The sequence below is a fragment of the Aegilops tauschii genome, chromosome 3 (genome assembly GCF_002575655.3).
Source record: "Aegilops tauschii subsp. strangulata cultivar AL8/78 chromosome 3, Aet v6.0, whole genome shotgun sequence".
NCBI lineage: Eukaryota > Viridiplantae > Streptophyta > Magnoliopsida > Poales > Poaceae > Aegilops > Aegilops tauschii.
Genome location: NC_053037.3, coordinates 320369432 through 320492809, shown reverse-complemented (window position 1 = coordinate 320492809; position 123378 = coordinate 320369432). Strand labels below are relative to the sequence as shown.

General features: G+C 45.4%; 6 protein-coding genes, 1 long non-coding RNA gene and 1 pseudogene across 8 annotated transcripts; 5 read left to right on the top strand and 3 right to left on the bottom strand.

Moving 5' to 3' along the window:
- The first annotated feature begins 50740 nt into the window (after nucleotides 1-50740).
- On the top strand, nucleotides 50741-52839 carry LOC141042924 (uncharacterized; annotated as a pseudogene).
- Nucleotides 52840-58486: 5647 nt separating this feature from the next.
- Nucleotides 58487-76291, top strand: LOC109750607 (protein SEH1). The gene is made up of 8 exons (XM_020309566.2): nucleotides 58487-58793; nucleotides 59321-59432; nucleotides 60435-60535; nucleotides 73972-74049; nucleotides 74234-74389; nucleotides 74668-74780; nucleotides 75295-75421; nucleotides 75757-76291. Exons 1-8 carry the CDS (start codon nucleotides 58650-58652, stop codon nucleotides 75895-75897), a joined length of 972 nt encoding a protein of 323 aa, XP_020165155.1. The 5' UTR covers nucleotides 58487-58649; the 3' UTR covers nucleotides 75898-76291.
- On the bottom strand, nucleotides 68492-70635 carry LOC141042398 (uncharacterized). Its single transcript, XM_073510459.1, has 5 exons — nucleotides 70546-70635; nucleotides 70400-70464; nucleotides 69912-70332; nucleotides 69399-69675; nucleotides 68492-69306 (listed from the first exon to the last, which is right to left on the bottom strand). The coding sequence occupies exons 2-5, from the start codon at nucleotides 70435-70437 to the stop codon at nucleotides 68663-68665; spliced, it is 1380 nt and encodes a 459-aa protein (XP_073366560.1). The 5' UTR covers nucleotides 70438-70464; nucleotides 70546-70635; the 3' UTR covers nucleotides 68492-68662.
- A 4099-nt stretch (nucleotides 76292-80390) lies between the features above and the next one.
- On the top strand, nucleotides 80391-82070 carry LOC109750608 (MYB-like transcription factor TCL2). Of its 2 annotated transcripts, XM_020309568.4 has the most exons (4): nucleotides 80391-80566; nucleotides 80642-80706; nucleotides 81393-81480; nucleotides 81779-82070. In XM_020309568.4, exons 2-4 carry the CDS (start codon nucleotides 80649-80651, stop codon nucleotides 81861-81863), a joined length of 231 nt encoding a protein of 76 aa, XP_020165157.1. In that variant the 5' UTR covers nucleotides 80391-80566; nucleotides 80642-80648; the 3' UTR covers nucleotides 81864-82070. The 2 variants fall into 2 exon arrangements, with proteins under 2 accessions (XP_020165157.1, XP_020165156.1); XM_020309567.4 differs by having other exon boundaries at nucleotides 80469-80706.
- Nucleotides 82071-82452: 382 nt separating this feature from the next.
- LOC109750606 (uncharacterized) lies at nucleotides 82453-96884 on the bottom strand. Its single transcript, XM_020309565.4, has 8 exons — nucleotides 96524-96884; nucleotides 96345-96418; nucleotides 86606-86686; nucleotides 86444-86525; nucleotides 86174-86271; nucleotides 86002-86089; nucleotides 83093-83447; nucleotides 82453-82805 (listed from the first exon to the last, which is right to left on the bottom strand). Exons 1-8 carry the CDS (start codon nucleotides 96791-96793, stop codon nucleotides 82555-82557), a joined length of 1299 nt encoding a protein of 432 aa, XP_020165154.1. The 5' UTR covers nucleotides 96794-96884; the 3' UTR covers nucleotides 82453-82554.
- LOC141042397 (uncharacterized) lies at nucleotides 87878-90515 on the top strand. The gene is made up of 2 exons (XR_012204975.1): nucleotides 87878-89665; nucleotides 89782-90515. It is a non-coding gene; the product is annotated as an uncharacterized lncRNA (long non-coding RNA).
- A 65-nt stretch (nucleotides 96885-96949) lies between the features above and the next one.
- On the top strand, nucleotides 96950-101850 carry LOC109750605 (polypyrimidine tract-binding protein homolog 1). The gene is made up of 10 exons (XM_020309563.4): nucleotides 96950-97519; nucleotides 97884-98093; nucleotides 99636-99698; nucleotides 99859-99932; nucleotides 100008-100103; nucleotides 100306-100363; nucleotides 100433-100528; nucleotides 100603-100684; nucleotides 100767-100879; nucleotides 101040-101850. The coding sequence occupies exons 1-10, from the start codon at nucleotides 97337-97339 to the stop codon at nucleotides 101631-101633; spliced, it is 1569 nt and encodes a 522-aa protein (XP_020165152.1). The 5' UTR covers nucleotides 96950-97336; the 3' UTR covers nucleotides 101634-101850.
- Nucleotides 101851-104899: 3049 nt separating this feature from the next.
- LOC109750613 (probable polygalacturonase) lies at nucleotides 104900-108566 on the bottom strand. The gene is made up of 5 exons (XM_020309572.4): nucleotides 107703-108566; nucleotides 107132-107252; nucleotides 106697-106871; nucleotides 105825-105895; nucleotides 104900-105730 (listed from the first exon to the last, which is right to left on the bottom strand). The coding sequence occupies exons 1-5, from the start codon at nucleotides 108051-108053 to the stop codon at nucleotides 105096-105098; spliced, it is 1353 nt and encodes a 450-aa protein (XP_020165161.1). The 5' UTR covers nucleotides 108054-108566; the 3' UTR covers nucleotides 104900-105095.
- Nucleotides 108567-123378: the final 14812 nt, after the last annotated feature.

Sequence of the window (123378 nt, the reverse complement as noted above, 5' to 3'; positions counted from 1 at the left end):
ATCATCAAGTATGTGACTTGTTTGTGGGACTATGCATTGTATGATGACTGCCCTAAAAACGTCCCTAGTCAAAAGGGCTGTGTGGACACGCAACCAACTAGACTAGCATATGACACAGTGGTGGCTCAGTCTCACTAGCCATGGAGCATTGGATGCTAACCGGATAATATGGGCTCGGGAGGATCTGGTCGGATCCGAGTCGAGATAAGGTCCGAGGTCGGACAGGCCCAACTATGAGACGCAGCAATATTTCATCTGTGAGTCTCTAGTATAACATATGTTCTATGCCCTTAGACCTGAGCTTGCACATGTACTCGGGATGGTGACAGACTTACTTTGGGCCGACCAAACGCTACTCCGTGACTGGGTAGTTATAAAGATAGGTTTTGGGCTTGTCCAGACCCATGCTGCGAGACATGGTCGAGCAAGATGGGATTTGCCCCTCCGATCGGGAGAGATATACTCTGGGCCCCTCGTGTGATCCGCCCAAGATAAGCATGGCCATGCGACAAGGATTATGAGATAATCCGGTTAGTGGTCGACATCACTGGAACGAAAGAGGTCGGGCTAGCACAAGGATGACAGACTCGCCTTGAGCCCGACAACATATGTCGTGTGGCAAAATGAACAGAAGTGTGACACGTTGTACATGTTCGCCTAACCAGCTTCATCGGACACTTGGAGTCGACACACTTTGCTAGAGGCCGCTACTGACTAGATGAGCCGGATGTGATCTGACTCATGACCAAGTGAACGAGAACCTAAGAGGTCACGTGCTTAAGGGTAGGAACCTACGAGGTCGGATCCGAGGACACTGATCGGATGTGATCCGAGCTGGACTTGGATCGTGGCCGAGTAGACTTGTGGGCTTTAGGATTCGTGTGAGGACCAAGTGTTGAGCCTGTGATGGATGCCTATATATAGTGGAGGTGTGGCACACTCCTTTGGTTGATCGCTTCGGCGTCGTCACTAGGGCTTTGCATGTGTTGCAACTAGCCACCTCCACTCGCCAACAGTTGTGTGATCGGACCTAGCAGTCCGCCGCACGACATTCCTCCTACACGTGCGGATACCATTAGAGGCGGTGCACTTGCGCCGCTCCAGAGAACCTCTTCGAGGGATCCGATCGGCTACGTGGGAGATCGACGAGGAGGATACGACTCTGGAGACGCGCTACCCCAACTCTACTTCCGCTGCACGGCACTATGCGTCTAGTGGTAAAGATTTGTGATCCATCTCCTGTAGCATGATCTTGGTTGTTATGCGTGTAGGAAAATTTTAATTTGCAGTCGACGCACCCTACCGTAGATCCCAACAGATAAACCATATCCCAAGCCACTTTGCAGTGTCCCCCTTTCGCCTCTTCCATACCTTTCCATAGAAAATCTCAGCATATTTTGTTGATACTGTTGATAACCCGCGGTGGAAAATCGAATGATAGCATGTGATAAACTAATGTTACCGTCAGAACTATCTTGATCATGATAATTCTCCCTCCTTCGAATAAGAGTCCTCCCTTCCAAGTTTGCAAGTGATTGGATACGCTTTCTACGAGCTCATGTAGATGCTCTTTTGCTAGGGCACCCTTACGGAGAGTTGTCCGAGGTAGGTGCATGGGAACGTGCCCACGGGGTAGGGCAAGTCAGGGAGGTCAATTGCGTTCCCGCATCGAATAGGAATGATTGAGATCTTGTTGAGGTTGACTTGAAAGCCTGAGGCTTCTCCAAATAGGTCCCGCATCGCAAAGACCGTAGGGAGCTCCGAATTGATTGTTTGAATAAACATGACCATGTCATCAGTGAAGAGAGATAGCTTATGGCTTATCCCATGAGCAGTTAATGATGAGAGCAGCCCCGCATGCTCCGCAAATCTCAATAGAGCGCTAAGAACATCCATGACAATGATGAAAATCAAGGGAGATATGGATCCCCCTTGCCTCAGCCCTCTGATACGTCTCCAACATATCTATAATTTTTTATTGTTCCTTGCTAGTATTATAGTAATCAATCACTACTGGAATCAGGATCTTTGCCGTCAGCCAGCTCTTTGCCGTCTGCTAGCTGACGACAAAGAAGGTCTTTGCCATCAACTTAAAAAAAGCTGACGGCAAAGACAATGTTTGTCGTTAGCCAGTTCTTTGCCGTGTCCTAGCAGACGACATAGAAGCTTTGTCGCCTGCTAGTAGACGGCAAAGAGGGAGGGTGGCCCACTAACGAGAACCACCTAACGGCCACTTTCTTTGCCGTCTGCTAGCAGACGACAAAGCTTCTTTGCCGCCTGCGAGCAGACGCCAAAGAGAATATCCAACCTAACGGACGTTTCCCCCCGGCCCCACCCCACTAGCCACGCTCTTTGTCGTCTGCTAGCAGATGGCAAAGAAATTAAACCTAACTAAAAAACGGTCGGCCCCGTGCCACACCCCTCTCTCTCTCCCTCACCTCACCCGCACCGCCCCCGAGCCCACCGCCCCCGCCGCCCCAACCCCCACCGACCCCGACCACCACGACCCCCAACGCCCCCGACCTCCCACCGCCCCCAACTCAGAAAGATTGTTAGGATAAAGAAATTAGCGACAAAAAACAACAAGATCTTTGTCTGCACAATGAAGAAGACATCAGTTCACTACAAGATGGTACTAACTATTATACCTTGCCTTTTTTATTCCTTTGCCCCATTTCCAATATAGAGAAGATATTTATGCACATCCTTGTTTTCAGGCCTTTCCAAAGCAGTTCACTGATGATTACCTCTCAAACCACTTCTATGGTCAAGAGGCGAGGAAGGTTTTCATACAACACCCACGGTTCAATATTGAAGTGTTTGTGAAGAGGACGAAGGACGGACGGTCAATCATCCATAGGCACTAGCCTAAAGTTGCAAAGACCTTCAACATGAATGAAGGATCAATATTCGCCTTCCGCTTCAGCAGTTTTTCAAATGAGATGCATCTGTCTATATACCGTCTATGATGCTAATTTTGAAAGGTTCTACATGTTGCATGTGAAACTTGGTGCTGGTGCAGTTGTGTAATAGGGTAGCTGAGTGCTGAAGCTATATCATGTTGTACTCTGATGTATTTCAATTATGAAATTATGCTTCCTTAATATGGAAATGAAATATATTATGTGCTTAATATGAATGTCAATTAGATTAATAAATTGATTATTAATAACAGGGCAATTAGCCTGCTAATTGGGTTTTGCTATTGCAAACGGTTATTGAAAAAACACTGTGGGCGATGACCTCAGGCAACGCACACAATTTCTAGGAATAAACCGTGTTGGATCAATGAATAATCACACACGACTTTCTCTTGAAAACTGTTTGCGTTAGGCCACCTTGTGCAAACGTTTACCACATAAAAACCGTGTGTGATGGACAGCCTTTGCCACACAGTTTCTTCTACGGACCGTGTGTGATGCATTCAATAACGCAAACGATTTAACGGGAAAAATTGTGTGTGATGTACCTGTGAACGGAAACGTTTTCCTTGGAGTGACTGTGTGGGATGTACATACGAACGGAAATGTTTAGCGGGGATTGACTGTGTGGGATGTACTTGCGACCGGAAACAATTTCGCCTGTATAATTGTATTTTTTAGCTCTACTGTACGTATTTCCGTATTTGAGCGCTCGTCGGTCGCACACGACCTCATTTTGCCGAGCGTGTGTGCCAGGAGGGCATATCCCTGACAGTTTCTGGGTCGTGTGGGAAGGACCCCCTATCGCCGTCACTCACTAGGCGACAGTTCCAAATGTCGTCGTGGAAAGGGGTTAAAAACCATTTGTATAGCACCGACGCGTACCAGTGAGAGTTTGTACTAAAATAACGCAAGCTATTCTTTCCGATCGATCTAATCAAGAGTTTGTACTAAAATAACACCATATGACACACATCAACCAACTCTGATGTCACCTAGATACTCCAATGTCACCACGAGTATCCGTGAGTTGATTCTACGATATGCATCAAACAACTTCATGATCATAATATTCAATCCACACAAAGAACTACAAAGAGACCCCAAAGTTTCTATCGTATAAAAGATAATAAAAACATGCATCAACCCCTATGCATAGATTACCCCAATGTCACCTCGGGAACCCGCAAGTTGAGTGCCATAACATACATCAAGTGAATAAATATGATACCCCATTGTCACCTCAAGTATTCATACCGCAAGACATACATCATGTGTTCTCATATCTGAATATTCAATCCGACAAGACAAAACTTCAAATGGTAAAGATTCAATTCATCACAACAAGAGTATAGAGGGGAGAAACATCATATGATCCATCTATGGTAACAAAGCCCATGATATAGATCACGAGAGAGAGAGAGATTAAACACATAGCTACTGGTACAAACCCTCAGCCCCGAGGGTGGACTACTCCCTCCTCATCGTGGTGGCCGCCGGGATGATGAAGATGGCCACCGGTGATGATCTCCCCCTCCAGCAGGGTGCCGGAACAAGCTCCCGATTGGTTTTCGGTGGCTACAGAGCCTTGCGGCGGCGGAACTTCTGATCTAGGTTAACCCCGAAGGGTTTTGGAATATTTGGGAATTTATAGTGCAAAGTGTTGGGGAACGCAGTATTTCAAAAAAATTACCTACGATCAGGCAAGATCTATCTATGTGATGCATAGAAACGAGCGGGAGAGTGTGTCCACGTACCCTCGTAGACCGAAAGTGGAAGCATTAAGTAACGCGATTGATGTAGTCGAACGTCTTCGCGATCCAACCGATCAAGTACCGAACGCACGGCACCTCCGTGATCTGCACACGTTCAGCTCGGTGACGTCCCTCGTACTCTTGATCCAGCTGAGGCCGAGGGAGAGTTTCGTCAGCACGACGGCGTGATGACGGTGATGACGAAGTTACCGACGCAGGGCTTCGCCTAAGCACTGCAACGATATGACCGAGGTGGATATCTGTGGAGGGGGGCACCGCACACGGCTAAGACAACTGTCAACTTGTGTGTCTATGGGGTGCCCCCCTCCCCCGTATATAAAGGAGTGGAGGAGGGGAGGGCCGGCCCTCTCTATGGAGCGCCCCAAGGGGGATTCCTACTCCTAGTAGGAGTAGGCTCCCCCCTCCTTCCCTAGTTGGAGTAGGAGAAGAAGGAAGAGGGAGAGGGAGAGAAGGAAAGGGGGGCCGCCCCCCACCCCAATTCGGATTGGGCTTGGGGGAGGGGCGCGCCCTCCAACTGGCCGCCTCCTCCTCTCTTCCACTAAGGCCCAATAAGGCCCATTGACTCCCCCGGGGGTTCCGGTAACCTCCAGGTACTCCGGAAAATACCCGAACTCACCCGAAACCATTCCGGTGTCCAAACATAGCCTTCCAATATATCGATCTTTATGTCTCAACCATTTCGAGACTCCTCGTCAAGTCCGTGATCACATCCGGGACTCCGAATTACCTCCAGTACATCAAAACACATAAATTCATAATACCGATCGTCATCGAACCTTAAGCATGCGGACCCTACGGGTTCGAGAACTATGTAGACATGACCGAGACTCATCTCCGGTCAATAACCAATAGTGGAACCTGGATGTTCATATTGGCTCCCACATATTCTACGAAGATCTTCATCAGTCAAACCGCATAACAACATACGTTGTTCCCTTTGTCATCGGTATGTTACTTGCCCGAGATTCGATCATCGGTATCTCAATACCTAGTTCAATCTCGTTACCGGCAAGTCTCTTTACTCGTTCCGTAATGCATCATCCCGCAACTAACTCATTAGTCACATTGCTTGCAAGGCTTATAGTGATGTGCATTACCGGGAGGGCCCAGAGATACCTCTCCGACAATCGGAGTGACAAATCCTAATCTCGATCTATGCCAACTCAACAAACACCATCGGAGACACCTGTAGAGCATCTTTATAATCACCCAGTTACGTTGTGACGTTTGATAGCACACAAAGTGTTCCTCCGGTATTCGGGAGTTGCATAATCTCATAGTCATAGGAACATGTATAAGTTATGAAGAAAGCAATAGCAACAAACTAAACGATCATCGTGCTAAGCTAACGGATGGGTCTTGTCAATCACATCATTCTCTAATGATGTGATCCCGTTAATAAAATGACAACTCATGTATATGGCTAGGAAACTTAACCATCTTTAATTAACGAGCTAGTCAAGTAGAGGCATACTAGTGACACTCTGTTTGTCTATGTATTCACACATGTACTAAGTTTCTGGTTAATACAATTCTAGCATGAATAATAAAAATTTATCATGATATAAGGAAATATAAATAACAAATTTATTATTGCCTCTAGGGCATATTTCCTTCAGTCTCCCACTTACACTAGAGTCAATAATCTAGATTACACGGTAATGATTCTAACACCCATGGAGTCTTGGTGCTGATCATGTTTTGCTCGTGAGAGAGGCTTAGTCAACGGGTCTGCAACATTCAGATCCGTATGTATCTTGCAAATCTCTATGTCTCCCTCCTTGACTTGATCGCGGATGGAATTGAAGCGTCTCTTGATGTGTTTGGTTCTCTTGTGAAATCTGGATTCCTTTGCCAAGGCAATTGCACCAGTATTATCACAAAAGATTTTCATTAGACCCGATGCACTAGGTATGCCACCTAGATTGGATATGAACTCCTTCATCCAGACTCCTTCATTTGCTGCTTCCGAAGCAGCTATGTACTCCGCTTCACACGTAGATCCCGCCACGACGCTTTGCTTGGAACTGCACCAACTGACAGCTCCACTGTTAAATATAAATACATATCTGGTTTGTGACTTAGAGTCATCCGGATCAGTGTCAAAGCTTGCATCGACGTAACCATTTACGACGAGCTCTTTGTCACCTCCATAAATGAGAAACATATCCTTAGCCCTTTTCAGGTATTTCAGGATGTTCTTAACCGTTGTCCAGTGATCCACTCCTGGATTACTTTGGTACCTCCCTGCTAACCTAATAGCAAGGCACACATCAGGTCTGGTACACAGCATTGCATACATGATAGAACCTATGGCTGAAGCATAGGGAATGAATTTCATTTTCTCTCTATCTTCTGCAGTGGTCGGGCATTGAGTCTGACTCAACTTCACACCTTGTAACACAGGCAAGAACCCTTTCTTTGCTTGATCCATTTTGAACTTCTTCAAAACTTTATCAAGGTATGTGCTTTGTGAAAGTCCAATTAAGTGTCTTGATCTATCTCTATAGATCTTGATGCCCAATATATAAGCAGCTTCACCGAGGTCTTTCATAGAAAAACTTTTATTCAAATAACCTTTTATGCTATCCAGAAATTCTACATCATTTCCAATCAACAATATGTCATCCACATATAATATTAGAAATGCTACAGAGCTCCCACTCACTTTCTTGTAAATACAGGCTTCTCCAAAAGTCTATATAAAACCATATGTTTTGATCACACTATCAAAACGTTTATTCCAACTCCGAGATGCTTGCACTAGTCCATAAATGGATCACTGGAGCTTGCACACTTTGTTAGCTCCCTTTGGATCGACAAAACCTTCTGGTTGCATCATATACAACTCTTCTTCCAGAAATCCATTCAGGAATGCAGTTTTGACATCCATTTGCCAAATTTCATAATCATAAAATGCGGCAATTGCTAACATGATTCGGACAGATTTAAGCATCGCTACGGGTGAGAAGGTCTCATCGTAGTCAACTCCTTGAACTTGTCGAAAAACTTTCACAACAAGTCGAGCTTTGTAGACAGTAACATTACCGTCAGCGTCAGTCTTCTTCTTGAAGATCCATTTATTCTCTGTGGCTTGCCGATCATTGGGCAAGTCAACCAAAGTCCACACTTTGTTCTCATACATGGATCCCATCTCAGATTTCATGGCCTCAAGCCATTTCGCGGAATCTGGGCTCATCATCGCTTCCTCATAGTTCGTTGGTTCATCATGGTCAAGTAACATGACCTCCAGAACAGGATTACCGTACCACTCTGGTGCAGATCTTACTCTGGTTGACCTACGAGGTTCGGTAGTAACTTGATCTGAAGTTACATGATCATCATCATTAGCTTCCTCACTAATTGGTGTAGGAGTCACAAGAGCTGATTTCCGTGATGAACTACTTTCCAATAAGGGAGCAGGTACAGTTACCTCATCAAGTTCTACTTTCCTCCCACTCACTTCTTTCGAGAGAAACTCCTTCTCTAGAAAGGATCCATTCTTAGCAACGAATGTCTTGCCTTCGGATCTGTGATAGAAGGTGTACCCAACAGTCCCCTTTGGGTATCCTATGAAGACACATTTCTCCGATTTGGGTTCGAGCTTATCAGGTTGAAGTTTTTTCACATAAGCATCACAGCCCCAAACTTTAAGAAACGACAACTTGGGTTTCTTGCCAAACCACAGTTCATAAGATGTCGTCTCAACGGATTTAGATGGTGCCCTATTTAAAGTGCAGCCGTCTCTAAAGCATATCCCCAAAACGATAGCGGTAAATCAGTAAGAGACATCATAGATCACACCATATCTAATAAAGTGTCGTTACGACGTTCGGACACACCATTACGCTATGGTGTTCCGGGTGGCGTGAGTTGCGAGACTATTCCGCATTGTTTCAAATGAAGACCAAACTCGTAACTCAAATATTCTCCTCCACGATCAGATCGCAGAAACTTTATTTTCTTGTTACGATGATTTTCCACTTCACTCTGAAATTCTTTGAACTTTTCAAATGTTTCAGACTTATGTTTCATCAAGTAGATATACCATATCTGCTTAAATCATCAGTGAAGGTCAGAAAATAACGATCCCGCCATGAGCCTCAATATTCATCGGACCGCATACATCAGTATGTATTATTTCCAATAAATCTGTTGCTTGCTCCATTGTTCCGGAGAACGGAGTTTTAGTGAACTTGCCCACGAGGCATGGTTCGCAAGTACCAAGTGATTCATAATAAAGTGATTCCAAAAGTCCATCTGTATGGAGTTTCTTCATGCGCTTTACACAAATATGACCCAAACGGCAGTGCCACAAATAAGTTGCACTATCATTATCAACTCTGCGTCTTTTGGCTTCAATATTATGAATATGTGTATCACTACTATTGAGATTCAACAAAAATAGACCACTCTTCAAGGGTGCATGACCATAAAAGATATTACTCATATAAATAGAACAACCATTATTCTCAGATTTAAATGAATAACCGTCTCGCATCAAATAAGATCCAGATATAATGTTCATGCTTAACGCTGGCACCAAATAACAATTATTCAGGTCTAAAACTAATCCCAAAGGTAGATATAGAGGTAGTGTGCCGACGGCGATCACATCGACTTTGGAACCATTTCCCACGCGCATCGTCACCTCGTCCTTAGCCAATCTTCGCTTAATCCGTAGTCCCTGTTTCGAGTTGCAAATATTAGCAACAGAACCAGTATCAAATACCCAGGCACTACTGCGAGCATTAGTAAGGTACACATCAATAACATGTATATCACATATACCTTTGTTCACTTTGCCATCCTTCTTATCCGCCAAATACTTGGGGCAGTTCTGCTTCTAGTGACTAGTCCCTTTGCAGTAGAAGCACTCAGTCTCAGGCTTAGGTCCAGACTTGGGCTTCTTCACTTGAGCAGCAACTTGCTTGCCGTTCTTCTTGAAGTTCCCCTTCTTCCCTTTACCCTTCTTCTTGAAACTGGTGGTCTTGTTGACCATCAACACTTGATGCTCCTCCTTGATTTCTACCTCCGCAGGCTTTAGCATCGCGAAGAGCTCGGGAATTGTCTTATCCATCCCTTGCATATTATAGTTCATCACGAAGCTTTTGTAGCTAGGTGGCAGTGATTGAAGAACTCTGTCAATGACACTATCAACTGGAAGATTAACTCCCAGCAGAGTCAAGTGATTATGATACCCAGACATTTGAGTATATGTTCACTGACAGAACTATTGTCCTCCATTTTACAGCTCTAGAACTTATTGGAGACTTCATATCTCTCAATCCGACATTTGCTTGAAATATTAACTTCAACTCCTGGAACATCTCATATGCTCCATGACGTTCAAAATGTCGTTGAAGTCCCGGTTCTAAGCCGTAAAGCATGGCACTCTGAACTATTGAGTAGTCATTAGCTTTGCTCTGCCAGGCGTTCACAACGTCTGGTGTTGCTCCTATAGCGGGTCTTGCACCTAGCGGTGCTTCCAGGACGTAATTCTTCTGTGCAGCAATGAGGATAATCCTCAAGTTACGGACCCAGTCCGTGTAGTTGCTACCATCATCTTTCAACTTAGCATTCTCTAGGAACACATTAAAATTCAAAGGAACAGTAGCACGGGCATTGATCTACAACAACATAGACATGCAAAATACTGCCAGGTACTAAGTTCATGATAAATTAAAGTTCAATTAATCATATTACTTAAGAACTCCCACTTAGATAGACATCCCTCTAATCATCTAAGTGATCACGTGATCCAAATAAACTAAACCATGTCCGATCATCACGTGAGATGGAGTAGTTTTCAATGGTGAACATCACTATGTTGATCATATCTACTATATGATTCACGCTCGACCTTTCGGTCTCAGTGTTCCGAGGCCATATCTGCATATGCTAGGCTCGTCAAGTTTAACCCGAGTATTCTGCGTGTGCAAAACTGGCTTGCACCCGTTGTATGTGAACATAGAGCTTATCACACCCGATCATCACGTGGTGTCTCGGCACGACGAACTTTCGCAACGGTGCATACTCAGGGAGAACACTTGTACCTTGAAATTTAGTGAGAGATTCTCTTATAATGCTACCGCCGAACTAAGCAAAATAAGATGCATAATGGATAAACATCACATGCAATCAATATAAGTGATATGATATGGCCATCATCATCTTGTGCCTTTGATCTCCATCTCCAAAGCACCGTCATGATCACCATCGTCACCGGCTTGACACCTTGATCTCCATCGAAGCATCGTTGTCGTCTCACCAACTATTGATATCACAACTATTGCTACCGCTTAGTGATAAAGTAAAGCAATTACATGGCGATTGCATTGCATACAATAAGGAAAAGCATTGAAATCAGTCGGATGATGTACGCGCTTCGTAAGCCGTCTCCAGTGCGCGCCACGCGTCCAATGGGCCCACGCGCCGCTTATCTCTCTTCCTCCCTTATCTCTTCCTCCCGATGCGCTGAGCCACTCATTCTTTCTTCTGTTTCTTCCTTCAGCACACCCCCCACACACCAGTGCCGTCGCCCGTCGCTGTAGACCAGCGCAGCCACCACCGCGCGTTGCTGCACCGCTGCTACAAGCTGTCGTCACCTAGTGTCGCTGCACCGCTGCTGCAAATCGCTGTCGCCGCTCACCTCATGCCGCCGTAGGCTAGGCTGGGCGGAAGCTGCTGCCATGGTCGGTGGGACTGCGTGCAACAGGTGAAGTAGAGCGGGCTCGCCGGCGTTGCAATGAAGCAGCACGGGGGCCGCCGGAGCTGCAGTGAAGCATGCGGCACCGACGGTGTGGTGTTGCATGCTAGCCGAAAGGTTGCAGCAGCTGGTGAAGAAGAGCAGACTCGCCGGAGTTGCGATGAAGCGCCGCCGGAGTTGCAACAAAGCTCGTCGGTGTTTCAATGAAGCGCGGTGGGGCCGTTGAAGCTTTCGTCGGCGCTGCAGTGAAGCACCACGGTGGGTCACTGGAGCTGCGATGAAGCGCCTCCGAAGCTGCGATGAAGTGCCGCCGGAGTTGCAACGAAGCTCATCGGAGTTTCAATGAAGCGCGGTGGGGCCATTGAAGCTTCGTCGACGCTCCAGTGGAGCGCCGCGGCGGGTCGCCGGAGGTGCAATGGAGCGGCACCGGGGCGCCGTCGGTGCGGCCATGACTGGGTCGTGGTGGTGCCTGATCATGCGGCTGGGAGTGTCTGATCGGACGGCTCTGAGGGCGACTTAAATTTGTAACAAATCAATCGGCTGATTTGTAGCAGTCGCCATACAATAAAGCGACAACCATATGGCTCCTGCCAGTTGCTGATAACTCTGTTACAAAACATGATCATCTCATATAACAATTTATATCATCACGTCTTGACCATATCACATCACAACATGCCCCGCAAAAACAAGTTAGACGTCCTCTACTTTGTTGTTGCAAGTTTTACGTGGCTGCTATGGGCTTAGCAAGAACCGTTCTTACCTACGCATCAAAACCACAACGATTTTTCGTCAAGTGTGTTGTTTTAACCTTCAACAAGGACCGGGCGTAGTCACACTCGATTCAACTAAAGTTGGAGAAACAGACACTCTCTGGCGACCAGACCTCAAACAGTCTGATCTCTGTGCATCAGTGTCATCCCTGGATCGGTAATGCTGACACGCACAGTACTTGAAGGATTTTATAACAGAGTAGCAATCACACACTTAGTACATCGAATGTCTCAGAAGAGAACTCATTACAAAATAATATGGCTTAAGGCCATCTAATACGATAACAGCGGAAGGCTTGGAAGATAAAGTGAGTCCATCAACTCCAACGGCATCACTGAGTGAAAGACCACGACCTAAGGCACCTTACTCGTCGTCTGAAAAGTCTGCAACATGATACGTTGCAGCCCGAAAACGGGTCAGCACATGGAATATGCCGGCAAAGTATCACAAAAGAGTAATGAACAGAATAATGCTATCACTACATGCATAAATGGCTGATGGAGGCTGTATGGTTAAATATGTTTTGCGGAAAGCCAATTTTCCCTACAACAAAGGAATAAATTTTATTTAACTATCATGGTGGTTGTTAAACATTGAGAATGGTAAACCCCATCTCAATCCCAATTAAAAGTAATTAAATAACCCAATCAAATTTTATAATTAAGAGTGATGAGATCCACATGATAATCCAAGAACCAGATACTCAAGATGTCCATAACCGGGGACACGGCTAATCAAGATTAGTTTGTACACTCTGCAGAGGATTGCACACTTTTCCCCACAAGACTCGATCTCCTCCGTTGGATTTCTCGCACTACATGGTGTTTGAGAAACGGATGACCGAGACACAGTTCTTCAAAAGCATTAACTCTTTACTCTCGGTAGACAGTACCACCTACATCCCCTACATCTGCTAGCCTACCACTGAAAGAGGTCACACAACATACTCAACTATGCCAGAGCCCATAATGTCTTGTGGATTCACACGGAAGTTTCTAGCATGAATAATCTCATGATCCCTTTGAGCCTGGGTGGCAGTCCATAGGAGAATCACACGGTACCCCGGGATTTCCAAAAATACAGGCCATCACTGGGTTCCCCAGGTGCCTCAATCCACCCAGATGTGTATTAAAGTTGCCACCTTAAGTTAACCATTACTTAATAATACTCACATCTGTCATGAATACTCTCAAACCCAAACCACGTCTACGAGCATAGCATAGCAATATAAGCAACGTAGAAGTAACTCCCATAGGTTTGATAATAAACAGGTGAATAGGTACTACCTCATCTACTTCCCAAACCCACAATTTAAATTAGATCCTAACCATGCAATTGTTTGTCGATTGATCTAATGCAATAAAACTGGGTAGCAAAGAGGTATGATCAAAGTGTTACTTGCCTTGCTGATGATCCGTGAAACCTAGAGACTCGTAGTAGCACGCTTCGCACTCCGGGTACTCTATCGCAAACAAACAAATACACAATAAGCAATCAAGCAAAGCTGCACGGGAAAAACTTAAATAAGAGATCTAACCAGAAAGTTCAACTTAAGAACTCCAGTTTGCAAAAAGAATCAAATCAAACGAAGCAACGAAACTCAAACTGCGAAAGAAACAAGCTTTGTTTACTAATCTGGACTAAAGTCAATTTTCACAGTAGCAAAAACTTGTTTAAGTTGGTTAAACAGAAAGAGGGTTTCAAGACGAAACTCCAGGCGCTTGAATCGCCTGATTCCGATAAACGAGCGAAAAGTTAAACTAAAACGAAAATCGGATCAGAAATCGCGATCGAAAATAATCACGAAAAATCCGAGAAAAAGAAAACTGACGAACAGATAACAAACGAGTGTTCGTTATCTGCGGCTAACGGGCGAAAACCGTTCGCTAAAACGAACGTACGGACAAACGTCCGCTAAATAACTAAACCAAAAAAACCGAACCGAAACTAAAAAAACGGATCTAGGGTTTTCAAAAAAACGATCGGTTTTCTCGCGAAAACCGAGGCGGCGGCGGCGGCGGCGGGCGGAACGGCGGCGGCGGCGGGCGGAACAGCGGCGGCGGCGGGCGGCTCCTCCGGCGGCGGCGGGGCTCGGGACGGGCGGCGCGGCGAGGCGGCGGCTCGGCAGCGGCGTCTCTTTACTCGTTCCGTAATGCATCATCCCGCAACTAACTCATTAGTCACATTGCTTGCAAGGCTTATAGTGATGTGCATTACCGAGAGGGCCCAGAGATACCTCTCCGACAATCGGAGTGACAAATCTTAATCTCGATCTATGACAACTCAACAAACACCATCGGAGACACCTGTAGAGCATCTTTATAATCACCCAGTTACGTTGTGACGTTTGATAGCACACTAAGTGTTCCTCCGGTATTCGGGAGTTGCATAATCTCATAGTCATAGGAACATGTATAAGTTATGAAGAAAGCAATAGCAACAAACTAAACGATCATCGTGCTAAGCTAACGGATGGGTCTTGTCAAACACATCATTCTCTAATGATGTGATCCCGTTAATCAAATGAAAACTCATGTCTATGGCTAGGAAACTTAACCATCTTTAATTAATGAGCTAGTCAAGTAGAGGCATACTAGTGACACTCTGTTTGTCTATGTATTCACACATGTACTAAGTTTCCGGATAATACAATTCTAGCATGAATAATAAACATTTATTATGATATAAGGAAATATAAATAACAACTTTATTATTGCCTCTAGGGCATATTTCCTTCACAAAGAGGGGTGCGGGAGGCCACCGAGGTGGGCACAACCCACCTGGGTGCGCCAGGGGGCCTAGGCGCGCCCTGGTGGGTTGTGGCCCCCTCGGGGCACCCCCAGGTGCTGATCTGGCCCATCTTGGGTGTTCTGGTCCATAAGAAATCTCCAAAAAGTTTCGAGGTGTTCGGACTTCGTTTGATATTAATTTCCCACGATTTAAAAAACAAGCAAAAAACAGCACCTGGCACTGGGCACGGGGTTAATAGGTTAGTCCCAAAAAATGATATAAAGTTGCTATAAAATGGTTGTAAAACATCCCAGAATTATAGAATAATAGCATGAATACTTCATAAATTATAGATATGTTGGAGACGTATCAGCATCCCCAAGCTCAATTCCTACTCGTGCTCGAGTAGGTAAATGATAAAAGAAATAATTTATGAAGTGTGAATGCTAGCAAAGTGCATAAGTTTGATCAATGATAATTTTAATCACTTTTCCTAGCATCATAAGAGCAATTGTTTCTCATAAAATTTCTCATGTTATAGTAGCAACCAATTCACATGTTAAGGTGTAAACAATGAATTCTCTTGAAACTCAACAACCTATGTTCTCGGTCACCAAGCAATTGCAATTCAACTTATTCAACAGAGTTCAAGTAAGAGCTCCACATACTCAACCATCATATAGTCTTATATGATTGCTAACACTCACCGCATACACATGAGCAAAACGTTTCAACCGGACACATAGAAAGATAGGCGCTTATTGTTTTGCCTCCCAACGTCTTCACCTCAAGGTTCATGTCAACAATAATAACTCATGCTACCCATATTCAACTGGACATATGTGCCTAGATCTTTCCTCACCACATGATGCTTGCCAAAATAGAAAAATAAAAAGGAATAGAGAGAAAAACTTTGACTCTTTGCATAAAAGTAAATAATAAAAAGTAAAAGATAGGCCCTTCACAGAGGGAAGCAGAGGTTGCCATGCGCTTATTTGTTTGTATGCTGAAAGGATCGAGAAGAGGTGTCTAGAGGGGGTGAATAGACTCTTAGCAAGAAAAGTGGCTGTTTTTAAACTCTTCAAGTTGAAGTGGAGTTTTAGCACATGTTTCACAATTCACAATACATATCAAGCAAGAATGATAAGAGTATATGAGCAGCATAAAGTAAAGCATGCAATTTGCAAGAATGTAAAGGGATGGGATTGGAGTGTGCAAACGCAATTGGAGACACGGAGATTTTTGGCGTGGTTCCGATAGGTGGTGCTATCGTACATCCACGTTGATGGAGATTTCAACCCACGAAGTGTAATGGTTGCACGAGTCCACGAAGGGCTCCACCCACGAAGGGTCCACGAAGAAGCAACCTTGTCTATCCCACCATGGCCGTCGCCCACGAAGGACTTGCCTCACTAGGGTAGATCTTCACGAAGTAGGCGATCTCCTTGCCCGTACAAACTCTTTGGTTCAACTCCACAATCTTGACGGAGGCTCCCAAGTGACACCTAACCAATCTAGGAGACACCACTCTCCAAAAGGTAATAGACGGTGTGTTGATGATGAACTCCTTGCTCTTGTGCTTCAAATGATAGTCTCCCCAACACTCAACTCTCTCTCATAGGATTGGATTTGGTGGAAAGATTATTTGAGTGGAAAGCAACTTGTAGAAGGCTAGAGATCAAGATTTATGTGGTTGGAATGGAATATCTTGATCTCAACACAAGTGTAGGTGGTTCTCTCTCAGAAAATGTATGTTGGAAGTGTAGGCATGTTCTGATGGCTCTCTCCACGAATGAAGAGTGGGTGGAGGGGTATATATAGCCTCCACACAAAATCTAACCGTTACACACAATTTACCAAACTCGGTGGGCCCGACTCAGAAAACTCGGTCAGACCGATTTAGTTCCTAATGTGATAGTTAGGCATTTCGGTGGGACCGATATGATCAACTCGGTAGGACCGATGTGCTAGGGTTAGGGTAAAGCCTCATCTCGGTTTGACCGATTACACAAACTCGGTGGGACCAATTTGGGTAATAAGTGAAACAAAGAGTTGGCCAAGCAAACTCGGTGAGACCGATTGCATATTTCGGTGAGACCAAAATTATTGCAATAGACAACAGAGAGTTTGCAAGCCCATCTCGGTGAGACCGAGATCCCATCGGGGAGACCGAATTGATTAGGGTTTCTGGCAGTGGCTATGTCAACTGAACTCGGTGGCGCCGGATAGAAAGATTCGGTGGGGCCGAGTTTGACTTTTGGTTTGGGACATATGTGGATATGAGAAAGTGGTTGAGGGCTTTGGAGCATGTCACTAAGCACTTTGAGCAAGCAAGCCATTAAGCAACACCTCATCCCCTTTTAATAGTATTGGCTTTCCTATGGACTCAATGTGATCTTGGATCACTGAAATGAAAATGCAGAGTCTTGAGATTTTGAGCTTGAGCCAATCCTTTGTCCTTATCATCTTGAAGGGGTTCCACATCCTCTAGTCCATGCCACTCCATCTGTTGAACTTGTCTAAAATATACTAGATGAAAACATTAGTCCAACAAGACATATGTTGACATTAATTACCAAAACCACCCAGGGAGCACTTGTGCTTTCAATCTCCCCCTTTTTGGTAATTGATGACAACATACATCAAAGCTTTAGATAAAGATAAAGAGAATAACAAGTAAAGCTTTGGAAAGACATGTAACATGCATAGGCTCCCCCTACATGTATGCAATCATGTAAATATGGAGTGTAAGAGCATGTGAATGCATAATCATGACAGAGCAGGCAATGTGTTACATGTGTCTTGGCTATATGCATCAGAGCAAATGATATGAAGTGTAACTTCGTGTTCATCATTCTTCTTGCAAACAATATGTACATTAGCAAGAAATCCTTATGCACATGAGTGTGATGCATATACTTACCTTGTGGTCTTGAGCTGGCTTAGGAAGAGATGAACCTGAGTAAACAAGGTTAGATAACACAGATACATCTACTAAACTGAGCAAACACATGAAACCACAAGAGTACCAAGACTGGGATGACATGTAGAGAGTGAGTATAAGTACTCTATTGGATATAGACATGTCCCCAAAGATAAAAGATATGCAATGAATTCAAAGACTTCCTTCCCTAGCAGTCTTTCTCCCCCTGAATATTATATTGGATAATGGGAGAAAATAGGGAAATAACATCAGAGCAAAACAGATCATAACATAATCATGTCTTTCCCCTCTTAAAGACATGTGACTTCTCTCCTCTTGAATACCAAGCATCTGGGGCATTTGAATCTCTCCCCCTGTTTGAAGTATTCTCTCCCCTTTTGAAGGATTTAAGCTTTGATGTGATCTCTCTCTCCCCCTTTGACATCAATTTCCAAGAAGGGATCTTATGGAGTGTGAGTCAAAATAGGTTTGGTCCTTGAGTCACAGAGCAAAGCAGCATGTAAAATGTGATGTTGGTAGAGGACAAGAATCATTGAGTGGAGCTGGAACAAAAGTACAGGAACAAGTGGCAAATTGTCTTCTCTGCAGTGAAATCGGTGATACTGAGTTGTGTTCTTCGGTTGCACCGAAATGGGTCGGTTGGACCGAGAGTAGAAAACCGGTGTGACCGAGTTCAACACAAAGAAGGAACAATAGTCACCTCAGCTCACTAGGCAAATAAGATCTCACAAAGATTTGCAAGGAATTAACTTAAGGATTTGCAATGAATTAGATGCAGAAAATGCAGAACAAAACAGATAAAGAAAATCTAGATGAAGTTTTTTTTGATAGAAGAAGGGGAATAAATATGCAAAGGACAAATGCAAAAACTCAGAGAAACACTAGAGCACTTCATCTAGAATTGGGCGGTGACAAAGTCACCTATGTTAGAGTATATTGACTAAGGAGTCAAGTGAGAACACTTGATCATAAGTCATACTCATCGTTTACGCTCAAAATGGGGTTACCATTTTTCGTTCAAGCATTTGATGTATTCACATCTTGTTGAGCTGCTTTGACCCATATCTTGGGGTAAAGCTTCTCTAAGATGGAATATCATACCTTTGGTGGTGGTGTTGAACTTGATCATGTAGTTGAACTTGTGTGAAGTGCTCAAGGTTGATGTAGCACATCAATGATTGGGAGCACCACTTGGAGTTGATTTCATCAACCTACATGGGTTAGTTTTGCAAGGAATAGCACTTGTGTATCCAAAATGACAATCATCAAACTTGGTATAGAATTTGTCAAAGGATATGTTTGAATTTCGTGCTTCCTTGTCTTCAACCACCATGTTGTAGAGACTTGGTGATGTAGAGATTGCTCAAGATGTGAGTGAGTTGCAATCTCATAGATTTAGATTCATCCAAGTACCTACAAGGGTTAGATAGCATGAAAGGGTGCAAGTATATCCAAGACATATGAATAGAATCATGAAAGAAATATCAAGGATTAGTCATAGGCTCATGCCTTGCATGTATCCAAATGGAGTTCCTACTCCAAGTTTGAAGCATCAATGATGTTCAATTCACCTCTCAAACGGCAAAAGACTTTCTCATCAAGCGGTTTGGTGAATATATCCGCCAATTGCTTATCGGTACGAACATGTTTAAGATCAATGTCCCCTTTAGCAACATGATCCCGAATGAAATGATGACGAACTTCAATATGCTTAGTTCGAGAATGTTGCACGGGATTGTGAGCAATCTTAATAGAACTCTCATTGTCACAAAGCAATGGAACATGTTTCACATATATCCCATAATCTTTAAGAGTTTGGGTCATCCAAAGTAATTGAGCACAACATGAACTACTGGCAATGTATTCCGCTTCGGCGGTGGATAAGGATACCGAGTTTTGTTTCTTGGAGGACCAAGACATAAGAGATCTACCAAGAAATTGACAAGTACCCGAAGTGGACTTTCTATCAACCTTGTCTCCGGCATAGTCCGAATCGGATTAGCCAACAAGATCAAAAGAGGACCTCTTAGGATACCAAATGCCAAAATTTGGTGTATGTATTAAGTATCTCACTATCCTTTTCACGGCCTTAAGATGACATTCTTTGGGGGCCGCTTGATATCGTGCACACATGCACACACTTAGCATAATATCGGGACGGGAGGCACATAGATATAACAATGAACCAATCATAGAACAGTAAACCTTTTGGTCAACCGATTTGCCATCCTTGGTCAAGTCAGGATGTCCACTAGTAGGCATGGGTGTTTTCATACCTTTGCTTTCTTGCATGTTGAACTTCTTGAATAAGTCCCTGGTGTACTTTGTTTGAGAAACAAAGGTGCCTTCCTTAGTTTGCTTGATTTTCAAACCAAGAAATAACTTGAGTTCACTCATCATAGACATCTCAAACTTCTTCGACATTAGCTTTCCAAACTTCTCACTAAAATGAGGGTTAGTCGAACCAAATATGATATCATCAACATAAATTTGGCACCACAAATAATTCACCATTAACCCTTTTAGTAAAAAGAGTAGAATCTATTTTTCCAATCTCAAAGCCTTTCTCAATAAGGAACTTGGTCAAGCATTTATACCACGCTCTAGGAGCTTGTTTAAGACCATAAAGAGCTTTGTGAAGTTTGTAAACATGATCGGGTTTCTTAGGATTAACAAAGCCGGGAGGTTGTTTAACATAAACTTCCTCCTCAATTTCACCATTTATAAAGGCACTTTTAATGTCCATTTGGTACAAGGTAATATCATGGTGATTAGCATAGGCAAGTAAGATGCGGATGGACTCAAGTCTAGCAACGGGGGCATATGTCTCACCGTAGTCCATACCTTCGACTTGAGTGTAGCCTTGGGCGATGAGACGTGCTTTGTTGCGGACGACTTGACCATCTTCGTCTTGCTTGTTGCGAAACACCCATTTGGTACCAATGATGTTGTGGTTGTTGTCGGGCTTCTCGACCAATGTCCACACTTGATTTCTCTCAAAGTTGTGTAGCTCTTCATGCATGGCATTTATCCAATCAGGATCTTTCAATGCTTCTTCAACCTTCATAGGTTCAATGTTAGAGATGAATGAATAATGTTCACACAAAAGTTAGCCAGACGAGTTTTAGAGCGAGTGATTCTCCCGGTTTGGATATCATTGTAGATTTGTTCGGCGGGATGGTCTCTGGCGACTCTTGCTCGAACTCGTGAGAGCTTTTGTTTTGATCAGGGTGGAACATCTTTTTCATCCTCTTGTTCTTCTTCTTGGCCTTCTTCATTGTTGGTGTTGTCGTTCTCTTGTCGTGGTCGAGTAGGAGGTTGTTGATGTTCATCTTGGTGTACTTCCTCGTTTTCTTCATCTTGGTGTGTCCCACTTGTGGATGCTTCCGTATCAAGTCTTGGTTCACCTTGTCGTGAGGTAGAAGCTTCTACCTGGACGGACGAAGTACTCTCCTTCACCTCCGTTGGACGGATCTTGCCAATAGACAAGTCTTGGATTGCTTCCGAAGGATCTTTATCTCCTACATCAATTGGCAATTGCTCTATTTGCGAGCCGTTAGATTCATCAAACTTCACATCTACCGTCTCTTCAACCTTTCGGGTGAAATTGTTGTAGACACGGTAAGTGTGAGAGTTTGAGCCATAACCAAGTAGGAAACCCTCATGAGATTTAGGAGCAAATTTAGAACGACGATGCTTATCAAGAATGTAACACTTTGAGACAAACACTCGAAAGTATCCAACTTGGGGTTTGTTACCGGTGAGAAGCTCGTATGCCGTCTTGCCGAGTAGCTTGTGAAGATACAAGCGATTTGTTGCATGACAAGTTGTCTCAACCGCTTCCGCCCAAAAGTGTTTTCGAGTCTTGTACTCATCAAGCATCGTTCTTGCCATCTCAATAAGAGTCCGGTTCTTCCTCTCAACCACTCCATTTTGTTGAGGCGTGTACGTAGCTGAGAACTTGTGTGAAATCCCTTCTTCGTCAAGAAAGGTATCCACATTTGCGTTCTTGAACTCCGTTCCGTTGTCGCTGCGAACCTTCTTGATCTTCACTTCAAATTGATTTTGGGCCTTCCTAGCGAAGTTCTTGAAGATCTTTTGGACCTGCGATTTATCATCAAGAAAGAACACCCACGTAAATCTTGAAAAATCATCAACTATGACTAGACCAAATGAGTTACCATCGAGACTCTTGTAGGCATTGGGACCAAAGAGATCCATATGAAGTAGCTCGAGCGGTCTTCTCGTGGTCATGATGTTCTTCATGGGGTGACTTCCTCCTACTTGTTTTCCTGCTTGACAAGCACTACAAAGTCTATCCTTGCCAAATATAACATCTTTTACTCCAAGGATATGATCACCTTTAATAAGCTTATCAAGATGCCCACATGACCTAACCTTCTATGCCATAACCAGCCTTTAGAAGATTTTGCAATTAAACAAGTTCTAGGGTGAGCCTTTTTAGTGGAATCAACAATGTAAAGATCACCTCTACGTATACCGGTAAAGACCATTTTATGATTATCTCTACGAAACACTTGACAATCTACTTCAGTGAATAGGACATTGAAACCGAAATCAGCAATTCTAGATACTGAAAGTAAATTATACCCAAGCGATTCAACGAGCATGACATTTTGTATGGAGCTATCATGTGAGATGGCCACCTTACCAAGGCCAACCACCTTACCCTTTGAGTTATCACCAAAAGTGACGTACTTCCGAGGGCCGTCGTTTTCAGCAAGCTCACGAAACATGTCTTTGTCTCCGGTCATATGATCAGTACATCCACTATCAAGGACCCATTCCTTTCCTCCAGCCCTGTAGCCGCGAAGAATAGCCATAAGACCAAAGTGTCTCATCGCATCATCAAGATCATAGTCACTATCATCATCCTCATCATAGTATCCATGTTCAACATCGTCATGTGATGGATCAATTCCTAGAGAGAGTGATTCATTAGATAAATGATCATCACAATAGTCATCTTTATGAAATCTAATGGCTTCGGAGATGATATTGCTAATGATTCCAACATCTCCTTTGGCACGCATGAGATCACGAAGCTCAAACAGGCAATCATCAAACTTAGGATCACTAGTACTCATCCTATTCAAGGCAATAGACTTATGGAGAATCTCATCTAAATTTTTCAAGGAATAATTCGGGAACCGTTCCTCTAGAAATCTCCATATGGTGTAAGCACAATCAAGAGCTGGTAAGCTAGCAATCAAAATTTTGGGAAATCCTCTAACAATAAGATTGCTAGTTCTAAGATTGCGAATCATGTCAAGATCTTCATTGGGGGTGGGATGCAAAGGATCAACAAGGCGAGCACAAGGAGTTGTAATGTACTTGGTCAAATGATATTCATTGAAAATCTCAAGCATCTCATTTTTTCACTCAAGAAAGTACTCTCCATCAAGTATAGGCACTCTATGTCTAAGACTCCCCAACGTAGACGCATCCATCTTCCTCCAATGGTGATTAAACCAAAGCAATGGAAACCAAAGCTCTAATACCAATTGAAAGGATCGAGAAGAGGTGTCTAGAGGGGGGTGAATAGACTCTTAGCAAGAAAAGTGGCAGTTTTTAAATTCTTCAAGTTGAAGTGGAGTTTTAGCACATGTTTCACAATTCACAATACATATCAAGCACGCATGATAAGAGTATATGAGCAGCGGAAAGTAAAGCATGCAATTTGCAAGAATGTAAAGGGATGGGATTGGAGTGTGCAAACGCAATTGGAGACACGGAGATTTTTGGCGTGGTTCCGATAGGTGGTGCTATCGTACATCCACGTTGATGGAGACTTCAACCCACGAAGGGTAATGGTTGCGCGAGTCCACGGAGGGCTCCACCCACGAAGGGTCCACGAAGAAGCAACCTTGTCTATCCCACCATGGCCGTCGCCCACGAAGGACTTGCCTCACTAGGGTAGATCTTCACGAAGTAGGCGATCTCCTTGCCCGTACAAACTCCTTGGTTCAACTCCACAATCTTGACGGAGGCTCCCAAGTGACACCTAACCAATCTAGGAGACACCACTCTCCAAAAGGCAATAGACGGTGTGTTGATGATGAACTCCTTGCTCTTGTTCTTCAAATGATAGTCTCCCCAACACTCAGCTCTCTCTCATAGGATTGGATTTGGTGGAAAGATGATTTGAGTGGAAAGCAACTTGGAGAAGGCTAGAGATCAAGATTTATGTGGTTGGAATGGAATATCTTGATCTCAACACAAGTGTAGGTGGTTCTCTCTCAGAAAATGTATGTTGGAAGTGTAGGCATGTTCTGATGGCTCTCTCCACGAATGAAGAGTGGGTGGAGGGGCATATATAGCCTCCACACAAAATCTAACCGTTACACACAATTTACCAAACTCGGTGGGCCCGAATTAGAAAACTCGGTCAGACCGATTTAGTTCATAATGTGACCATTAGGCATTTCGGCGGGACCGATATGATCAACTCGGTAGGACCGATGTGCTAGGGTTAGGGTAAAGCCTCATCTCAGTTTGACCGATTACACAAACTCGGTGGGACCGATTTGGATAATAGGTGAAACAGAGAGTTGGCCAAGCAAACTCGGTGAGACCGATTGCATATTTCGGTGAGACCGAAATTATTGCAATAGACAACAGAGAGTTTGCAAGCCCATCTCGGTGAGACCGAGATCCCATCGGTGAGACCGAATTGATTAGGGTTTCTGGCAGTGGCTATGTCAACTGAACTCGGTGGCGCCGGATAGAAAGATTCGGTGGGGCCGAGTTTGACTTTTGGTTTGGGACATATGTGGATATGAGAAATTGGTTGAGGGCTTTGGAGCATGTAACTAAGCACTTTGAGCAAGCAATCCATTAAGCAACACCTCATCCCCTGTTAATAGTATTGGCTTTCCTATGGACTCAATGTGATCTTGGATCACTGAAATGAAAATGCAGAGTCTTGAGATTTTGAGCTTGAGCCAATCCTTTCTCCTTATCATCTGGAAGGGGTTCCACATCCTCTAGTCCATGCCACTCCATCTGTTGAACTTGTCTAAAATATACTAGATGAAAACATTAGTCCAACAAGAGATATGTTGACATTAATTACCAAAACCACCCAGGGAGCACTTGTGCTTTCATATGCTCAACCCCTTAGTGCAAAAGAACGTCATGTTATATTGCCCCTTATGATAGCAACCTTTATTATGCAGTCTATCGCTTTTATTCTTTGCCATCACAAGTTCATACAACGCTCAATTTTCTCTTACAATAATTGATCTAACACTTTTAGAAGCAATTTTTATTGCATTTTTGCACCGATAACAACTTACTTGAAGGATCTTGCTCAATCCTTAGGTAGGTATGGTGGAACCTTGAAAATAAGATTTGGGCTTAAGGTTTTTTGGATGCACAAGTAGTATCTCTACTTGGTGCGGAATTTTTGGCTAGCAAAGATGGGGGGCAAGCACCACATGTTGAAGGATTTATGACAATATAACTTCTATGTGAATATGAACAAACATAAATCATTACGTTGTCTTCCTTGTCCAACGTCAACAATTTTGGCATATAATATTTTGATGGGATCTCTCAATCACAAAAGATTTGCAAGATAGTGTATTTTCATGTGAAAATTCTCTTCCTTATACTAATTATTCATGAATTACTTGTATGGCCAATATTGTGATTGTCAAGCCTCAAAAGATTTCACTTTCTAAACCCAATGTGAAGCTACCACTAGGCATGATATGATTTCAACTTCATGACATTCAATTTATTCAACAATTTACTCATAGAATATAAGTGAAGCACAATAGTAAATGACAAACTACTCCAAAAAGATATAAGTGAAGATCAATCGAGTAGTTAAGCAAATAGGTAGCTATTTGAGGACTCTCTCTTATTCAAAAACTTTCAGATCTAAGCATTTTATCAAAACAGCAAGCAAAAACAAAACAAGATGACATTCTAAGAATAGCACAACTCATGTGAAGAAGCAAAAACTTAGGCTCAACCGATACTAACCGATAATTGTTGAAGAAAAAAGGTGGGATGCCTACCGGGGCATCCCCAAGCTTAGATGCTTGAGACTTATTGAAATATTATCTTGGGATGCCTTGGGCATCCTTAAGCTTGAGCTTTTGTGTCTCCTTAATTCCTCTCATATCACGGTTTTCCTAAATCTCAAAAAGCTTCATCCACACAAAACTCAACAAGAACTCATGAGGTAAGTTAGTATAAACCAATGCAAAAACCTTATCACTCTCTACTATAGCAAATCACTAAAATTATTATTCAACATTGCATACTAAATGTCTCTGCATATTTAATACTCCTATCCTCAAATAGGATCATTAAACAAGCAAACATATGCAAACAATGCAAAGATAACAGCAATCTGCCAAAACAGTACAGTTTGTAAAGAATGCAAGAGTATCAATACTTATTTAACTCCCAAAATTATGAAAGTATACCAAACTGTAGAGAATTTATCAGAGCTTAGTTTGCAAAAAGTTTCAACATTTTATCACATTCCGACTTTTCTAGGGAATTTTTGCAACATTGATAAACTTTCTGTTTTGAAACACCAACTCATATACTTGCAAGACAAGCATGGCAAAGGCTATACTTGACATTTTTATTGAAACAAAAGCAATAAAACATGATCAATACAATAGTATAATCATGTGAACACGCAAAAACATTAGGTAAAAGTGTTGGGTTGTCTCCCAACAAGCGCTATTCTTTAATGCCTTTTAGCTAGGCATGATGATTTCAATGATGCTCGCATAAAAGATAAGAATTGAAACACAAAGAGAGCATCATGAACCATATGACTAGCACATTTAGGTATAAACCACTTCCTATGCATATGGATTTTGTGAGCAAACAACTTATGGGAACAAGAATCAACTAGCCTAGGAAGGCAAAACAAGTGCAACTTCAAAACAATCAACACATAGAGAAGAAATTTGATATTATTGAGATATGTAAGAGCATAAGTTCCTTCCTCATAGTAATTTTCAGAAACATCATGAATGGATTCAACAATGTAACTATCACATACAGCACTCTTTTCATGATGCACAAGCATAGAAAATTTATCACTCATTATGGCATACATGTCATCACAATAATCATCATAGATAGCAAATTTATTGTCATAGTCAATTGAAACCTCTTCCAAAATAGTGGATGTATCACTAAATAAAGTCATGACCTCTCCAAATCCACTTTCATAAATATTGTAATAAGGTTCAACACCCTCCAAAATAGTGGGATCACTACTACCTAGAGTTGACACTCTTCCAAACCCACTTTTATCAATGTAATCATCATAAATAGGAGGCGTGCTATCATCATAATAAATTTTCTTATCGAAAGTAGAAGGAATCAAAGGATCATATTTATTAAGCAAAGCATCCCCAAGCTTAGGGAAAGCATTATTTCCAGCAAATAAATCTTCAAACATGTCATACTCATTAAAAATAGCATCCCCAAGCTTGTGGTTTTGCATATCATCACAATCATTCTTATCAATAGCATGAATGACGCCAATAGTATAGCAAACATTATTATCATATTCTTCCAAGCAAGTGCTAAAAAGATTTTCAAGATCATAAGGGATATCGTTGTCTTCCCAATCATAATCATTACAAAAAGTAGTAGGTATCACAAAATCATACTCAATATCATCATCCTCCATCAACATATTTGATTCAATTTCATGAGGCACAATGGTGATAGGAGCAACAATATTTGGGAGAGATACCTTTTTACCTTTATTCTTTCTTATTTTCTTCTTCTTCACCGCATCATGTATGGGTTTAATTAATTTTTTCAAGCTTCTTGCTGAAGAGATTGATTGGATAGGAAGCTCCTCCTCGTTACCTGATTCATCATAATAAACACTAGGAGGGTATTGGGAAACATTTTCCCTTTCATTAATACTCCCTTCATATTCCATTTGTTTTCTTGTCTTTAGGTAGTTGGCAATATAAGGATTCTCAATGCAATTTACCGCACAAAACATATAAATTTCTTCTAGATCAAAATCAAGAAATATTTCAGGATTTGGAAAACCCTTAGTTATATGTTTCATTTCTTCATACCCCAAAAGAAGACTAAGCTCTTTATGATGCTCGATGGTAATCAAGTTATCACAATTTTTGGACACGATTTGATCATGAAACAATTTGCATTGGAGATTTAAATGACCATGTTCCTTGCAAAGTTCACAAGGATGGCGAAAAAAATTAAATCTTTCAGCACAATCATCTAGCCTCTCTTGCAACCTTTTCGTTTCTAAATATTTATGCTTCTTACAAAATCTACCTTTCCTTTTTGGTGTGCAATTGCACTCCCAATTCACTCCGCAAAAATTGACATGCTTATAAGAAACATTTTTGTCATGACTTGTGCAATCACCATTAGCATTTTAGATATTCAAAGAATTCATACTAACAACATTGCAATCATGCTCATCATTCAAATATTTTGTGCCAAGCATTTTATTGACTTCTCCTTCTAACAATTGAGCACAATTTTTCAAACCATCATTTTCAAGAAACATATTATAAAGATGATCAATAATATGATGCAACCTAAATTCCATTTTTTATGTAGTTTTCTTTTATGAACCAAACTAGTGATAAAACAAGAAACTAAAAGATTCAATTGCAAGATCTAAAGATATACCTTCATGCACTCACCTCCCCGGCAACGACGCCAGAAAAGAGCTTGATGTCTACTACGGAACTTTATTCTTGTAGACACGTGTTGGGCCTCCAAGCGCAGAGTTTTGTAGGACAGTAGCAATTTTCCCTCAAGTGGATGACCTACGGTTTATCAATCCGTGAGAGGTGTAGGATGAAGATGGTCTCTCTCAAATGACCCTGCAACCAAATACAAGAAATCTCTTGTGTCCCCAACACACCCAATACAATGGCAAATTGTATAGGTGCACTAGTTCGGCGAACAGATGGTGATAAAAGTGTAATATGGATGGTAGAAATATATTTTATAATCTGAATAAATAAAAACAGCAAGGTAACAAATAGTAAACGGGCACAAAAACGGTATTGCAATGCTTGAAAACAAGGCCTAGGGTTCGTACTTTCGCTAGTGCAATCTCTCAACGGTGCTAACATAGTTGGATCATATGATTATCCCTCAAAGTGCAATAAAGAATCACTCCCGAGTTCCTATTAGCGGAGAACAAAAGATAGAAATTATTTGTAGGGTACGAAACCACCTCAAAGCTATTCTTTCCGATCAATCTATCCTAGACACTACTGTAGGATGCTGCTAACGCGACACTACGATCAGAGACCCTTCGACGAAACTATGTGCGATGCAATATCGCAAATGGTGGTGTAAAAAACCGTCAAAAAAGGTGCAAAACGTTTGCGATGACGGATGCATCAAACACGGTTCAGATTTTAGTTGCGTGTGTGATGCAGGGCATACGGTTCAGTTCAATTAACTGTTTGCAATGAGGCAACACAAAAGAAACAGGAAGCCAGATGAAGGCGTGTGCGATATACAACATACGGTTCACTCGGATGAACTGTTTGTGATTAGGCCACACAAAAGAAACGGTCAGCCAGATTAAGGTGTGTGCGATATACGGCATGCGGTTCACTCGGCCTTGTCGTCAGTGTGTGACCTCTATGGCAACCGTTCGCTCCCCACTAGCCTCTTCTTGTACCGTGGAAACCGTCCGCTGCCTCTTCGCCTTTCCCTCTCGATTTGGAACTCCTGTTGCTCACTCTTCCTCCCTCCATTTTCCTTCACCCTTTTCTTCTGCCATTGTTCGATCGTCTTCTCCATGGAGGGAACAGTTCGGAAACGACCCCATTATTCTTGCCCCGATCTGAAAGATGACGTGGTGGAGGAACTCATTGATCGGTGCAACGTCATCACCACGGCTAGCATGGCAGGTTCGTTCAAGACCATTCTCGACTCAACTAATAACATCATTACAAGCAACCCAAGGGTCCAGGAGCGGTTTGATCTCCCCTATCTTCTTCGTCGTGACCCTGATCACTGGCGCGGGGACGACGGAAGCCTCGCCTTGTGAAAGTTGATGCCGCTTGATAATGATACATGTGATGTTAAGATGCCATCGCTTGAGCATAAGGCTTGGGCAGGCGCAAATGGAGATTGGGTTGTTTATATTAGGTACAACTGCGAGTGGGAACTTGTGAATGTGTACACTCGTCACCGGGTTCCACTTCCAAAAATCTCAGACTGCCCTGAAGTTGAGCACACTGGTATTCTACGTACGTTCAAATACGATCATGGTGACTGTCGTCTACGGAAGATAGCAATTTGTCGAGTTCCCAACCACTCTTGGAATTACACGAACTATGAAGTTGTTGCTATCTTCGACAAGCTTGTTGCCGTCCTTGCTTCCACGACTCGATGGATATTGCTCAAAAATCAATTTTTGTACATGGATGAGTACTGTGATGCAATTCAATACGAGGGTCTTGTGTTTGCTGCCACCACTCGTGGCACTGTTTTTGCCTGGCAACTTATTCCGATGGATCACCTCTTCTTGTCTGTATATAGGGCACAACTGATGTTAGTAAGGAAGCAGGTGTTGTCTCGCATGGTCACACTCTCCGGACCTATTCCAACATCCGTTGCAGGGTATTCGGGATGGATACTAGTGTGCTAGCGCCAACACCTTCTCCCTGGTTCAGTATTGATAGTCTTGGAGAAAACTCGCTCTTCCTTGGACAAAACTATCCAATGATGGTGAAAGGCGATCCAACTGCTGTTGACACAACATTACTACCATTTATGAGAAGCAATTGTATCTATACCTCGGACATTGCTATGCTTCCCTACCATGGCTATCACAATATGGGTATTGAAATAGGCCGCTTCAGCCTGGATGATCAGTCCTGCGTTGGTCTCGAGATTGACAGTAGCTGGCCCTTCCCAGAGAATCATTTCTGGTTCAAAGCAAGCGTTTCCAACGCCGATGAGTGGTTGAGCTGAAGTTCATTTCATCGCTTTCTTATTTGTTGTGTGAGAAAAACTTTACTTTACTAGAATGTTTTGTTGGAAATGATCTATAATCCAACACGTATCCTCGTTGTCCTTGTGGGTTGATGACTTGTTGTATGTAATCAATGGTACATTTGCATATGCGTCCATCAACTCACGCCTGCTAGTGGTGTCCATATGAACAGTGCTAGTGATTTTAGTTGCAAAAATTAGATACTGCTAGTGATTTTTAGCTGCATATTTTGACAAATCGCAGTGTTACAAGGATTGACAAATGGCAATGTTACTAGATCAACAAATGTCAATCTTTCCAGTTTGACAAATGGCAACATACCCAATATGACAGATGCAAATCTTACTAAATTTTTTGTACGTGGTTGCACACGGGTCATCCAAAACAACCGTTTGCATTGAAGGGATGCACAAATCCTGCGCTGCGAATTTTCCCTCGACTTAAGGGGGAAGACCATAGCTCTCACTTTGCATATGGGTGTTCTATCTAAAACGTTTGCGATCAAGAGCTGCAGAAATCCTGCGATTTTCTCTTGGCTTCCTGGGGAAGCTGTCGGTTTGCATACGGGTGTTCTAACTAAAACGTTTGCGATCAAGAGCTGCACAAATCCTGCTCGGCACATTTTCCCTTGGCTTCCTGGGGAAGCTGCCGGTTTGCATACGGGTGTTCTAACTAAAATGTTTGCGATGAGTGTTTTATATTTAAAAACCATTGACGTTTTTTAAAAAGAAAATCGTTTGATAAGTCTGTACATTAAGAGAGAGAAATGCAAGTTCATTCAAACCATATCTTTCATTCAGTCACACTGTGAATTTATATTCATATGATCGAGAATTCGAGATACAGTATTAAACCCCAAAAAAACTATTTCTGGCGGCGGCGGAGGCGGCATGCCGCGCCGTCGTTGTCGTTGTCGTCCTCTGGGACGCCGTTGTTGAAGTCTTCAAGGCAACACAAAATGTTCTTCACTTGTAAATCAAACATCATGTCGTCGCGCGATCGACGGGCAGGGCGCGGGAGGACGGCAACTGGCGCCGCTGAGAGGTAGCGGTCGATGGCAGCGTCCCATGCCACTGAGGGGGGGGGCGCACGGGCACGGGCGCGGCGGGTGCAGCCAAACGCACGGGGACCAACATCGCGGTGGGTGGAGGGGCACGCACGGGCAGGGGCACGGGCGCGGCGGGTGCAACCAAACGCACGGGGCCGGCGCCACGGTGGGTGGAGGGGCGCGCACGGGAACGGGCACGGGGCGTTGGCGCTGACATGTACACGAGCTCGCGCGGGTCCGCGGAGACCTCGCTGACGCCCGCGGCTTCCAGCTCTGCGATAGTGCTCGGCGACCAGCCCGTCAATGCTACGGGGATGGTTGCTGGCGCGGGCGCGGGGATGGGAGCTGGGATGGGAGCGGGGGCAGCAACCGCCGCGGCCAGCTCATTCTGGGCCATGTCCATGAGGCTCCATTCCTCCTTATTTTCTATCTCCTCCGGCTCGGAGTCGACTTCACCAAACTTGAAGACTAGTGGCAGATGATCATTCCGCGCCATGGCGTTGGTGGAGGTCTGCGGGAGGGAGGGGAATGGGAGGCGAACAGTAAGGCCGCCCGTATTAAACAGCGGCTCGGGCGCCATTAATGGAGAGGAAGGAAGGTGGCCATGGAAGTCAAAGGGCTAACTTCCCAATGAGCTTGTGCAGCATACAGCTCGCACGCTTCCCGGTGAGCCTGCGCATTGGAGGAAAGCTTGCACGCCTCTCGGTCAGCCTGCGCACCGGACTCCGCTCGCACGCCTCCCGTTCACTCAAGGTCAAGCAGCTGTCCGCACGGCACCTCCTATAGCCATTAAAACGAAGACATGTGGCGTCACGTGAATGGTTAACAGAACGCACATGATTTGAATTATACAAACGTTTGAGATATTAAGGTGGCAGCTATTTTTTCAAAATGCCTTTGTTGGCTGTTATTCGAGTGCGCCTTCTCTCAAAATGAACACGAAAAATACCACAGCATGTCGGGTGCCATTCCATGATAGCATGCCAAGTTTCATGAATTTCAGATGAGTTTTGGATTTACTAGAATTAAAAACAAAGTATCTCAACGTTTTGCCGGCAATCAACGATGCCCTGGTGTTTGAAATTCATTCTCATTTCTTGCATGGGACCTATGCATGCACCCAAGGACACAAATTTGATTTTTCAACCAATTTATATGCATTAGAGCATGTGCATGTAGTTCAAATTTGAATTATGCACATAAATTAATAGAAAACTCAACTAATGCATAAAAACGTCCAAACGAACCCCGAAAAATCCCAAAAATTGACACAACACTCCTGTTGTTCTATGTTGACACGAGAAAAATGTTGAAAGCAATAAGAGGCAATGGATATCTTTTCGTCCCCAAAGGTGGGACGTTCCCTACCGAAACCATCAGGCTTGTTGTGAGAAGCATATCCCCAAACCTGCCCCAAATGGGACAAAAAATTTACCACGGCATGTTGATGCCGCTCCATGATAGCATGTCAAGTTTCATGATTTTCAGACGAGCTTTGGATTTACTAGAATTTAAAAACCAGGTATCTCAGTGTTTGCGGTCGAGTGACCGTGGCAGGGTGTTTGACATTCGTTCCCATTTCTTGCCTGGGACCTAAGCACGCAACCAAGGGCACAGATTTGAATTTTCAACCAATTTATATGCATTAGAGCGTGTGCATGTAGTTCAAATTTGAATTATGCACATAAATGCATTGAAAACTCAATTAATGCATAAAATGTCCAAACGAACCTCAAAAATCCCAAAAATTAACACAACACTCCTGTTGTTCTATGTTGACACGAGAAAAAGATTTGAAAGCAATAAGAGGCAATGGATATCATTTCGTCCCCAAAGGTGGGACGTTCCCTACCCAAACCATCAAGCTTGTTGTGAGAAGCTCTGGTTTGTGAGGAGCATATCCCCAAACCTGCCCCAAATGGGACAAAAAAATTACCACGGCATGTTGATGCCGCTCCATGATAGCATGCCAAGTTTCATGAATTTAAGACGAGCTTTGGATTTACTAGAATTTAAAAACCAGGTATCTCAATGTTTGCGGCCGAGTGACCATGGCAGGGTGTTTGACATTCGTTCCCATTTCTTGCATGGGACCTAAGCATGCAACCAAGGGCACAGATTTGAATTTTCAACCAATTTATATGCATTAGAGCATGTGCATGTAGTTCAAATTTGAATTATGCACATAAATGCATTGAAAACTCAATTAATGCATAAAAATGTCCAAGCGAACCCCGAGAAATCCCAAAAATTGACACAACACTCCTGTTGTTCTATGTTGACATGAGAAAAAATTGAAACAATAAGATGCAATGGATATCGTTTCGTCCCTAAAGGTGGGACGTTCCCTACCAAAACCATCGGGCTTGTTGTGAGAAGCTGTGGTTTGTGAGGAGCATATCCCCAAACTTGCCCCAAATGGGACAAAAAAATTACCATGACATGTTGATGCCGCTCCATGATAGCATGCCAAGTTTCATGAATTCCAGACGAGCTTTGGATTTACTAGAATTTAAAAACCAGGTATCTCAATGTTTGCGGCCGAGTGACTGTGGCAGGGTGTTTGACATTCGTTCCCATTTCTTACATGGGACCGATGCATGCACCCAAGGATACATATTTGAACTTTCAACCAATTTATATACATTAGAGCATGTGCATGTAGTTCAAATTTGAATTATGCACATAAATGCATTGAAAACTCAATTAATGCATAAAAATGTCCAAACGAACCCCGAAAAATCCCAAAAAATTGACACAACACTCCTGTTGTTCTATGCTGACACGAGAAAATTTTTGAAAGCAATAAGAGGCAATGGATATCGTTTCATCCCCAAAGGTGGGACGTTCCCTACCGAAACCATCAGGCTTGTTGTGAGAAGCTCTGGTTGTGAGGAGCATATCCCCAAACCTGCCCCAAATGGAACAAAAAAATTACCACGGCATGCTGATGCCGCTCCATGATAGCATGCCAAGTTTCATGAATTTCAGACGAGCTTTGGATTTACTAGATTATAAAAACCAGGTATCTCAATGTTTGCAGCCAAGTGACCATGGCAGGGTGTTTGACATTCGTTCCCATTTCTTGCATGGGACCTAAGCATGCAACCAAGGTCACAAATTTGAATTTTCAACCAATTTATATGCATTAGAGCATCTGCATGTAGTTCAAATTTGAATTATGCACATAAATGCATTGAAAACTTAATTAATGCATAAAAATGTCCAAACGAACCCCGGAAAATCCCAAAAAATGACACAACACTCGTGTTGTTCTATGTTGACACGAGAAATTTTTTGAAAGCAATAAGAGGCAATGGATATCGTTTCGTCCCCAAAGGTGGGACGTTCCCTACCGAAACCATCAGGCTTGTTGTGAGAAGCTCCGGTTTGTGAGAAGCATATCCCCAAACCTGCCCCAAATGGGACAAAAAATTACCACGGCATGTTGATGCCGCTCCATGATAGCATGCCAAGTTTCATGAATTTCAGACGAGCTTTGGATTTACTAGAATTTAAAAACCAGGTATCTCAATGTTTGTGGCCGAGTGACCGTGGCAGGGTGTTTGACATTCGTTCCCGTTTCTTGCATGGGACCTAAGCATGCAACCAAGGACAAACATTTGATTTTGCAACCCATTTTTATGGACGGTGAACGTGCATGTAGTTCAATTTTGGATTTACTAGAATTACAAAAGCAAGTACCTCAACATTTGCCGGAGAGTCACGGTGCCGTGGTGTTCGAAATTCATCCCCATTTCTTGCATGGGACATAATTATAAACCCATGGACACATATATGATTTTACAACCCATGTTGGTGCACCGGACCATGTGCATGTGCTTTAATTTTGAATTGTGCACCTGAAATGGCTAGGAAACCAATTTAATGTATAAAATTTCCAAATGAACCCTGAATAATTCCAATTTTTTACGACACACATATAGTTGCATGTTCATTGCAGATAAAAGGTCTAGCAATTCAAACACCGTCCATTGCCGTTGTGACCCCATTATGTAATACAAATCAAGACAAAAAGTCAAGTAGATCCCACACAGTTTATTATCACCAAGCGTGTGAGATGCAGCATAAAATATCTTGGAGCACCGTCGGATTATAGTATGCATACGGCTTACGCGAGAAGGTGCGACGACTACAGTCCACGGCCCGCTCTGAATAAGGGACCGTGTCTGATGACACTTTGCGTGCCAGTTTTTCTGCTGAAGCGATTCCAAATTTTCGGCTTTCGCGAAAATATCTACCTCCCCGCCCCTCCCCCTTACCAAAAGCCACATTTCCCCTGTTTCCGCCTTCCATTCCAAGTTGAAACCTTCACTCCTTGCTTGCAGCGCCGCCTCCTCGCCGGTGACCCTCCTTTACGCTGCTCGGCCTCGCCTATCCAGGCAGGTAATCCACACCCGACCCCCATCCTCCTCCTCCTTCCATATCCCACATGCCCCGACCGCCGGCGCGAGCGCGACACCTTCCACCCAAATCACCGACCCCTCCACCAAATAAGCGCCGCCCTAAGCCATGGTGCACGCAATATAGCCAGGATCTCAAGGAGCATTTGGCAGCGGAGAAGCAAATCGCGGTCGCACGCGCAGATGAGGTCGTGATGGCTACCATTCGTGTCGACCCCAGATTTTGGAGGAGCACCTCGCCGTCGAGGCCACCGTCAACGCCTCGCGCGCCGACGTCGCGATGCGGTTGGCTGCTTTAAACGACAGTTCATGGCGTTTTCTCGAGGCCAGCGTCGGTGCCTTCGACGAAGACTACGAGGTGTTTTCTCAGCGTGCACGTGCTTACCTCATCTCGAGAGCCAGCAAGTTGGTGCCCGGAGCGGCTCAGGCAACTCACCACTACGACGAGGGCACCCACGAAGTGGAGGCCTCGCCCTCTTCCATGTCCAAGGAGCCAATCGTCATCGATATCTCCGACAATGAGGAGTAGCTTGTCTTATTAGCTCACTATAAGGACCCTTGTTCAGTTTGCTAGCTACTGCCTTTCCTTAACAAATTCTAGTGAATAGTGCTATCTACTTTTACCATGCAATCTTCTGCTCTAGAGTATATGTTCTATATGTCGTGCAATGTGGTGTTCAATTAACAGTTTGGTTCAATTTTGCAAATGTTATGTTCAATTCTTCAGGGTGCAATTTTCCAAGTTGTCAAGCATGCTTGGTTTGGTTAACTGTCCGATCTTCTATTAGGAGTATGTTATATTGTGCAATGTGGTGCTCAATTAATGTTTGGTTCATTTGTTGTGGTGTTTAGTTAACTGTTTGGTTCAATTCTGCAATGCGATGTTCAATTGTTGTGGCTACATTCTGTTATTGTATACCATGTGAGAAATAAATCGAATTTGGCTGTACTAAATACATGAGAAACAAATACAATTGCTATATTTCCAAGTTGTTAAGCATGCTTGGTTTGGTTAACTGTCCGATCTTCTATTAGGAGTATGTTATATTGTGCAATGTGGTGCTCAGTTAATGTTTGGTTCATTTGTTGTGGTGTTTAGTTAACTGTTTGGTTCAATTCTGCAATGCGATGTTCAATTGTTGTGGCTGCATTATGTTATTGTATACCATGTGAGAAAGAAATCGAATTTGGTTGTACTAAATACATGAGAAACAAATACAATTGCTATATTTCCAAGTTGTTAAGCATGCTTGGTTTGGTTAACTGTCTGATCTTCTATTAGGAGTATGTTATATTGTGCAATGTTGTGCTCAGTTTAACGTTTGGTTCATTTGTTGTGGTGTTTAGTTAACTGCACATGCATGGTCCGTTGTCTAATAGCACATTATTGTGCAATTGCAGGAACCATTCTAATATTTAGGTTTTTAACAATTTGGTCTTGCACATGTAGCTCCTGCTGTTAGAGGTTTTGACCCACTGTTCGACCCTTTTTGCATATGGGGAAATGAGTTGTCCATTGATATCAATCAAGTCAAGAAACTCAGAAAGATTGTTAGGATAAAGAAATTAGCGACAAAAAACAACAAGATCTTTGTGCACAATGAAGAAGACATCAGTTCATTACAAGATGGTACTAACTATTATACCTTGCCTTTTTTTATTCCTTTGCCCCATTTCCAATATAGAGAAGATATTTATGCACATCCTTGTTTTCAGGCCTTTCCAAAGCAGTTCACTGATGATTACCTCTCAAACCACCTCTATGGTCAGGAGGCGAGGAAGGTTTTCATACAACACCCACGGTTCAATATTGAAGTGTTTGTGAAGAGGATGAAGGACGGACGGTCAATCATCCACAGGCACTAGCCTATAGTTGCGAAGACCTTCAACATGAATGAAGGATCAATATTCGCCTTCCGCTTCAGAAGTTTTCTAGATGAGATGCATCTGTCTATATACCATCTATGATGCTAATTTCGAAAGGTTCTACATGTTGCATGTGAAACCTGGTGCTGGTTCAGTTGTGTAATAGGGTAGCTGAGTGCTGAAGCTATATCATGTTGTACTATGATGTATTTCAATTATGAAATTATGCTTCCTTAATATGGAAATGAAATATATTATGTGCTTAATATGAATGTTAATTAGATTAATAAATGGATTATTAATAATAGGGCAATTAGCCTGCTAATGGCGAATTAGCTGGCTAATTGGGTTTTGCTATGCAAACGGTTATTGAAAAAACACTGTGGGTGATGACCTCAGGCAACACACACAGTTTCTAGGAATAAACCGTGTTGGATAAATGAACAATCACACACGACTTTCTCTTGAAAACTGTTTGCGTTAGGCCACCTTGTGCAAACGTTTACCACATAAAAACCGTGTGTGATGGACAGCCTTTGCCACACAGTTTCTTCTACGGAACGTGTGTGATGCATTCAATAATGCAAACAATTTAACGGGAAAAATTGTGTGTGATGTACCTGTGAACGGAAAACTTTTCCTTGGAGTGACTGTGTGGGATGTACATACGAATGGAAACGTTTAGCGGGGATTGTCTGTGTGGGATGTACTTGCGACCGGAAACAATTTCGCCTGTATAATTGTATTTTTTTAGCTCTACTGTACGTATTTCCGTATTTGAGCGCTCACCGGTCGCACACGACCTCATTTTGCCGAGCGTGTGTGCCAGGAGGGCATATCCCTGACGGTTTCTGGGTCGTGTGGGAAGGACCCCCTATCGCCGTCACTCACTAGGCGACGGTTCCAAATGTCGTCGCGGAAAGGGGTTAAAAACCGTTTGTATAGCACCGACGCGTACCAATGAGAGTTTGTACTAAAATAACGCAAGCTATTCTTTCTGATCGATCTAATCAAGAGTTCGTACTAAAATAACACCATATGACACACATTAATCAACTCTAATGTCACCTAGATACTCCAATGTCACCACGAGTATCCGTGAGTTGATTCTATGATATGCATCAAACAACTTCATGATCATAATATTCAATCCACACAAAGAACTACAAAGAGACCCCAAAGTTTCTATCGTAGAAAAGATAATAAAAATGTGCATCAACCCCTATGCATAGATTATCCCAATGTCACCTCGGGAACCCGCAAGTTGAGTGCCATAACATACATCAAGTGAATAAATATGATACCCCATTGTCACCTCAAGTATTCATATCGCAAGACATACATCATGTGTTCTCATAGCTGAATATTCAATCTGACAAGACCAAACTTCAAAGGGTAAAGATCCAATTCATCACAACAAGGGTATAGAGGGGAGAAACATCATATGATCCATCTATGTTAAGAAAGCCCATGATATAGATCACGAGAGAGAGAGAGAGAGAGAGAGAAAGAGAGAGAGAGAGATTAAACACATAGCTACTGGTACAAACCCTTGTTGGGGAACGTGGTAATTTCAAAAAAAATCCTACGCACACGCAAGATCATGGTGATGCATAGCAACGAGAGGGGAGAGTGTTGTCCACGTACCCTCGTAGACCGAAAGCACAACGCGGTTGATGTAGTCATACGTCTTCACGATCCGACCGATCAAGTACCGAACGCACGACACCTCCGAGTTCAGCACACGTTCTACCCGATGACGTCCCTCGAACTCCGATCCAGCCGAGTGTTGAGGGAGAGTTTCGTCAGCACGACGGTGTGGTGACGATGATGATGTTCTACCGACGCAGGGCTTCGCCTAAGCACCGCTACAGTATTATTGAGGTGGACTATGGTGGAGGGGGGCACCGCACACGGCTAAAAGATCAAACGATCAATTGTTGTGTCTCTAGGGTGCCTCCCTACCCCCGTATATAAAGGAGCAAGGGGGAGGTGCGGCCGGCCATGAGGGGCACGCCAGGTGGAGTCCTAACTCCCTCCCTTTTCCTAGTTGGATTAGGAGTGGAGGGGAAAGAGGTGGACGAGAGGAAGGAAAGGGGGGGGGGCGCCGCCCCCCTCTCCTTGTCCTATTAGGACTAGAGGGGAGGAGCGCGCGACCCTGCCCTGGCCGCCTCTCCTCTTCTCCACAAAGGCCCACTATGGCCCATTAAGCCCCGGGGGGGTTCCGGTAACCCCTCGGTACTTCGGTAAAATCCCGATTTCACCTGGAACACTTCCGATATCCAAATATAGGCTTCCAATATATCAATCTTCATGTCTCGACCATTTCGAGACTCCTCGTCATGTCCGTGATCACATCCGGGACTCTGAACAACCTTCGGTACATCAAAAAATATAAACTCATAATATAACTGTCATCGAAACGTTAAGCGTGCGGACCCTACGGGTTCGAGAACTATGTAGACATGACCGAGACACGTCTACGGTCAATAACCAATAGCGGAACCTGGATGCTCATATTGGCTCCCACATATTCTATGAAGATCTTTATCGGTCAGACCGCATAACAACATACGTTGTTCCCTTTGTCATCGGTATGTTACTTGCCCGAGATTCGATCGTCGGTATCTCAATACCTAGTTCAATCTCGTTACCGGAAAGTCTCTGTACTCGTTCCGTAATACATCATCCCACAACTAACTCATTAGTTGCAATGCTTGCAAGGCTTAAGTGATGTGCATTACCGAGAGGGCCCAGAGATACCTCTCCGACAATCGGAGTGACAAATCCTAATCTCGAAATACGCCAACCCAACAAGTACCTTCGAAGACACCTGTAGAGCACCTTTATAATCACCCAGTTACGTTGTGACGTTTGGTAGCACACAAAGTGTTCCTCCGGTAAACGGGAGTTGCATAATCTCATAGTCATAGGAACATGTATAAGTCATGAAGAAAGCAATAGCAACATACTAAACGATCGAGTGCTAAGCTAATGGAATGGGTCAAGTCAATCACATCATTCTCCTAATGATGTGATCCCATTAATCATATGGCAACTCATGTCTATGGCTAGGAAACATAACCATCTTTGATCAACGAGCTAGTCAAGTAGAGGCATACTAGTGACACTCTGTTTGTCTATGTATTCACACAAGTATTATGTTTCCGGTTAATACAATTCTAGCATGAATAATAAACATTTATCATGATATAAGGAAATAAATAATAACTTTATTATTGCCTCTAGGGCATATTTCCTTCAGTCTCCCACTTGCACTAGAGTCAATAATCTAGATTACACAGTAATGATTCTAACACCCATGGAGCCTTGGTGCTGATCATGTTTTGCTCGTGGAAGAGGCTTAGTCAACGGGTCTGCAACATTCAGATCCGTATGTATCTTGCAAATTTCTATGTCTCCCACCTGGACTAAATCCCGGATGGAATTGAAGCGTCTCTTGATGTGCTTGGTTCTCTTGTGAAATCTGGATTCCTTCGCCAAGGCAATTGCACCAGTATTGTCACAAAAGATTTTCATTGGACCCGATGCACTAGGTATGACACCTAGATCGGATATGAACTCCTTCATCCAGACTCCTTCATTTGCTGCTTCCGAAGCAGCTATGTACTCCGCTTCACACGAGATCCCGCCACGACGCTTTGTTTAGAACTGCACCAACTGGCAGCTCCACCGTTTAATGCAAACACATATCCGGTTTGCGATTTAGAATCGTCCGGATCAGTGTCAAAGCTTGCATCAACGTAACCATTTACGATGAGCTCTTTGTCACCTCCATAAACGAGAAACATATCCTTAGTCCTTTTCAGGTATTTCAGGATGTTCTTGACCGCTGTCCGGTGATCCACTCCTGGATTACTTTGGTACCTCCCTGCTAGACTTATAGCAAGGCACACATCAGGTCTGGTACACAACATTGCATACATGATAGAGCCTATGGCTGAAGCATAGGGAACATCTTTCATTTTCTCTCTATCTTCTGTAGTGGTCGGGCATTGAGTCTTACTCAACTTCACACCTTGTAACACAGGCAAGAACCCTTTCTTTGCTTGATCCATTTTGAAGTTCTTCAAAACTTTGTCAAGGTATGTGCTTTGTGAAAGTCCAATTAAGTGTCTTGATCTATCTCTATAGATCTTGATGCCCAATATATACGCAGCTTCACCGAGGTCTTTCCTTGAAAAACTCTTATTCAAGTATCCCTTTATGCTATTCAGAAATTCTATATCATTTCCAATCAGCAATATGTCATCCACATATAATATTAGAATGCTACAGAGCTCCCACTCACTTTCTTGTAAATACAGGCTTCTCCAAAAGTTTGTACAAAACCAAATGCTTTGATCACACTATCAAAGCGTTTATTCCAACTCCGAGAGGCTTGCACCAGTCCATAAATGGATCGCTGGAGTTTGCACACTTTGTTAGCTCCCTTTGGATCGACAAAACCTTCTGGTTGCATCATATACAACTCTTCTTCCAGAAATCCATTCAGGAATGCAGTTTTGACATCCATTTGCCAAATTTCATAATCATAAAATGCGGCAATTCCTAACATGATTCGGACAGACTTAAGCATCGCTACGGTGAGAAGGTCTCATCGTAGTCAATCCCTTGAACTTGTCAAAAACCTTTTGCAACAAGTCGAGCTTTATAGACAGTAACATTACCATCAGCGTCAGTCTTCTTCTTGAAGATCCATTTATTCTCAATTGCTTGCCGATCATCGGGCAAGTCAACCAAAGTCCACACTTTGTTCTCATACATGGATCCCATCTCAGATTTCATGGCCTCAAGCCATTTCGCGGAATCTGGGCTCACCATCGCTTCTTCATAGTTCGTAGGTTCGTCATGGTCTAGTAGCATAACCTCCAGAACAGGATTACCGTACCACTCTGGTGCGGATCTTACTCTGGTTGACCTACAAGGTTCAGTAACAACTTGATCTGAAGTTCCATGATCATCATCATTAACTTCCTCACTAATTGGTGTAGGCGTCGCAGAAACCGGTTTCTGCGATGAACTAGTTTCCAATAAGGGAGCAGGTACAATTACCTCATCAAGTTCTACTTTCCTCCCACTCACTTCTTTCGAGAGAAACTCCTTCTCCAGAAAGATTCCGAATTTAGCAACAAAAGTCTTGCCTTCGGATCTGTGATAGAAGGTGTACCCAACAGTCTCCTTCGGGTATCCTATGAAGACACATTTCTCCGATTTGGGTTCGAGCTTATCAGGTTGAAGTTTTTTCACATAAGCATCGCAGCCCCAAACTTTAAGAAACGACAACTTTGGTTTCTTGCCAAACCACAGTTCATAAGGCGTCGTCTCAACGGATTTTGATGGTGCCCTATTTAACGTGAATGCGGCCGTCTCTAAAGCATAACCCCAAAACAATAGCGGTACATCAGTAAGAGACATCATAGATCGCACCATATCTAGTAGAGTACGATTACGACGTTCGGACATACCATTACGCTGTGGTGTTCCGGGTGGCGTGAGTTGCGAAACTATTCCGCATTGTTTCAAATGAAGACCAAACTCATAACTCAAATATTCTCCTCCACGATCAGATCGTAGAAACTTTATTTTCTTGTTACAATGATTTTCAACTTCACTCTAAAATTCTTTGAACTTTTCAAATGTTTCAGACTTATGTTTCATTAAGTAGATATACCCATATCAACTTAAATCATCTGTGAAGGTGAGAAAATAACGATATCCGCCACGAGCCTCAACATTCATCAGACCACATACATCTGTATGTATGATTTCCAACAAATCTGTTGCTCTCTCCATAGTTCCGGAGAACGGCGTTTTAGTCATCTTGCCCATGAGGCACGGTTCGCAGGTACCAAGTGATTCATAATCAAGTGGTTCCAAAAGTCCATCAGTATGGAGTTTCTTCATGCGCTTTACACCGATATGACCTAAACAGCAGTGCCACAAATAAGTCGCACTATCATTATCAACTCTGCACCTTTTGGCTTCAATATTATGAATATGTGTATCACTACTATCGAGATTCAACGAAAAAGGACCACTCTTCAAGGGTGCATGACCATAAAAGATATTACTCATATAAATAGAACAACCATTATTCTCTGATTTAAATGAATAACCGTCTCGCATCAAACAAGATCCAGATATAATGTTCATGCTTAACGCTGGCACCAAATAACAATTATTTAGGTCTAAAACTAATCCAGAAGGTAGATGTAGAGGTAGCGTGCCGACCGCGATCACATCGACTATGGAACCATTTCCCACGCGCATCGTCACCTCGTCCTTAGCCAATCTTCGCTTAATCCATAGCCCCTGTTTCGAGTTGCAAATATTAGCAACAGAACCAGTATCAAATACCCAGGTGCTACTGCGAGCATTAGTAAGGTACACATCAATAACATGTATATCATATATACCTTTGTTCACCTTGCCATCCTTCTTATCCGCCAAATACTTGGGGCAGTTCCGCTTCCAGTGACTAGTCTGCTTGTAGTAGAAGCACTCAGTCTCAGGCTTAGGTCCAGACTTGGGTTTCTTCTCCTGAACAGCAACTTGCTTGCTGTTCTTCTTGAAGTTCCCCTTCTTCTTCCCTTTGCCCTTTTTCTTGAAACTGGTGGTCTTATTGACCATCAACACTTGATGCTCCTTTTTGATTTCTACCTCCGCAGCCTTTAGCATTGCGAAGAGCTCGGGAATCGTCTTATCCATCCCTTGCATGTTATAGTTCATCACGAAGCTCTTGTAGCTTGGTGGCAGTGATTGGAGAATTCTGTCAATGACGCTATCATCCGGAAGATTAACTCCCAGTTGAATCAAGTGATTGCAGTACCCAGACATCTTGAGTATATGCTCACTGACAGAACTATTCTCCTCCATCTTGCAGCTGTAGAACTTATTGGAGACTTCATATCTCTCAATCCGGGCATTTTCTTGAAATATTAACTTCAACTCCTGGAACATCTCATATGCTCCATGACGTTTAAAACGTCGTTGAAGTCCCGGTTCTAAGCCGTAAAGCATGGCACATTGAACTATCGAGTAGTCATCAGCTTTGCTCTGCCAGACGTTCTTAACGTCGTTAGTTGCATCAGCAGCAGGCCTGGCAACCAGCGGTGCTTCCAGGACGTAATTCTTCTATGCAGCAATGCGGATAATCCTCAAGTTACGGACCCAGTCCGTGTAATTGCTACCATCATCTTTCAACTTTGCTTTCTCAAGGAACGCATTAAAATTCAACGGAACAACAGCACGGGCCATCTATCTACAATCAACATAGACAAGCAAGATACTATCAGGTACTAAGTTCATGATAAATTTAAGTTCAATTAATCATATTGCTTAAGAACTCCCACTTAGATAGACATCCCTCTAATCCTCTAAGTGATCACGTGATCCATATCAACTAAACCATGTTCGATCATCACGTGAGATGGAGTAGTTTCAACGGTGAACATCACTATGTTGATCATATCTACTATATGATTCACGCTCGACCTTTCGGTCTCCGTGTTCCGAGGCCATATCTGTTATATGCTAGGCTCGTCAAGCTTAACCTGAGTATTCCGCGTGTGCAACTGTTTTGCACCCGTTGTATTTGAACGTAGAGCCTATCACACCCGATCATCACGTGGTGTCTTAGCACGAAGAACTTTCGCAACGGTGCATACTCAGGGAGAACACTTATACTTTGATAATTTAGTGAGGGATCATCGTATAAGGCTACCGTCAATCAAAGCAAGATAAGATGCATAAAAGATAAACATCACATGCAATCAATATAAGTGATATGATATGGCCATCATCATCTTGTGCTTGTGATCTCCATCTTCGAAGCACCGTCATGATCACCATCATCACCGGCGCGACACCTTGATCTTCATCGTAGCATCCTTGTCGTCTCGCCAATCTTATGCTTCTACGACTATCACTACCGCTTAGTGATAAAGTAAAGCATTACAGGGCGATTGCATTTCATACAATAAAGCGACAACCATATGGCTCCTGCCAGTTGCCGATAACTCGGTTACAAAACATGATCATCTCATACAATAAAATTTAGCATCATGTCTTGACCATATCACATCACAACATGCCCTGCAAAAACAAGTTAGACGTCCTCTACTTTGTTGTTGCAAATTTTACGTGGCTGCTACGGGCTTAGCAAGAACCATTCTTACCTACGCATCAAAACCACAACGATAATTTTTCAAGTTGGTGATGTTTTAACCTTCGCAAGGACCGGGTGTAGCCACACTCGGTTCAACTAAAGTTGGAGAAACTGACACCTGCCAGCCACCTGTGTGCAAAGCACGTCGGTAGAACCAGTCTCGCGTAAGCGTACGCGTAATGTCGGTCCCGGCCGCTTCATCCAACAATACCGTCGAACCAAAGTATGACATGCTGGTAAGCAGTATGACTTATATCGCCCACAACTCACTTGTGTTCTACTCGTGCATATGACATCTACGCATAAAACCTGGCTCGGATGCCACTGTTGGGGAACGTAGTAATTTCAAAAAAAAAATCCTACGCACACACAAGATCATGGTGATGCATAGCAACAAGAGGGGAGAGTGTTGTCCACGTACCCTCATAGACCGAAAGCGGAAGCGTTAGCACAACGCGGTTGATGTAGTCGTACGTCTTCACGATCCGACCGATCAAGTACCGAACGCATGGCACCTCTGAGTTCAGCACACGTTCAGCCCGATGACGTCCCTCGAACTCCGATCTAGCCGAGTGTTGAGGGAGAGTTTCGTCAGCACGACGGCATGGTGACGATGATGATGTTCTACCGACGCAGGGCTTCGCCTAAGCACCGCTACAATATTATCGAGGTGGACTATGGTGGAGGGGGGCACCGCACACGGCTAAAAGATCAAACGATCAATTGTTGTGTCTCTAGGGTGCCCCCTGCCCCCGTATATAAAGGAGCAAGGGGGAGGTGCGGCCGGCCAGGAGGGGCGCGCCAGGTGGAGTCCTACTCCCACCGGGAGTAGGACTCCCTCCCTTTTCCTAGTTGGATTAGGAGTGGAGGGGAAAGAGGTGGAGGAGAGGAAGGAAGGGGGGCGCCGCCCCCCTCTCCTTGTCCTATTTGGACTAGGGGGGAGGGGCGCGCGGCCCTGCCCTGGCCGCCTCTCCTCTTCTCCACAAAGGCCCACTATGGCCCAATAAGCCCGGGGGGGGGGGGGGGTTCCGGTAACCCCTCGGTACTCCGGTAAAATCCCGATTTCACCCGGAACACTTCCAATATCCAAATATAGGCTTCCAATATATCAATCTTCATGTCTCGACCATTTCGAGACTCCTCGTCATGTCCGTGATCACATCCGGGACTCCGAACAACCTTTGGTACATCAAAACATATAAACTCATAATATAAGTGTCATCGAAACGTTAAGCGTGTGGACCCTACGGGTTCGAGAACTATGTAGACATGACCGAGACACGTCTCCGGTCAATAACCAATAGCGGAACATGGATGCTCATACTGGCTCCCACATATTCTATGAAGATCTTTATCGGTCAGACCGCATAACAACATACGTTGTTCCCTTTGTCATCGGTATGTTACTTGCCCGAGATTCGATCGTCAGTATCTCAATACCTAGTTCAATCTCGTTACCGGCAAGTCTCTTTACTCGTTCCGTAATACATCGTCCCACAACTAACTCATTAGTTGCAATGCTTGCAAGGCTTAAGTGATGTGCATTACCGAGAGGGCCCAGAGATATACCTCCGACAATCGGAGTAACAAATCCTAATCTCGAAATACGCCAACCCAACAAGTACCTTTGGAGACACCTAAAGAGCACCTTTATAATCACCCAGTTACGTTGTGACGTTTGGTAGCACACAAAGTGTTCCTCCGGTAAACGGGAGTTGCATAATCTCATAGTCATAGGAACATGTATAAGTCATGAAGAAAGCAATAGCAACATACTAAACGATCGAGTGCTAAGCTAATGGAATGTGTCAAGTCAATCACATCATTCTCCTAATGATGTGATCCCGTTAATCAAATGACAACTCATGTCTATGGCTAGGAAACATAACCATCTTTGATCAACGAGCTAGTCAAGTAGAGGCATACTAGTGACACTCTGTTTGTCTATGTATTCACACAAGTATTATGTTTCCGGTTAATACAATTCTAGCATGAATAATAAACATTTATCATGATATAAGGAAATAAATAATAACTTTATTATTGCCTCTAGGGAATATTTCCTTCAACCCTCAGCCCCGAGGGTGGACTACTCCCTCCTCATCGTGGTGGCCGCCGGGATGATGAAGATGGCCACCGGCGATGATCTCCCCTCCGGCTGGGTGCCGGAATGGGCTCCCGGTTGGTTTTTGGTGGCTACAGAGCCTTGCGGCGGTGGAACTTCTGATCTAGGTTAACCCCGAAGGGTTTTGGAATATTTGGGAATTATAGTGCAAAGAGGGGGTGCGGGAGGCCACCGAGGTGGGCACAACCCACCTGGGCGCGCCAGGGGGCCCAGGCGTGCCCTGGTGGGTTGTGCCCCCCTCGGCGCACCCCCAGGTGCTGCTCTAGCCCATCTTGGGTGTTCTGGTCCATAAAAAATCTCCAAAAAGTTTCGCGGTGTTTGGACTTCGTTTGATATTGATTTCCTGCGATGTAAAAAACAAGCAAAAACAGCAACTGGCAGTGGGCACTAGGTCAATAGGTTATTTCCAAAAAATGATATAAAGTTGCTATAAAATGCTTGTAAAACATCCAAGAATGATAGAATAACAGCATGAATACTTCATAAATTATAGATACGTTAGAGACGTATCACGCCCCGCTGCTCAGGCCGCCCGTCGCCGCTTCGCCCCCCGCCGCCCGGTGCCGCTCCGCCCCCTGGTGAGGCTTCTTTTTCCTTTTTTCGTCTTTTTTGTTGTTGATGTTTTTTGATTTAGGTTAATTAGTTAGTTAGTTATTTTTTAGGTTAATTAGTTACTTGTTTTACCCTACTGTACATAGGTTAATTAGTTAGTTAGTTATTTTTTAGGTTAATTACTTTGTTAGTTTCTTTAGGTTAGTTTGTTAGATAAGCCCAAGAACAAGAAAAGAAAAGAAAGAAGACCTAAAAGGACTAGGAGGAGAAAACATAGAAAAAAGAAGAAGAAGAAGAAGAAGAAGAAGAAGAAGAAGAAGAAGAAGAAGAAGAAGAAGAAGAAGAAAGAAAGAAAACAGTGGCAAGCCTATTCCCCATCTTGCTTTGCCTGTCCTATTGTACATGTCCACTTTTTTCCTCCAAAATTTCAAAATTTATGCTAATTTGAATTTACTTGATGCACATAAAATAAACATGTTTGCATTCAACATGGCACCAAAAACCAAGAAGCAATTTTCCACAATGGAAACAAAAAAGAGGCAAGTGAAAATTGAAGCAGTGGCAAAGAGAAAGCAGAGGACACCAGCCAGCCTGCCAAGCAAAGCAGCAAGCCATGCTTTTGCTCCCAACCCCCAACCCTTCGGATTCCCTCCTCCTCTCTTTAACTTCTTTTCTTGTAGCTTAGTAGTAGCTTTGAACAGCTAAAGCGAGCCCCAAAGCAAGGGCTGTGGTGGTGAGAGCATGCTGTTCCTGTGGGACTAAAACGTGGTCTCTTCTTCTTGACCAGTCAGTTGATTTTAGGGTGATTTTAGGTTAATAGATTTTAGTTGATTTTAGGTTAGTAGATTTTAGGTTAGTAGATTTTAGTTGATTTAGGTTAATTAGTTGATTTAGGTTGATTAGTTGAAGAAGAAAAAGAAGACAAGAGGAAGAAGGAAAATAAGGAAAATGAAGAAGAAAAATAAGACAAGAGGAAGAAAGAAAAGAAGGAAGAAGAAGAAAAAGAAGTAGAAGTGGAGATGGAAAAAAAGTAGAAGTAGAAGATGACAAAAGAAGTAGGAAAAGTAGAAAAAGAGGGTAGCCGAGGGAAAAGAGGGTCGCCGAGTGGTCGAGGGCTCGAGGATTAAGGGGAAAAGGAGTCAAGGGTCTAGGGGTCGAGGATCGAGGTGTCGAGGGGTCGAGGATCGAGGGGAAAAGGAGTCGAGGGTCTAGGGGTCGAGGATCGAGGTGTCGAGGGGTCAAGGGGTGGAGGGGTCGAGCATCGAGGGGAAAAGGAGTCGAGGGTCTAGGGGTCGAGGATCAAGGTGTCGAGGGGTCGAGGGTCGAGGGGAAAAGGGGTCGAGGGTCGCCACCCCGACCCCCTGACCGCGACACCCCGACCCCGGACACCCCGACCCCACCTCGACACCCCGACACCGCGACCCCCACACAGCACCCCGACCCCGACACACTTAAATATTTTATTATGTTCATGATGATGGTACACACTTAAATATTTTATTATGTTTATGTTGTACTAATTTCATTTACTCTTTGTCATTGCAGGTGTTGACAGATGGTGGGCGCGGGTCGAGAGGGCTCCGAGCCTCCTTCCTCGGCGCGTGCTGGGAAGGGTGCTATTATTCCACCCCAGCACCTTCGGAGAGCGCTGGTAGACATCATGACGACACCGGCGGGCGCTTCTTCTTCGGCCGGGAGAGGTCGGGGGAAGCCCAAGAGGGCTGCTAGAGGTGGACGTGGCGGCGGGAGAGGTAGGAAGGCTGCCGCGCCTTCCTCGCCGCCACCCCCAGCTGATTCTCCAGACCACCAGAGTGCTCCGTCTAAGGTGGACCCGTCAGACTTGGACCCGTCTCGGACTCCGGTCCACGAGCCTCGGGCCGACGAGCCTCGGGTCGCCGAGCCTTCGTCCCACGAGACTCGGGCCCCAGAGTCTTCGTCCCACGAGACTCCGGTCCCAGAGTCTTCGTCCCACGTGACTCCGGAGACTAGTGGCCATGCTGATGGCGAGGACACCTGGTCTGACGGTAGTTATAGCAAGGGTGAGCTGGTTGAGGAGGGCAAGAAGGTCTACTAGCGTGGTGGTACGAAGCTCCCGGCCGCGTCGGCGACCCGCGATCACAGGTGGTTGATTGAGCCTAACGGGGAGAAGTAAGTGCATTTACTCTTTTTTAACCTTTGTCCTTCATGTTTCTTCAAATTAATATCTAATGTGTTGGCCTTGTCATACTGCAGGGGTTGGAAACACGGCGATGGTGTCCGCAGGCCCAACCAGGTCCTTGGTGTGCTTTGCCGGCACCACTTCCCGGGGTGGGTCATGTTGCCCGGTGAGGGTCAGGTTCCACAGCTAGCACTGAGCTGGGAGCTGTACATGGCTGCCCCGGCCCCGCCGGAGGAGAGGGTCGATGGTGTCTTGTGCGAGACGGTGGCCGACATTGTGAGGCGGCGGTTTTGGGTAATTTCTCCTTTACAGAATTAAAAATCAACAGTACCTAGTGATTGTACTAATCAGTGTTGTCTTGTTCGATTGCAGACCTTCTACAGGTGTCCTCAGGAATACAAGGCGGAGGCGGCTAGGGTTCTCGAAGCCGAACGCAAGCGCCTACTTCAGAACTTACGACACGAGGCTAGGGTGCAGGTTGTTCAAGACTACTACGCCTCGACTAACATTAGGAGGGCCAAGAAGAAGTACCGCGGCAAGTATCTGAGTAAGGAGAAGTACATGAAAGTAATTACCTATTCTTAAGGCCTTGTACTTAGTTTCCTTGATTTCATTCGTAGGCATGGCGCTGAAATTTCTCTTTGCCTAACTTAGGTGCCCCCGAGATGGTGTGCGGATAGGATGGACTGTTGGGAGGCGATGGTGGATGAGTGGTGCTCTCCCCAATGGCTAGCCGTCCACAACAAGGCTAGGGATAAGCGTGCCCAAATGCAAGGTGTGCCACACCATCAAGGGAGCTCCAACCTGTTTGAGTACGGGGATCACTGGGTATGTGGTTTTTAACGATTCATGCAATTTCATTCTTCATGCTAGCTTGAGCCCTTAACTAATATGTTGTTCCTCTCTTTTAGGTGAAACACAACAAGAAGGACGTGCCACCGTTGTACGACCTCTATACCATGGCCCATACTGCCCTGTACAAGAAGGCCAAGGCATTCTCTGAGGATGACCTCGATCATCCAGAGAGCTTCACCAACATCTCCTCCCACAACAAGCTCGTGAGGTACAGAGACGTTGGGAAGACGAGGAAAGGGGAGGACTTCAACCCGAGCCAGAGTCCTTTTGATCCAGAGATCGTGATGCTATCTGGTGACAGGAGGTACCATGGCTCGGTAGCCATTGGGGATGGACTCATACGTTGTCCTAGAACTCTCCGGGAGATCAAGAAGCGCCAGACGAGCTCCGATCCTGAGATAACGCCTCGTCCATAGCCAATGGAGCTCGCCATTGAGGCTAGGGCCCAGCAGCTTCTGGCAGAGGCAAACAGGCAGGCTAAGCAGAGGGAGAGGGAGTTGGAGGAGAGGACGGCTAATCTGTTGGAGGCGGAGAGGAACCGGAACGACGCATCTCACCGGGCCCTATACGAGCTCCTCGTGGTAAGTTTCTCCTGCATATTAGCCAAATCATGCACGTAATGTTCGTTTCATTATAATATGACTGACTCGTGAAAACAAAATGTGCAGTCCGTGTGCGAGAAAAATGGTCAGACCCCTCCACCGATGCCCCAGATTGGTATAGCGAACACGGTGAGCTTCATTTGAATGGTCATTAGTTACTAGTATTCACATTTCAGTTGCATCATGCTAACGAGACATTGCAAATGATCTTTGGTGCAGCATGCCTCCCGACAAGCATCGACCGATCCTTCTCCATCTCGCACTGGCGCAACCCCGACCCCGACCGGTCCTTCTCCGTCCGGCACTGGTGCAAAACCAACCGGTCCTTCGCCTCCGTGATGACGGTAAGTTTTCTCTAGTGTTTTGCTTACGAAATGCATAAAGACCTAGACTTAGCTTTATTTCCTCCAAAATGCTTACCATAATGACCTAGACTTAGCTTATCTTCCTCCAAAATGACATAATTAGCTTACTTAGCTCCAAAATGATCTATACTTAGCTTTGTTTCCTCCGAAATGACCCAAGTTAGCTCTAAAATGCTAAGTTATCTCTAGTATGCTTAGTTACCTAGGTTTGCTCAATAATGACATAAACTTAGCTTACTTAGATTTGAAATGGCATAACAATCTTGGTAACCTCATATATGTCATATAGTTAGCTTATTTTCCTCGAAAATGACATAATAAGCCTAATTAGCTCCAAAATGATCAATTTTACCTAAGTTAGCTCCAAAATGACCTAAGTTAGCTCTAAAATGCTAAATTAGCTCTAATATGCTTAGTTACCTGGGTTAGCTCAATATACCTATAATTAGCTTACTTGTGTAAAAAATGGCATAATATGCTTAGTTAACTCAAAAATGGCATAATTAGCTAGGTTAGCTCCAAGATGACCAAGTTTACCTAGGTTAGCTCCAATATGGTCCATTTTACCTAGGTTAGCTCCAAAATGACCTATTTACCTAGCTTAGCTCTAAAATGACCTACACACTTAGCATTTTTACCTAGCTTAGCTAAAAAATGGCATTTTTACCTACCTTAGTTAGAAGAAGAAGAAGATAAAGAAGAGGAGAGGAGAAAAAGAAAGAGAAGATAAATTCTTCTTCTTCTTCTTCTTTTTCTTCTAGCTAGTCTCCTTCTACTTCTTCTAACTTTCATCTTTCCCAATTTGCAGATTTGCTTTAGATGAGGAAGCTTGCATTGATGGAGTGTACTCTTCTCCTTGTGCTTCCTTTTTGTTTATGGAAACTTGTTTTGGATATGTATGTATGGATATGTTGTTGGAAACCATTGTGTGTTGGATATGTTGTTGGAAACTTGTATGTTGGATATGTTGTTGGAAACTTATTGTTGGTATGCTTGTTGAAATTATTTTCAAATGTGTGTGTATATATATATATATCTATGAAATTCTGTCAAATTGAATGAATTTAAGAAAAAACAGGGGCTATACAGACGACAAAGAGCTTTGCCATCAGTCAGCAGACGGCAAAGCTGCCACGTGGCAGCTACCTGTGCAACTTGGGGTGCACTGGGCTGGCCTATTTGGCAGCTTTGTCGTCTACTGGCAGACGACAAAGACCTTTGCATCTTTGCTCAAACGACAAAGTGCCCATATAGGCCAGGCCAGGTAACTGCCATGTGGCATGCTATGTCGTCTGCTGGCAGACGACAAAGATGCAAAGGTCTTTGCCGTCTGCCAGCAGACGGCAAAGAACGCCGTTAACCCCTTAACGGAGCTAAGTTGGCATGTGTGTCGTCCTGGCTCTTTGCCGTCTGCTAGCAGACGGCAAAGGCCTTTGCATCTTTGCCGTCTGCCAGCAGACGACAAAGAGGCCTTTGCCGTAGCTTATTCAGCCGGACTTGTTGCCGTTTGCTGGCTGACGGCAAAGGCCTTTGCCGTCCGCCAGGCATGCCTTTGCCGTGCCTGATTCCTATAATGAATCTTGGATGTTTCATATGTCATTATATATCATTTTTTGGGACTAACCTATTAACTTAGTGCCAAGTGCCAGTTGCTGTTTTTTGCATGTTTTTGGTTTTCAGAATATCAGTACCAAACGAAGTCCAAATTCCATGAAATTTTTTGGAGATTTTTTTCTAGAGATAAGAGACCCTGGAAGCTTTGGGAGAGGGCCAGAAGATGAAGGAGTGGCCCACGAGGCACCAGGGCGCGCCCAGAGGGTAGGCTCGCCCTGGTGGCTTGTGGGGCCCATGTTCACCCTTTTGACCTAATTCCGCCTCTATAAATTCTCTAAAATCGGGAAACCAACAGAGAACCACCCAAAACACTTTTCTCGCCGCCGCAAGCTTCTGTTCTCGCGAGATCCCATCTGGAGGTCTTTTCCGGTACTCTGCCAAAGGGGGAACCAACCACGGAGGGGCTCTACATCAATCTTGCTGCCCTTTCAATGATGTGTGAGTATTTTACCACAGACCTACGGGTCCATAGCTAGTAGCTAGATGGCTTCCTCTGTCTCTTTGATCTTCAATACAATGTTCTTCTCGATGTTCTTGGAGTTCTATGCGATGTAATCACTTTTTGCGGTGTGTTTGTTGGCATCCGATGAATTATGAGTTTATGATCAGATTATCCATGAATATTATTTGAGTTATATCTGAACTATTTTATGCATGATTATTGTAGCTTTGTATTTCTCTCTGATCTATTGATTTGGTTTGGCCAACTAGATTGATTTTTCTTACAATGGGAGAGGTGCTTTGTAATGAGTTCAATCTTGCGGTGATCTATATCCTAGTGACAGAAAGGGACAAGACACGTATTTGTATTGTTGCCATTAAGGACAAAAAGATGAGGTTTATTCATGCGTGAGTTTACTTTGTCTACATCATGTCATCTTGCTTAATGCGTTACTCCGTTCTTTATGAACTTAATAATCTAGATGCATGCTGGATAGCGGTCGATGTGTGGAGTAATAATAATAGATGCAGACAGGAGTCGGTCTACTTGTCTCGGATGTGATGCCTATATACTTGATCATTGCCTTGGATATCGTCATGATTATTCGCTTTTCTATCAATTGCCCAATAGTAATTTATTTACCCACCGTATGCTATTTTCAAGAGAGAAGCCTCGAGCGAAAACTATGGCCCCTGAGTCTACTTTCTATCATATATTAAAATCACAAAAATACTTTGCTGTAATTTTGTTTACTTTATTTTGTTTTCTGTTCTATCTATCTAACACTACGAGATTTGATCCTTGCAATTAACCGCCGAGAGATTAAAAACCCCTTGTTCGCGTTGGGTGGAAGTATTAGTTATTTTGTGTGTAGGTACTGCTAACAAGGTGTTGCTTGGTTCTCCTACTGAATTGATAACCTTGGTTCTTAACCGAGGAAAATACTTATCTCTACTGTACTGCATCATCCTCTCCTCTTCGGGGAAGTCCCAACGCAGCTCACAAGTAGCACCCTCTAGCATGCCAAATCTTGTTTGTGGGGCTGCCGTTGATGAGTACTTGTGTAGAAGCCGAGGAAAGCGTGCAAGCAATCCACCTTAACCATTTGGCGCCAAATCCTCTCTTCGCAAGGACTTGAAGAAGGAAGGGCCAAGCCACCGCTTTCAAATGCCTTTGCCACATCGAGCTTGAGGAACAACAAGGGTACTTTCTTGCGATGTAGCGTTTTGACCGCCCTCTGAACCAGAGCGAAGTTGTCTTGAATGCATCTACCTCCTATGAACGCGTTCTGGTTCCTAGATATTAGTTCCTCCATCCTTGGGGCCAACTTGTTTGCGAGTGCCTTGAAAATTATTTTGGCCGAGTTGAGAATGAGACTTATCGGTCAAAAATCCGCAACATCTGTTGCATCGTCCTGTTTAGGAAGAAGGGTGATGTATGCTTGATTTATGAATGAAAAATTCCTTTTGTCACCTCTGCAGAACTGAACTACAGCCGCCATGACACTGTCTTTAATCACCGGCCAACAACGTTGATAGAACATGACCGCAAATCCGTCTGGGCCCGGTGCCTTGTCCGGAGACGAAGACTTAATATCATTCCAAATATCATCTGTCGTAAGATCCACCTCTAGCTCGGCCATCTTCACCACCGGAAGATCCAGGGCATGCAAATCAATAGTCGAGGACCTAGGAACCGGAGCACCCAGAACTCTACACAAATGCTCAAAGGACAAATTCTCCATACCCTGCTGGTCAGAGCAACAGGCATCACCACAATCTGAAGATGGAGTTCTTATTTTTTTCTCCTTGTCGCTTGTCTATGGAAGAATGACGTGTTGGCATCCCCTTCGTTGATAACTGTGACTCTGGATTTCTGGCGTGCGATGGTTCTTTGTAAGGAGTGCAGGCCTAGGAGTTTCTTTTTCAGGTCCGCACACAACCATCCCTCTTTTACAGAAAGGGTCCTCGAATCTATTGCTTTCTCGATAAAGGGAATATATTAATATCGTGAAGATACCAATTACACCCAGCCTCTGCAACAACAAGATGTCCAAAAACATCAAGGATGCACACAACCAAAAAAACAAAAAGAAAAAAGAGAAATAGAAAACAAAGCCTCCGTCGCGATTATGAAACACTTGCAACATCAACACTCAAACCACCACCGAATACAACACCAGGACTACACAAGAGATTCTCCAAAAGCAACGCCTCCAAGAAGGAAACAATGCACAAGCTTTGTCGTCGCTCGATCGAAGATCTTGGGTTTTCACTCTAGAGAAGGTACGAAATCCAGTCCACCTGTGCTGCCACACCCTCTTGCCAAGGTCGCTGCTGCAAGTCACCAAATACCCAGCACACAGTAAGAACCTGTGCCGCTAGTCTTCATCGCAACCAAAATACCTATCTGCAATTGCAAACCTCCGATCATAGCCGCCATAACTTTCTTCACCTTTGTCCATACCATAGAAATCTATATCAGACATGTCCCATGGCAGTAACAAGAAAGCGAAGCTTCATGACACACCCTCATGACGCCACACTGGTCGGAGAGAAGGGCGCGCATGTCCGAATCGATTCCGATCAAGATATCCAGTGACGTCATGCGCCAAACTTCGGAAATCTTCGAGAAGAAGACCGAAACTCGCCGGTGTCCAAATCGAGGAGGTCGACATGAAGCAAATCAGCGACATGGTGCTCGAAGATCAGCAGGGCCAGAACATCGCAGCCACCAACCAGTCGTGCCACGGTGAACCAGCCTCTTCACTAATCCGCGGGGGCCAACGAAGTGCTCACGGATCAGATCCGGCTCACCGGAGCCCGCACCCGGCCATAGGCCGACCCCCTGGTCAGATCCTTGGTTCGCCGGCTCCAAAGAGCCCGAGCAAACGTTGGGGTCCCTACCCCCAAGCTCCCAGGACGAGTTCCACTAAGGACCACCGCCGCAAGACGCGCACAAGGTCAGGGTGCAGACGAGTGACGACACATGACACAGCACGGGGAGGAGCTGGCGGTGGGAACATAGGAGAGGATGAGGAAGGAGGCGGGGCGGCCTGGCCGCCGCCGCGGGCCGGCCAGCGGCCACCGGCGACGGCGGCGAGGGGAGGGGATCTGAGGTGGGCGGCGCTAGGTGGAAGACCTCCATTGCTATATCTAACTGTAGAATTATTTCCTCGCGAGTAGAATTTGTTCTGTGATATTCCTAATCTTCCTCGCACTCCTATATGTATATTTTTTATTCTATAAAAGTCATAAAGTCATTTAGCTACTCAAGCATATTTTATCCATTATATTCATTTCATTTGTGCAAATTGCGAGTACATTCGATGTTCTCAATGGTTCATGTACCTTCATTTCGGTGTCACCACCACTGCCCTACAGGCCCAACAAACAACTACGTCTACCTGGGCCGCTAGGCCTCGTCCCCGAACACAACAACCGCGGCTCGGCGCAAAACTCTTGGCAGGCGCACCCTCTGGCCGCCGCCGCCGACGACGAGCACGACATCTCAGGTGAGGAAGGGAGGCGGGAATGGCGGATCAGAAGGTGTCTCAGTTGGGGCCTGGAGCTGCGTGCTGCGGCTGGAACCACTGCGGCCGCCGCCTAGCCGCCGGCGCCGTCGATGGGTCCGTTTCCGTCTACGATTCTCAGCCGTCTCCCTCCTCCAAGTGGCAGGTCAGTCTCCCAGCCCACCACCTTAAGCACGGAAACCCTAAAGGCTCACTTGGCACCCACGCAGCGTCTCGTTCTTTCGCTTCCACTCGGGTGGTTTAGTACTGACCTATTTCTCATGAGTTCGTCAAGATTTAGTGCAAGTTTAGAGCCTTTTCTAGCATTCGATTCTACGTGCGCAATACGTCAATCATGTGGCTCGTTGCGTAGGTCTACCTCTACTGTTACCAAGTTATTGCTCTGGGATGCGGTAATTAGTTTGCGTGTGGATATGTCAGTAGGAGGCTGCAGTGTTTCTGCATTCTTGATGCACCAAACTAGCTGCAGATGCTCTGTTGAATGGTTCTATTTGTAAACATCAGTGTGCCGATGTGAAATTGCTACTTGCTAGAAATTATGCTGGAGATGGAGTACTATGGGCGTTGGAACAGCATATATCTCATATCTCTATTAACCATCGTATCATCCTTTTGGTGTTTCCTGTGTACTAAATGAGACTTGTTTCGTAATGTGGTTGGTCTTGGGAGCAGGCCCATGAGCATGCTATAGTGGCTGTCGTCTGGCTTCCTCCGGACTACGGTGATGCTATAGCTTGTGTCTGTGCTGACGGTACACTGTCTTTGTGGGAGGAGATTGCTGAAGGTCAGTTTTTTCTTGTTCTATCTTATTCTATGTTTCTAACAATCTTGCACTTTCTGACTTTCATGATGGAGATAGTTGTGCTATTATTATCTTTTGTACTGAGAAGTCTGAAGGGGCTTATGCATTGATGACATGAATTTGGAGACCACTCACCAATCATTGATCTTGATTTAGTTGCCTCTTTGTCTTCTTTACTAGCTCAATTTCCCCATGAAAATATAAATATACATGCAGAATAGTACTTGGGCCAGGATCCGCTCAGTACTGACAACCAATTAGCACATGTAGTCAGTTTGCCTCTTGTCATGTCCATTACTGACTACCAGTACATCTGAAGCACTTCAGTTAGTTTACCACTCTGTCATGTTCAGTACTGACTATTGAGTAGATCCAAATCAAATTTATTTATTTATTATTATTTTTTAATACATCAAACTCATTTTTAAAACTGGAATAGGAATATTTCACTAGACTTTGCAACACAATGCAACATATCATGTAATCCCATACTGGCCTTTATGCGACTTAAGGGGCTGCTTGGATCTTGAATATTTAAAACATATGACTAATTTTACAAAATTTGGTTTTGCAACAACGAAAAACAATGTTTGTTTGCTTCTCTCGACACCAGTAACATCAACTTCTAAATCTCAAGCAGCCGGTCTTGCAAAAATCTACTTATATACATTTTCTAAGATAACTTACTCGGGAAATCTTAAATCTAGTAGTATGTACCAAAGAACTTATTAATTAATCCAGTTTTGGCTAATATATATATGTAAAGAAATCAGTTTTGCTGAAGGTAATCATTAAAAAACCTTTAAGCTTCACTGTTTTCGTCAGCTCTGGACTTCTTATGCATCAAAGCTGCATTCTGCTTCATTTTATATAATTATGGAAATATACGTAGTGCGTTTGTCATTGCTGTATTTCATCCCCTTTCTATTCTTCACTAATGGAACCTGGTAGGCAAGGCCGTCACTAAGGATTTTCTACTGACAGATGATCAACTTCCAATCTGGAGAAAATGTAAAGTCTTTGAGGGTGGCAGTTCCCACATCTTAAATGTACAGTTTGGTTTGCTGCTGTCAAGTCTGAAAATGGTGAGTTACACTTACCCCTGATTCGTAAACTAGCAGTTTTGTTGAGGATATAACCATTAGAGTCACCCGCCCAGGAGGGGCCGGGTTACGTTATAATGATCATCATGTGAAGCCCAGTACCAGGCTAGAGGATGGTGGATCAATAGTGGGCTTAAGACCCGAAGGCGGCTTAAGGCCCGTAGTGATAAACCGCCGTTATGGCAAGACTTGTAATGTAAGGCAAGAGTAGTTAAGAGTCCAAGCCGGGTACTGTTATAAGCCGGCCGGGACTCTGAGAGCCGTGGGGCGTCAACCTCTCTATATAAAGGGACGACCCGGCGGCGGTTCAGGAAGAGGGACAAGAGATCGAGAGCCGGGCATAGCGATTAAGCTCCCTGGTCATCGAAACCCTAAGTAATACCACCTCAACTGGACGTAGGCTTTTACCTTCACCGTAAGGGGCCGAACCAGTATAACCCTCGTGCTCCTTGTCCCGTTTAACCCCTTTAAGCTTCCTAGCTGCGATGGCTCCACGACTAAGTCTTTGCATGAGGACATCTGCCGTGACAATTCCACGACAGTTGGCGCCCACCGTGGGGCCAGCGCACGGTGGATTTGAGTTCTTGAAGGGCAGCTTCGAAGGGCTCAAGGGATACGCTGTGGGCCGGATGACCAAGAGTCGTCGCGGCAAGCTCTACATCGACGATGCAAACTGGGGCCCCGACGCCGGCTCAATCGAGTACGGGTACCGGGTCCCCTTCGGCGGAATCCATGTCTTTATTGGCAAGATTGGTGAGCCAGGCCTTGAGCCGGACCTTGGCGCCGATCTCATCGAGACGGCTCAGCGTGCACGACCCACCCGAACTCTGCCTGCCTTGAAGCATGCTTTCGTGGGATGCGTCCATGGAGGACCCTCTGAAAGATCTGGATCCGGCGAGGAGACGGCCGCTCGCTCTGACGGCGAGTCATCCACAGAGGAGACCGACTCGTTATACCAACTTCAAGATGACAGGCTCAGGGGTTGTTCCGATGGCGACAGTATTCCGGACCCCTTCGAGCCGCCGAGCCGGGTTGGAATCTTCATGGCTGGCGCACAACCTGTTCAAAACCCCGCCGCCGGGGCAGGAAGCCCTGTGCCCTCGCCGGCTCAGGCGCTGATGGATCTCACAGACAAGATAACGGCCCTGTTAACCGCTACGGTCGCCCCAGCGGATCAAGCTCAGCATGACGCGGAGGTGGCACAGTTAAAGTTGGATCTAGCAAAAGCCAAGGAGGATCTGACGGCGGAAGGGATCAGGATGGCCGCGGAGAGGGCAACTCTCGACGCCCAGACTCGGCTGATTCAGGCACAGTCTTTCCGGCTCACGATGGATCAGAACGCGTCCAATGAGGTCATGAGGAGGCATCAAAAGGCCCAATCTCGACTCCCTCCGGTTTACGATCCTCGAAACCTTTTCAACACGCCTGGTGCAGGGCCCAGTAACCCGCCAGAGATCACGACGCCCGGGGCTGGAACGTCAATTCAGCCCCAAGTGATGGGGCCTCCCCGGGTGAACGCTGCCCCGCCTCAGTATGTGCCAATACCACCGGGTCATTATGCCAATCCGTTGGAAAACATGGTCGCCGCGGCGGCGCGACTGGCGGCTCTCCCAATTGATGGCGACTCTCCAACGGCGGTTGAAACCCGCCGGGTCAGAGAACTCCTTCAGACGGCTCTGGCGCAGCAGGAGGCATATTCTTATAGCCGGGACAGGATTCATTCAACCCCTCGTCCAGGCCGGAGCCCGAGTTATAGTAGACACATGGTCTCAGCGACCGGCTCAAGCAATGTCCGACGCTATGACTTGCCTCCTGGCCACGGCCCGGCTCATAACGGAGCCTTTCACGCGGTAGACCAAGACAGAGCACGGCAGGAGGCGAAGCAGGCGCCTCAGTTGACGGCTTACCAGCCACCCCCGGCTTATCCGACGGCTTTTATTGATGTGGGTATACCTACGAGGACTGGAGGTGTCCCTTGTCTGGTGCCGGCTCTCCGCAATGAACGTCTGCCCAAAGATTTCAAAGGGCCTAGGAAGGTGCCTAATTACACGGCTGATTTACAACCCGGAGCATGGATCGAGAGTTACGAGATGACCATGGAGTTGCTGGAGGTTAGTGAAGCAGCAATGGCCAAGTACTTCACCATGATGTTAGATGGAACTGCCCGCACTTGGTTGAAGGGACTGCCACCGAACTCTATCGGGTCTTGGGCTGAGCTAAAAGCCCGGTTCATCCAAAACTTCAAAGATACATGTAGGCAATCTATGTCAATTGTGCATTTGACTAATTGCAAGCAGCAGGAGGGTGAATCTACGACCCATTGGGTTCGCTGGGTCAAAGAGATAATACATTCATCTGATAAGATGGATGCCGGCTCTGCAGTCTTAATGTTAGAGCAGAATTGTCGTTTTGCGCCCCTGAAGATGAAGCTCGGGCGGCTCAAGCGCGATTGCAATGATATGGGTACGCTAATGGCGGCTCTGGTCAAGTACGCCGACTCTGACAGTACCAAGGATCCCGCGTCGGATGATGAAAGGACAGGGAAGGGAAAACGGAATGGCAATGGCAAGGGCCCCCAGCATAACCCGGCGAACCAAGGAGGTAACAAGCGTAAGGCTGATGGCAGTATGGAATTTGTGGCCAACACCAATTCACAGGGTAACAACCACCGGCGCAAGGGGAGACCATCTCCCCGAGCCGGCGGGTCAGGCCCGACGCTTGAACAATTGTTAAATGAGCCCTGCCTGAGGCATGGCTCTAGGGAAAAGCCGGTCACTCATTTATGGAAGGACTGCGCAATCATGAAGGCCTTTAAGAATTCCAATGCTTTCAGTGGCAATAATGGCCCGGGTGGCGGCTCAGGCGCCGGCGGCTTTCATGGCCCGGGCGGCGGCTCAAATTCTAATTCTCAGAATGTTCAAGGGGGCTTTAATCAGCAGTCCGGCCAGGGTCATCAGCATCAGCAGGGGGGATACCAGACTAATCCAAGACAGCTCAATGGTGGACAGTATCATGTGTTTACCACCAGTCTGTGCAAGCGAGATCAGAAGCTTCATAAAAGGGCTGTGAATGCTGTTGAGCCGGCGGTTCCACGCTATTTAAGATGGTCTGAGCAGCCTATTGTGTGGAGTAGGGAGGATCACCCTTCCCGGGTTGATAATCCGGGTCACCTGGCCCTGGTGGTGGCTCCTCAGGTGGGGGATATAAATTCACTAAAGTGCTCATGGACGGAGGCAGCAACATCAACATCCTCTATTATGAGACCTTCCGTCGTATGGGGTTGATTGATAAGAACCTCAGCCAGTCCAATACAGTTTTCCATGGTGTGATGCCTGGTGAGTCGGCATATCCAGTTGGTAAGATCGAGCTGGAAGTGGCTTTTGGAGATGAGTACAACTACAGGGCGGAAAAATTAACCTTTGAGATGGTTAAGATAAGAAGTCCGTATCATGCTTTATTTGGGCGGCCGGCTTACGCCAAGTTCATGGCACGGCCGTGTTATGTGTATTTGCAGCTCAAGATACCGGGTCACAATGGGACCATTACGGTTCATGGCAGCCGAAAGATAGCCTTGGAGTGTGAGGAAGGTGACGCGGCTTATGCAGAATCTGTTTGTGCAACAGAGGAGTTAAAGTTTTACAAAGACAATGTTGACCCGGCAGATATGACGTCTTTGAAAAAGCCAACCACAGAGCATGAGCCGGTAATGAAATTTAAGTCCGCTGATGAGACTAAACTTGTTGATTTTGTTTCAGGCGACTCATCTCAGCAGTTCAGCATCAGTGCCAATCTGGATCCGAAATAGGAAGGCGCGCTCATCGAGTTCATCCGTGAGAACAAGGACATCTTTGCATGGAAACCTTCTGACATGCCGGGTGTACCTAGAGAACTCGTTGAGCACACTTCTAATATTGATCCGAAGTTTTAAGCCGGCCAGGCAATTCCTTCGGCGGTTTAATGAGGAGAGGCGGAAAGCCATTGGTGAGGAGGTAGCCCGGCTCTTGGCGGCCGGGTTTATTGTTGAAGTTTTTCATCCAGAATGGTTAGCTAACCCGGTGTTCGTGCTCAAGAAAAACGGCACCTGGCGGATGTGTGTGGACTACACGGATTTAAACAAAGCTTGTCCGGCTGATCCTTTTGCTCTCCCCCGTATTGATCAAATTATTGATGCTACGGCGGGTTGTGAGCGCTTAAGTTTTTTGGATGCTTATTCTGGATACCATCAGATTAAAATGGCAGTTAAGGACCAGGAGAAGACGGCGTTCATCACTCCCTTTGGAGCCTTCTGTTATGTGTCTATGCCTTTTGGGCTCAAGAGTGCACAGGCGACTTACCAGCGTTGTGTGCAGAATTGTCTTCATAACCAGATTGGGCGCAATGTTCATGCCTATGTGGATAATATCGTGGTTAAATCCAGGGAGAAGGAGACCCTAATAGATGATCTTAGAGAAACCTTTGATAATCTCCGGGTTTACAAGATGATGCTTAACCCGGCCAAGTGTGTTTTTGGTGTTCCCGCAGGCAAGCTCTTGGGTTTTCTGGTTTCTCACAGAGGCATTGAAGCTAACCCGGAAAAGATCAAGGCAATCACCTCTCTGGCTAAGCCGGCGTGCATAAATGACGTCCAGCATCTGGCGGGCCGCATCGCTGCTTTGAGCCGATTTATCAGCCGTTTGGATGAAAAGGCAATGCCACTGTACCAGTTGATGAAGAAAACAGATGACTTTGTCTGGAATGATGCTGCTAATGCTGCTTTTGAGGATTTGAAGAGACAGCTGGCTGAGCCCCCAGTTCTTGCTGCTCCTGTTGACAAGGAGCCCCTATTGCTGTATGTAGCCGCTAACGCACGAGCCGTCAGTGTGGCTGTGGTGGTGGAGCGCAAGGAAGAGGGTAAGGAGTATCCGGTTCAGCGGCCGGTTTACTACGTCAGTGAAGTGCTCATTGAGTCCAAACAACGGTATCCACATTGGCAGAAGCTTGTTTACGGGGTATTCATGGCAAGCCGGAAGCTTAAGCATTATTTCCAGGGTCACCCAATCACTGTGCTTAGTTCTGCTCCCCTAGGAGATATCATACAAAACAGAGAAGCCACAGGAAGGGTGGCTAAGTGGGCCATAGAGCTTGGGCCTCATGGTCTGAAATACGTGCCACGCACTGCTATCAAATCTCAAGCATTGGTGGATTTCATCAACGATTGGACAGAGCTGCAGGTGCCGGAAGAGAAACCGGATAATACATACTGGACTATTCACTTCGACGGGTCTAGGCAATTGGAAGGCTCGGGGGCTGGAGTTGTATTAACTTCCCCTCGAGGTGACAAGTTTTGCTATGTGCTACGGTTGATGTTTCCCTGTACTAACAATGCAGCTGAGTACGAGGCCTTGCTCCATGGTTTTCGGATGGCTAAGGAGATGAGCTTGAGCCGGGTAAGGTGCTTTGGCGACTCAGATTTAGTGGCCCAACAGGTGTCAGGCAAGTGGGATTCCAAGGACCCTCTCATGGCGGCTTATCGCCGTGAAGTTGATGCCATTGCTGGACATTTTCAGGGTTACCAAGTAGAGCACATCGATCGCAGGAAGAACGAGGCGGCTGATGCATTAAGTCGGCTGGGCTCTCAGCGAAAGCCGGTGCCGCCTAATACTTTCTTGGACATTTTGCATAACCCTTCTGTCAAGTTGCCTACAGAGGAAGACTTGGCTGTTCCTGACCCGGAGGCACAGTTGGTGGCGGCTCTCCACATTACCCCAGACTAGACAGTACCTTACTTGGCTTACATGACCCGGGGAGAATTGCCTGAGGATGAAACTTTGGCCAGACAAATAACCCGGCGGTCTAAGTCAATGATAATTATCAATGGCGAGCTGCATCGTCGCAGTGTCACTGGAACTTTCCAGCGTTGTGTTTCCCCTGAGGAAGGTCAAGAAATTTTACGTGGGATTCACGAGGGGGATTGTGGCCATCATGCCGACTCAAAATCCCTTGTGGCCAAGGCTTTTCGTCATGGTTTTTATTGGCTGACGGCTCATGCTGATGCGGAGGACTTGGTCAGTAAATGTGACGGTTGTCAGAGGTTCTCGCGACGGGCTCATGTGCCGGCTCAGGAGCTGAGGATGATTCCAATTACTTGGCCATTTGCGGTCTGGGGCTTGATATGGTTGGGCCTTTTAAAAGATCGAAGGATAAGAAGACTCACCTCTTGGTGGCGGTCGACAAGTTCACAAAGTGGGTTGAAGCAGAGCCAGTTAGTAAGTGTGATGCAGCCACAGCGGTTCAGTTCATGAAAAGGGTGATATTTCGCTTTGGTTTTCCACACAGCATTATAACTGACAACGGTACCAATCTGTCTAAAGGCGCCATGGAGGAGTTTTGTCAACGAGAGCATATTCGACTTGATGTTTCATCAGTGGCTCACCCTCAATCCAATGGTCAAGCTGAGAGAGCTAATCAGGAGATTTTGAAGGGCATCAAGCCCCGGCTTTTGGTCCCTTTGCAACGGACGCCGGGTTGTTGGGTGGAGGGGTTACCCTCCGTGTTATGGAGCATCAATACTACTCCTAACAGGTCTACGGGTTACACGCCTTTCTTCATGGTTTATGGAGCGGAAGCAGTCCTCCCTAGCGACATCCGTCATGACTCGCCTCGAGTGGCGGCTTATGTTGAGGCGGATAATGAGCGGACGCGCCAAGATGCTCTTGACTTGTTGGACGAACAGCGTGATGTGGCAGCAGCTCGCTCGGCGATTTACCAACAAGACCTGCGCCGCTATCACAGCCGCCGGGTTAAGTCCAGGGTCTTCCAAGAAGGTGATCTGGTGCTCCGGCTCATCCAAGATCAAACGGATGCACACAAGTTATCCCCGTCTTGGGAAGGGCCCTTTGTGGTCAGCAAGAACTTGAACAACGGGTCATACTACCTTATCGATGTTCGGGAGCATAAAGATTCACGTAAGTCGGAGGAAGAGACCCGTCGGCCGTGGAACATAGCTCAGCTTCGGCCTTATTACACTTGAGCCACCGGCTCTCATAATGTACATATTTCTATAGCCATGTATATATTATAATAAATAATAAAGCAGGACCTCTGTCCTTTTCTCCTCCAAAGGTAAATGTGTTATTTCCATTACAACATTACATGGTCACATGGAGGTGGATCCGGCTTACGATCGTATTCGAATCTAGCCGTTAACAGTATGATCACCTGGGGGCTTCCTGTTCAAACATAGGTCGTATTCGAACCAAAGAGAACATAGCTGTCGATACCCACTTGATTGGCAAATTGCCGAGCTCATTGGGGAGTTTTTCTTGATCATATTTGAATCATAGCTCAACCCCCTTTGGGAGCCGACGTGGATCGTATTCGAATCAGCGTCGTTAAACAACTCTCAAGGTCATTTGGGGGCTTCCTGTTCAAACATAGGTCGTATTCGAACCAAAGAGAACATAGTTGTCGGTACCCTCTTGATCGGCAGCGCCAAAGCCACTGGGGGCTATATGATCGCATTCGAATCTTAGCTTAACCCCTTTGGGACGGTTCTCTGGTCGTATTCGAATCAGAAGCCCCTAAGTTTTGATCTTTTGGTTTGTAACAAGTTGTTTTGATCATATAACAGTGTGCAAGGGCGGTTCTTACTCCGCCGGCTTAAATTTGATTAACAATGTTGATAGCACACTAAGCATTATCGATGCTGGTGAACCGGAGTTGAGTTCTCAACCTCATTATTGGGGTTACATAAACCGGAAGTATACTTGAAGGCTTGTAAGTATGCTATTATGGTTACCTCGAGGATATAATTGAGGGCCGGTCTTTGGTGACTTTGGTTCATATTCCGGGTTATATGTAAAGTATATGACTCTCAGTGCGGTAAGCGCCCGGAGACTTGTGATTTGTTTTCTATGCAGGACAATTAAAGACAGCTTTTTAACTTAAGGAAAGTAGATGATCGAACATAACCCGGAGGAATATTAAAGAGCAGCTTCAATGGAGTTAAGCATTCTACACGTGCATGATGGTACGACAAAATTAAGTGTTTGTCCTACTCTATTACAAGACTCCTCGAGTCCAAAAGGTGAGGCATTGTTTTTAAGGTGTAACCATGAGCCGCCTAAGAAATCAAGGTGCTTGTTGGGTTGAAGCTCCCGGCTCATCCCTCTCCGCTCCTCCGGCTGTTTCCATGACCTGGAAGGTTGATGATTTCCAGTCAATGCCGCTCAAAACTTCAAATTGAGCCTCGTCATCAATTAACCCGGCCGGGTCAACTTCTGGAGCGAAGGTATGTTTACGAGTCGGAGGGATCAGGCTGATTGCTTCATAGCGTGGAGTGGGGATCCTCTGATTCTCCGCGTCATAGCCCGGCTGATATTTGGTTAGGTCGGTGTCATTCCCAATCAAGGTGGCCACCGGGCGCACGCTCTTCACACAGGCGGCAAAGTCTTTCTGGTCAAAGGGGGTGCCGTCTTCCTTCAGGCTGGGGTATCCAAGAGCGATGTCGGCCGGGTCTAGCTCCGGTAGAAACGCCTTGGCCCGGCTCAGAGCAGCTATAGCTCCGGCTCTTGCAGAAGCCCGTCTCAGCTCTTGGAAGCGTTGATGAAGTACGGCAAGCCGCCTGAGTACGTCCGCCAGGTGAGTGGGAACCTCGTTGGACAGAGCCACAACGGCTAAAGCACGTTGTGACCCAGTGTAGAGTTGCTCCACCAAGGTGTAAACCGCCTTCAGCTTGGTCAGCACGTTCTGATTTAGATTGGAGCTTCTGGGACCTGCATAATAACGTCAGGTGAGCTAATGGCAACGATGGGACTTATGAGACATGAAGAATGTAAACTTGTTAAGAGCTTATAGAATAACTTACCGAAGATTGCGGAGACCATCTGTGACACATGGTGTTTTAAGCCGGAGAGTTCGGCGGTTCTTTCAGTAAGGGCAGCCTCCGCTTGTTCGGCCCGGCTCAGCAAGGCAGTCTTCTCGTCGGCCCAAGTTTTTCTTTCTGTTTCAAATTTTTTCTTCAGTTTTTCTTGTGCAGCAACACTGAACTCAAACTTGGCATTGGCCTTCCGGGTCTCAGTTTCCTGAGTCTTCAGGCGGTTCTTCAGCTCAGAGATTTCCGATTCAAATTTCTTGCAGACAGCCTGTACAAATTCCGGGTTACAGTTTGAGTGGTTATCATGCAACATTAAAGTCCCAAGCACTTTGCAAGCAAAGACACTTGGCACTTGGGGGCTAATGTATGCTGAAAGATTCTATTTATAAGTGCCGGTTCATGAAGGTAAGCCGGAAGTTAAGTCTACAACCTATTCTATCATAAGTAATAGACTTGGGGGCTAGCATGGTAAGGATGACTATGGAGTAAGCAAGAGAGTTGTACCTCGGATTTTTGCTGTATCTGCTTCACCATGTCAATCTTCAGGTCCCGGCTGTTATGCACTTGACCAATATAACCAGAAACAATGTCTTCAATGCTCAAGTTAGCATAGTCAATGATATCCAGTCTGGCCTTGCGGCGCTCCAGCAGTTCTTCTTTAGCAGAGCATCTGGCCAGCACAGTGGGTCTTCCCGGCTCAACATATTCGGTCCGGGTAATCACCACATCCGGGTCATCGGCCGGTTGAGCTGAGCTGGGGATCTCCGGGTTGTTAGAACTCTCCATGGCTTGTTGTTCAGTTGGAGCGGTGGTTTCTGGAGCTGGTGCAGACGGCGGCTCCGAAGCAGAGGCGTTGGGTTCAGTCAAGACCGGCTCTTCGACCGGGTTACTTTTCTTTGCCCTCTTGCTGAGCTTTGCTTGGGCACTGAAAGTCAAAAGGTTAATGCAAAAACATGAGTAAGATAAGCACAACATAAGCTGATCATCATTACCTGGGTGCGGTCTTGAAAGCCGGCAAGTTAGATTGCATGGAGTCCCCGGAGGAAGGTGAAGTTTCCTGATAGTTTGAATCAGAAGAATTGAGCGGTTGACGAGTGACGCCCGCCAAAGGATGAAAAGGATATAAGTTGGAGATAACCTCGGTCCGGCGCTTCCTTGATGCTTCAGGTAAGCCGGAGGAGAGGTCTGCATCCTTGTTGGTCCGGGTGTGCCTCCGGCTCTCATGAATCTGTCGCTTCAAAAGAAATTAAGGATCTTGATAAGCTAAAGGATGGGAAAATCTTACTTTCCGGGTTACTCTTCGGACTTTCAGCCTTGGCAAGGGGTCCGAGTCGGAGGAAAGTATAGTTACCTCTTCAATCACCGGGTTACTCGCTCCGGTGTCCTCCTGCTGATAATCAATGTCAATAAGGTGGTTAAGAACAAACAAAAAACAAGAGAAGAGCATAAGAATGAAGGGTTACATCTGACTCGGAGGTGTCATCCAGCTGAAGCAGGTCTGAGGCGCTAGGCTTACTCCCCTTCGTGCGGGGAGCGGCTCTCCTGGCGGCTTTCTTAACCTTCCTGGCTTTTTTAGCAGCCTCATGATCATACTTGACCTTCCAGAACTTATCATTAGCCTGAAAAATACAACAAAGGTTTCTTGAGGTTAAGATGAAAATTGTTAAAATGGAAAGTGAGGTACTCAGATCAGTAGCTTACCGCCGGAGCCGGGTTAGCTTTGCAGAAGGGGCTTAAGCCTGTCCTCCCGCAGTCTGCTAAGCTCTCGTTCAGAAGGGACTTAGTCATGTCGTCAACGACGTCCTCAGGTAGGTCGTTGGGGCTGTGCCGCAGAGGATCATCCTTTCGCCCCGTGTAATCACACATTAAGCCAGGGCGGCGGCTCAAGGGAATCACTCGCCAAGCAATCCAGACCCGGACCAGATCAACACCGTTAAGGCCGTTTCCCAGAAGAGCTTTAATCTTGTTGATGGTAGGGATAAGCGGTTGTCGCTCAGCTTGAGATAATTTGTCTGGCAGGGGGTGATTTGACTCCAGACGCAGGGCGCGAAAGCCGGGCAGAGGGTTTTCATCAGCCGAAGAAGTATCCTGGCAGTAGAACCATGTCTGGTTCCAGTCCTTTGGGTGGCTTGGCGGCTCAGCATAAGGAAAGAGGCAATCTCTCCGTCGTTGGATTGAAATTCCACCAAGTTTCAAGCTAGGCCCGTTGGCACACTCGTTCTGGCGGTTCAGATAAAACAGCTCCCTAAAGAGCAGTAGGCTGGGCTCTTCTCCGAGATATACCTCACAGAACACTTGAAAGTTACAAATGTTCGACACGGAATTGGGTCCAATGTCTTGAGGTCGCAGATCGAAAAAGTTCAGAACATCTCTGAAGAATCTTGAGCCAGGAGGAGCAAAGCCCCGGCTCATGTGATCAGCAAATATAACAACTTCTCCGTCTCTTGGTTAAGGTCTTTCTTCGGACGGGTCAGGGGCACGATAGGACATGACCTCCTTCTTAGGCAGGTAACCCGTCTTCACAAAGTCATCTAAAGTATTATCAGTAACATTGGATCTCACCCAGTTGCACGTAATGGGTGCCTTGGGAGCCTTGGGCGGCATGGTGAAAGACGAAAGCCTATGACAAAAGAAAATGTCCGGTTCAAATATAAGCCGGAGGAAGATTTCAGTTCAGTATTCAAGATGGCGGCTTATGAAGGAGCCTAATGTTATATGGCTAAGTGTGTCGGGTTATCTAAGCCGCTGCGGATATCATAAGTAATTGAAGTTGTTTAAAACTCTATCATGAATAAGCCGGAAATTTCACAGCGCATGGCCTTTTTTAAGCCGGAGATATGAGCCGCCATGGTTAACAGATGCAGGTTTTTGTCTAAGTGTCGTACAAACAGGTTTCATAGCTTGCAGGGATTATTTTGGATCAAACGATCGTCCAAAAAGAAAAAATTTCTAGACCTAGCAAGCTGATACAGAGAAGTTCATGAGCTCAGAACGAGGTCTTTTTGCGGACAAAAGGGATCTACTAGTATTAAAATGAGTGCGAAACCACTACCGCAGGAGTTCTACCCTGTTTTCCGGATCAAAAGGGGTCGCGGTGGAAGAACTGTGAAGAACTCGAGATGAACTACGAAGAACAGGGGAAGAACGACAGAACCCTAATGCGAATCTACTGTATGGAGTGGCGAGGACTTACCGGCGCTGATGAGATGCGGAGGTTCCCGCCGTTTCTCTGGACCGGTTCAGGGTGATGCAGCGGCCGAGGTTGACGAAGACCAGGGGCGCAGCGGCGGCGGCGGAGCTCGGGCTCTGGAGCGTCAGAGGAGGAAGACGATGGAGGAGAAGAGTGACGAAGGCTTATGGGCCGGGCCTATTTATAAGGGACGGCTGATAAATGGGCGCGAGAAACGAGGAGGCCAAGACGCGATTATCTCGCCACAGAAACGCCTCGATATTCGGGATGGTCATTAAAGATAAGATCCGTTGGGATATGACGGAATAAAAAATGAATTTAATAGAAGATGACGTCACGGCGGGTTACCAAGAATCCAGAAGATGACGTCACGGCGGGTTATAACCTTTGCACAAGCAAAAGCCGGAAGATTTTCTTTCAAAGGGATTGAAGATTGACATGAACCGGTTCAAATCAATCTGGGGCCTAATGTTGAGGATATAACCATTAGAGTCACCCGCCCAGGAGGGGCCGGGTTACGTTATAATGATCATCACGTGAAGCCCAGTACCAGGCTAGAGGATGGTGGATCAATAGTGGGCTTAAGACCCGGAGGCGGCTTAAGGCCCGTAGTGATAAACCGCCATTATGGCAAGACTTGTAATGTAAGGCAAGAGTAGTTAAGAGTCCGAGCCGGGTACTGTTATAAGCCGGCCGGGACTCTGAGAGCCGCGGGGCGTCAACCTCTCTATATAAAGGGACGACCCGGCGGCGGTTCAGGAAGAGGGACAAGAGATCGAGAGCCGGGCATAGCGATTAAGCTCCCTGGTCATCGAAACCCTAAGTAATACCACCTCAACTGGACGTAGGCTTTTACCTTCACCGTAAGGCCTTGTACAATGGGAGATGCTTAGGGAGGTGCTTAGAAAAATAAACCGGGTTTTTTCTGAAGCACCGGTGCCTATTTCTATAGAAGAGACGCTTAGTTAAGCGTCTACCCTGTACAAATAAGCACCGGTGCTTAAGGAAATCCTGGTTTATTTCTTTAAGCACCTCTCCTAAGCACCTCCCATTGTACAAGGCCTAAGGGGCCGAACCAGTATAACCCTCGTGCTCCTTGTCCCGTTTAACCCCTTTAAGCTTCCTAGCTGCGATGGCTCCACGACTAAGTCCTTGCACGAGGACATCTGCCGCGACAATTCCACGACAAGTTTCATTTCACTTCTCAGATGCAACAGGTTGTAAACTAGCCTGTGCTGAAGTGTTGTGTTGTTTCATTGTTTCGTTTGACTATGCTACAAGTTCTACTCTTATTTTCCAAAGCTTTCTCACTTTTATGGACTCTTCGTTGCATGTGCGTCATTATTTAGCAGTAACTCTTTCTGGACTTTTTAGGTTATTGCATACTCAGATGGTCAAGTGAAAGTCTATGAACTTTTGGATTCGTTGGAATTGGACAAGTGGCAGCTTCAGGTTCATCTAAATTTTGCTCTCGTTTGTCAACGTTCTCAATAATTGCATTTTAGTTCCTTTCTACTGCAGATGAATCTCTTGTTAATCTAAACTAGCAAACCCATTATTTCATCATTCAAAGTGTTGTCGCCATTTATCTGTTTTGGAAAAGTAGAACAATTCTGATTCCTAACAATAACTTCAGGCAGAGCTACAGAATATTACCGATCCTGTTTCCAGAATTGGGAAGCCAGCATGCATTTCTGCATCAATTGCATGGAGTCCAAGAAGAGGTGAAGGCCAGCAGGCTAGTTTTGCTATTGGTTTCAATTCGGATTCTCCAAACTTTAACTCTTGCAAGGTTCGTGGACTGTTTTCATTATAGAACTTCTGCAACTTCATCCCAGCAATAATCTTAGTTTTCTTATATTATCTTGCTTTTGGAGAAAAATGAAATAAGAGCTGTTATTAGGGTGATGACTGTGAATTGAAGTGATGAAGTCTACAAAGAGTAATTGAATGCAAATGCATATGATGTCGCTTTGGCTTTGCAGTGATGAGCAACCAACTTTTCGTATTTCCTAGTTCATGAACTGGTATTTTGTCTATGGTAATATTCTAATTTGAAATGGTAAACAGATTTGGGAGTTTGAAGAAGCTCACCAGCGCTGGCTTCCACTTATTGAACTTGGTTCACCGGAGGATAAGGGGGAGAGAGTACATGCTCTAGCATGGGCTCCTAACATTGGCAGGTTAGCTCCATCTTGAGCAAACACGACAAGCCCATCCCACTATGAATAGCTTGTTCGTTCATCCCCAATATGATTAGCTCCAGTGCTCCACAATCACTGATAACTCCTTGGGCCCCTTCACAATCCTCGCAACAAGTTGAAAACCTTCTTTAATCTTCTTTGCTTGATGAAATATTTCAATTTGCCGTCCCTGAAACCAGTATGGGAAGATTTCTCGCGATAGCTTCTTCACTCACATATCCACCATTGCTTGATGGACCACAAGCTTCAAGTATATGTATTGACATAATGCTCGACTTGAACTTGCATGCCTTGATAATCAAGCTGAACTCAGGCCTAAGGGTGGTAATTGATGGGTTTGTGCTGGGATGGGCTTGGAAAGAGCATGCCAATTGGGTAGATCATCATATTGCTATGCTTATGTCGATATGCATTATTTTATTATTGGTTGTTTGTGTTTGTCCTGACAATTTGTTGTTTTACCATATTGCTATGCTCTTGCAACAACTTTCAGACCATATGAGATGATAGCAGTTGCAACCTGCAAAGGCATTGCAGTGTGGCATGTAGGCTTCAACCCTGAATCTGACGGCAGACTGTCAACAGAGAATGTTGCTGTACTTCCCGGCCACAATGGGGAGGTATGAATGAGAAACAAATTGCCTGAAATTGTGTTTCTTGTGTTAACGTGTCCTTTACGAGAACATGGTAGTATTTATAATCCCTGTAACTGAATAGTTGCAAATCTGGTACGTAATAGAGGAATAACGCTGGTATAGCCATGGCATGCGTCAAGGAGAAAGAAAGCTCTAACTGTTGTTTTCCAGCCTGTCTCATTTTCTTGGGATAGATCTCACTGTGTTAAGCTACTTTTCTGTAATTATCATCATCATCATCATCATCATCATCATCATCATCATCATCATTATGTATTATGTATTATTACTCAGCTCACTTGCATTTGACATCCGACTAGGTATGGCAACTGGAATGGGACATGGGCGGTATGACGCTCGCATCGACCGGAGTGGATGGCATGGTTAGGCTATGGCAAGCCAACTTAAATGGAGTTTGGCATGAGCAAGCTGTGCTTGACTGCAATGGGTCACACCAGTAAGGGCTGGTCATAACAAAATAGGATCCAAAATTGCAGGCACAAAGCGAACTTAAATGCCTTAATAGCTCTTCAACATGAAGATAGGATCCCAAATTGTCGTTGCTATCTGTTCACAATTCTGCAAGGTTTCTTTATGTCGTCTTGTGTGGAAGGTATAGCGCGTGCATGGTTGGCTTTGCCCTGACAAAACTAGGCTCCTCAACCATGAATGCATGATGTACCTGTTATCCTTATGTGGTTGATGATGTAGCTCTTCTTTATGGCCATGTGATGGAAAAAAAATGGTTCACAGTTGATGATGTATCTGTTCTCTTGTAAACAATTTAGCCTGCTGACTAACTTTATTTTATTCAACTGTCAACAAATCACAAATCAGTTCACAGTTTCCTTGAAATAGTGTTCGATGTCGTATATACCACGTATATGAAATACTCCCTCCGTCCCAAAATAAGTGTCAAAATTGGGATATGGAAATGAGTTATGAGTAAGATCCATTTTACATTTCTCTTAGATAATAAATTTCATTAATCAGTTTTGAATATAAACAAGTGCTCCCTCTGTTCATAAATTGTTTTGAGTATAAGATATTTTAACCTTTTCTGAATCAGATGTATATAGATACATTTTACTATGTTTGTTTACTCATTTGAATCCGCATGTAGTTCATATCAAAATATCCAAAACATCTTTTAATACTATATTTGTGAACGGAGTGAATAGTACGTATATTGGCGGACGGGAACGTATGGCTCTCGTGTAACTACACCTGATTTTTTTTTAAAAATAGTAATTTGTAAGAAAGTCAAAAAATTCTGAAACTTTTTACGAACAAAGTAGATTTATTGTTGCACTTGTATAAAAACTTTCGCGAAGAAATGACTTTCATGTTGTTGTGGACGTAAAAGAAACAAATTTGTCGCCATATACGCCGTAGAATATTTGTCATTTTTGTCAGAGAATATTTCGTTGCAGAATATTTCTGTACACCAGAAACGACATCTCAAGTTTGTTGGGAAAAAGTTTTAGAACGTTTTGACATTTTCTGAAATTTAAAAAAATTAAAGTACGTAGAACGTTTTGACATTTTCTGAAATTAAAATAAAATAAAATACGTAGCCAGGTGTAATTACCACCATGTTCCAAAGGGTATTTTTCATATATTGGCCCGTAGGTTGAGCCCACAAGTGGTCCTTGAACAGTATTATCCATCCATCCTAGGATGGATTGCATATCGTGTTCTAGAACACTGATTGGAAGCTACAAAAGCGTTCCGCTTAAGCTATTGGAATGTGACTGGCGCCAGCCACAAGTTTATGCTACTGATGGTGCTGGATATTATCTTGTATACTAATAATTGGTTGATTTTTTCTTCTCTTTATTTCTTGTGAAAGTCTTTTCGGGAAATGCTGATGTGCGTGCACCACTGAAAGCGGGCAGTCATATTGCTATCCCGCGCTACTGATGCGTCGCTATTGTTAGATTCTTGCATATCATCACAAAGATTTACGCACTAGAAATTAGGAAATACTAATACCTACTAGCACCGGATGCCTCTAGGACCACATTTCAGTCCCCATTCACCTCTCCTTTAGTTCATATGATAGGAATATCACAAGAATATGAAATTTGTAAAAGGCCTCCTTTAGTGTGTAGGAATTTCATATGATATGCACAGGAAAATCTTCTTTGGAGTCTTTGATTTGTAGGAATGGATTTTTATTTCTGTGTAGGATAGAAATCAACCCTCGCATTTCAAAGGAAAAAAATACATTAGCCTAGACTTAATGGATGCATTCTTATCCTATGCATCAAATAACATATATTTTCTGTATTAATTGAGATACATGTCATCGCACTTCCTAACCATTCCTATCCTATGAATTAAACGAGGCCGAAATGAGATGACATGTATAAAAAATTCCTAAAGATGTAAGAATAGATTCTCATTCCTATGTAGGATAGGAACCAATCTTTCACATTTTAAAGAAAAAAAACATTAGCCTGGACTCAGTGAAAATTCATATCCCATGAATAAATCAAAAGGAGGCCTTATTTTTAAAAATATGAAGAATGAAAATTCATTCCTACGAACCAAAAGACCCTAAAGAAAATTTTCTTATAGAAATCCCATTCTATAGAATTCATATGAAACTCCTGTCCAAACCAAGGGAGGCCTCTGAAATCGGATTTCTCTTGCGGTGGCCGTACAATACTACAGAAAAGTAACAGTGACAGACCAGCTTTATCTCGAGAAACATCTGGCTACAGAAACGTGGACCTTCAGCCTCAGGTCCCCGCCGGATCACGTGAAGTCCCGACCGAATCACGTGGTTGCCACGCGGGCCGGGCCGCCCCGGACAGCTACAGTTGAGCAGCGTACAAGACGGACGGACCATCCACCAACCACCGGACTCTCCCGTTCTAGCCGTGCCGTGCGTGGGAGTGGGATTGGGATTGGGATGAATGGATAGTCGAGTGTGCTCGCTGGCCACCACAAACTGCTTCGATTACGACGGGTTCCAATTCAAAATCGATCGATACTATGTCACACATCACCCGTACAATAATTCGGTCCCCAGCCCCAGCCCCAGCCATAGCAAGAAAGGTCAACACATCTGTTGCTCGTGAACCTGTGCTTCAAGTTGGATTAGCACAGCAAAAGAAAAAATGTTAATTTTCTGCATCGCCGAATTTTTGTTTCAAGTTTACCAGGATATGGCAAGGACAAGTAATACTCCTTCTGTAAATTAATATAAGACGTCTTTTATAGCCAGGTAAGAAAGACTACTTAACAAAACCGCTCCTTGTGAAACAATTTGTCTTTTATAGCCAGGTAAGAAAGACTACTTAACAAAACCGCTCCTTGTGAAACAATTTATTCATCCATGTGGACAAACTCAGGAGTAAATACAAGTGCCGTGACAAGGTGAGTTGCCAGCTGAAAGCCCCGTGCACAAGTGTGATGATGAGGCCTCCATAAATAAAGTACTTTCAGTCAACCATCATACTATACTCTCTCAATTCCACAATGTAGTGCGTCCCCGCTTCCCGAGATTCAAGTTTGCCCGTAAATTTAACTACCGAGACCGACTGTGGCGGGAGAAAACATTATACCACTGAATTCATATTTTTGATATGAATTCAGTGATACAATTCTTGCTCCCAGCGCAGTTGATCTTGTTGGTTAAATTTATGATGAAACTTAGATCTCAGAAAGTGCGGGCGCACTACATTATGAAATGAAGGGAGTATTCAATAGTGGTGCTTCTAGAATAGACCTCTTTCACATTGGTTGCAATTAAGAAACAATGGACAAGTCCTCTAGAAAAATGAACTGTGGAACATGATAACCCAAGGAGCTAAGCAATATATCAACATTTACTCCTACCATGCCACCACAACACTTTTTAATAGACTGGCAGGGTGAAATCAACAATGCTAACAGTATGATGATGAGACAACTGCCAGTCTATTACTCCCTCAGTCTCAAAATAAGTGTCTCAACTTTTCACTAACTTTAGTACCCCTCTCAATTCCTTTCAAAAAAAAAACTTTAGTACTCCCTCCGTTTTTATTTACTCTGCATATTAGAGTTGACTGAAGTCAAACTTCATAAAGTTTGGCCAAGTTTATAGAAAACAATACATATATTTACCATAACAAATCTATACGATGTGAAAGTACATTTAATAATAAATTAATGTTATTGATCTGTTATTGTATATGTCAATATTTTAGTTTATAAACTTTGTCAAAGTTTACAAAGCTTGACTTTGACTAAAGCTAATATGCAGACTAAATAAAAACGGAGGAAGTACAAAGTTGTACTAAGGTTAAGACACTTGTTTTGGGACAAAGGGAGTAAAAGACATGACATTGTCGCGTATCAACAAAATAGTGATTGATGGAAATGAGATCATCAATCAGGAGATTGCTTGATTGGGTGGAAGAACGACTTACAATAAGGTGGGCGCATGCACAGTGGTCATAAAGGATGCAGTATATCTATTGATGTTGAGTTTCAGCTTTTAAATGAAGAAAGCGAAGAAGCTCAATTCAATAAATTGATTTCTCAGCTTCAATCAACCATGCACTCTTGTAAAATCACTAGTGGTTGGGACCCGCTATTGCGGGCCTCTTGAGAGGAAGCTGTGCGTGTATTTCTCTCTCTTAAAAAAACCTCAACTTCATCTCAAAATTAAAAAGAAAACTTTCTCACAACACGTGAACATCACATCCATCTAAAAAAAAAGCCTAAAAAACACTCTTAAAATGAAAAAGAAACAAAAGTCTCACTTCCATCTTTTTAAAATAATCTAAAAAAAACTTTTCTCAAAAGAAAAAAAAAAGATCTCAATTTCAACTTCCAGAAAAAAACATTTTTTTCTCAATTTCATTTTTAAAAAAGAAATCAAAAAGTTTTTTGCCACGGCCAACCAGCATGCGCCCCTAATGGCCACTTGGCGCATGCTGGTTGGCCGCCATTCTCCTGTAGGTTAATGTGTTTGATGCTAGGGCCTTCTTTTTAGCAAATATCGTAGGGCCTTCTCTGGGAAGGCCAAAAGCTCGACAGCCACTGACCTAGTCAATAGTGACTGTACCAACTCCGTGTCTTTAAAACCAGAGGTTTTCTCATGTGTTGTCGTCGGCAGAACCTGGGAGAAATAAGGTGCAGCGTCTCATAGTGTAACCCCCCTCCACCGGCCGCCGCCGCTACACTCACCAGCTAACCTCACCATTTCAGGTAGCATATGAGCAGAGAAAGCTTGGGCAAGAACTCCAAGATCATGGGTGGCCGTGAAAGAAAAGGTCCGCCACCATCCTGTTTCGCTTGCTTGTTCCTTTCGATCTTCTTCACTCTCTCTTCTCCAAAATATAATCTCCCTCTGTTTCACTAGATCAGTACACATAGGAGGCACAAAATTGAAGTTCTCTTTGATGGAGTTGGACCATCTTAGCCCTATCTAATGTGAGCAAGTTAGCTTGATTCCATCGAACATTACTGAACTTTTGTGCCTTATCAGATGGATATAGGAACCGGAGGCGGTACCTTTTAATTACTGTCGTTTTGATAAAAATGAGAACTAAAGAAGGATGAAGAAACAGTGTATGTTTTCTTAATATGATTTCTAGTGAACTTTAACATACATACTCGACAGAAAAAAGCAAAACCAAAGGAAGGCTGTACCAGTTTCACAGTAGTTCAGCAAGGAAGCAATGCACATGTAACTACATAAATTATAAAGTAACTGTATAGGTAATAAACAGGATATTCTTTACTAGACAAGAGAGTTAACCTTGAAGCCAGTGGACGCCAGAGTACAGCTTTGGTCTCTTCCAGCATATGAGTAAACTCCTCCAAGGAACATTTTGAATTCCAGTGGTGAACACACAAATGTCATTTGTTAAATATTCATATATGGTTGATTACTAGAGTTTGTTTCTTAATTTATGACCACATTTTGAAGTTTCTAATATTTACGTAATATTGGCAGAAGTTAATAGCACCGCAAAGCATTTTGTTGATTTCACAGAAGCAGAGGAAGATCTTGTTTTCAGAATGCACAGGCTTGTCGGGAACAGGTTTCCTACTACCCTTATACTGATATATACCTACACATACTCCCTCCGTCCGAAAATACTTGTCATCAAAATGGATAAAAAGAGATGTATCTATAACTAAAATACATCTAGATACATCCCCTTTTATCCAGTTTGATGACAAGTATTTCCGGACGGAGGGAGTACATGTGAAATGTGTTTTGAGTGAATGAAGAAAATCATTTGACAGGCTCATGAAATCCATAGATCTATCAGTTCCAAGCAAGTAACATTATCTGTGATTCCCTAATTGTGCTTCTCGTGCGATGGGCTTGTGCAGGTGGGAACTTATAGCTGGAAGAATCCCCGGAAGAACAGCAGAAGAAGTAGAGATGTTCTGGGCAAAAAGGCACCAGGACCAATGAAAATGAAAACAGGATGCATGCAGTAAACTAGATTGACATATAGGATGCATTTTCATGTCCATCAAAAACCTGTGTTGATCTTACTCGTCCTATCTTCTCAGCCATGCTAAAAAGCAACTTGTTCTGTACCAAGCATGGATGTACATAAGAAAACCTCAAGAAAAAGGAGGAACATGTGCTCAATAAACAAAAATATGAATTCGCTTTGTTCCAGGATTATTCTAACATTTCGTACTAATTACATCACATGTTAAATGGCCACAGTGACTATAAAGTCGCAGATTGACCAAAAAAGTAGACACTGCATGATCACATAACCATATATTTGGTTGGGGAACTAATTCCAAATGTAAATCACATATCAATGCATCACAGAGAAGTTACAACATGCAAGAAACAATAGGAGATGTCCATCATATGGTAGGAAGATGTATATCTCTGTGCAAAACTAGAACATAGTTGACTGTTGTTACTGTATATCTGTAACTGCACTCGTAAGGAAGCTTGACATATCACAAAGTTTCCATGTAAGAAGTTATCCGCTATCAGATAATAATTCAAATGCTAAAAGAATAGCGCTCACAATGCATACAACAAAGAGACATGCGATTATCTTTTTAATACTTCACATCAGAAGTTGTTTAAGTTTAACTGGCATTGTTCAGAAAATAACATTCATAAACAGATATTCCTAGAGAACATCAAAAAAGTAGTCCAAACCTTGTCCAATTTCCCAGATTGAAAGCCCTGCCCCCCAATCTTGCGCTTCATCCAAACGTACAGAAAGAGACAACAGCGTCGGATAAAATACAGCATGCCTCACACCTTTATCCGAATATATAAAAAAATGCTCTGAACTTTTGTCATCCCATTGCAAAGATGGCTTGTACTTCTCAAGTAAATGAATGAAATCTCTTCCAGTAATAGAACCACCACCACCACCTGTGTATGTAGATTAATAAGACACAATAATCCCAAATTCATGCCAAACATAAGCTATAAGCAAGAAACATAATACACCGTGCAACTAATTTTTTTTTTCATCTGCTACCAATGGTAAACAATGTTCCTACTGGATTTTGAGTGTAATGTCATAATATGGGTCAATCAGTGACATTTCAAGCAAACAGGGTACCAACACAACATGGGTGACCTCTCTGTTTCACATGGCCATGTAAAAAGACGCTTTGTCATTTCAATGGCAAGGGTGTGAAAATGAGTATAAGTACCTTTAGAAAGTAGAAAATCATTCCCATAGAAATTAATCCCAAGGAATATCATGTGAGAATGAACTTGAGAAGCAGAACCCTTGGCTGGAAGAAGTGTTGTCAAAGAATATTGTATCCACTTCAGAGGTGCACTGGGGCCAGGGTTTTGTGGTCCAGAGAAGTCATATGTCATAAGAGAAAAACCACCTACTGAATCAGCCAACTGCAGGAGATCTTCTGGTCCAAAGTCTTGATTGTTGGGCCCTTCCATCCGTGGAGCTGGGATAACATAAATTAGTTCCAAATGGTTCCTGGTACTTGATTTTGAACTGATAGAATGCAAAGCCTCGCCCAGCTGCTTAACAAACTGAAGTGCCTGTGGCATGCAACAAAAATATTAAATGAATTAAAAAAACGCCCCCAAGAATGCTACTCCCTCTGATCTCAAACTGATGTTGCTTTAGAATTCGTGCAGTCAAACTTTGACAGCTAGTATATACCAAATGATCGAGGTTTATGATATGGTAATGGTATTTTTTCTAGAGTAAAACGATAACGGTACTAGGAGATTGCTCAGGAAAAGCATATTCATATCATCATTCTTCCTTATTTTCAACTAAAATATAAATAAAAAAAGTAATGTTCGGTTTGGCTATGCTATGCCTCAGCAATCTGGAAAACCAGGGTGCCGATGTAGGTTAAGTTCTTCCTTGGGTTAGCTACCAAGTCTGACAAAATCCTCACTTGGATAAGCTCATCAGGCAGCATCCCCATGACAAACATGATCTTTATGGGTTGATGGTCCTATATGATCGCCACAGCACCAACAGTTTTACGAAAGGGAGTAGTTTTCATAACGCCTTCATTGCTTGGTCAATCTGGAAGCAGCGGAATCACTTCGTCTTCAGCAGCAACCAGCCAAATGTGCAGCTGCTTGTTAGCATTATGGAGGAGCAGGCGCATGGATGGGCTGGCAGGTGTGCGTGGCCTTTGGTTGTCCTGCCTACAGGTGCTAATTAGCCATGCACCTCTCGATTTAATAATCCTAACCAGGATGGAAACTTTGTCAAATTTCTTTACTATCAATGCAACGACGCACAACTTTTTTGAGTATTAAAAAAAAACTTTGGAGACCGCAGATACCCAAAACATATAAATAAGGACAGAGGTAGTTGCTGTAGAGATAATTTAGGAATGATCATATTAAGCAGCTACTCTCACCAGGTCACCACAGTATCCCCCTTGTAGCATTTTTGTTCTTTTGCTGCAATTGTACTGTTGGTTGTAGAGTAATCGAAGGCTTGCTCTGATCTATACCAGCTGCATTCTATTCCCCTGTGTCAGCACCACAACGTTGATGCAGACAAAGGCCATTCTGGGCAAGAGGAAGCTAATGGAAAGCAAGAGCGAGTGTTCAAACCGTGTTGGGCTGTGTCGTTGTATGGGCTGAGGCTTGGTTGAGTTTGGGTGTCGTGGAGTGTAAGCGAGGTATATAACTCGCAGTGGCGTGAACGGCTAGTTCAGCTATCGAAATGAAATCAGTCTGAATTTTTCCGTGTCTCACTGTTCTTCCCCTTCCCCAAGCTATCTTCTCCCAGTCTGCAATTCTCTCTCTGTATCGGTGATTCGTGATCCTTACGTGATTGCGCTTTATTACAGTTGGTATCAGATGTCAATTCGTTCCCGAGCGCCTCCGCAGTGGCGCAATCCCTCAATCATAGGCATATAATCCTGAGGAAGATGGCTGATCGCTTGCAGCTTGATCTGGCGTAAATCCGGATTCAGGTCGGTTGATTTGAGGGAGGCACAATCGCTCCAACGAAGGAGAGCATGCAGAGTCGGCTCATGCTGGGAGCCATGGAATCCTTCGAATCCGGGGTCCTCAAGCAGCTGGAGGCGCTGACTGCAGTCAGCGAGAAGATGGACAAAATTGATGGGATCGCGCGCTTGGATGGGTTGGATTTGAAGTTCGCTGAGCAAGTAGATCGTCTGGATGTGGTACAAGGTAACATGAATCTCGCCCTGAAGTCCACCGGCGAACTGCGGCAAGAGCAAGTCATGGCGGCACAGGAGTTCAAGTCCAAGCAGTCGCCGCATGCGTCATAATTGGCAGAGGAGGGCATACTTGGGTCGCCGCCGCCGCAGCAGCACTACTGCACACCACCACCACCATTGTGACCGATAGGGTGCACCGGAAGTGCGATAGAGATATCAGGTGGAAATAAGTTCAAGCGAGTTTAACAATGTGGCACCATTGGCGTTCAGTTTTCTTTTTTTTGGGGGGGGGGGGGGGATCCATGTTAATGTAATTTTTCCAAATAAAACAGAAAAATATGAAATACGCTTCCTGCTGCACGAATTTGCAGAACAGATGTAACGTACGTTGCTCTATGGGGAAAGAATTAGATGAGAGTCTCACGATGCTCGAAAGGGCACATGTATAGTGAGCTAGCTCGATCTGAGATCTCGAGCAGGACCTACGACAACCACGTTAAGCTGGCGAGGCAACTAATAAAAGGCACACAACAAAGTTAGTACTCCCTCATTCACTAAATGCATGCCATTCTAGCATCAAACATTGGAACTATGGCACGGAAAACAGTGACGGGTTGTGAGATAAAAACAAGAGATTCAATTGTACAATGCTCAAAAACAATTTCTAGAAAGAAAAACCAGGCGTTTTTCTATCTTCAGTTTATACAAGTGTTAAATCAACAAGGACCTATGTAATATAATCGTAGAAGTGGCTCAAGATTACTTTGTTCAACTAGTTTACTTCGTAAAGTAATTCAACAATAATAAAAGAATGCAAACCACATACATGACAAGACTCCCTGAATGCATGGATTGCATACTAACCTAGATGGTGATGCAAAATTCTTTGTTAGAACCATAGTAGAGATTATTAAGGTATGCTGGTAATGAATTACCAGTTGGCGCAGCTCTGGATCATCTAGCACACCATAAGCAGCCCATCTTGACCAGGATTCCAGCACAACACCATCATACCCCTTATCCCTATTAACTGACAGTCAGACGTCAAACTGACAATCATAAGTATACCTGCATCTGGAAATGCAATAAATAAAGGTTTTCTTTTACCTGCATTCGCTCACTATTAGTTCAATGGTTTTGTCCCTTGACTTCTTTTTCAGAAGTACAACACCAGGGAATGCCTCTAAGACAACTCTTGGCACTACCTAAAGAACAAGCATACGAACCAAAAACAAATTATACTAGGTAGACAACATAAAATTCTGTTAGTTTATCTTTATACTTATATGCACTTATGAACATCTTGGAGAGAACAGATGCTTGGCCAACATAATACGTATGGAACTCCCTATTTAGCAAGACAGACAGATAATTTACCAAAGAACCGCTATTTTGAAGTTCGGAGACCCATCCAGCATCATAATTGTGCTGTCCTTCCAAAGATAGCTTATTCCTATCACTGGACAGAGAACATGTTAGACAAACAACTTGATGAAACAAGATACTTGGAAAATGCATCCAGGGACGGAAACCACATACCTCTTCAAGTCATACCACACTGGTGATACATGAGTAAGCTTCATGCTGAACAACTTTGCCATATCATAGCCTTTAGAATTCCTGCAGGGAAGTTCATTGCACAACAAGTGTATGTGGATTTTTTTTGACAGATTAAGATTTACAAACAACAACAACAACAACAACAACAACAACAAAGCCTTTAGTCCCAAACAAGTTGGGGTAGGCTAGAGGTGAAACCCATAAGATCTCGCGACCAACTCATGGTTCTGGCACATGGATAGCAAGTTTCCACGCACCCCTGTCCATAGCTAGTTCTTTGGTGATACTCCAATCCTTCAGATCTCTCGTTACGGACTCCTCCCATGTCAAATTCAGTCTACCCCAACCTCTCTTGACATTATCCGCATGCTTTAGCCGTCCGCTATGCACTGGAGCTTCTGGAGGCCTGCGCTGAATATGCAGAAACCATCTCAGACGATGTTGGACAAGCTTCTCTTCAATTGCTGCTACCCCAACTCTATCTCGTATATCATCATTCCAGACTCGATCCTTCCTCGTGTGGCCACACATCCATCTCAACAAGCGCATCTCCGCCACGCCTAACTGTTGAACATGTCGCCTTTTCGTCGGCCAACACTCAGCGCCATACAACATTGCGGGTCAAACCGCCGTCCTGTAGAACTTGCCTTTTAGCTTTTGTGGCACTCTCTTGTCACAGAGAATGCCAGAAGCTTGGCGCCACTTCATCCATCCGGCTTTGATGCGATGGTTCACATCTTCATCAATACCCCCATCCTTCTGCAGCATTGACCCCAAATATCGAAAGGTATCCTTCTGAGGCACCACCTGCCCGTCAAGGCTAACCTCCTCCTCCTCGCGCCTAGTAGTACTGAAACCGCACCTCATGTACTCGATTTTTAGTTCTACTAAACCTAAAACCTTTCGATTCCAAGGTTTCTCTCCATAACTCTAACTTCCTATTGACCCCCGTCCGACTATCGTCAACAAGCACCACATCATCCGCAAAGAGCATACACCATGGGATATCTCCTTGTATATCCCTTGTGACCTCATCCATCACCAAGGCAAAAAGATAAGGGCTCAAAGCTGACCCCTGATGCAGTCCTATCTTAATCGGGAAGTCATCAGTGTCGACATCACTTGTTCGAACACTTGTCACAACATTATCGTACATGTCCTTGATGAGGGTAATGTACTTTGCTGGGACCGACAGATTAAGATTTACAACAATAAAAAAGTATTGCTAATTGCCAATTATACATCCTAGTTGTTTCTTTTATGTATGTAGATCTAGGTCTATAGTCCTGATAAAAGGATAAGTTTGAACATCTTACATTCCACACATTAGATAAGAAACCTAGCCTCGGCTCTATTGCGTTTTAAGATCTGATATTAACCCTCAATTACCTCCCTTTTCACACTAAGAATTAACTATATGCTAATTAGGTTTCTTCTGATCTGAAGCAAGTTTGCTGTTTCTTTAAACAAAGAACATTCGCTTTGGTTCCAAAAAAAAACGGACTGTTTTTTGTACTGCAACTCCTAGCATTGTGTGGGCCTTGGGCAAGTTAATAGTAAACAGATATGATAGCAGAAAGTATAAATCCACACATGCTAACTCTATTGGATCGAAATTCCTACTGCTCACATGGACCAGTTTGAACTCCATGCAGAATATCTAAAGCCATGGTTATACCATTATGTCAGGGTATAACACTCTCTTCCAAGGGGGGGCGCTGTGTAAGGTTCTTGGAGGTTGAACTGGCACTCCTGGGCACCCCTGCGGGTGAAGTTCTTCGTTTGGCTTGCTTGCCAAGACCACTGTTGGACGGCCGGAAGGCTTGTGAGCCGGGGCTTGCAGCACCACCCGCGTTGTCTATTCTGTGACCAGGCTGTGGAGTCCATGACTCACATACTCACAGTTTTTCCCTTCTCACGGACCTTGTGCCACAAGGTCCTATCCGTATCAGATCAAACCCCCACTGACGCGAGGACTTCGTTTACTGCTGGCAGCGGACCTGCGCAAGGGCACCTCCTCAGTGATTATGCAACGCAGCCTAGCATCACCACTTTGCTCGACACGATCAAGTTTGAGTCTCGATCGTGGGCGAAGGCGAGGGCGGCGGGCCTGGCCACACTTCTCCCAGCAGTGTCTTCTTAGCCGTTTTGCGTTTTTGTTCTTTGAGGTGTTGCCCCGTCACTGTACTTGTAAGTTTTAACGAACAATTCTCTCTTTCTATCAATTCATCAAGAAGCAAGCTTTTGCGTTTTCTCCCAAAAAAAGGTTATACCATTGTGAATTTGTACTCAATAAATTTCACTCTATCAACCAAGGGTGGATCTTCATGAGGACCAAGTTGGGCCATGGCCTTCCCATTGTAATTGCTTTTTTAAGACACCAACTAGCCAGTAAGCAGGAAAAAAATGCTGATTATTGTCGGTATTGCTACAGTATTCTGGACCATTCGGAAATACGAAATGAAGCATGTTTTGACAACAAGTGGCTAGGAACAGAATTCCGAGCAGCAACCAGGTTCTCAAAAGACACAGGCCAGGGGATGGGACGTGCGTGTCGTGCAGATAAGACGAGAATTGTGACCACAATCTCTTTCGGTGTATTGTGGCCAAATTCATTTGGAGTGTTATGCGGGATGCCACGGGGTGTTCTAGGAGCCCAGCGGGCTCTGCAGCAATTGCTTGGTCCCTTCCTAATACTCGTAATAAGGCACTAATGGAAGGTCTAACCTTTAAGCATCCAGCTGACTCATTGTCCATTTACAGCTATGGAGAGTTGGAGACCGTTGGGAGACAAGAGGACCGATGGCAGCATTATCGGCTCATCAGCAACCTCCTCGCAAGAAGTCAAGTGCTACGTGCTGCCTCAAGACGGCACACTACTGGCTAGAGGAGTCATCCGTGCTTCTCCCCGCTAGGGCGATGCCTACTGTGTGGTGATGCGGAGGAGCGGCTTGGACAGGGGGCGGCCACGCCAACGGCGTGCCTTCTGCAGCGCGACGGCGGGAGCTTTACGGGCATCTGAGGGCCCGGCTGGGCCTGGTATGCTCCTGCTATTGCGTCTGGTCGGTTACCGTCGTTGACGGTGGAGGTTGGGCCCTCCCGCGTGCCGACAGTGCTGCTGCCCCTAGTCCCAACTCCTCTTCTTCGTTGTGCAGGCCCCACTTCGCGGTGCCGTGGTGAGACGGCGTGGGAAGCTTCAAGACCGTGTTGGCGCAGGGTGGTGGACGGTATGGTGGCGAGCTCCGGAGCGCCCGAGGTGAAGGTTGGGATCGGGAGAAATCCCTGTAGGCCTGGCCGACACCGACGCGGTGGCGCCTGAGGGTGCCGCCGAACCTTCCTGGAGGGAGTCGGGGGCTACCCTTCCTTTCTCCTCGTCCCATACCGGGGGAAACCCTTGGCAGCAGCGTCGTCATCGTCGCGTCCCTTCTTGGAGGTGTTGATTGGTACCGGCGCTTTTGAGTCTAGGAGCTTGGTGGGAGATCTTCGGTGGGCGCAGCAGCGGGCGCGAGGCTTCTTCATTTTTGTTTATCCGCCGTTGTCGGCATTTGTTCCTTGTGTATTTTCTCTTATGTTTCTTTTGGGCGTGACTGTGCTGCTTCCGCCCCAGCTATCGTTGGTTGTATCGATGTTGGTTGCTTGTTGTTAACTGTAAGGGCCTCGGTTTAAGGCCAGGCATATGCCTCCGTTCTGAAAAAAAACTCCTGCTGCTTAAGATCCTTGTCGCTGTGCACTCCAACAAGGGAAGATCAGCTACACTTCTTTTTGCTTTTGCCCTGAACATAGTCTCCACATTGAGCCTCATGTGGTTCTGTACTATGGCTTGAAGCAACATTTGGCATCTTACCTTTCTAGAGCTTTTCTTCCTTTCTTCGGTTTTCGTTTGGCTGTAAGGAACTTGGTTGGTCTCTGGTAATGGGAATCAGAGGGGGGAGATCAGCTACACTCCTCTTCTTCAAAAAACATGCGTTCTAGCCGACTTGTCTTACTCAATTTGCTTGGCGGTAGGAGTGAAATCACAGAGAAGTACAGCCACAATGATGTTCCTATGAGATTTAAGAACTGAAATAATTGCAGACCCGATGTGCAATGGTTATCTTCATTGTTTTTTCTGCCGACCAATCACACAGTAGTTTATATATTGCTCTCAAAGATTTAGTATATTTTGTTACACAATGTGGACAAAATCGTCTAAATTGATCCAAATGCTATAAACTCTATGTAACTTGGTATTGTTGAGTCCTCTGGATCGGTTAGGGTTAAGGATTCACAGTAGTCTTTACCTTTTCCTTGGATTGATGAGCCCGATGGGTTGGCCATGGTGAATGGCGGCGGTGGTGATGGCAGATCGTGGGAGAAGTGGTGGCGGCGCTTCCCATCAGCACCGCACTAACCCTAGATCGGTAGGGGATGTAGGTGGGGTGTACGGCATCGCGACGAACCTCATAATGCGAGCCGCCGTCCCCCACCTCTTTATATAGTGCAGGTGACAGGGGCCCGTCACCCATAATGGGCTGAGCGCCCCCGATCAGGGCGCGGATCTAAGGGCCCGGTGGGCCGTTGGACCCACACGGTGGAGATCATCCTAACATTCTCCCCCTTGATCTCAACTTTTACTTTTGACCTTTATACTTTGAAATAACTCTTTTCAAAGTACTTGTTCCATCACAGATTTGCATGTAGAGCATGTCTCATCATCACGGTTCATTCCCGATAGAATCAACACCTACAACACACTCCTCTGTTTTGAAATAGATTCTTTAACCTTGGGCCCTTTTATTGTCCGGAAATCTTAGACTATACCATAAAACCCATGTCGACTGTGTGTTCTCCGAACACACTGGGCGGCAAGCCTTTAATAAGCAGATCTGCAAACACTTGTCTGTTGCTTTTGTGCTTCAAGCATTTCTACATGATTCCGGACTTTCTCCTTTACAACGCATAACTCTGTGTCAGTGTGTTTGGCATCAACACTTGACTCGTTGTCATAGGAGCGAAAAACTTAAAATGGTTATCGCTGTTGTCAACCATTATCAATTCCGGGTACTTGTTTCTTTAACCTTTTTGCCTGTCCCTCAGCCTCATATCATGTTGTACATTATCTTTACATCATATTAATGATAATTGATTCATTCTTTAGAGTTTTTTCACACAAAAACTCCAAGTGTGAAAGTCAGCGACAATTGTGGATTTCGCTGTATATTTCACGAGTCCTGTCTTTGTACTCACAATCTTTTGAGAGCACTTATTTCTTTCAGCATGAGGCCGATATCCTTGACTCCATTCCAGTGATCTATATCTGGACTGGACATTACCAAAGCAACCCAGTTACGTGAACTGTGTCACGGTAATGTTATACTTTTGCATTCATTAAGCTTCCAACAGCTGAAGCATATGGTACCATATTCATTTGGTCTATTTCGTATTGACTTTTGGAACACTAAAGTTCCCAAAATCATTACCCTTTACTATAAGAACAGGCGTAGGTTTTCTCGCATGCATACTTTAGAAACTTTCCTTAGCATGCCCATGCGACACACCTAATACCCCTTTTATTCTTTTCTCGGTGAATCTCGATCCTTATAACGAGAGACATTCTTTTAAACTTTGAGGACAAGAACTTCTTTTCCTCCTGTAGTCGAATTAACGTCACTACTAACAAGCAGAATGTTATCCGCATGTACAAGATATAGGAAATGAAATTCCCATTCTATAACTTTATACAAACACAATTGTCCTCTCATTTTCTTTAACCCAAAACAACATTTGATTGCTTTAGTCCATAAAAGACTACTTCAGGCAGTATCCCCTGTGTTCTTTACTTTCATCTGATGTAACTCAGATCATGATGTGCTACCAACACTCATTGTAATCTATTCAGTGTAAAATGCGCAAAAAACCTTTCGATTTTAGTTGTGTTTTACACCTTTACATATTTCCTTTGGAGTCACATTGTCCTTGTAGATTCTTTACAGCCTACTGTTTTGGCTCCATTGGAAATTACTCATGAGTCCCGAACATCGTCAGAATTCACCAATTGCATTTCATCTCACATAGTCTCTTATCATTTAGATAAGCAGACACTTCTCAAAACTCGATTGAGCGCTTTAAATGAGGTGGGATCAACCTCCATTTGAATTTCACTAACATAGACTTTATAGTAATCAGAAGTATCTGATTTTCTCATTCCTTGAGACCATCTGTGTCTCAGGTACTGGCACTTCTTTCATATGGGGCTGTTGTTGCTCTGTCATTGCCAAGAGGCAAATTAATTGTAGTCTTTCACTTCCAAGAGGCAATAGGTTTTACAGGGACCTCCTGTTTAATCATTCCTCCTTTATAGAGCTAACAACGGATGTTGTATAGGTCATACAACATGCTCCCCCAGATACAATCTATTTGAGTCTTAGGTATCTTCATACCATGCTCCCCCAGATTACTCCATCTTCACTAAGAATGACGTATCTTTAAACTTTATTATTTGGGTTTACTCTGTTAAAATTTTCTTCTTTATGGCATTTTAAACACTGTATTAGTATTCCTTAGTCTGCTTTTGGAACTGTAAAAGATCCAGGAATACATCTATTTCTTTTCTTTAGGGGTATTATTATGATCGTCGTACTCCCCCAGATGATCACATTCTTCATTAATGGATATCTCATATTTCTTTCTCCCCCTCGAAATGTGGCAAGAACTTTTCTGCCACAATTTCGAAAAACCATTCACAACTCTTGTGAATTGAGGAAACTTTGAGTATCTACTTCATGTATCTGATTACTTCATATGTAATGAAGTTATCTGTTAACGGTATGGGAGTACTTTTTCCTTATTCCTCATTCCATTTCAGAAACTCAAAATAGTTCTTTATCATTAGTACTTTTGCAAGTCACACTTGCATATCATTCTTATCTTTAGGTTCGTCTGTAACTTTTACTCTCTGTGGATTTATTGAGTGCTTAATGACCGTTGCACATAAGGTGTACGGTCGATACTAGGAAAGCATAATAGCTACTCCATACTTTTCTCCCAGAGTGGGACACATTAAACGCACATGAGTCATCATATCTTTCTCCTGTCACACAGGATAAGTCTTAGCCAAAATTTCTCCTGACGTATAGGATTTTTGACATAATACTATGTCAACTTTACCCAGTTACGCAGGTGTTTTCCCAGACCTTTCCCGCCATGCGGTTTCTTATCATAATCATCTTTTCCCGCTATGCGGGTAATTCCCTGTAAGGGACATAAATGCCAGAATTGGCTCTTTTGACTGCATATTCAGTCATCAAATTCAGAAATAAATCCAAATGCTCTTTGACACACGTGCTTGATCCGACGTTGGTCAAATTAAACACACATGTTGCTTGTTTCATTTCAAATCATGTTGATTGAAAAATCTTCTTCATAGAGAGTACATGAAAGACATTCGTCAACCAAGACTCTCAATGATCTTTCTCTTTTCTTTTGAAGCCATCCTTTAGAGAGCACATACTCCCTCACGTTATGACCTTTCTTGGTCATCTTTCGGGTCACAAGTACCCAGCCATTCGCTTTCGTGAATGAAAGCATGGAAAACTTTTAGTCTGAGAAAACTTAGCCAATAATCAACAATAATGAGCACAAAAAAAAACCCATGTTGGTCTGGTTAAAAAAAGATGCACATTAAACTTTGAAAAACTTCCTTTTATGTTCTAAATCACCGTTGGGCAGAATTAGAATAAAACATCATCCTTCTACATTAATTCCATATCACCGTTGGGCGGAAATGGAAATAATGCATATAACTCGTAAATAATGTGATAATAAAATTTCTATTAAGCGACTTTGCTAAGAAAATAATCATCATTATCAACTTTATTGCAGCGGAAAACTTTTAATATACATTTCTCAATCTTTATCAAATGCTCTGAAAATTGGTCACTTTGATACAAAAATTATCAGAGATTTGAACTTTTAACTATAAGACTCATTGAATTATAATATTGTCATCATCAACGTTGGTCAGAAAATAACAATACCATAATTAAACTTTAATCAAATATCTTTCTACTGTCATAGCAGAAGCTATCTTAATCTGATTTCACCCACAAGTGAAAAAAACTTCTCTCAAAAGACTGCTCATCCAATTAAATTTTCCCGTTGGTTCCAATTTAATTGGAGGATAATACTTTTTCTTTCTTTGTAAAAGAGTACTGTTAATTATTTACGCAGCGGAAAAAACATGAATAAAAAATTCATGAACTTTTTACTGTTAAAAGAAACTTTTCTTTGACTAAATAAAAATTCATAAACTTTATTATTTTCTTTATAAATTCATGAACATATCGTTTTCTGAAAATTTTCTATTTCATTTTCAGAAACTTTTTCTGTTTACTCTTCTATTTTTCTAAACAAAATTTTGTTGGAAAAAATCGCATAGAAAAAACTATTTGAAATTTGCCCAAAACTTGGACAGAAAACAAAACTGCAGCGCAGCCCAGCCTCGGGCCAGCGCGCGCGGCTGCGGTCTCGGCCCAGCCCGCGGCGCACGCGCCTGCTGCGGCTGGCCATGGCCCAGCTTGCCACTGCCAGCCTCTCAGCTCTTTCGGCCCAAAAAGCCCGGCATAAGCTAGGGTTTCAATCTCGGCCATTCAAGTTGATCCGACGGCTACACGCGCATTTCGCTGGAAGAAAACAGGGGTCGATCCCCCCCGACCGAACCAGTTCCTCCCCTCGCGCGCCGCTCGCCTTCGTCTCTCCCTCGTCGAGGGTTTCGGGCCTCGCCGGCCGCCGGCGACGGCGCCGCGCGAGCACCCTTTCTCTTCTTTTCCCCTTCCCTTTCTCCGTCTCGCTCGCGACCACGACCTCTGTCCAGGTCGCCGGGCCACCGCGCCGCTCCCAGTCGTCGGCCACGGCCACCGCGCTGCGAGCCTTTCTTTCCCTCTTCTTTTCTATCTCTACCTTCCGCCAATACTTAGCAGAGAGAGAGTGAGAAGCTCGACGGCCTTCTCTGCCCCGTTGTGCTCGACGACGGCAGAGCGGTCGACGGTGGCGCCGTTGCCATTCCTTTCGCCGGTCGCGCGTTCCCTTACGGTGAGCGCGCCGCCGTCGAAATGTTTGGCCGCGGTGCCCTTTGCCCCTCTCGGGGTGGTTCTTCGTCCGGCGCCTCGGCTTGCCGATGCGCGCCCGGATCGAGAGGAACAGGCGCGGCCATATGTGGCGGCGCTCTTTGCCGGCGAGCACTGGGCCCTCTCCGGTGATGTCTTTGCCCTGTCACTTTAGGGTTCTAAGGGAGGGGATGATTCTTTTGATTTGCACCGAAATCCTCAACCGAAACATGTCTGATACCATTGTTGAGTCCTCTGGATCGGTTAGGGTTAAGGATTCACAGTAGTCTTTACCTTTTCCTTGGATTGATGAGCCCGATGGGTTGGCCATGGTGAATGGCGGCGGTGGTGATGGCAGATCGTGGGAGAAGTGGTGGCGGCGCTTCCCATCAGCACCGCACTAACCCTAGATCGGTAGGGGATGTAGGTGGGGTGTACGGCATCGCGACGAACCTCATAATGCGAGCCGCCGTCCCCCACCTCTTTATATAGTGCAGGTGACAGGGACCCGTCACCCATAATGGGCTGAGCGCCCCCGATCAGGGCGCGGATCTAAGGGCCCGGTGGGCCGTTAGGCCCACACGGTGGAGATCATCCTAACAGGTATAGCAGTTGATTTAGCAGAAGCGACGCACCAGGGGGTCACGTAGGCCAGGACGGGGTTGGGGAAGTGGCGGCGCGACCGGTTCTCCGAAACCCTAGCGTGCTCCTGCAGACGGTACCGAGCGGCCCGACAGAAGAAAGAAAAGACATGGCGTCAGTGGCGATGAACTCTCAGCTGGAACGACTGGACCGACCTCGAGGAGGCCCTTACGGCAAGGATCTCGCCGGCGGAGACTTGGCGCTTGACTAGGCCGCGATCATAGACGGAGAGTGGGGTCTTCCCCGGCGTTTGGGGGTAAGGAGGGGATCGGGAAAGGAGGCCGGTGAAGTGAAGCACTGTGAGGACGAGGAGAAGCAGGGGAGGGACGATGAAGGCGAGGCGGAGGCGGGGGCTCGAGGGTGAAGCTCGTGGCCCGCTTGGGCGGGAGGGAGACGGCGAGGGGTCGCGATGACTCCGGCGATCCCGCCTCCGGGGTGGCATTTCTCCGGCGGTGGCGGGGACAGGACAGAGCGATGCAGCGACGAGGTGGACTTTTTTTTCTCTGTCACATCACAATGTGGTTTAGAAGTGGGTTTCTCTGGCGACGTGTTGTGCGCCGTCGGATAATTACCTGGAGATTTGCAGCTCCGTGGCCCAAGCCCACAATCCACCGAAAGACTGCCTGGCTTTCCGAGGCCCCTGGCCCAGCTGCCTCCCTCCGTACTCTCTCTTCCCACAGGAGCCCACACGAAACCCTAGGCAGGCAGCTCTGAAGCCTTTCGATTTGACAATCCATCCAACCCGTCCTCCTCCGGTCCGGCCTGTTGCCTCTCCACATCGTCGACGAGAACCGCCGCTCGCCGCTCGCAGCCCGCCGCTCGCCGCTCGCAGCCCGCCGCTCGCCGCCGTTAAGTTCAGGCTCCTACTTTGATGCGCCTTGGTTGCGTGCGTATCCACTGACAGTTTCCTCCTAAGGGGATCTGTTTATCGCGATCAGTGCCGAGTTAAGATCGAGAGGTAGGAGGAGCTTTTGGGGGAGTGGGGATGGCTTCCGGCGGGAACCCGCAGTTCCGGTACACCCAGCCTCCATCGAAGGTGATACACGTGAGGAACCTGCCGTGGGAGTGCACCGACGAGGAGCTGACCGAGCTGGGGAGCCTCTTCGGCAAGGTCGTCAATACCAAGTGCAACGTCGGCGCCAACAGGAACCAGGCGTTCATCGAATTCGTGAGTATTACTTCCAGATCCTTGATTGCGTCTTCGTTATAGTTTCGGCCTATGTGCGTATTTGGGTTGAGAGTCAGTTTAGTTCCTCAGCCACCCACCCACCCGCCCCCTCCCTCCCGTATCGAGTGTGGGGATGTAAGGGGGCGTCCTGTTCGTGTGTTTAGTCAGTGAGTTGTGCCATTCATAAACTGTTAAGGCCTTTAAGATATCTTGGCACAGGAAGAAACCTTTAGTTGTTGTCATGTTCTTTACAATTAAACGAAATTGTGTCTGGAGTTTGTCTTCAGGAATTTTAACTGATTATGTGAGTATGCTCCATAGCAGATACCAAACACTAGTTAAGTTTTACATTCTGTCTTTGCAGGCTGACCAAAATCAGGCAATTGCTATGATATCATACTATGCATCATCAGCGGAGCCAGCACAGGTAAGAGGCAAGAATGTGTACCTTCAGTACTCCAATAGACAGGAGATTGTCAACAGCAAGAATACCGGGGATGCTGCAGGCAATGTTTTGCTAGTGACAATGGAGGGTGTTCTGCCAGATGCTGTCAGCATAGATGTTCTACACTTGGTAAGGAAGTTATGAGTCCTAGTATGATTTCTGTTGTTTACTTAGTCTGATGACTGCAGGATTAACTTGATTTGCCAGGACTGCCTTAGTAACTTGTAGCCCATTTTTTACATGGTCCAAATGGATTAGCAGGCCGTTGTCACGGAGTATCATGACTGGCAACCGCATCAGGAACAACTGTGTGTGTTCGTTTCCTCTCCCTTACTCATCGCTGCCCTACCCCCTTCCCTTCCCTCAAACTATATCCTCCGCTAGGATGTTAACATCCACTCCCTCCCTCTCTCCCTCCCACCCTCCTCCCTCCCTCCCTCTCCCTTCCTCCCCCCTTCATGTTTGTTGACTACGTAATAGTTAGTGACAAAAAGTTGGTTTACATGTTGTCTCAATGAGGATTGCATGAAATACTTTTTGAATTTGATGTTTCCGAGGTACTTGACACTATGTGTACAAGAACAAATAAAGATGCGAGGATAGTATTGTTTACAACTATCTCCAGAAAGCCACCAGGACAAGATGAAGCCGTTACCGTAAAGATAACACAAGATGAAGATGCTAGAATTGTGGTTCCCTGTTATATCACAATTCAATACAAATAGGCTAGAGGCAACAATTCGTATCTTTTTGCCAAAACTACTAGACATGCATACATTATTCACGCCCTCAAAGAATTTTGGCAAATAGCATCACACAGAAATGATGTCATGGAACAATCCTATAACAGTTATCATGATGGAGACCTTGAACAGTTAGCCTATACTTATACATAACTATAGATCAGTAAAGTTTTAGAAAGTACATCAGCTAATCAGTAAAGCCTCAACATGCAGTGTATCCTTTGTTGAACACTTTGTGCTTGTTTGGCTTTAGCGACTGCTTCTGTCATTCTTTATGCCCTCTACTCTCAAGTGACTGACATACCTGTATGCAATTCTGTTCAATTGAGCTTTAAATTTTATATAGAGTTGCAATTGTTTTAACAGTTCATCACTTGCTGATGCGAAGACATGCCTAAAAGTTGTTTTTCAGTGTTGGGACCTTGTTCAGCTGAACTTGTAGTTCCTTTTTTTAGCGGCACTGGAATATCAATGCTTTGTAGATTTGCTGCTTGCTGCCTTTTCTTGGCCATCTGTTATAAACGCTAACAAATGGAAAGTATTGACTCGCTGATAATATAAGTAGAACTTCTATGGTTATAATTGTGCGAGGAGAAACATAGTAGGTTTATTTAATCTTTTTGTATTTTTAGCGGTTTAGAAGACTCCTTTTGAAAAAATGATCTGCTAGTAAAACCTCAAAACTTGCCTTCGAACTCTTCCCCGTGAGTGTCATGGTTAGTGAGGAATTTATCTTGTATGCTTCTGTGCTCTTCTTCATGCTTTATAATTGAGTCTTTGTGGCACTCTGCATTCAGATATTAGTTGGCCTTTGTAGCTTATTTCCCGACTTAAGCTTGCTTGTCTTTCCATTTTATCTAAATGCATGCAATTGGTTTTACTACATTATTGTACTTGTCATATTGACAACCGAACTTTGTTTACCCAGGTATTTTCTGCTTTTGGATATGTTCACAAGATTGCTACCTTTGAAAAGGCATCTGGTTATCAGGTGACGGTTTTACTTGTACTCATTTAGTAACAGTTCTCATCTGATCATCCCTTCAAGTCTTGCATGATGGTTTCTCTTTTTAAGAACAAGCAGCATGATTTTCTTTTCTTTGTCCTGGTAGGTTTTATATGGAATTATGTTTTTTATCCCTGTCTTATAGGCGTTGATACAATTTTCTGATGCTGAGACCGCGTCATCTGCAAAAGCTGCTCTGGATGGCAGATGCATTCCTAGGTATTGTTCTCAGGTTATATTTATATTGTACTATTTTTCAAGACTGATGGATAACTATTTATGCTTCTGCTGCAGCTACTTGCTTCCAGAACTTGATGGGTCCTGCACTTTAAGAATAAATTATTCAGCACACTCTGTTCTAAATGTCAAGTTTCAGAGTCATAGGAGTAGGTAAGAATTGCTGTCTTGCTGCTTCATGAACGTTCATCACATTCACCTACCAATTTTTTCTCACTACAAACATGGGCAAAATAATTGCTTGTCTCATGATATTCTATTACCCTATGACACTAAGCTACTGTTTAACTATTTGCTCTCATTTTGGCGTTGAAAGATTCTCACTCCTCACTTATTGGTTTCTTTTCCTCTTTAGGGATTATACAAACCCATACCTTCCCCTTGCACCTTCTGCTATTGATGGATCTGGAGTGGTAATACTTCTAACCTCCGTGCGTATATGATTTGGTATTTTTCTTATGCTAACGTAGTGGTTGGGTTAGGCCCAGGATGGGAAGAAGGAGGAGCCAGAGAGCAATGTTCTGCTTGCGTCAGTTGAGAATATGCAGTATATTGTTACAATTGATGCTCTTCACGAGGTAATGTATTAAATACCGTGAAATCATCATATGTAAAACACATGACACCAACCATTTGTTCCTGTAATTGGCAGGTCTTCTCTGCTTTTGGGTTTGTACAAAAGATTGCTATTTTTGAGAAGAACTCTGGCTTCCATGCACTAATCCAGTATCCAGGTAAAACAAATTGCAAGTACACAAAACTCAAAAAGTTTTTGGTGTGCAGCATGTCTCTCAAACTTTTACGCCTTTGTTGCAGATATTCAAACTGCAGTTAAAGCAAGAGAAGCATTAGAAGGACACAGCATCTATGAAGGCGGATATTGCAAGCTTCACCTCGCGTTTTCACGCCATACCGATCTTAATGTTAGGGTAATGCATCACTCCCTCATTATGTCCAAATTTGGTATAACAAATGCACCATCGTGCTGGGGAATAGAAATTTCGATGCACCAGGCAAAACTACTTGTGCCTGATATGAACTAGTGATATCAGATGTTAAATCCTTGGTGATGTTTTTATCTTGTTTCAGATCAACAATGAGCGAGGTCGAGATTACACTGGGGGGAACAGTGCTCCAGCTAACCATGAACCTTCCATTCTTGGCCCTCAGCCAATTGGCTCTACTGCGCCACCATACAGCAGTGCTCCTTCCGCAGCAGCTGACGTAGTAGCAGCACCAGGGACTACATCTATTCTGGCAACACCAGGAGCACCATCCCTTCCTTCCAGTCAGCCACACCCACAAGCCGCTTCAGGTGGACCTCAACAGTACGCCAGCCAGGGAGTCCTACAAGGCTATGGAGCCCCAGGGTTCCCGCAAGGCCCAAATCAAGCTCAAATGTCACAGCATTCAGGCCAAGGAAATCAACAGATGCCCAACCATCAAGCGATGTCGTTCCCTGGCCATGGAAGGCAGCAGCTACCTCCAGGTCCTCAAATGATGCAAGGTCCAGGTTATAGAGGCCCGCCGTTTCCACAAGGTCATATGCAATCAATGCCGCAGTTTCCAGTATATGGCAATCAGCAGTTTCCTCCTGGTGCCGGGCCGCAGATGATGGGCTTCCCCGGACAGGGAGGTCAGTATCCTCCATTTGGTAGGCCGCTTCATCCGTATAACCGTTAGCTAGCTTATGTGTATGTAAGAAACGCATGTGCGAGTGCGAGTACTTGCCGGTGACCATTTTATTGTGGCTCCTGACTTCGTAGTCGTGTGCTCAGGAATTTTGGTGCACACGTGGCAGAAACAAGTGGGCATACATAATTATTCTGTAGTGAAACGCTTTGGCTATGGGTTGTATCATTTCATTCTTATTATTGGAGAAAATGGTGTTGGCTGCAAACTATACTATTCGTTTCTGCGGCCTTTAGCCTAACCTGGCGAGGGAGGAGCCTTTGGTTGGGCGGTGCCAGGGAATGAAACAGCATATTCATGGTTAAAACGTCACAGCAGCGTGGGGATCAAGAGTTCAGGAGTTTAGAGTAACTCTATCAATCAAACACTCTAAAATCAATAGCCTCTGTATGGTTTTAAAGGGGTCTCTATTAATTGTCCCTGATTTAATATAACTTTATACTAAATCAGCGACAATTAATATGGATCGAACGAGTATTAAAAATTTCGGATACTTCCAGATTACTACCTCTTTCTCAGTTTACAGGGCGTGCGTGTACCCCTAGGTCGTCAATTTGACCAACCTAATACAAGTCATATATTACAAAAAATATACCAATATAAACTTCAGATGTTCTATTTTCAAACGATATAACTTTTGTGTTATATAGTTTATATTAGGGTGATAAAATTGGCAACCTAAGTATACGCGTTGGACTTGTAAACTGAAACGGAGGTAGTAGAAACTATAGGTCATTTTCTTTTTCTTTTTCTTTCCTGTCCATCTTGGTGGGAGGCGGTGCGGCAGGATGCCACGGGAGCGGGAGGAGGAGGCCACGACGGATGGTCCGCTCAAGGCGGCGACCTCCTCAGCAAGTCGGAAATATCGGAGGGAGGCCCACATTGAGTACTGCGGCAAGGATGAGGGCGGGAAGGCGGCATTAATGGAATGGTTGTGTATGTCAGCAGCAACACGGCGAAAACAACGAGAGTTGAACGTGAAAGTTCCCCAAATTTTACTTCATATAAGTTCATGCAAGAGGGCAACTGGTCTGCCAATAGCGGCACCAAAAGATCCAAAGTGCCCTCTTATACCCTCTTCTCTAAGGTGTTGATTCGATAGGGAAGATACACAAAACTCAATCTTTATAAACTAGAAAACCGGTTTAACCGTATAAAATCTTGTTTGGCTACTCTAACTAACCCATGAATTTAGGAAATTTAGTTTTTAGAAACCCAAGATTTCAGGTTCGAAATAGATCGATAAACAGAAGAAAAATAATATAAATTGTACATTGATATGCTCCTATACGCTCCGCACATAGCTAATCGGCTACATCACCTCTGCGGCTTCACCTTCGACAACTAAGTTGTACCTCTCCCTGAGAGTATGCACACTCATTTCATTGATGCAAATAGATTCCTTATCCTAAGAGTATATGTAGATAGGGCACATAGCTACATCACCTCTGCGGCTTCACCTTCGACAACTAAGTTGCACCTCTCCCTGCGTGTATGCACACCCGTTTCATTGATGCAAATAGATTCCTTATCCTATGAGTATATGCAAATTGGGTAAACCGCTCCCGTCAGCTCTACCGCCTCTTTTAACCGCTACGCTCGTCCATGTCACTATTGGTAGACATTCTTGATTGGAGATGGGAGATGGCAATAAGCAATGACGCGGGATTTCTCGTTTTGAGAAGGACGTTTTATATTGCAAGTGATAATGCAGCCGCCCTTCTCGAGCATGTTTTTTGTGTTTGACAACAACAATGCTTTGAAGGAGGACACGTCCTCCTCGGAGCTTGTGAACACGTGCGAACGCCTCCTACAGCACCTCGGTCGTGACCGCAGCAACAAGTCGTCGCGCACCATGACGGCGGCCGAGAAGGCGGCTCCAAGGCCGCCCCGCGAGAGCGATGCAACGTGCGCCGGTCGTGTTCATGACATTGGACTGGGTGCTCGCCGAACAGACCTTGCGTTGGCCTAGGCTAAGGACCGGTCTAGGATCACCGGGAAGACGGGGCTAGCCGACTCCAAGCGCGCCACCCGTGCCCTTGGCTGCAAGGACAAGGCGTTCACGGTTGCTCCTCAAAGTGGGGTTGGCTGACTCCGAACGCGCCACCCATGTCCTTGGCGGCAAGGGCAAGGCGTCCACGGCTGACCATCATCGCCAGGACAAGCACCTGCGCCAGGAGGGGAAGGCATCTGATCGGCTCCTGCGAGCGCCAGTTTGGCGGCCCATCAGGACTACCGCAACCCCTACGCTCTCTTCCGTCACTGGAAGACCCACAACGACTCCGACTTTGACACGCAACCCCTACGCTCCCTTCCGTCATTGGAAGACCCACAACGACCCCGACTTCGACAATGATGGAGGGGACGACGACGAAGGTGCAGCTGGCCAAGGCAGCATACGTACAAGGTCACGTTCGGTACCTCATGTTTAAAAAAAAATCAGGTGAACTTGGTAAATATCGTCCACGTAGTTTATTTTCTACTCCCTCCGTTCCTAAATATAGGGTGTATAGTTTTTGGTACGGAAATTAAAGAACGCAAATCGAGGAAAAATTTCACAAGTTTTGGGCGAGATTACACCTGACTAGTTGACATGAGAAAATAGAGGAGCTTGCATGATATAAGGAAATGTAATTAAATCCGTAAAAAAAATATCCAAACGAGTGGTGCAACGCAATACACCTTATATTTCAGATTTTTTTTTCTCAAAAATCTATACACCTTATATCAAGGAATGGAGGGAGTAAAATTTAGGCGAACTTGCTAAATATCATCGGGTTTGAATGTAATATGTGAAACTTTCTTAAAATTCATCCAAGTTTGCATAAATTTCGGCTGTACTGTCCGTTTAAACTAGTAGATGTGTTGATTGATCTTGTAGATGTTTGATGCACACGGTCCGTTCGAACAAGCGCGTGGACGTTTGATGCAGTTGGATGGCCGGCTCACCCATCAGTGTTCGCGGACGTGTCCTATGTCCGATTTGGTGATTCATGTTGGAGTTGCCCTGAATCGACATAGAGCAACCAATGACACGCCACCAAGGCCATCAGACGCATGTCACAGGCGCCCGGACCGCCCCCTTGGTGATCTTTGTGTCTATCCTACCAGCTTCGTCCAGTCTATTTTGGCTACCCGCGGTGCCTGACTCAAACGCGTGACCCTTTGCATACACCAAGCCTAATTAGTATCAGCTCAACGCCAACGGTTGAAATGCAGAACTAAACATGATTCGCTGACACAAAGAACTGAGGAGCTTTGTGGACAAGTATTGAACCACCGATAGCATTTCACTTGTTGAACTAGATTCCAGTGATGCTAAAGCACAAGGTTTCTGAAAATATAATACGTAATAAACAAAACAAAAAATGTTTGGCCTACCCTTTGATGCCATCTCCTTGGAGGAATCAAGGGCATTGACACCGAAACTGAAGTGCAAGACTTGATTCAGCATCAGAGGGAATTTGTACAGAAGCTCATCCCGGACGTGCTAGTCAATTCTGTGCACGGGGAGGGCTGCACGTCCAGTGCAGCACCACTCACAGCCGCGCATTTCCATGGGCGGACTGGCGCGCTGCCATGGAGCTTAATGTTAGACAGACAGATCCGGGAGAATGCCGAGTTTGGGATGCCCTTGATCAGCCCAGCCTCCTTGATGTTCTGCCCTTGAACATTCTTTATCGTCAGGCTGTCCACGATGGGGAGCGCACTGTGGTTGTAGCGCTCATCAGGATGTCCTCCAACATCGCCGGCAATCCTCAGACCATAACGGACATTGTCCAAGACCACGTCGGAGACGGTGATGTTTCGAATGAACCCTCCCCTGCCGGAGTTGGTCTTGATGTGAACACCAAACCCTGAGCTGTAGAAATTCAGATGCTCAGCGAGGACATTCTCCACACCGCCAGAGGTCTCACTCCCGACAGAAAAGCCAGCAAAAGGGGAGGAGCCCGTGATCCGCCTAATGGTAATGCCCGAGCTGGGGCGACCACAAGCTATGCCATATTCATCCCATCCACTCTTGATGGCGATCAGGTCATCTCCCGTCGAGATGTTGCAATCCTCAATGCACACATTGCTGCTCGAATCTGTACAGTTTGGAGCACAACTCTGGGTTCAGAATCAGGAGCTACATTTTGTCATGTATATATTGCCAGTGAGAAAGGAAAATAGCATTTGTACCTGGATCAATTCCATCAGTGTTGGGAGAGTCATGTGGAGCCAGTATAGTCAAATTTCTGATCAACACATTGCTGCACAAGCAAAACAGATGATGTAGACATTTGTGTCTCAGCTGGGACAATAATAAATGCAGATCTGGACCACAACTTTTGCTAGCAAGTAGCAACAACTAAAACAAAGAAACTTTGGAGCCTACGTTAAAGTGTAATAATCTTGTATGGTACTGTTTGGCAGCTTCTGTACTTTTGTTATATAGTTCACTGCACTTCACTGTTTCCTCCAATTTAATGCAGCAATATTACCAATTATATAACAGGACAGGAACCCAGCCTGGAGTTCATGTGCAATTTGTGATGGTGCTAATGGAGAGGCGGTACAACCATGGATCCTTATCCTGCTAGTGCTATATAACTGCAGTATGGTTAAAAGCAAGCAAGTTTATCCCAAATATGCTAGAGCAATTGGAGTGCAAGATGAAGGAGCACTGCAGCATCCTCTTGCAGTCCAATTGCTGCAAAACTGGCTAGTGGTCTTCCTGGCTGAATCCATAAGGAGCAAACATACAATTTGGGGATTTTGGTCCAGTTATGACAGGACAAGAACACAGGCTGGAGTTCATGTGCAATTTGTGATGGTGCAAATAGAGATGCTGTACAAGGGTGGATCCTTGTACTGCTATATATATAACTGCACTACTGCTAAAAACAAGTTGTCCTGATTCCCAAATAAGCTAACCCACTGCACTGCAAGATGAAGGTGCATTGCAGCACCCAATTCTGCAAAACTGGCTAGTGGTCTTCCTCGTCGAATCCATAAGGAACAAACACAGAATTTGGGGTTTTAGGTCTAAAGAACTAAATGGATGTTCTTACCTGCAATAAACTGGATGGATGTTCCAAAATGGCGAATCCTGGAAGACCAAATTGGAGACAATAGCATTAGACGAATCCATCAGCTCGAGTAGATGGGGTCTTGTGAAGGGCAATGTACCCTTCTTCCACATGTCCCACCACACACTACCTTGGCCATCGATGGTGCCATTCTCACCTGCACAAATAACAGTTCCAACCACGAAAACAATCATCGTCTAGATGAAGGCAAGGGTAGATCTATATGAAGGACATTCTACAGGTTTCCTCAGTGGCATATTCTTGTAGCATGTGCTTATGCACGGCGTCCGTAGCATGATGCCAAATTAAAACCTTGTTCTACTGCAGTATAACAGGCTGGAACATTCTAGGATAAATCCTATGGTGATGTCACTAGCCAAATCAAGTATGATAAATTTAATAATGCAGAATGAGAACCTGTAATGAAAACATCCTGAAGTCCATTGCCATGGATCAAACTGATGTATCTCTTGCCGGGCAACTCGCGCCCTCTCCCGTATGAGGGCAGCGGGTCGATCAGCGGCCAACTAGATGTGTCCTGCTCAAAAATAAAAATAAAAAGGTTTCACAAAGATATCCAACTGTTTTTTTACCTCCACAACACCTTATAACTGGATGAGCTAGACATTAACAGAAGATGAGAAGACACAGGTCACACATGCCAACTAAGTAATCCTCTCGCAAGTGGCAACACGGGAACTATAACACTAACAGAGTGAAACATCAAGACGAATGTGTTGTTTTTCAGCTCTTATAAACCACCATGAAACATGGCAAACCATAAAGAGCAAATTTTCATGTTCTTTGAATTAAGCTAGAACTCAAGATATCTGAAGCCTGAACGAAACTACTTGTTATCTTATACGGAGTAGTAACAGAACAAGGAAACTGAAAACTAGTGGTATTATGAATACTCTGCAGTCTGCACTATTTGGTAAAGATCCAATAGTAATAGGCCACAAGAGTAATGGCGGTCGGGAGGTCTGACCTGCGTGGCGCGGATGACGGCGCCGCACGCGAGGAAGAGGGTCATGTGTGAGGTGAGGCTGAAGGGCCCCGTGAGCCACACCCCGGGCGGCACGTAGAGCAGCGCCCCGCCCCGCGCGCGTCGGCGCTGGATGCTGGCGACGGCGGCCGCGAAGGCCGCAGTGTTGAGCGTCCGGCCGTCGCCGGCGCCGCCGAAGCTGGCAATGGACATCCAGGCCCCGCGCTTGGGCGGCGGCGGCACCGCACCGGAGCACGTCTCCTGCGCCCCGGCGCCGCCCGCCGCCGACAGCACCGCGGCGATGGCCATGGCTACGGCTAGCAGGCACCGCCACCTTGGCGCCACATATAACATCTTGGATCGATCTCCTCGTCGTCCCTCGTCTTTGTAGAATAGTATTATATCTAGACTAGACTAGAGTAGAAGCTGAGGGGCACCCACCCAGCGAGGAGTGGATGCCAAGGGAGGAAGGGAAACCAAATCCGCCGGAAAAGTTGCCGCGGGCAATTTTGCGCGTGGATTCACGTGGTGGGTAATAACCGATCTATGGTTTCGATGCGATTGTGTAGAGTGGGAGGCGAGGCAGACAAGGAGAAGAGTACAGCGGAGAAGGAAGGGGATGCGGGTGGGGGTGGGAGTGGGAGTGGGAGCTCGCAAGCGCATGTGCGTTGGGGTGAGGGCAGTGGCGTCTGGCGACGCCGGTCCGGTGCGGAGACCGACAGGCGTCGTGGTGGTGGGTCAGGTTTAGGGCGTCGGACGGAGGGCGATCGGACCTTAATCGCGCGCTCCACTCAGGCCGCTCACTCGTTCTTTGCAGCTGGCTCGCGCAGCACGGCTGCTGGGTTGGGTAGCCGCCGCGTACGGTGCGTCACGCCGTATCGTCGTCGTGCCCTTTATAGAAACAGACACAGTGCGTCGCTCGTGTCGCCCTCCCCGCGGGCGGCCCGGGCGAAACCCTAGCCACCACAACAGCCCCCTCCCAGATCTTCCCCTCCCCTCGCCGCCGCCGGCAAGCGCCGCCGGGCAAAGCCCGCACGGCGTCGGCGGCGGCGGGGCCTCCCTTTTTCCCTCTCGCGAGGCCAGGGTAGCGCGGGGTCTCTCGGCCAAGGAAAGGAGCGGGGGCGTGGTGCGCGCGGCGAGCAGGCGCGGCGAGCGCGGGTGGCGCAGCAAGCAGGCGCTGACGGGCGCGGTGGGCGCGGCAAGCAGGCGCGGCGGGCGGCGAGCATGGCGAGCACAGCGGGCGCGGCGTCTGCGGACGCGTTGGCGCGCTACGGGAGGCCGGGGCGGACCCTGCGCGGATCTGGCGCATTCGCGCGTCTTGCGGGCCTCGTCGTGGCTGTGCCCGATCTGGTGCGCCCGCGGCCGGATCTCTCTGCCCAGGTCGCGCTGGTGGTGGTTGTGCGGTAGGGTCGGCGGCAGCTAGCTGGACAGCGGCGAGGCGCTACCCTCCGGGAGCTGGCGGAGCTGGGGCTGGTGGCTGGCTAGCGGCGTGTCGGTGGTGCTGGCTGGCGGTGCTCGGAGCGCGGATCCGGGGATTTCCGCCCGGATCTGGTGCGTCTTCGGCGTTGGCCGGCGTCCTTGGGGTGCTCACGGCAGGGGGTGCGGCGGTTGTCTCCGGATCCTTGCGTGGAGCGTAGCAGGATGGAGGGTGTAGGTGGTGCACCGGCACTGGCGGTGGCGGCGGTGCGAGCGCAGCCATGGCGGCCGCGGCGCTGCGAGGCCTTGCGAGGAAGGGTCTTGGCGGACAGCGGGTGTTCGGTTGCTGCCGTGTGAGGCGGGCGGCGATGCCTCGGCGGTGTGAGTGCCGGAGTGTGGTCGGAGGTGCGGGTCGGATCCAGTCTGGCGGCAGTCCCCTTGCGCGGGTGAAGGCCACCGTGGCGGATCTGGCTTTGCACCGCTCGGTGGTTGCTGCGGCTCCTAGTCGATGTTGAAGGTGATGGCTTTAGGCGTGCTTCCTCGGCAGTGAGGGGGGCTTCGATGGCAAGTTGTTGCGGTGGCGGGGGTGCGAGGCATCTGATCGGGACTGGCCGGGATCTTGGAGACGTGGAGATGTGCAACGCTACGGATGAAAATCCTGTTCGGTTGTGGCCGGACCGACGTTGATGGCACCTGCGGGTGTCATTCACCTTCCTGGAGGCTTCGCCGAGTGCAACGCTATCTTCCTCGCGACCTCGTATCGGCAGCTATCTTCGGGGCGAAAGCCTTGATTCGTAGGATCGACATGATGGCAACGTCTTTGAGGTTGTTACTCTGTTGGGAGCATTGTGCTGGGAGACTCGAGATCCCATGATGCGCTCCTCCGGTGTTCACCACTGCCCGGATCTTTCTCCTCCGGCGCCATGTACGGTCGTCGCTGGCTATTCCAAGGAAGCTGGAGTTGCTGTTCTTCGGAGGTCTTCAGTGTCGGCTGAGACGCGACAAGGGACGCATGAACGCATCTTGTCCGCCACCGTTGGTTGGAGCCCCTATGTATATTTTTTTTTGAACTATACACTAATAGTTTTACAACCAAATATATTCAACAGTGCAAATAGCTTTACAATCAAATAGTTCCACATCCGAATAAAAACATAATCAAATAGTTTTACAACTAAATCGAAATTGTCTACGACACATGAAAAGTATACATCTATTGGTTGCCAATGTGACTCCACATGTGCTCAAACAAGTTATTTTGGAGCTACATATGAGTATGTCAATCAAGCATTTCACGATAAAATTGGATGAACTGTTCAAATGTCGTCGGTTCTCGGTGCTCAGGCTCAACATTTTCACCCTAAAAATCAAACCCTTGGCCGTAGATGTTGTCAGCACGATCATGTTGTGCATGATCACACAAACAGTCATCACCTCCCAAAGTCTCCCGGTGCTCCATGTCAATGTAGGGTTTCGAACGATACCCCATCGAGATTGAAGCATACCAAAAGCACGCTGCACATCCTTCCTAGCACTCTCTTGCTATTGGGAAATCTCTTGCTCTTCTCTCCTTGAGGATTGGGTATTGTCTTCACAAGAGTTGACCAAGAAAATAGATACCATCAGCTAGGTAGATCCCTTGTTGTAATGGTGGTCATTGATCTCAAAGTTGACCTCTGGTGAGTGGCCTTCTGCAAGCCTTGCGAACACTGGAGAACGCTGAAGCACGTTGATATCATTGTCAGAATCAGCCATGCCGAAGAAAGAATGACATATCCAAAGATCTTGTGAAGCCACCGCTTCTAGTATGACAGTGGCACCTTTCACATGTCTCTTGTATTGCCTCTGCCAAGCAAATGAACAGTTCTTCCCTTCCGATGCATACAATCTATGCTAGTAAGCATGCCTGGAAAGCCCCTATCGGCATTGATCACCAACGACCTTTCTGTATCAGCGACAGTTGGCTCTCTCAGGTACTCAGGGCCACACACTGCCACCACAACCTTGCAGAAATTGTATATTGATATGAGACATGTGGACTCACTCATACGTATGTACTCATCCACAAGATCGCCCAGAATTCCATATGCAAGCATGTGAATAGTCGCAATGCATTTCTGGTAAGAGGAGAAGCCAAGCTTGCCAAGGGCATCCCCTTTGCACTCAAAGTAGGGTCATATGCTACCACTCCCTCCCAAATATGATTGAAAACATGTCTTGCCATATGGAAGCGGCGACGGAATTGACGTGGTTTGAAGAGAGCGGTATTCTCAAAGTAATCGGCATATAGCAGGGTGTGGCTGCTCTCCCTATTGCATTTCTAGGCCCGAGCATGCCCCAGGATTGATGATGGGGAACGAAGTATGAGAATCAAAAAAATTCCTACAAACATCCAAGATCTAATATAGGAGATGCAAAGCAAAAAGTGTGGGGTGTCTCTACGTAACCTTGTAGACCAAAAGCATTAGCATCGTAACACAGTTGATGTAGTCATACTCTTCATGATCCAATCGCGATCCAATCCAATCTAGTGCCGAAAGGACGGCACCTCCGATTTTAGCACACGTTCAGCTCGATGGCGTCCTCTCCTCCTTGATCTAGCAAGCAAGGGATAGGAGGTAGATGAGATCGGACCAGGCCAGCGGCGAGGTGGTAGTGGTGGTGGTAGCAGAAACACAACACAGCTTCGCCAAGCAACTGTGCGAGGAGGAGGAGGAGGAGTATACGAGACAGGGCTACGCCAGGCATAGGGTTGGCTGCCCCCTGCGCCTTCCCACTATATATAGGGGTGAGGGAGGGGTTTGTCAGCCCTATCCCACCTCCCAAGGCATGGGGGCGGCAGCCAGGGGGTGGAGTGCCCTCTAAGCCAGGTGGAGGCGCCTCCCCACTACGGTTTCCACCCCTTGGCGCATGGGCCAAGTAGGGGCTGGTGCGCCGGGCCCAATAAGGCCAGGGCGCCCCGGCCCCTACACTCCATTCTGACCTAAAGGACGTGGTGAAACCCTTTGTGGATTTCCAAACCCCTCCGGAATCCTTCAGAAACTTCTAGAAGCTTCCTGGTACAATACCGAAAAAACCAAACTTTTTCCGGAACAGTGGTAACAAGTTTCCATATGTGAATCTTTACCCGTGGACCATTCTGGAGCTCCTCGTGATGGGGACATGGACCAAGGGTAGGGTAATAGGCCTGACCTATGCTACTTGAGCTTGCGTTGGTTTTTCCCTTGAAGAGGAAAGGGTGATGCAGCAAAGTAGAGATAAGTATTTCCCTCATTTTTTAGAACCCAGGTATCAATCCAGTAGGAGATACACGGAAGTATCCAATCTATGCACCTACACAAACAATCAAACACTTGCACCCAACGCGATAAAGGGGTTGTCAATCCCTTCACGGGCACTTGCAAGGATGAGATCTCACAGAGATAGATATAAAAGATTACTAAAACATAAAACAAAGTAAAAACAAATAAATTGCAGTAAGGTATTTTTGGGTTTTTTGGTTTATAAATCTAAAAATAAATGATGAAAAATAGACCCGGGGGCCATAGGTTTCACCACAGGCTTCTCTCTTGAAAGAAAATAATACGGTGGATGAACAAATTACTGTCGAGCAATTGATAGAAAAGTGCAAGGTTATGACGATATCTAAGGCAATGATTATGAATATAGGCATCACATCTGTGTCAAGTAGACCGAAACGATTCTGCATCTATAACTATTACTCCACACATTGACCGCTATCCTGCATGGATCAAGAGTATTAAGTTCATAAGAACGGAGTAACGCCTTAAGTAAGATGGCATGATGTAGAGGGATAAACTCAAGAAATATGATGAAAACCCCATCTTTTTACCATTGATGGCAACAATACAAATACGTGCCTCGCTACCCCTACTTTGTCACTGGGTGAGGACACCGAAAGATTGAACCCAAAACTAAGCACCTCTCCCATTGCAAGAAGATTGTTGAGCAACCCCCTCTCTGAGCGATTTGAGTTTAAAATCCACTGAGAGAAAAACCCTAGAGCCGAAGAATTAGATAGTGGTTCACCATCACTGGAATCTAAGTTTAGTACGCTCCGCCTATTACTCTTGAGAGCTGCAAACTCTCTAGACGGTTAGGTGTCAATTTCTTCAGAGACCAAGAGTGATCGTGGTTCTCGAAGAAGAAGTGTGTAAAGGTTTGGAGATCGCCTTAAAGTATCTACCACGAGTGATCGGCATCAGTTGACGAATCGATTTTCGAGGATAATAGGGTGAAGAGATTTATCTTCCGTGTTAAGTCACAACCCCTCCAACCAGACGTAGTCCTTGTGCAGAAGGACAAACTGGTCAAACAAATTCTGTGTCGCCTTCGAGCACCTTCGGTTACCTCTGTCACTTATGTTTACATCCAGTTGTTTTCATTCATGTGATTTACTTCGATGCATACATTAGTTTCCCTTCAGTTCTCTGTAGTAGTTCTTCGTAGTCTGTTTGTCTTTTATTCTGCTGCTGGGTTCTGAGAGATTTAAGTTTTCTGAAGAAAATTTAAAACTCCCATTCATCCCCCTCTGGTAGACATACTTCGTTCCTACAATTGGTATCAGAGCAAGGTACTCCTGGACTCTACTCATTTTAGTCTATCGACATTGAGTTTAAGTATGTCTTCAGTGAACTACAAGTCGCATCTCAAGATTCCCGTATTCAATGGGACGGACTATCCCTTCTGGAAGGAGAAGATGAAGATCCATCTTCGAGCAATAGATGATGATATGTGGAACGTGGTGCACATCGGATTAACTGTTGTTATTCCTCAAGCTCCTACCGATGAAGAAAAGAAGCTCATTCAACTAGATGCTCAAGCCAAAGATGAAATTGGTGGCCATCTCTCTCGAGCTCAATTACTTCGGTATCGCCAGTGTCAGACTGCAAAGGAGCTGTGGGATGTCGTCGAAAAGATCAATGAAGGAGTTTCATCTCAGAAAGAAGCTCAGATTGATACTCTTCGGGCGAAGTTCAAGCGCTTCAAGCGTATTGGAAATGAAAGCTGTCAGCAAACCTTCGATCTCCTTAGTGACATAGCAAATGGACTTCAAGGACTCAACACCAAAGACATCACTGACCATGAAGTTGTGAAGAGACTGCTTCAATCCCTTGACACCTCATTTGGCACGCTTGTTCTGATGATTCGAGAGCGTCCTGATTTCAAAAGCGTCAACTCTGGTGATGTTATGGAAAGGCTGAATACTCACGAGGAACAAGAAGAAGAGAAAAGAGATCTATATGTCTCAACTCAATGCAAAAATCATGCTCTCAAGGCAATGGCTGATTCCTCCTCCGATGGAAATGCCGAAGAAGATTCTGATGATCCAGAATGACTCAACAAAGATCTCGCACTGATCACGAAACGATTCCAACGTTTCCACAAGAAGCGCCAGTTCCGGAAAAGAAGTTCAAGCAACTCTGGGAGTTCAAAATCTTCATCAAAACCTACCGGAGAATACACCTGTTTCAAGTGCAAAAAGCCTGGACACTTCATTTCGGACTGCCCTCTCTGGGAAGCTAAAATCCGTGCTAGTGGGAGATATGATTCGGGCAACTATCAAGGGAAAATTAAGATAAAGAACTACGAATCCGATGATGAGAAGAAAACAAAGAAGTTCTTCAACAAGAAGGACAACTCCACCTCAAAATCATCGTCAAGATCTTCCTCAAAGAATCCTTCCAAGTCCTCCTCCAACCGCAAGAATACTTCTCTCAAGGTCAAGGCATACATCGGCAAGGAAATGGATTCTGAAGAAGAAGAATCGTCTGCCTCTGAAGAAGAAAATGAGTCGGATGAGGACTCTGACTCAGGCATGGCTGGCATAGCATGCGCCTCTTCTCCTGCAACGAATTTCTTCGGGAACCCATCAAGCGACGATGAAAATCCTGCCTACTGCCTCATGGCCAATGCTTCGAAGGAAAAGGTATCCTCCAAACATCACAAAACTCACTCCAGTGATCAATATTCTTCTGATGAGGATGACCATGCTAAGTTGATCAAAACAGCCAATATACAACAAAATTCTCTTGAGAAAATTGAGAAAACCCTTAGGAAATCTGAAGGGTTGTTGGTTGAGGAGATGGAGAAAAACCAATCGATGACCGAAGAGTATTCCTCTCTCAAGTCACGAATGGATGAACTCTTAACTCGTCATGATTTTCTCTCAGCAGACCACGAAAGATTGACCTGTGATTACGTGAAAAGGAAACAAGAACTCGAGGCGCTGAGAGAGGCTCATGAGGACTTGATGAAAGAAAATTCTCTTCTCACCCAACAACTCAAGGAGAGACCTGAAGTGTTTGAGCCACCATGTTTAAAATGCCTTGAACGAAACAATGCTGAATCTAATGTTGAATCATCTGTGAGTGCTAACCCCTCAGTTGAGGAAAATAGTTATGTTTCTGATGAAAATGCTAGGGTGAAGGATCTTCTTCAGACAGGAATGTTCAAATCTCTCAAAGGACACCAAACCCTTTGCGATGTTCTGAAGAAATCTATTCTTCACAAAAATCCCAGAAAGGAAGGCATCGGTTTCGAAAGGAAACTGAATGAAAATGGCACGTACTGGGAACCACATCAATATCCTCAGACTGTGTGGGTTCCTGCAAAGATCAAAACGCTCGACCCGGCATTACTTTCATGATATGACTCTCCCATTCCTGAATATCCTGATGATGATTCCCTGGACAACTATAAGTTGTTCAAAGATCAACATGGTGAGACTGTTGCTCGCTATGTTGGACCAAATAGCAGAAGTGCCCCCCTCCCCAAAGAAAGCCATTTGGGTGCCAAAGAAAAATGTTGATGCTTTGCCTGTTTCTGCTAGACTGACCATGCAGGCACAAAGAATTCGACAGAATGAGTACATGCATACTGGATACAATCATTATGCTCACTCATCCGGAAAGAATTTCAATGCTTACTCTTTCAATTATACTCGCTCCTCACCGAGTAAGAATTATGCTTATTGAAAGAAAACAAATCCCGCTTGTTCATTTGTTTCAAAGCCACCTGCAAAGATGTGCGTGGTTAAGAAAACCTAATTCTTCTGCAGGACTATGTCTCCGGGTGCACTGAATGGATTATGGACAGTGGATGCACTAGTCGTATGACCGGAGACAAGTCGTTGTTTGTCGAACCCAACTTAACTGCTTCTCCTCTGAAGTACATCACTTTTGGTGACAGCAACAAAGGAAAGGTAATTGGTCTAGGTAAAATTGCTATATCCAACACTACAAAAAAAGACACATCTATGACATTTTGGGCCGAACGAAAAAAATTATGTCATGCTTATGACACTTCTATGATGATAATTGTGACAAAAGCACGTATCATCATAGATGTGGTGGGCTCCTACTTCTATGACAAAAAATCATGACAAAAAATGGGCTTTTCGTCTTGGGCGGACCGGGGACGCACCTGCATGACATTCTTTGGGCTGTCCATGACGGAAAAAATCGTGGTAGAAGCGAGGGCAGGGAAAATTTTGGGGAGTTCCCGGTTACGGTGGGTGGTCGGGGCCGAGCGACGCACGGAGGGATTGCGCATTTCTCTCATACACGTACACGCGTGGGTGCGAGGCGTTGGGCTCTAACTGAACCCGAGCGAGGCGTTCGCTTACTGAACCCGAGTGATTGCACTGGCTACGCGCTACTGAACCCGAGCGATCGATCGATCCCTGGTTGTTAACTGAACCCGATCGAGCGATTCCTTCGCTACTGCTGCTAACTGAAGCCGATCGAACCTGCTGCCTCTTGATGAACAATGAGCGTTGTTGGGGGTTGGATGAACAGTTCCCGGTGGGGGTTGGATGAACAGGACCCCGTGGTAGTAGTCCGTTGCCGCTGGATGAACAGGACCCCGTGGAGGCTCTATGAACAGCAGCCGGTGGAGGCTGGATGAACAGTAGCCGTGGATGAACGGTAGCTCGTGGAGGCTGGAGGAGGTCGATAGTGGATGAACAGTAGCCCGTGGAGGCTGGAGCGAGGCACTAGACGTGGATGAACAGGACCCCGTTTCGACCGTAGGCGCTCCAACACAAGCCCGTTTCCTCTGTTTTGCAGTACGCCACACGCCTCCCGATCAACAGGACCCCATTTCGACCAAAGGCACTCCAACACAAGTTTGTTTCCTCCGTTTTGCGGTACGCTAGACCCTTCCCGATGAACAAGACCCTGTTTCGACCATACGCGGTCGAACAGAAGGCTCGTTTCCTCCATTCCAGACCTCGCTTTGGCTGTTTCGTCCAAGCTGGTTGGCTCCCGATGAACACGACATATTCCGTTGCTTCCCGATGAACACGACGCATTTTGTTGCCTCCCCATGAACACGACGCGGTTTCTCCGTTCCGACCTAGCCGGTTGGCTTCCGATGAATAGGACGCTGTTGCTGCCGTGCGTTGCCTCTCCATGTACACGATCCCTGGCCTTATGTATGCTCGTTCGAGCCCCCGCCCGTATGTACGTACGTGGCCATATTTTTTGGCATCTGGCTGTACGTACATGTACACGGTTTTCACTGGATTGCTTGAACTGCTACCGCTCCTTACTCGGCCACGGTTCATCGTGGCAGACAGACCGATCGACCGGTATGTACATAGACAATGCTACATACGCTTCGACCGGGCGGGTCCTAGCTGTCGGGGAGGATAAGGACACACTTCCTTGCGTGCGAAGATATAGCTGGTGGGTCCCGGCTATCAGGGGGAAGAATCATTTTTTTGCCTGTAATACGGACACACTTTCTTGTGTGCGAAGATGTAGCTAGTGGGTCCCAGCTGTCAGGGAGAGAAAACATTATTTTTCAGGGTAAAAAGGATGCAGTTGCATGCATGCGTCCATGGGCGTGGTGCATCCCCACTGTCAACCTCTCCATGTACAGTCATCGTCCGATGACTCTCGTTTGTTGACCACGTGGACCACACAGTGCAGAGCGCACCAAGGCCGGTGGATGACGGCGAGGCCCCAGACTAGGACGCCCCGGAGATGGGGAAGACGCAGCAGTGGAGTCGCAGACGAAGAGGAGTGGGAAACTTGACTGGTTCAGGTGCGGGGTGGGCCTACACTCAGCAGAGAATAACAGGAGGTGCGGAGGAGTGGAGGGATGGCCTAGCCGTCGGTGGGGTAGCGTTTCGCTGTGAGGTGCGCAAAACAGTACCGCTGGACGCCGGAGGCTGGAGCAGGCGGTCCCAACAGCGCTGGGGGAAGAAGACGAGAGATTGAAGAAGAATGTCGGCGGTTGGATGTAAATCCAACGCCTTGCTTAGACTTCGACCTTTGTATTTTTATTTTTTGCGAAAGTGCTTAGGCTTCGACCTACTGGCCCACATGTCAGCCAGTCCATTTGGTGGGCTGGGTGAAACAATGATGTAGCGTCTATGCAGCCCGTTTATATACTATGTTAGAATTTAAAGCCCATTTGCATTTTTCTCGAAATCCGCGGACTTGCTGGGCTGGGTGAAAATATCATGTTGGGTTGGATGGAGAAATGTTGTAAAAACATGAACACATGATTGCACGTCTATTACTGCATTGGTCAGTAAAATCTTTACAAGCTTATGTACTCAATCACCAGGAGTTAACTTGCCAAGTTATATATAAACAATTATTATTATTATTTTGTAGGAACTTTCGATTTACGAAATAAAATATCCTTTTAATTTGATGAGTTAATATGACGTGGGGTATTATTATTTTTTAGGCTAGACGTGGGACAGTTGAGTTGGTTCTAGGGAAAAGTACTGGGAGAAAACTCAGATTACATCGAAAAAGAAAGTGGGAGAAAATTCAGATATAGGATTAATGAAAACCAAAAATAAAGGAAGTGGGAAGGTCTATACAATGGTTGGACGAATGACAGGTTTAACAGAACCTTATGTTGTTTCTATTATATATATGTAATAAAATAAGATATGAATATACATATATATACTATTATAGAAGGGAAAACATAGGTTCAGTATTGCATTCTTATAAAAATAGAACTAAGCTGTGCGTCGTCTTGAAACAACAAATATAACTTGGGCTGCTGATGTTATAGACAAGCTAGGCTGGGAGGCCCAGAGGATGTTTGATACCTGCCGGACCCAAAAAAAAGTTGAAACATCTCGTGGGATGCGCATGTTAAACAACAAAACCTAGGACATGGACCTGGTGGGCCCGGGACTATCAGCCTCTCGACGAACAGTCGTCTCCCGATTCCTCTTATTTTGCTGACCATGTTGGGAACGACAGACGGCGGTGCCGCGGCAAGAGCACCAAGGCGGAGGACGACGTCGAGACCTCGGACTGAACGAACTGGAGCAGGGGAAGATGCAGGTGGAGGGGAGTACGAGGGTTGACTTGTTCGGGTGCAGGGTGGGCCGATGGAGCTACCGCCGTCGGAGAATATGTGGGAGTAGAGGGATGGCCTGGCCAACGCCATAGGCTATGATGGGTCACCGAGGCGTGCACGGCAGTGCCGCCAGCTGCTGTAGGAAGAGGATGAAAGATTGAACAAAATAAAGAAATACAAATGGATAGGTGGTTGGTCCCAGATGTCTGTGTACGAGACCTGCTGGGTCCACCTGATAAGGGGAATATGTTGGGAGGAAGGAGATTCAAAGCACGGCAGCCCAGTGAACTAGTTACATCCATAAGCAAATAGCCACTAAAAAATAGCAAACAGGTTAATGGGTTCTTAGATGAAATATTTTGGACAAAACAGATAATTACGATACATAGGCTAATGCATGAAACACTCAGATGATAAAGGTGCTTAAATAGATAAAGTACATCATCTAGACTTTCCTGACACGCTTGATCATGACGTTGCAGCTGTCCGTGTACTCGTCGGCTACGGGAAGCAGACACGCCCTCATGTCCAAGATCCGCCTGTACATGTCGTAGCATGCATATGTGTCGTGGTTCTAAGTCTGACAGTAGAATAGGGGGTACGTAGGAGGAGGCAAGATCCTAGCTACGATGAGGTTGTGCACGCAGATTTACGAGTTCAGGCCCTTCTCAGAAGAAGTAAAAGCCCTACGTCTCGATGCCCGGAGGCGGTCGACTGGATTATGTGTGAAGTTATAGGGGGTGCGAACCCTTGTGCCAGTGGAGGGGGTGGCTTATATAGAGTGCGCCAGGACCCCAGCCAGCCCACGTTACAAGAGGTTCAATGTACATAAAGGTGGGACGTTACTGGTAACGCCAACAATAAAGGCATATAAATGATCATTAAGACTACGGAGTGAACGCCTGACCATTGCCATCCTGAGTGACTTTAGATCTTCTGTACTCTGAGTGATTTCTAGTGTGGTCGAATGATTATATTCAGGTCGAATGGAATTGGGTTATCCGGTGAAATGCTGCTGGTCGAGTGGGTTGCACTCTGAGGTGATTTCAGTCGGTAGATGCTGCTGTGCTTTTAATGTCTTTGACTTTAGAGTAGTGTCCTTGGGAAGGGTGTCTAGGTCAGGCCCATTACCCTACCCTAGGTACATGTCGTCGTCATTAGCCCCCGAATGGATCGGGGTCCGAGTGGAGAAGGGGTTGAAGATGATTATGACCCAATATTTATGCTTCAGGGGCATTTTACCTGGGTCGGCGAACCATGCTAAAACTTTCGACTCCATTTTCAATCGCCTTGATCCATTCAGAGTTTGTCGAGTGAACTTATGCAGGTATGCTTCGAGTGTTGGAGCGGTATGAAATCTTTGGCGCGATTGGTTGCGCTGTCGTTCTCGGGTCCTACGGGATTCGAAATTTGGGGAAGCGCGCGGGATGGAGGACGCCGCAGTAAACGGAACCGATTAGGCAGGGACGCCTCGATCCTCGTGCCGCCTTTTTTGCCATGTACTGAGCGCGCGACTATTTCGAGATTTGACAGGATTGCTCGGGCCCACCGGTCAGCCACTCAGAAAATAGGCCTATATAAGGCGTCCGGACCGATGTGTTTTGCACAGTGCACCTCGTTCCCCTTCTTCCTCCTCTACTTCTCCACCGTATTCGCCCTCACTCTCGACGGCACTGCCCCGTCTGCGCGCAACCTGCTGCAATGGGGAAGGACAAGACGGTGGCTCTAGAGCACGCGAAGAAGGCGACGACAGCGCCGAAGGGCAAGAAGACGAGTCGGGGGGGGGGTCTTCATCGAGGTCTAGCCTGCCGCCTGGCTGGATCCAGGGCGACTAGATCCGATCCACGATTTAGAAGGAAGACATGGAGGACCTGGTCGAAGGGGCCTTGACCGCCCACGGGTCTTGGCGGTTGTCGGGAAGCGAGACCGAGCCGCAGCCACAAGAGGGTGAGTGCGTCCTCCTCGCGACTCACGTTGACCGTGGTTTCTCCTTGCCTCCTCATCCTTTTTCCCGGGGTTTCCTGAACTTCTTTGGAGCCCAACTCCATCATTTTTCCCCCAACACTGTCGGATCACGGGTTCCGGCAAAACCCTCAAGGTTCGAACACTGGGTGCGCACGAAGACTCTCTCTCCCTCGATGGCTCGCTCGCCCAAGGATCTTACGGCCTAGCTCGACGAACTCAAAGAACAGAGGGACACAAGATTTATACTGGTTCGGGCCACTGTTGTGGTGTAATACCCTACTCCAGTGTGGTGTGGTGGATTGCCTCTCGGGCTGAGGATGAACAGTTACAAGGGAAGAACAGCCTCCTGAGGTGAGGTGTTCTTGTGCTTGGTGAGATGGTGAAGGTTTCGATCCCTTGCTATGGAGGTGGCTAGTCCTATTTATAGAGGCCCCGGTCCTCTTCCCAAATGTTGAGCGGGAAGGGATCCCACAACGGCCAAGTTTGAAGGGGGACAGCTAGTACAGTTTATCCTGACAAAAGTAGTCTTCGCCTGCCAAAGGCTCTAGTGGTGACGCCGTCTTGCGCTCCACGGTGACCTCCGTCCTGCCGTCCTGCTGGTCTTGGTCTCGTTGCACCAATATGGAAACCTTTGCCTGATGCCTCGGGACTCCCCGCCTGCGCTTGCCTCTTTAGCACCAAAGAGGAATCAGGGACACTGCGCACGCTGGCGCCCGCCTGGCCTTGGTCGTCATGGCTTACGTCGTTGGAACCTCGCGAGGTTCGCCTTGCCTTGATCTCTCCGCCCCTCGTGAGCCAACCTGGTGAGGCCGCCCCTGAGGAGGTCTTGTGTCGTCCGCCTCACGAGGCTTGGCCCCTCGGGAGGGTCTTGGGTGTTTGCTGGTGAAGATGGGCCGTACGGGCCCGCTGGTGGAGCCACGCCGTGGGCCGCAGGCAGGCAAGTCTTGAAGGAAATATGCCCTAGAGGCAATAATAAAGTTATTATTTATTTCCTTATATCATGATAAATGTTTATTATTCATCTAGAATTGTATTAACCGGAAACATAATACTTGTGTGAATACATAGACAAACAGAGTGTCACTAGTATGCCTCTACTTGACTAGCTCATTGATCAAAGATGGTTACGTTTCCTAGCCATTGACATGAGTTGTCATTTGATTAACGGGACCACATCATTAGAAGAATGATGTGATTGACTTGACCCATTCCGGTAGCTTAGCACTCGATCGTTTAGTATTCTGCTATTGCTTTCTTCATGACTTATACATGTTCCTATGACTATGAGATTATGCAACTCCCGTTTACCAGAGGAACACTTTGTGTGCTACCAAACGTCACAACATAACTGGGTGATTATAAAGGTGCTCTACAGGTGTCTCCGAAGGTACTTGTTGGGTTGGCGTATTTCGAGATTAGGATTTGTCACTCCGATTGTCGGAGAGGTATCTCTGGGCCCACTCGGTAATGCACATCACTATAAGCCTTGCAAGCATTGCAACTAATGAGTTAGTTGCGGGATGATGTATTACAGAACGAGTAAAGAGACTTGCCGGTAACGAGATTGAACTAGGTATTGAGATACCGACGATCGAATCTCGGGCAAGTAACATACCGATGACAAAGGGAACAACGTATGTTGTTATGCGGTTTGACCGATAAAGATCTTCATAGAATATGTGGGAGCCAATATGAGCATCCGGGTTCCGCTATTGGTTATTGACCGGAGACGTGTCTCGGTCATGTCTACATAGTTCTCGAACCCGTAGGGTCCGCACGCTTAAAGTTTCGATGACAGTTATATTATGAGTTTATATGTTTTGATGTACCGAAGGTAGTTCGGAGTCCCGGATGTGATCACGGACATGACGAGGAGTCTCGAAATGGTCGAGACATGAAGATTGATATATTGGACGACTATATTCGGACACCGGAATGG

What these genes read in the sequence shown, in the direction of transcription:
- LOC109750605 (XM_020309563.4), top strand. Translation starts at nt 97,337, where the DNA reads ATGGCTTCCGGCGGGAACCCGCAGTTCCGGTACACCCAGCCTCCATCG. An exon ending in GCATAGATGTTCTACACTTG is followed by an intron (nt 98,094 to 99,635) that starts GTAAGGAAGTTA and finishes TTGTTTACCCAG; the next exon opens with GTATTTTCTGCTTTTGGATA. An exon ending in TGCACTAATCCAGTATCCAG is followed by an intron (nt 100,685 to 100,766) that starts GTAAAACAAATT and finishes CCTTTGTTGCAG; the next exon opens with ATATTCAAACTGCAGTTAAA.
- LOC109750607 (XM_020309566.2), top strand. Translation starts at nt 58,650, where the DNA reads ATGGCGGATCAGAAGGTGTCTCAGTTGGGGCCTGGAGCTGCGTGCTGC. An exon ending in TGGGCTCCTAACATTGGCAG is followed by an intron (nt 74,781 to 75,294) that starts GTTAGCTCCATC and finishes AACAACTTTCAG; the next exon opens with ACCATATGAGATGATAGCAG. An exon ending in TTCCCGGCCACAATGGGGAG is followed by an intron (nt 75,422 to 75,756) that starts GTATGAATGAGA and finishes ACATCCGACTAG; the next exon opens with GTATGGCAACTGGAATGGGA.
- LOC109750613 (XM_020309572.4), bottom strand. Translation starts at nt 108,053, where the DNA reads ATGTTATATGTGGCGCCAAGGTGGCGGTGCCTGCTAGCCGTAGCCATG. An exon ending in CCGTCATCCGCGCCACGCAG is followed by an intron (nt 107,253 to 107,702) that starts GTCAGACCTCCC and finishes ATTTTTGAGCAG; the next exon opens with GACACATCTAGTTGGCCGCT. An exon ending in TCAGGATGTTTTCATTACAG is followed by an intron (nt 106,872 to 107,131) that starts GTTCTCATTCTG and finishes TTATTTGTGCAG; the next exon opens with GTGAGAATGGCACCATCGAT.
- LOC109750606 (XM_020309565.4), bottom strand. Translation starts at nt 96,793, where the DNA reads ATGCCACCCCGGAGGCGGGATCGCCGGAGTCATCGCGACCCCTCGCCG. An exon ending in CTAATAGTGAGCGAATGCAG is followed by an intron (nt 86,090 to 86,173) that starts GTAAAAGAAAAC and finishes GTCAGTTAATAG; the next exon opens with GGATAAGGGGTATGATGGTG. An exon ending in TGATTTTCTACTTTCTAAAG is followed by an intron (nt 82,806 to 83,092) that starts GTACTTATACTC and finishes CTACATACACAG; the next exon opens with GTGGTGGTGGTGGTTCTATT.
- LOC109750608 (XM_020309568.4), top strand. Translation starts at nt 80,649, where the DNA reads ATGAGCAGAGAAAGCTTGGGCAAGAACTCCAAGATCATGGGTGGCCGT. An exon ending in GGGTGGCCGTGAAAGAAAAG is followed by an intron (nt 80,707 to 81,392) that starts GTCCGCCACCAT and finishes TAATATTGGCAG; the next exon opens with AAGTTAATAGCACCGCAAAG. An exon ending in CACAGGCTTGTCGGGAACAG is followed by an intron (nt 81,481 to 81,778) that starts GTTTCCTACTAC and finishes GGGCTTGTGCAG; the next exon opens with GTGGGAACTTATAGCTGGAA.
- LOC141042398 (XM_073510459.1), bottom strand. Translation starts at nt 70,437, where the DNA reads ATGCAATCTAACTTGCCGGCTTTCAAGACCGCACCCAG. An exon ending in AGATACAGCAAAAATCCGAG is followed by an intron (nt 69,676 to 69,911) that starts GTACAACTCTCT and finishes GAATTTGTACAG; the next exon opens with GCTGTCTGCAAGAAATTTGA. An exon ending in GATGGTCTCCGCAATCTTCG is followed by an intron (nt 69,307 to 69,398) that starts GTAAGTTATTCT and finishes GTTATTATGCAG; the next exon opens with GTCCCAGAAGCTCCAATCTA.